Source organism: Scyliorhinus canicula, chromosome 12 (genome assembly GCF_902713615.1).
Source record: "Scyliorhinus canicula chromosome 12, sScyCan1.1, whole genome shotgun sequence".
NCBI lineage: Eukaryota > Metazoa > Chordata > Chondrichthyes > Carcharhiniformes > Scyliorhinidae > Scyliorhinus > Scyliorhinus canicula.
This window is the reverse complement of record NC_052157.1, coordinates 74,249,499-74,393,677: the sequence shown is the minus strand read 5'-3', so window position 1 is coordinate 74,393,677 and position 144,179 is coordinate 74,249,499. Positions and strand designations below refer to the sequence as shown.

Genomic DNA, 144,179 nt, shown 5'->3' with positions numbered 1-144,179 from the left:
AGGGTGGATACGTGGGTTTGAGTAGGGTGATCATGGCTCGGCACAACATTGAGGGCCGAAGGGCCTGTTCTGTGCTGTACTGTTCTATGTTCTATATATACTCTCCCCATGTTATCCAGTGTGTAACATAGAACATAGAACACTACAGCGCAGTACGGGCCCTTCGGCCCTCGATGTTGCGACGACCTGTGAAACCATCTGAAACCTATCTGACCTTCACTATTCCATTTTCATCCATATGTCTATCCAGTGACCACTTAAGTGCCCTTAAAGTTGGCGAGTCTACTACTGTTGCAGGCAGGGCGTTCCACACCCCTACTACTCTCTGAGTAAAGAAACAGCCTCTGACATCTGTCCTATATCTACCTCCCCTCAATTTAAAGCTATGTCCCCTCGTGTTGGTCATCACCATCCGAGGAAAAAGACTCACTGTCCACCCTATCTAACTCTCTGACTATCTTATATGTTTCTATTAAGTCACCTCTCAGCCTTCTCCTCTCTAACGAAAACAACCTCAAGTCCCTGAGCCTTTCCTCGTAAGACCTTCCCTCCATACCAGGCAACGTCCTAGTAAATCTCCTCTGAACCCTTTCCAAAGCTTCCACATCCTTCCTATAATGTGGTGACCAGAACTGCACGCAGTACTCCAGGTGCAGCCGCACCAGAGTTACGTACAGCTGCAGCATAACCTTGTGGCTCCAAAACTCAATCCCCCTGCTGATAAAGGCTAGCACACCATATGCCTTCTTAACAGCCCTATTAACCTGTGTGGCAACTTTCAGGGATTTATGTACCTGGATGCCGAGATCTCTCTGTACATCTACACTACCAAGAATCTTGCCATTAGCCCAGTACTCTGCATTCCTGTTACTCCTTCCAAAGTGAACCACCTCACACTTTTCCGCATTAAACTCCATCTGCCACCTCTCAGCCCAGCTCTGCAGCTTATCTATGTCCCTCTGTATCCTATAACATCCTTCAGCACTATCCACAACTCCACCGACCTTCGTGTCATCCGCAAATTTACTAACACATCCTTCTACACCCTCTTCCAGGTCATTTATAAAAATGACAAACAGCAGTGGCCCCAAAGCAGATCCTTGCGGTACACCACTAGTTACTGAACTTCAGGATGAACATTATCCATCAACCACCACCCTCTGTCTTCTTTCAGCTAGCCAATTACTGATCCAAACCACTAAATCACCTTCAATCCCATACTTCCTTATTTTCTGCAATAGCCTACCGTGGGGAACTTTATCAAACGCCTTACTGAATTCCATATACACCACATCAACCGCTTTATCCTGATCCACCTGTTTGGTCACCTTCTCAAAAAACTTAATAAGGTTTGTGAGGCATGACCTACCCTTCACAAAATCGTGTTGACTATCGCTAATCAACTTGTTCTTTTCAAGATGATTATAAACCCTATCTCTTATAACCTTTTCTAACATTTTACCCACAACCGAAGTAAGGCTCACAGGTCTATAATTACCAGGGTTGTCTCTACTCCCCTTCTTGAACAAGGGGACAACATTTGCTGTCCTCCAGTCTTCCGGCACTATTCCTGTCGACAAGGATGACATAAAGATCAAGGACAAAGGCTCTGCAATCTCCTCCCTGGCTTCCCAGAGAATCCTAGGATAAATCCCATCTGGCCCAGGGGACTTATCTATTTTGACATTTTCCAAAATTGATAACACCTCCTCCTTTTGAACCACAATTCCATCTAGCCTGGTCGACTGAACCTGAGTGTACCCCTCGACAACATTGTCTTTCTCTCCCCATGTTCTCCAATGTGTAACATGTACACTCTCCCCATGTTATCCAGTGTGTAACATATACACTCTCCCCATTTTATCCAGTATGTAACATGTACACTCTCCCCACGCTATCCAGTGTGTAACACACCCTCCCCATGTTATCCAGTGTGTAACATATACACTCTCCCCATGTTATCCAGTGTGTAACACATACACTCTCCCCATGTTATCCAGTGTGTCACACACCTCTCCCCATCTTATCGAGTGTGTAACATATACACTCTCGCCATGTTATCCACTGTGACCATATACACTCTCCCATGTTATCCAGAGTGTAACATATACACTCTTCCCACGTTATCCAGTGTGTAACATATACACTCACCCCATGTTATCCAGTGTGTAACATGTGCACTCTCCACACGTTATCCAGTGTGTAACACCCTCTCCCCATGTTATCCAGTGTGTAACATGTACACTCTCCTCATGTTATCCAGTGTGTAAAATATATACTCTCCCCATGGTATCCAGTGTGTAACATATACACTCTCCCCATGTTATCCAGTGTGTAACATATACACTCTTCCCACGTATCCAGTGTGTAGCATATACACTCTCCCCATGTTATTCAGTGTGTAACATATACACTCTCCCCACGCTATCCAGTGTGTAACACACCCTCCCCATGTTAACCAGTGTGTACCATATACACTCTCCCCATGTTATCCAGTGTGTAACACATACACTCTCCCCATGTTATCCAGTGTGTCACACACTCTCCCCATGTTATCGAGTGTGTAACATATACACTCTCCCCATGTTATCCACTGTGAACCAGATACACTCTCCCCATGTTATCCAGAGTGTAACATATACACTCTTCCCACGTTATCCAGTGTGTAACACATACACTCACCCCATGTTATCCAGTGTGTAACATGTGAACTCTCCACACGTTATCCAGTGTGTAACACACTCTCCCCATGTTATCCAGTGTGTAACATGTACACTCTCCTCATGTTATCCAGTGTGTAAAATATATACTCTCCCCATGGTATCCAGTGTGTAACATATACACTCTCCCCATGTTATCCAGTGTGTAACATATACACTCTTCCCACGTTATCCAGTGTGTAGCATATACACTCTCCCCATGTTATTCAGTGTGTAACATATACACTCTCACCATGTTTTCCAGTGTGTAACCCACTCTCCCCATGTCATTCTGTGTGTAACATATACACTCTCCCCATGTTAACCAGTGTGTACCATATACACTCTCCCCATGTTATCCAGCGTGTAACACATACACTCTCCCCATGTTATCCAGTGTGTAACATATACACTCTCCCCATGTCATCAAGTGTGTAACATGTACACTCTCCCCATGTTATCCAGTGTGTAGCATGTACACTCTCCCCATGTTTTCCAGTGTGTAACATATACACTCTCCCCATGTTATCCAGTGTGTAACATATACACTCTCCCATGTTATCCAGTGTGTCACACACTCTCCCCATCTTATCGAGTGTGTAACATATACACTCTCGCCATGTTATCCACTGTGTACCATATACACTCTCCCCATGTTATCCAGCGTGTAACACATACACTCTCCCCATGTTATCCAGTGTGTAACATATACACTCTCCCCATGTCATCAAGTGTGTAACATGTACACTCTCCCCACGCTATCCAGTGTGTAACACACCCTCCCCATGTTATCCAGTGTGTAACATATACACTCTCCCCATGTTATCCAGTGTGTAACACATACACTCTCCCCATGTTATCCAGTGTGTCACACACTCTCCCCATCTTATCGAGTGTGTAACATATACACTCTCGCCATGTTATCCACTGTGTACCATATACACTCTCCCCATGTTATCCAGAGTGTAACATATACACTCTTCCCACGTTATCCAGTGTGTAACATATACACTCACCCCATGTTATCCAGTGTGTAACATGTGCACTCTCCACACGTTATCCAGTGTGTAACACCCTCTCCCCATGTTATCCAGTGTGTAACATGTACACTCTCCTCATGTTATCCAGTGTGTAAAATATATACTCTCCCCATGGTATCCAGTGTGTAACATATACACTCTCCCCATGTTATCCAGTGTGTAACATTTACACTCTTCCCACGTTATCCAGTGTGTAGCATATACACTCTCCCCATGTTATTCAGTGTGTAACATATACACTCTCCCCACGCTATCCAGTGTGTAACACACCCTCCCCATGTTAACCAGTGTGTACCATATACACTCTCCCCATGTTATCCAGTGTGTAACACATACACTCTCCCCATGTTATCCAGTGTGTCACACACTCTCCCCATGTTATCGAGTGTGTAACATATACACTCTCCCCATGTTATCCACTGTGAACCAGATACACTCTCCCCATGTTATCCAGAGTGTAACATATACACTCTTCCCACGTTATCCAGTGTGTAACACATACACTCACCCCATGTTATCCAGTGTGTAACATGTGAACTCTCCACACGTTATCCAGTGTGTAACACACTCTCCCCATGTTATCCAGTGTGTAACATGTACACTCTCCTCATGTTATCCAGTGTGTAAAATATATACTCTCCCCATGGTATCCAGTGTGTAACATATACACTCTCTCCATGTTATCCAGTGTGTAACATATACACTCTTCCCACGTTATCCAGTGTGTAGCATATACACTCTCCCCATGTTATTCAGTGTGTAACATATACACTCTCACCATGTTTTCCAGTGTGTAACCCACTCTCCCCATGTCATTCTGTGTGTAACATATACACTCTCCCCATGTTAACCAGTGTGTAGCATATACACTCTCCCCATGTTATCCAGCGTGTAACACATACACTCTCCCCATGTTATCCAGTGTGTAACATATACACTCTCCCCATGTCATCAAGTGTGTAACATGTACACTCTCCCCATGTTATCCAGTGTGTAGCATGTACACTCTCCCCATGTTTTCCAGTGTGTAACATATACACTCTCCCCATGTTATCCAGTGTGTAACATATACACTCTCCCCTTGTTATCTAGTGTGCAACATATACACTCACCCCATGTTATCCAGTGTGTAACATATACACTCTCCCCATGTTATCCAGTGTGTAACACACTCTCCCCATGTTATCTAGTGTGCAACATATACACTCACCCAATGTTATCCAGTGTGTAACATATACACTCTCCCCATGTTATCCAATGTGTAACACACTCTCCCCATGTTATCCAGTGTGTAACATATACACTCACCCCATGTTATCCAGTGTGTAACATATACACTCTCCCCATGATATCCTGTGTGTAACATATACACTCTCGCCATGTTATCCAGTGCATAACATGTACACTCTCCCCATGTTATCCAGTGTGTAACATATACACTCTCCCCATGTTATCCAGTGAGTAACATATACATTCTCCCAATGTTATCCACTGTGTAACATGTACACTCTCCCCATGTTATCGACTGTGTAACATTCACACTCTCCCCATGTTATCCAGTGTGTAGTATATACAATCTTCCCATGTTATCCCGTGTGTAAAATATACACTCTCCCCATGGTACCCAGTGCGTATCATATACAATCTCCCCATGTTATCCAGTGTGTAACATATACATTCTCCCCATGTTATCCAGTGTGTAACATATACACTCCCCCCCCCCCCCCATGTTATCCAGTGTATAACACACTCTCCCCATGTTATCCAGTGTTTAACCTATACACTCTCCCCATGTTATCCAGTGTGTAATAAATACACTCTCCCCATGTTATCCAGTGTGTAACATATACACTCTCAACATGATTTCCAGTGTGTAACATATACACTCTCCCCATGATATCCAGTGTGTAACATATGCACTCTCCCCATGTTATCCAGTGTGTAACATGTACGCTCTCCCCATGTTATCCAATGTGTAACATATACACTCTCCCCATATTATCCAGTGAGTAACATATACATTCTCCCCATGTTATCCAGTGTGTAACATGTACACTCTCCCCATGTTATCCAGTGTGTAACATATACACTCTCCCCATGTTATCCAGTGTGTAATATATACAATCTCCCCATTTTATCCAATGTGTAACATATCCACTCTCCCCATGTTATGCAGTGCGTACCATATACACTCTCCCCATGTTATCCAGTGTGTAACATATACATTCTCCCCATGTTATCCAGTGTGTAACATGTACACCATCACCATGTTATGCAGTGCGTAACATGTACACTCTCCCCATGTTAACCAGTGAGTAACATATACACTCTCCTCATGTTATCCAGTGTGTAACATATACACTCTCCTCATGTTATCCAGTGTGTAACATGTACACTCTCCCCATGTTATCCAATGTGTAACACACTCTCCCCATGTTATCCAGTGTGTAACATATACACTCACCCCATGTTATCCAGTGTGTAACATATACACTCTCCCCATGATATCCTGTGTGTAACATATACACTCTCGCCATGTTATCCAGTGCATAACATGTACACTCTCCCCATGTTATCCAGTGTGTAACATATACACTCTCCCCATGTTATCCAGTGAGTAACATATACATTCTCCCAATGTTATCCACTGTGTAACATGTACACTCTCCCCATGTTATCGACTGTGTAACATTCACACTCTCCCCATGTTATCCAGTGTGTAGTATATACAATCTCCCCATGTTATCCCGTGTGTAAAATATACACTCTCCCCATGTTACCCAGTGCGTATCATATACAATCTCCCCATGTTATCCAGTGTGTAACATATACATTCTCCCCATGTTATCCAGTGTGTAACATATACACTCCCCCCCCCATGTTATCCAGTGTATAACACACTCTCCCCATGTTATCCAGTGTTTAACCTATACACTCTCCCCATGTTATCCAGTGTGTAATAAATACACTCTCCCCATGTTATCCAGTGTGTAACATATACACTCTCAACATGATTTCCAGTGTGTAACATATACACTCTCCCCATGATATCCAGTGTGTAACATATGCACTCTCCCCATGTTATCCAGTGTGTAACATGTACGCTCTCCCCATGTTATCCAGTGTGTAACATATACACTCTCCCCATATTATCCAGTGAGTAACATATACATTCTCCCCATGTTATCCAGTGTGTAACATGTACACTCTCCCCATGTTATCCAGTGTGTAACATATACACTCTCCCCATGTTATCCAGTGTGTAATATATACAATCTCCCCATTTTATCCAATGTGTAACATATCCACTCTCCCCATGTTATGCAGTGCGTACCATATACACTCTCCCCATGTTATCCAGTGTGTAACATATACATTCTCCCCATGTTATCCAGTGTGTAACATGTACACCATCACCATGTTATGCAGTGCGTAACATGTACACTCTCCCCATGTTAACCAGTGAGTAACATATACACTCTCCTCATGTTATCCAGTGTGTAACATATACACTCTCCTCATGTTATCCAGTGTGTAACATGTACACTTTCCCCATGTTATCCAATGTGTAACACACTCTCCCCATGTTATCCAGTGTGTAACATATACACTCACCCCATGTTATCCAGTGTGTAACATATACACTCTCCCCATGATATCCTGTGTGTAACATATACACTCTCGCCATGTTATCCAGTGCATAACATGTACACTCTCCCCATGTTATCCAGTGTGTAACATATACACTCTCCCCATGTTATCCAGTGAGTAACATATACATTCTCCCAATGTTATCCACTGTGTAACATGTACACTCTCCCCATGTTATCGACTGTGTAACATTCACACTCTCCCCATGTTATCCAGTGTGTAGTATATACAATCTCCCCATGTTATCCCGTGTGTAAAATATACACTCTCCCCATGTTACCCAGTGCGTATCATATACAATCTCCCCATGTTATCCAGTGTGTAACATATACATTCTCCCCATGTTATCCAGTGTGTAACATATACACTCCCCCCCCCCATGTTATCCAGTGTATAACACACTCTCCCCATGTTATCCAGTGTTTAACCTATACACTCTCCCCATGTCATCCAGTGTGTAATAAATACACTCTCCCCATGTTATCCAGTGTGTAACATAAACACTCTCAACATGATTTCCAGTGTGTAACATATACACTCTCCCCATGATATCCAGTGTGTAACATATGCACTCTCCCCATGTTATCCAGTGTGTAACATGTACGCTCTCCCCATGTTATCCAGTGTGTAACATATACACTCTCCCCATGTTATCCAGTGAGTAACATATACACTCTCCCCATGTTATCCAGTGTGTAACATGTACACTCTCCCCATGTTATCCAGTGTGTAACATATACACTCTCCCCATGTTATCCAGTGTGTAATATATACAATCTCCCCATTTTATCCAATGTGTAACATATACACTCTCCCCATGTTATGCAGTGCGTACCATATACACTCTCCCCATGTTATCCAGTGTGTAACATATACATTCTCCCCATGTTATCCAGTGTGTAACATGTACACCATCACCATGTTATGCAGTGCGTAACATGTACACTCTCCCCATGTTAACCAGTGAGTAACATATACACTCTCCTCATGTTCTCCAGTGTGTAACATATACACTCTCCTCATGTTATCCAGTGTGTAACATGTACACTCTCCCCATGTTATCCAGTGTGTAACATATACACTCTCCCCACATTATCCAGTGTGTAACATATACATTCTCCCCATGTTATCCAGTGTGTAACATATACACCATCACCATGTAATGCTGTGCGTAACATGTACACTCTCCCCATGTTATCCAGTTTGTAACATATACACTCTCCCCATGTTAACCAGTGAGTAACAGATACTCTCCTCATGTTATCCAGTGTGTAACATATACACTCTCCTCATGTTATCCAGTGTGTAACATATACACTCTCCCCATGTTATCCAGTGTGTAACATATACACTCTCCCCATGTTATCCAGTGTGTAACATATACACTCTTCCCACGTTATCCAGTGTGTAGCATGTACACTCTCCCCATGTTATCCAGTGTGTAACATATACACTCTTCCCACATTATCCAGTGTGTAGCATGTACACTCTCCCCATGTTATTCAGTGTGTAACATATACACTCTCCCCATGTCATCAAGTGTGTAACATGTACACTCTCCCCATGTTATCCAGTGTGTAGCATGTACACTCTCCCCATGTCATCAAGTGTGTAACATGTACACTCTCCCCATGTTATCCAGTGTGTAGCATGTACACTCTCCCCATGTTATCCAGTGTGTAACATATACACTCTCCCCATGTTATCCAGTGTGTAACATATACACTCTCCCCTTGTTATCTAGTGTGCAACATATACACTAACCCCATGTTATCCAGTGTGTAACATATACACTCTCCCCATGTTATCCAGTGTGTAACACACTCTCCCCATGTTATCTAGTGTGCAACATATACACTCACCCCATGTTATCCAGTGTGTAACATATACACTCTCCCCATGTTATCCAATGTGTAACACACTCTCCCCATGTTATCCAGTGTGTAACATATACACTCACCCCATGTTATCCAGTGTGTAACATATACACTCTCCCCATGATATCCTGTGTGTAACATATACACTCTCGCCATGTTATCCAGTGCATAACATGTACACTCTCCCCATGTTATCCAGTGTGTAACATATACACTCTCCCCATGTTATCCAGTGAGTAACATATACATTCTCCCCATGTTATCCACTGTGTAACATGTACACTCTCCCCATGTTATCGACTGTGTAACATATACACTCTCCCCATGTTATCCAGTGTGTAGTATATACAATCTCCCCATGTTATCCCGTGTGTAAAATATACACTCTCCCCATGTTACCCAGTGCGTATCATATACAATCTCCCCATGTTATCCAGTGTGTAACATATACATTCTCCCCATGTTATCCAGTGTGTAACATATACACTCCCCCCCCATGTTATCCAGTGTATAACACACTCTCCCCATGTTATCCAGTGTTTAACATATACACTCTCCCCATGTTATCCAGTGTGTAATAAATACACTCTCCCCATGTTATCCAGTGTGTAACATATACACTCTCAACATGATTTCCAGTGTGTAACATATACACTCTCCCCATGATATCCAGTGTGTAACATATGCACTCTCCCCATGTTATCCAGTGTGTTACATGTACGCTCTCCCCATGTTATCCAGTGTGTAACATATACACTCTCCCCATGTTATCCAGTGAGTAACATATACATTCTCCCCATGTTATCCAGTGTGTAACATGTACACTCTCCCCATGTTATCCAGTGTGTAACATATACACTCTCCCCATGTTATCCAGTGTGTAATATATACAATCTCCCCATTTTATCCAATGTGTAACATATACACTCTCCCCATGTTATGCAGTGCGTACCATATACACTCTCCCCATGTTATCCAGTGTGTAACATATACATTCTCCCCATGTTATCCAGTGTGTAACATGTACACCATCACCATGTTATGCAGTGCGTAACATGTACACTCTCCCCATGTTATCCAGTTTGTAACATATGCACTCTCCCCATGTTAACCAGTGAGTAACAAATACACTCTCCTCATGTTATCCAGTGTGTAACATACACTCTCCTCATGTTATCCAGTGTGTAACATATACACTCTCCCCATGTTATCCAGTGTGTAACATATACACTCTCCCCACGTTATCCAGTGTGTAACATATACATTCTCCCCATGTTATCCAGTGTGTAACATATACACTCTCCCCATGTTATCCAGTGTGTAACATATACACCATCACCATGTTATGCAGTGCGTAACATGTACACTCTCCCCATGTTATCCAGTTTGTAACATATACACTCTCCCCATGTTAACCAGTGAGTAACATATACACTCTCCTCATGTTATCCAGTGTGTAACATATACACTCTCCTCATGTTATCCAGTGTGTAACATATACACTCTCCCCATGTTATCCAGTGTGTAACATATACACTCTCCCCACGTTATCCAGTGTGTAACACACTCTCCTGATGTTATCCAGTGAGTAACATATACACTCTCCCCATGTTATCCAGTGTATTATGTGCACACTCTCCCCATGTTCTCCAGTGTGTAACATATATAGTGTGTGCAGCAGGGTAGCATGGTGGTTAGCATAAATGCTTCACTGCTCCAGGGTCCCAGGTTCGATTCCCGGCTGGGTCACTGTCTGTGTGGAGTCTGCACGTCCTCCCCCTGTGTGCGTGGGTTTCCTCCGGGTGCTCCGGTTTCCTCCCACAGTCCAAAGATGTCCGGGTTAGGTGGATTGGCCATGCTAAATTGCCCGTAGTGTCCTAATTAAAGTAAGGTTAAGGGGGGTGTTGTTGGGTTACGGGTATAGGGTGGATACGTGGGTTTGAGTAGGGTGATCATGGCTCGGCACAACATTGAGGGCCGAAGGGCCTGTTCTGTGCTGTACTGTTCTATGTTCTATATATACTCTCCCCATGTTATCCAGTGTGTAACATAGAACATAGAACACTACAGCGCAGTACGGGCCCTTCGGCCCTCGATGTTGCGCCGACCTGTGAAACCATCTGAAGCCTATCTGACCTACACTATTCCATTTTCATCCATATGTCTATCCAGTGACCACTTAAATGCCCTTAAAGTTGGCGAGTCTACTACTGTTGCAGGCAGGGTGTTCCACGCCCCTACTACTCTTTGAGTAAAGAAACTGCCTCTGACATCTGTCCTATATCTATCACCCCTCAATTTAAAGCTATGTCCCCTCGTGTTGGTCATCACCATCCGAGGAAAAAGACTCACTGTCCACCCTATCTAACCCTCTGACTATCTTATATGTCTCTATTAAGTCACCTCTCAGCCTTCTCCTCTCTAACGAAAACAACCTCAAGTCCCTGAGCCTTTCCTCGTAAGACCTTCCCTCCATACCAGGCAACGTCCTAGTAAATCTCCTCTGAACCCTTTCCAAAGCTTCCACATCCTTCCTATAATGTGGTGACCAGAACTGCACGCAGTACTCCAGGTGCGGCCGCACCAGAGTTACGTACAGCTGCAGCATAACCTTGTGGCTCCGAAACTCAATCCCCCTGCTGATAAAGGCTAGCACACCATATGCCTTCTTAACAGCCCTATTAACCTGGGTGGCAACTTTCAGGGATTTATGTACCTGGATGCCGAGATCTCTCTGTACATCTACACTACCAAGAATCTTGCCATTAGCCCAGTACTCTGCATTCCTGTTACTCCTTCCAAAGTGAACCACCTCACACTTTTCCGCATTAAACTCCATCTGCCACCTCTCAGCCCAGCTCTGCAGCTTATCTATGTCCCTCTGTATCCTATAACATCCTTCAGCACTATCCACAACTCCACCGACCTTCGTGTCATCTGCAAATTTACTAACACATCCTTCTACACCCTCTTCCAGGTCATTTATAAAAATGACAAACAGCAGTGGCCCCAAAGCAGATCCTTGCGGTACACCACTAGTAACTGAACTCCAGGATGAACATTATCCATCAACCACCACCCTCTGTCTTCTTTCAGCTAGCCAATTACTGATCCAAACCACTAAATCACCTTCAATCCCATACTTCCTTATTTTCTGCAATAGCCTACCGTGGGGAACTTTATCAAACGCCTTACTGAAATCCATATACACCACATCAACCGCTTTATCCTGATCCACCTGTTTGGTCACCTTCTCAAAAAACTTAATAAGGTTTGTGAGGCATGACCTACCCTTCACAAAACCGTGTTGACTATCGCTAATCAACTTGTTCTTTTCAAGATGATTATAAACCCTATCTCTTATAACCTTTTCTAACATTTTACCCACAACCGAAGTAAGGCTCACAGGTCTATAATTACCAGGGTTGTCTCTACTCCCCTTCTTGAACAAGGGGACAACATTTGCTGTCCTCCAGTCTTCCGGCACTATTCCTGTCGACAAGGACGACATAAAGATCAAGGACAAAGGCTCTGCAATCTCCTCCCTGGCTTCCCAGAGAATCCTAGGATAAATCCCATCTGGCCCAGGGGACTTATCTATTTTGACATTTTCCAAAATTGATAACACCTCCTCCTTTTGAACCTCAATTCCATCTAGCCTGGTCGTCTGAACCTGAGTGTACCCCTCGACAACATTGTCTTTCTCTCCCCATGTTATCCAATGTGTAACATGTACACTCTCCCCATGTTATCCAGTGTGTAACATATACACTCTCCCCATGTTATCCAGTGTGTAACATATACACTCTCCCCATTTTATCCAGTGTGTAACATGTACACTCTCCCCACGCTATCCAGTGTGTAACACACCCTCCCCATGTTATCCAGTGTGTAACATATACACTCTCCCCATGTTATCCAGTGTGTAACACATACACTCTCCCCATGTTATCCAGTGTGTCACACACTCTCCCCATGTTATCGAGTGTGTAACATATACACTCTCCCCATGTTGTCCACTGTGTACCATATACACTCTCCCCATGTTATCCAGAGTGTAACATATACACTCTTCCCATGTTATCCAGTGTGTAACATATACACTCACCCCATGTTATCCAGTGTGTAACATGTGCACTCTCCCCACGTTATCCAGTGTGTAACACACTCTCCCCATGTTATCCAGTGTGTAACATGTACACTCTCCCCATGTTATCCAATGTGTAACATGTACACTCTCCCCATGTTATCTAGTGTGCAACATATACACTCACCCCTTGTTATCCAGTGTGTAACATATACACTCTCCCCATGTTATCCAGTGTGTAGCATGTACACTCTCCCCATGTTATTCTGTGTGTAACATATACACTCTCCCCATGTTTTCCAGTGTGTAACCCACTCTCCCCATGTCATTCTGTGTGTAACATATACACTCTCCCCATGTTATCCAGTGTGTAATATATACAATCTCCCCATTTTATCCAATGTGTAACATATACACTCTCCCCATGTTATGCAGTGCGTACCATATACACTCTCCCCATGTTATCCAGTGTGTAACATATACATTCTCCCCATGTTATCCAGTGTGTAACATATACACCATCACCATGTTATGCAGTGCGTAACATGAACACTCTCCCCATGTTATCCAGTTTGTAACATATACACTCTCCCCATGTTAACCAGTGAGTAACATATACACTCTCCTCATGTTATCCAGTGTGTAACATATACACTCTCCCCATGTTATCCAGTGTGTAACATATACACTCTCCCCATTTTATCCAGTGTGTAACATGTACACTCTCCCCACGCTATCCAGTGTGTAACACACCCTCCCCATGTTATCCAGTGTGTAACATATACACTCTCCCCATGTTATCCAGTGAGTAACATATACATTCTCCCCATGTTATCCACTGTGTACCATATACACTCTCCCCATGTTATCCGGTGTGTAACATATACACTCTCCCCATGTTATCCAGTGTGTAACATATACACTCACCCCATGTTATCCAGTGTGTAACATGTGCACTCTCCCCACGTTATCCAGTGTGTAACACACTCTCCCCATGTTATCCAGTGTGTAACATGTACACTCTCCTCATGTTATCCAGTGTGTAAAATATATACTCTCCCCATGGTATCCAGTGTGTAACATATACACTCTCCCCATGTTATCCAGTGTGTAACATATACACTCTTCCCACATTATCCAGTGTGTAGCATGTACACTCTCCCCATGTTATTCAGTGTGTAACATATACACTCTCCCCATGTTTTCCAGTGTGTAACCCACTCTCCCCATGTCATTCTGTGTGTAACATATACACTCTCCCCATGTTAACCAGTGTGTGCCATATACACTCTCCCCATGTTATCCAGCGTGTAACATATACACTCTCCCCATGTTATCCAGTGTGTAACATATACACTCTCCCCAAGTCATCAAGTGTGTAACATGTACACTCTCCCCATGTTATCCAGTGTGTAGCATGTACACTCTCCCCATGTTATCCAGTGTGTAACATATACACTCTCCCCATGTTATCCAGTGTGTAACATATACACTCTCCCCTTGTTATCTAGTGTGCAACATATACACTCACCCCATGTTATCCAGTGTGTAACATATACACTCTCCCCATGTTATCCAGTGTGTAACACACTCTCCCCATGTTATCTAGTGTGCAACATACACACTCACCCAATGTTATCCAGTGTGTAACATATACACTCTCCCCATGTTATCCAATGTGTAACACACTCTCCCCATGTTATCCAGTGTGTAACATATACACTCACCCCATGTTATCCAGTGTGTAACATATACACTCTCCCCATGATATCCAGTGTGTAACATATACACTCTCGCCATGTTATCCAGTGTATAACATGTACACTCTCCCCATGTTATCCAGTGTGTAACATATACACTCTCCCCATGTTATCCAGTGAGTAACATATACATTCTCCCCATGTTATCCACTGTGTAACATGTACACTCTCCCCATGTTATCGACTGTGTAACATACACACTCTCCCCATGTTATCCAGTGTGTAGTATATACAATCTCCCCATGTTATCCAGTGTGTATAATATACACTCTACCCATGTTACCCAGTGCGTATCATATACAATCTCCCCATGTTATCCAGTGTGTAACATATACATTCTCCCCATGTTATCCAGTGTGTAACATATACACTCCGCCCCCATGTTATCCAGTGTATAACACACTCTCCCCATGTTATCCAGTGTTTAACATATACACTCTCCCCATGTTATCCAGTGTGTAATAAATACACTCTCCCCATGTTATCCAGTGTGCAACATGTACACTCTCAACATGATTTCCAGTGTGTAACATATACACTCTCCCCATGATATCCAGTGTGTAACATATGCACTCTCCCCATGTTATCCAGTGTGTAACATGTACGCTCTCCCCATGTTATCCAGTGTGTAACATATACACTCTCCCCATGTTATCCAGTGAGTAACATATACATTCTCCCCATGTTATCCAGTGTGTAACATGTACACTCTCCCCATGTTATCCAGTGTGTAACATATACACTCTCCCCATGTTATCCAGTGTGTAATATATACAATCTCCCCATTTTATCCAATGTGTAACATATACACTCTCCCCATGTTATGCAGTGCGTTCCATATACACTCTCCCCATGTTCTCCAGTGTGTAACATATACATTCTCCCCATGTTATCCAGTGTGTAACATGTACACTCTCAACATGATTTCCAGTGTGTAACATATACACTCTCCCCATGATATCCAGTGTGTAACATATGCACTCTCCCCATGTTATCCAGTGTGTAACATGTACGCTCTCCCCATGTTATCCAGTGTGCAACATATACACTCTCCCCATGTTATCCAGTGAGTAACATATACATTCTCCCCATGTTATCCAGTGTGTAACATGTACACTCTCCCCATGTTATCCAGTGTGTAACATATACACTCTCCCCATGTTATCCAGTGTGTAATATATACAATCTCCCCATTTTATCCAATGTGTAACATATACACTCTCCCTATGTTATGCAGTGCGTTCCATATACACTCTCCCCATGTTATCCAGTTTGAAACATATATACTCTCCCCATGTTAACCAGTGAGTAACATATACACTCTCCTCATGTTATCCAGTGTGTAACATATACACTCTCCTCATATTATCCAGTGTGTAACTTATACACTCTCCCCATGTTATCCAGTGTGTAACATATACACTCTCCCCACGTTATCCAGTGTGTAACACACTCTCCTGATGTTATCCAGTGAGTAACATATACACTCTCCCCATGTTATCCAGTGTATTATGTGCACACTCTCCCATGTTCTCCAGTGTATAACATATATACTCTCCCCACGCTATCCAGTGTGTAACACACCCTCCCCATGTTATCCAGTGTGTAACATATACACTCTCCCCATGTTATCCAGTGTGTAACACATACACTCTCCCCATGTTATCCAGTGTGTCACACACTCTCCCCATGTTATCGAGTGTGTAACATATACACTCTCCCATGTTATCCACTGTGTACCATATACACTCTCCCCATGTTATCCGGTGTGTAACATATACACTCTCCCCATGTTATCCAGTGTGTAACATATACACTCTCCCCACGTTATCCAGTGTGTAACATATACACTCCCCCCCATGTTATCCAGTGTGTAACACACTCTCCCCATGTTATCCAGTGTGTAACATGTACACTCTCCCCATGTTATCCAGTGTGTAAAATATATACTCTCCCCATGGTATCCAGTGTGTAACATATACACTCTTCCCACGTTATCCAGTGTGTAGCATGTACACTCTCCCCATGTTATCCAGTGTTTAACATATACACTCTTCCCACGTTATCCAGTGTGTAACACACTCTCCCCATGTTATCCAGTGTGTAACGCACTCTCCCCATGTCATCCAGTGTGTACCATATACACTCACCCCATGTTATCCACTGTGTACTATATACACTCTCCCATGTTATCCAGTGTGTAACACACTCTCCCCATGTTATCCAGTGTGTAACACACTCTCCCCATGTTATCTAGTGTGTACCATATACACTCTCCCCATGTTATCCACTGTGTACCATATACACTCTCCCCATGTTATCCAGTGTGTAACACACTCTCCCCATGATATCCAGTGTGTACCATATACACTCACCCCATGTTATCCACTGTGTACCATATACACTCTCCCCATGTTATCCAGTGTGTAACACACTCTCCCCATGTTATCCAGTGTGTAACACACTCTCCCCATGTTATCCAGTGTGTAACACACTCTCCCCATGTTATCTAGTGTGTACCATATACACTCTCCCCATGTTATCCAGTGTGTACCATATACACTCTCCCCATGTTATCTAGTGTGTACCATATACACTCACCGCCTACGGCGCTGAGGACCCACCTTTGATTCCAGCCCCAGATCACTGTGCGTGTGGGGTTTGCACATTTTCCCCATGTCTGTGTAGGTTTTACCCCCACAAGCCAAAGATGTGCAGGTTCGCTGGATTGGTCACGCTAAATTGACACTTTTTTGAAAAACCTTTTTTTTGGCATTTTCATAGTTTATAAACAATTATGGACAGCGTTGACCGTGTTTCTTCACTGTACGATACAGAAAGGTTTGTCTTTTCCTTCCCGTAAGTTCTCCTATTTACATTTTACCGCCATCTTGCTTGGCATGTGGTCCCTCCCGTCTCCCCAGCCCCTCTGGTCGGTTGTTGGCGGGGGGGGGGCTTCTCTCCCCTTCTGCCCCCTTCTTTTCTTCCCCCGTCAACGTCGGCTTTCGGCTGTGTTTCCCCTCTGATTGACCCCTCCCACCCGCATTGTCCTTTTCTGTATCTCTCCAGCCTTTCCTCATCTACCACCCCCCCCCTTTCCTCCCGGGTTGCGCATTCCTATGGTTCCCCCCGTGTCTCTATTTGTCTTTTTCCTCTCTCTTTTCTTTCTAATTTTCTTGTTTCTTCATCTATTTGTTGTTGCTGCCCTTGAACATGCCGACAAACTGCTCCCATGCATTTAGAATTTTTTCCCAGCCCTGGAATCGGTACAGTTTTGCAACGATCGCCCTCGGCTGCTCCCCAGTTTTGAGTTTAGGCCGGAGCCACCTGATCTCTGGGGGCTTTGGAAAGCCTTTCCTCCCAACTAGATTGCCCAGCATTTGAGCGATATAGCCTATTGAGTCCCTTCCCTCGATCCCTTCTGGCAGACAGACGATGCGGATGTTTTGCCACCTGGACCTGTTCTCCTGGTCTTTGTTTATAGAACAGTACAGCAGAGAACAGGCCCTTCGGCCCTCAATGTTGTGCCGAGCAATGATCACCCTACTCAAACCCACGTAATCACCCTACACCCTATACCCAACAATCCCCCCATTAACCTTACACTACGGGCAATTTAGCATGGCCAATCCACCTAACCCGCACATCTTTGGACTGTGGGAGGAAACCGGAGCACCCGGAGGAAACCCACGCACACACGGGGGGGACGTGCAGACTCCACACAGGCAGTGACCCAGCCGGGAACCGAACCTGGGACCCTGGAGCTGTGAAGCATTTATGCTAACCACCATGCTACCGTGCATGCCCTCGACCTTCCCTTTTAAGTTCCCCTGTGCCACCACCAACCTCTTCACCTCGGCCACCAGAGCCATGATCCTGTCGCTCAGGTCTGTTAATGCCTTCTCCAGGTCCTGCATTGTCTTCTCCTGGGCCTCCATGTTCTGTCCCAGGCCTTCTATTGTGCGCTGAAGGGTGGCTGTCACTTCCATGACCACCTACCTCACCACCACCTGGAACTCCATCTTGATCGCATCCTTCCTAGTGGTCAGTTCCTTTTTTAAAACGTTCCTCCATCCGTCCCTATGTGTAGGGGGGGTTGGGGGGGATGTCGTTGTCCGCTCCTGCTCCGCTGTTCGGGTCATCGATCTTTCCTCCTCCTGGTTCGCCTGGGCCTCAGCCTCGCCTCATGGGGCTGCCGGTCTGCACGCCCGCTGCTCCTGCCCCTTTCCTCCGCTTCTGCTTCGGACTTGGAGCCGTCCCCTCAAGCTGCTGATCGCGAGCATCCTATTTCCTTCTCCCGCTGTTGCTGCCATTTGTATTTGGGGGAGGGGGGGTGTTAGATGGCTTTTGGGGCCAAAAACACAAATAAATTCATTGTGTTGGGTCCAACTAAGAGGAGAGCCACCTGATGTGTGTCCGCTCAACACATCGCCACCACTGGAAGTTGGTAAATTGCCCCTCAATTGGAAAAAAATATTTGGGTCCTCTAAATATATATTTTTTTAAACATATACGCTCTCCCAGTGTTATCCAGTGTGTAACACACTCTCCCAGAGATATCTAGTGTGTACCACATACACTCTACCCATGTTATCCAGTGTGTAACACACACTCCTGTGTTATCCAGCATGTTACACATTCTCCCCATGTTATCCAGTGGGTAACACACTCTCCAAGAGATATCTAGTGTGTACCACATACACTCTGCCCATGTTATCCAGTGTGTAACACACACTCCTGTGTTAACCACCATGTTACACACTCTCCCCGTGTTATCCAGTGGGTAACACAGTCTTCCCATTGTCACAATATCCACTCATGTACAAAATGAGATGCAGACAGGCAGTGATTGACACACAGGATGACCAATGAACACACAACACAGAACAACCAATCACCAGACAGGACACCACCACTATAAAGCCCACAGGGCATTAAGACTCTCCCTCTCTCAGGACCCAGCTACTGAGACAGTCAGTGTGCACAAGTTAGTCAGCACTTTTACCATGCGGTAGCTAGTAAGTCTGGTCAAGCCAGTAAGAGGTCATCAGTTGGATTAGTAGACAGTCAACCTACAGCAGAATATGTACAGCAGCCCATAGTTAAATAAAACAGTGTTGGATCATCTCCTGTGTCAGACGTTTGTTTCTAGCTTCCCTGCATCCAGTTGCAGTCAACGTCGAACCAACCTGCCTAACACGTCACCCGTGTTATCCAGTGGGTAACGCACTCTCCCCATGTTATTCAGAGGGTAATACACTCTCCCCATGTTATCCAGTGGGTAACACAGTCTTCCCATGTTATCCAGTGGGTAACACAGTCTTCCCATGTAATCCAGTGGGTAACACAGTCTCCCCATGTTATCCAGTGGGTAACACACTCTCTCCATGTTATCCAGTGGATAACACAGTCTCCCCATGTTATCCAGTGGATAACAGACTCTCCCCATGTTATCCAGTGGGTAACACACTCTCCCCATGTAATCCAGTGGGTAACACACTCTCCCCATGTTATCCAGTGGGTAACACACTCTCCCCATGTTATCCAGTGGGTAACGCACTCTCCCCATGTTATCCAGTGGGTAACACACTCTCCCCATGTTATCCAGTGGGTAACACACTCTCCCCATGTTATGCAGTGGGTAACACAGTCTCCCCATGTAATCCAGTGGGTAACACAGTCTCCCCATGTAATCCAGTGGGTAACACAGTCGCCCCATGTTATCCAGTGGATAACACACTCTCCCCATGTAATCCAGTGGGTAACACACTCTCCCCATGTTATCCAGTGGGTAACACACTCTCCCCATGTTATCCAGTGGGTAACGCACTCTCCCCATGTTATCCAGTGGGTAACACACTCTCCCCATGTTATCCAGTGGGTAACACACTCTCCCCATGTTATCCAGTGGGTAACACAGTCTCCCCATGTAATCCAGTGGGTAACACAGTCTCCCCATGTTATCCAGTGGGTAACACAGTCTCCCCATGTTATCCAGTGGATAACACAGTCTCCCCATGTTATCCAGAGGATAGCACACTCTCCCCATGTTATCCAGTGGATAACACTGTCTTCCTATGTAACCCAGTGGGTAATACACTCTCCACATGTTATCCAGCGGATAACACTGTCTTCCCATGTTATCCAGTGGGTAACACAGTCTTCCCATGTTATCCAGTGGGGAACACAGTTTTCCCATGTAATCCAGTGGGTAACACACTCTCCCAATGTTATCCAGTGGGTAACACAGTCTTCCCATGTTATCCAGTGGGTAACACAGTCACCCCATGTTATCCAGTGGGTAACACAGTCTCCCCATGTAATCCAGTGGGTAACAGTCTCCCCATGTTATCCAGTGGGTAACACAGTCTTCCCATGTTATCCAGTGGGTAACACACTCTCCCCATGTAATCCAGTGGGTAACACAGTCTTCCCATGTAATCCAGTGGGTAACACACTCTCCCCATGTTATCCAGTGGGTAACACAGTCTTCCCATGTTATCCAGTGGGTGACAGAGTCTTCCCATGTTATCCAGTGGGTAACAGTCTTGCCATGTAATCCAGTGGGTAACACACTCTCCCCATGTAATCCAGTGGGTAACACACTCTCCCCATGTTATCCAGTGGGTAACACAGTCTTCCCATGTTATCCAGTGGGTGACAGAGTCTTCCCATGTTATCCAGTGGGGAACAGTCTTCCCAGTGTTATCCAGTGTATACCACACTCTTCCCCCTCTTATTCAGTCTGTAACACATACACTCTCCCCATGTTATCCAATGTATAACACCATCTCCCCATGTCATCCAGTATGTAACACACCCTCCCTGTATTATCCAGTGTGTAACGCACTCTTCCCAGTTTTATCCAGTGTGTAACTCATCTCCCTGTGTAATCCAGTGAGGAACACTCTCCCCTGATATCCAGTATGTACCACCATCTCCCCATGTTATCCAGTGATTGACACGCCTGTGTTATCCGGCGTGTAGCACACTCTTCCCAGTTTTATCCAGTGCATCACACATCTCCCTGTGTAATCCAGTAACACACTATCACCCTGTTTCCCTGTGTTTTCCAGCATGCAACTCACTCTCCATGTTATACAGTGTGGAACACACTCTGTTATCCAGTGTGCAACACATTCTCTCCGTGTTATCCAGCGTGGAACACACTCTCCCTGTGATCTGGTGTGTAACCAACTCTGTCCAATGTTATCCAGTGTGTAACACAATCTTCTGCATTATCCCATGTGTACCACACTGCCTATGTTATTCGGTGTGTAACACAATTTCCCCTTGTTTTGCAGTGTGTCGTACATTCTCCCTGTGTTGTCCAGTGTGTCGTACATTCTCCTTGTGTTGTCCAGTGTGTCGTACATTCTCCCTGTGTTGTCCAGTGTGTCGTACATTCTCCCTGTGTTGTCCAGTGTGTCGTACATTCTCCTTGTGTTGTCCAGTGTGTCGTACATTCTCCTTGTGTTGTCCAGTGTGTCGTACATTCTCCCTGTGTTGTCCAGTGTGTCGTACATTCTCCCTGTGTTGTCCAGTGTGTAACACATTCTCACTGTGTTATCCAGTTTGAAATACACCATCCCAGGGGCTGTTTAGCTCACAGGGCTAATCGCTGGCTTTGAAAGCAGACCAAGGCAAGCCAGCAGCACGGTTCGATTCCCGTAACAGCCTCCCTGAACAGGCGCCGGAATGTGGCGACTAGGGGCTTTTCACAGTAACTTCATTTGAAGCCTACTCGTGACAATAAGCGATTTTCATTTCATTTTCATTTTCAATGTTATCCAGTGTGTAACACACTCTCACTGCGTTATCCAGTTTGAAATACACCCTCCCCATGTTATCCAGTGTGCAACACACTCTCATTGTGTTATTCAGTCAGTAACACGAAAACCCTCCCTGTTAACCAATGTGTGTGAATGGTGGATGGGTCTGTGTAGGTCTGTAAAGGGTGTAGGGCTGCGGGTGTCTGCAAACGGTGGGTGGGTCTTTGGGGGTTGTGAATGGGGGCTGTGCCTGTGGAGTTCTGGGAATGGGTGGTGGAGTTGTGGATTACTGGAACAGGGGGTAGATCAGTGGGAGTCTGTGAATGGGGGGGGGGGGGGGGGTAGATCAGTGGAAGTCTGTGAATGGGGGGACTGAGGTTTTAAATTGGGGGTGTTGTGTTATGCCGCTTCGGATAACACAGGCTGCTACTTGATGCAGTCGTAACTAAAGGATGCTCCAGACTTTGAAATAAGTTCAACGTGTTTATTGAACTATTAACACCGTTCTCAAATGAGTTAGACTCTCTGCTAATCTAACTGTGGTAACTCAGTCTAACTGTACCAGCTTGCTCTAAGCCACGTGCTGGGGTGTGATGCTGCTGATCAACCCTGTCTAACTCTCTAGATGTCTATCTGTGGAAAGAGGCAGGGTGTGAGTGCCTCATCCCTTTTATAGTGTTTATGCCATGCCCCCTTGTGGTGATGCCACCTCTGAGTGTCCTGGCTGCCCATTGGTTGTGTCCTATTCTGAGTGTTCATTGGTTGCATGTTTGCATATCATGACAGGGGGTGGGTCTGTGAGCACCTGTGAATGTGGGGGTCAGGTATTCTGAGTGTTCATTAGTTGCATGTTTGCATATCATGACATCTCCCCCTGTTTTCTTTGCAGATATATATACATGTGAATGTGTTTGTCTAATGTGACTGACTGAGGAATACAGAACAAACAAAACAAATGCTCTTAAGTCCAGTCTCTGAGGCTTGCGTCTGATCCTTGCTGACTGCCGGAGAGGTGGTGGAGCGGATGACGGTGTCTTGACAGGCAAGTGGGAGGCAGGACTGGTGGCCTCGTAGTTCGAGGTGTCTGGAGGTGGCAATTCGACATGTGGAAATGGAGGGGAAAGTGGTTGTGGGCAAGCAGCTTTTCGCAGTTCCCTTCAATCCCTTCGCACAATGGAGCCATCAGACAGACGTATGACATAGGATCTGGGTGCGGCCTGTCGAACAACGACAGCGGGAGCAAACCACCCACCATCCGGTATCTTGATCCTGACCGTGTCTGCCGGGGATAGCACGGCCAGATCAGTGGCATGTGCATCATAGCCCTGCTTCTGGCTGTCACGAAGCTGCTGCATCTTCTGCAGCACCGGGAGGTGATCAAGGTTGGGCAGGGGTATGGCTGGAAGTGTCGTCCGCAGGTCTCAGTTCATCAGCAGTTGAGCTGGCGACATGCGAGTGGACAAGGGAGTCAGCCGGTACGCAAGTAGTGCAAGGTGTATGTCGCAAGCAGAGTCTGAGGGCTTGGGTATGAGCCGCTTAACGATGTGCACCCCTTTTACGACTTTATCATTGGACTGCGGATAGTGCGGACTGGAGGTGACATGCCTGAAATTGTTGCTCTTGGCAAACGTGGACCATTCTTGACTGTGGAATCATGGGCCATTGTCGCTCATGACGGTGTTTGGGATGCCATACCGTGAGAATGTCTCTTTACGCGCTTTGATGACGGTCTGTGAGGTGGCGTGGCAGCTTCAGCACCTCAGGATAGTCCGAAAACTAATCGATGATTAAGATATAGTTGCGACCATTCGCGTGGAATAGGTTAATGCCAACCTTAGACCACGGAGAGGTCTCTAGGTCATGTCGTTGGTGCGTCTCCTTGCTCTGCGCTGGTTGGAACCTCTGACAGGTTTCGCAGTTCAGGACCATGTCCGTGATGTCCTGGTTGATGCCGGGCCAGTAGACAGCTTGCTGGGCCCTGTGTCTGCACTTTTCTATGCCCAGGTGTCCCTCATGAATCTGCCACAGCACCATGCTCCGGAGGCGTAGCGGGGTAACTATCCTGTCCAGCTTGAGCAGGATGCCGTTGATCAGTATCAGGTCGTCCTTGACATTGTAGAATTGAGGGCATTGCCCTTTCTGCCAGCTATTGCTGAGGTTGTGGATGATTGGCCGTCTCTTTTCAGATGAGAATGATCTTCTCATCTGTTGCCTGGAGAGTGCTTGCACACAGTTGTACCTACAACTCAATGTGCTGGATGATCTCCAGTGGTTCACTGGGTGAGTTGACGGAGCGGGACAATGCATCAGCGATGTTAAGCTCCTTGCCAGGTGTGTACACCAAATTGAAATCATACCTCCGGGGTTTGAGCAGAATTCTCTGCAAACAAGGCGCCATGTCGTTCAGGTCCTTTTGGATGATGTGGATGAGAGGCCTATGATCTGTCTCAACAGTAAATGTTGGCAAGCCATAGACATAATCATGAAATTTGAGGATGCCTGTGGGAAGACCTAAACACTCCTTCTCAATCTGCGCATATCTGATCTCAGTGGGAGTCATTGCCTGTGACGCATACGCCACTGGTACCCAGGATGACGTGTCGTCTCTTTGAAGCAACACCGCCCCAATGCCATCCTAACTCGCATCTGTGGATATCTTGGTCTCTCGGTCTGGGTCAAAGAATGCCAGGACGGGTGCAGTGGTGAGCTTGGCTTTCAGTTCCAGCCACTCTGTTCGGTGCTCCGCCTTCCACTCAAAGGCGGTTGATCTTTTCACCAGGTTGCGTAGGGCCGTGGTGTGTGTGGCCAAATTTGGGCTGAACTTGCCAAGGAAACTGATCATTCCCAGGAAGCGCAGTACTGCCTTCTTGTCCTCGGGGACTTTCATTGCCTCGATGGCTTTAATTTTGTCTGTGTCCGGGTGCACACCGTGTTGCGAAATCTGATCGCCCAGGAACTTCAGCGCGGATGTCCCAAAACAGCACTTGGGCCTGTTTAGCTTGAGGCCATGTTCATGTATGCGTCAGAATACTTTCCTGAGTCACGACACATGTTCCTCTGGGGTTGTGGACCAGATTATGATAGCGTCAACGTAGACACGAACCCCTTCTATTCCCTCCATCATCTGTTCCATGATGCGATGGAAAATCTCTGATGCCGAGATGATGCCAAATGGTTGTAGCAGAACCTGCCAAAAGGCATGTTGAAGGTGCAGAGCTTCTGTAGATTCTTCAACTTGGATTTGCCAAAATCCTAGGGATGCGTCCAATTTTGTGAAGAAGCGCATGTCTGCTATCTCACTCGTGATTTCTTTCCCCTTCTGGATGGGGTAATGTTCCCGCATAATGTTTTTGTTTAGATCCTTGGGGTCAATGCAGATGCGTAGGTCCCCCGAAGGCTTCTTTACGCACACCATCGAGCTGGCCCAGTCAGTTGGTTCAGTGACCTTGGAGATGATGCCTTTTTATTGTAGATTTGTGAGCTCTGACTTTAGGCTTTCTCTCAGTGGAGCAGGGGTTCGTCGTGGTGCATGGACCACTGGCTTGGCATCAGCCCACAGTAGAATCTTGTACTCGTACGGCAGCGTACCCATCCCGCTAAATACATCTGGGTACTGGGTTAGGATGTCGTCGATGCTGGCCTGAAGATCCGAATGGTACAGCGTCGTGGTGTGGACCCTTTGAATGAGGTTCAGTTGCTTTCACGCGTGCGCACCAAGCAGGGACGCCCTGTCTGGTTTAACAATCTCGAAGCGTAAGCTTGCTTGTGTGTGTTGGCTGGACACCTGCAGATGGCAGGACCCCAGTGCCTTGATTACGTTTCCATTGTAGTCCAGGAGTTTGCAGGCAGTTGGAAGGATTGTGGGAGGCTTCTTGATTCTCTTGAGGTCCACCTGCAAAATCAGGTTGGCGGAGGCACCTGTGTCCAGTTTGAACTGGATGGGGCAGTGGTTGACCTTCATCACTGCATGCCATTCATCCTCGGAATCCACAGCCAGGATTGATTGGACTTTCGATGTGTCCGGTGTGGCTTATTTGCACTTCGTAATAATGTCCACTTGGTAAGTGTTGTCCAGGTATTCATCATCTGGATCCGTCGCACTGCCTGGATCAAAGTCATGCATTCGGTGTTGCACACTTTTGATGCGCCGCTGTCAGAATTGGGAGGGCTGGCTCCTGACTGGTGGTGCAGATCTGCACAGGGCTGCATAGTGGTTTGGTTTCCCACAGTTTAAACAGCGTTTGCCTCTTGCAGGGCAGTTTTTTTCAAATGGGCAGTGCCGCAGTCGCACACGTCATGACGCCGATCAGTGCGTCATTGCGCATGCGCTGTGCGGTTCTTGGACGTTAGCACCTGCGCAGTGCGTTTTTCGGCCGCTTCGTGTTCCTGATCGCATTGCGCATGCGTCGGGCCCCGGGAACAGCACGTGAAATGGCCGCTTTCGTCAATGTGGAGGCGTTGCATCCGGGAGATGGCCTAACACTCTCCACCTCGTGGGAGGCTTGTTATTTACTTTCTGCCATTTTGTACTGTGAATAGCGATTTTTAGCACAGTACATGTTTCAATCGCGACTGGCAGGATCATGTGCTTGATTTACAACAATAGCTCTCACAGAGGATCAGAGTGGACTCCAAAAACATTTTGGTCTCTGATCATGGAGTCAGTGATATCCCCGAAGTTACAGGATTGCGCCAGCAGTCTAAGATTAGTTAGATAGGAGTTGAAGGATTCGTCTTTACCTTGCATCCTCTGCTTGAAGGTGTAGCGCTCAAAGATTTTGTTGGTGTCCACCTCGCAGGGCTGTTGAATTTGTCCAGGATGGTTTGGTACTTCGTTTTGTCCTGCCCTTCGGAAAAGTGAAAGGAGTTGAAGATCTCTATCGCATGGTCACCCGCAATGGTGAGTAGAAGAGCTATTTTCCGCGCATCGGTCGCGCCATTGAGGTTGGATGTTTCCACGTTTGGTTGAAATTTCTGCTTGAATGATCGCCAGTTGGCACTAAGATTGCTGGTGGTCCTGAGCTGATGAGGAGCCTGAATCTTGTCCATTGTGCCTGTATTCAGTAGCCAATTGTCACAGATCTTGCTGAGTTGAATTAAATAGATTGAACAGTCACGCCTGGTATCATGTTGTGTTATGCTGCTTCGGATAACACAGGCTGTTACTTGATACAGTCTTAACTAAAGAATGCTCCAGACTCTGAAATGAGTTCAATGTGTTTATTGAACTATTAGCACAGTTCTCAAATGAGTTTGACTCTCTGCTAATCTAACTGTAGTGAATGTGGGGGTGGGTAGGTAAGGTTATGTGAATGGGGGTCAGTCTGTGGGGTTATGTGAATGAGAGTGGGTCTGTGGGGTTATTGAATGGGAGTGGGTCTGTGGGGTTATGTGAATGGGGGTGGGTCTGTGGGGTTATGTGAATGGGGGTGTGTCTGTGGGGTCTGTTAATGGGGGTGTGTCTGTGGGGTTATGTGAATGGGATGGGTCTGTGGGGTTATGTGAATGGGGGTGTGTCTGTGGGGTTAGGTGAATGGGGGTGGGTCTGTGGGGTTATGTGAATGGGGGTGTGTCTGTGGGGTCTGTTAATGGGGTGTGTCTGTGGGGTTATGTGAATGAGATTGGGTCTGTGGGGTTATGTGAATGGGGTTGGGTCTGTGGGGTTATGTGAATGGGGTGGGTCTGTGGGGTTATGTGAATGGGGGTGGGTCTGTGGGGTTATGTGAATGGGGGTGGGTCTGTGGGGTTATGTGAATGGGGGTGGGTCTGTGGGGTTATGTGAATGGGGGTGGGTCTGTGGGGTTATGTGAATGGGGGTGGGTCTGTGGGGTTATGTGAATGGGGGTGGGTCTGTGGGGTTATGTGAATGGGGGTGGGTCTGTGGGGTTATGTGAATGGGGGTGGGTCTGTATAGCTATGTGAATGGGAGTGGGTCTGTGAGGTTCTTCATTGCTAGAGGGGTGGAGTTTAAGACTAGGGAGGTTATGTTGCAATTGTATAAGGTGTTAGTGCGGCCATACCTGGAGTATTGTGTTCAGTTTTGGTCTCCTTACTTGAGAAAGGACGTACTGGCGCTGGAGGGTGTGCAGAGGAGATTCACTAGGTTAATCCCAGAGCTGAAGGGGTTGGATTATGAGGAGAGGTTGAGTAGACTGGGACTGTACTCGTTGGAATTTAGAAGGATGAGGGGGGATCTTATAGAAACATTTAAAATTATGAAGGGAATAGATAGGATAGATGCAGGCAGGTTGTTTCCACTGGCGGGCGACAGCAGAACTAGGGGACATAGCCTCAAAATAAGGGGAAGTAGATTTAGGACTGAGTTTAGGAGGAACTTCTTCACCCAAAGGGTTGTGAATCTATGGAATTCCTTGCCCAGTGAAGCAGTTGAGGCTCCTTCATTACATGTTTTTAAGGTAAAGATAGATAGTTTTTTGAAGAATAAAGGGATTAAGGGTTATGGTGTTCGGGCCGGAAAGTGGAGCTGAGTCCACAAAACATCAGCCATGATCTAATTGAATGGCGGAGCAGGCTCGAGGGGCCAGATGGCCTACTCCTGCTCCTAGTTCTTATGTTCTTATGTTATGTGAATGGGGGTGGGTCTGTGGGGTTATGTGAATGGGGGTGGGTCTGTGGGGTTATGTGAATGGGGGTGTGCCTGTGGGGTCTGTGAATGGGGGTGTAGATCTGTGAATGGGGGTGTGTCTGTGGGGTAATGTGAATGGGGGTGGGTCTGTGGGGTTATGTGAACTGGGTCGGGTCTGTGGGGGTCTGTGAATGGGGGTGGGTCTGTGGGGTTGTGTGAATGGGGGTGGGTCTGTGGGGTTATGTGAATGGGGGTGGGTCTGTGGGGTTATGTGAATGGGGGTGGGTCTGTGGGGTTATGTGAACTGGGTTGGGTCTGTATGGTTATGTGAATGGGAGTGGGTCTGTGGGGTTATGTGAATGGGGGTGGGTCTGTGGGGTTATGTGAATGGGGGTGGGTCTGTGGTGTTATGTGAATGAGAGTGGGTCTGTGGGGTTATGTGAATGGGGTGGGTCTGTATGGTTATGTGAATGGGGGTGGGTCTGTGGGGTTATGTGAATGGGGGTGGGTCTGTGGGGTTATGTGAATGGGGTTGGGTCTGTGGGGTTGTGTGAATGGGGGTGGGTCTGTGGGGTCTGTGAATGGGGGTGGGTCTGTATGGTTATGTGAATGGGGGTGGGTCTGTGGGGTTATGTGAATGGGGGTGGGTCTGTGAATGTGAGTGGGTCTATGGGGTCTGTGAATGGGAGTGGGTCTGTGAATGGGAGTGGGTCTGTGGGGTTATGTGAATGGGGGAGGGTCTGTGGGGTTATGTGAATGGGGGTGGGTCTGTGGGGTTATGTGAATGGGGGTGGGTCTGTGGGGTTATGTGAATGGGGGTGGGTCTGTGGGGTTATGTGAATGGGGGTGGGTCTGTGGGGTTATGTGAATGGGGGTGGGTCTGTGGGGTTATGTGAATGGGGGTGGGTCTGTGGGGTTGTGTGAATGGGGGTGGGTCTGTGGGGTTATGTGAATGGGGGTGGGTCTGTGGGGTTATGTGAATGAGAGTGGGTCTGTGGGGTTTTGTGAATGGGGGTGGGTCTGTGGGGTTATGTGAATGGGGGTGTGTCTGTGGGGTTATGTGAATGGGAGTGGGTCTGTGGGGTTATGTGAATGGGGGTGTGTCTGTGGGGTTATGTGAATGGGGGTGGGTCTGTATGGTTATGTGAATGGGAGTGGGTCTGTGGGATTATGTGAATGGGAGTGGGTCTGTGGGATTATGTGAATGGGAGTGGGTCTGTGGGGTTCTGTGAATGGGGGTGGGTCTGTGGGGTTATGTGAATGGGGGTGGGTCTGTGGGGTTATGTGAATGGGGTGGGTCTGTGGGGGTCTCTGAATGTGAGTGGGTCTGTGGGGTCTGTGAATGGGGGGGTGGATCTGTGGGGTGGTGGAATGGGGTGGGTCTGTGAAGTTATGTTAATTTGGGGGTGGGTCTGTGAATTGGGGGGTGGGTCTGTGGGGTGGTGGAAATGGGGGTGGGTCTGTGAAATTATGTGAATTGGGGGGTGGGTCTGTGAATTGGGGTGTGGGTTTTTGGGGTGGTGTAAATGGGGGTGGGTCTGTGGGGTTATGTGAACTGGGAGGGTCTGTGGGGAGGTGTAAATGGGGGTGGGTCCGTGGGGGTCTGTGAATGGGGGGGTGTCTTTGATAGAGAGGGTTGCTCTTTCAGGGTTTGGGCAACTCAGTGTCCTGAAGTGGTGTTAGATGGGGACCCGAGTTCGATACCCGGCTTCGTCTGCACATTTTCCCCAGTTTCCTCCGGGTGCTCTGGTTTCCTCCCACAAGTCCTGAAAAACGTGCTTGTTAAGTGAATTGTACATTCTGAATTCTCCCTCAGTGTACCCAAACAGGCGCCGGGGTGTGGCGAGTATGGGCTTTTCGCAGTGTTAATGTAAGCCTACTTGTGACAGTAAAGATTATTATTATGAAGCTTCAGAAGCCTTTCTCTGCAATGCAAATGTCTCCCTTTCTTCGACTGAGAAAAGAAGCAAAGCACCGATGCCCCACACAGTTGAGCAGCCCCGGCTGGAGAGACCCCATGTCAGCTGGTGCATCACTGCAGAGGTAGAAAGTGATGGAACAATATTGTGGTGACATAATGTAAATGTTTACTGTGACAAAACGTTCAGAGAGAGCTGGCTCAGAGAGAAATTGGTTTATTCAGCAATAGTGCAGGGGCTCCTTTCACTCCCCTCCCCCTGTTTTCCCCCCTCCTCCTCATTGCCTTCCCCTCATTCCTATCCACTCACCCTCTCCCCATCACTCTCCTTTCCCTCCCCGACAGCCTACCCTCTCATTCTCGCTTCACCCATTCCCTTTCCCCCACTCTCCCCAACCACCTCTTTAACCCTCCCTGCATCCTTCTCAACCCCACCTCCAACTCACACCCCTGCATCCCCTCAATTCCCAACCCCTCACTCCTCACTGCTCTTTCCCTCACACTCCCCCCATACCTCATTCCCCCTGCACACCCCTCCTCTCCACCCTCTCCCCATCCCTTCCCTACCCCCCCCCCCCCACCCTTTCCCTGCCCCTTCACACCCTGCCCTGTCCCTCTCCTCCCCCACTCTCTCCCCACCTACACCCCACACACACCTCCTCCCCTTTCCATCTCCCTGCCTCCATCACCATCCCCCTCCCCTCCCTTTCCTCACTCTCCCCCTCCCTTTCCTCTCTCTCCCTCCCTCTTCTCCTCTCCCCTCTCTCTCCTCTCTCTCCTCCATCATCTCTTCCCTCCATCTCCCCCTCCCTCAACACCCCCTTTCGCCTGTCCTTTCTTCCCCTCCCTCTTCTGCATACTACCACTTATTTTCGCCTCCTTCATTCTCCCTCACCCTTCCTCTCTCCCTCTTTCACCTTCTCCTCCTCCCCTACCATTCCCTCCCCCTTCCTTCCCCCTACTCCCATCTAACCCCCTCCCCTCCAACCACTCCCCCTCTCTCCCCTCCCTTTCCCCTCCCTCTCCCCTCCCTCCCTCTCCCCTCCCTCCCCTCTCCCCACTCTCCCTCTCCCCTACCCTCCCTCTCCTCTCCCCCTCCCCTCCTTCTCCCCCACCCTCTCCCCTCCTGTTCCCCTCCCCTAGCTACTGCCCCTTGCTGTTACAGAGCCACCTGCGTGTGTTGGTCTTAATGTTGGGGTGGCCCTTTCCTCCAGGGTTCAGGGCTGCTCCAGCTGACAGTCACTCAGCCTGTAGTTGGCCACATCCTGGTACATGCACTGCTGACCCCGTGTGATGTCCTCATAGGTTGACTGATCTGCCTGGTTCAGACCCTGCAGGAAAGATAGAGATTGTGAGCAAGGCTGGAGAAAGAGGCTGCGGGAAATAAGGAGGTGTACTGATAGAGAGGGGGAGGATTGGAGAGAGAGAAAGGGAGAAAGAGAGAGAGAGTGACAGAAAAAGGGTAGGGATAGAAATAGAGAGCGACAGTGACAGAGAGGAGTAGAGAGAGATATAGCAAGGGATAGAGAGAGAGAGACAGACAGAGAGCGAAAGGGATAGAGAAAGGGAGACAGAGCGAGCAAGGGACAGATCGAGAGGGATAGAGAGCAAGAGACAGAGTGGCAGAGAGAGAGGGTTATAGAGAGAAATAGAGAAGCATAGAGAGCGACAGAAAAAGGGATATAGAGAGAAATAGAAAGGGATAGAGAGAGAGACAGCGTGTCAGAGAGACAGAAAGTGAAGAATAGAAGAAGAGAAAAGGATAGAGATAGAGAATCAGAGGGGGATAGAGAGAGAGACAGAGAGAAGGTGAGAGGCACAAAGGGAGTTTCAGAGAGAGAAAGATAAGAGAGAGGGATCAAGAGAGAGATGGTGTGAGGGACAGAGAGAGAAGGGGATAGAGAGAGAGAAAGACAGACAGTGAAGTGCAGAGGGACACAGTGGGAGAGGGATAGAGGGAGACAGAGTGAGGCATAGGGAGAAAAGGAGGGACAGACAAAGAGAGAAAACAGAGATACAAAGAGATGCAGAGAGAGAAAAAGGGTCAAAGAAGACAGATAATAGAGAATTGAGGGAGTGAGACAGAGAGCAATAAGGTAGAGAAAGATGGGGATTGGAGCAGAGTGAGAGAGAGAGAGAGCAGAGAGGAACAGATAGACATGCCTTTCTCTCGTGCTTTGCAGGATGTGTCACGTCACTGTCCAGCCAGTGAACTACTTGTGAACGGTAGTTGCTATTGTAATGTTGTAAACACTGTGGCCAACATGTGCCCAGCAAGATCCCACGATCAGCGATGAGGTCACAATTAGGTATATTTTGAAGGATATGGATCGTGACAAATTGTGGCCTCGGAACAATGGGAGGAATTGCCACTTGTCCACTTTCAATTATGGTGTGGGATCTTCACCATTTACCCGGAGGGCAGGGGGAGGGGGGAACATTCAGGGGCATCAGGTGGGAGTCCCATCAGCGAGGTGTGAGTGCCCACAGATGGACTGGCAGGGAGACTATCCACCTGTGTCAGTGGTATTGCAACTGGAATGGAGCACCTTAAGGTGAGGTTTCTGCATGGGAGAACAATTTATTCCTATCCCACTTCCTGGAATGTTGCAACTAAGACTTTTAAAAAATTTTATTATATTTTTTAATAACTTTAGAGTAATCAATTATTTTTTTCAAATTAAGGGGCAATTTAGCATGGCCAAGCCACCTAGCCTGCACATCTTTGGATTGTGGGAGTGAGACCCACGCAGCCACGGGGAGAATGTGCAAACTCTACAGTCAGTGACCCGGGGGCAACAAAGACATTTTCAAATGAGGGCGGCACGGTGGCGCGGTGATTAGCACTGCTGCCTCATGCTGCCGAGGACCTGGGTTCGAATCCCGGCCCTGGGTCACTGTCTGTGTGGAGTTTGCACATTCTCTCCATGTCTGCGTGGTTTCACCCCCACAACCCAAAGATATGCAGGGTAGGTGCATTGGCCACACTAAATTGCCCCTTAATTGGGAAAAAAAGAATTGGGCACTTTTAATTTATTTTTTAAAATGTTTGCAAATGTAATTTTATCAAATTTATAAATGATGCGTATTTTTGGATGGGGACACAAACTGGCTGGCCTCACAGTGCAGGAGCCAGGAAGCTAGACAGTATCTGTCTGGTCACGTTGTGCAGGTGACGGGGAGACAGACAGACGCCTGTCTGGCCACATTGTGCGGGAGACGGGCAGACAGACAGACATCTGTCTGGTCACGTTGTGCAGGAGATAGGGAGATAGACAGACATCTGTCTGGTCACGTTGTGCAGGAGATAGGGAGATAGACAGACATCTGTCTGGTCATGGTGTGCGGGAGACAGGGAGACAGACAGATGTCTGTCTGGTCACATCTTGCAGGAGACGAAGAGACAGACAGACGTCTGTCTAGTCACATTGTGCGACAGACAGAGAGATAGACAGATGTCTGTCTGGTCACAAATTGCAGGAGACAGAGAGATAGACAGACGTCTGTCTGGTCATAAATTGCAGGAGACAGAGACATAGACAGATGTCTGTCCGACGGACAGCTTTTGTACCTCATACAGATTCTCATTCTCTTCCTTGTAACGCTGAATCTTCTCCTTCAAATTCTTCTGCGACTTCTGTCCAAAGACAAATTGACAAATGATTACTTGCAGCCTGTTGTCATGAGGGAATATCGAGAGACCTAATGCACGCTGGGAGGGCGATGTTACTGCTCCATTTCAATCAGCAAATGCAAAGATTGTTCTAACAGAAAGGCTTTTCAATTGAAATCAAAAAGAATCAACACAGCAAGGTGTGGAAACATTCACTGTCCCCTTAAACACTCCCCAAGGCAGGTACCGCATGGGATTAGATACAGAGTAAAGCTCCCTCGACACTGTCCCCATCAAACACTCCCAGGACAGGTACAGCACGGGGTTAAACACAGAGTAAAGCTCCCTCTACACTGTCCCATCCAACAGCTCCAGGACAGATACAACATGGGGTTAGATACAGAGTAAAGTTCCCTCTACACTGTCCCCATCAAACACTCCCAGGACGGTACAGCACAGGGTTAGATACAGAGTAAAGCTCCCTCTACACTGTCCCCATCAAACACTCCCAGGACAGGTACAGCACGGGGTTAGATACAGAGTAAAGCTCCCTCTACACTGTCCCCATCAAACACTCCCAGGACAGGGACAGCACAGGGTTAGATACAGAGTAAAGCTCCCTCTACACTGTCCCCATCAAACACTCCCAGGACAGGTATAGCACAGGGTTAGAGTAAAGCTCCCACTACACTGACCCATTAACTCTTCCAGGGCAGATACAGCACGGTGTTAGACTAATGCTCCCTCTTCAGAGTGAGTCTGTGTTGTTTCTGCGTGTGTCTGCGTGTTGTTTGTGTGTGTGTTTGTGTATGACTGTGTGCTGATTGTGCGTGTATCTCCATTGTGTCTGTATGTTGTTTGTGTCTTTGTGTTGTGTGTATCTGTATGTTTGTGTGTCTGTGTGTTGTTTCTGACTGTGTGTGTGTCTATGTGTTTGTTTGTGTCTGTGCAATTGTGTGTTTGTGTGTGATTGTGTGTGCGTTCGCTGTGTGTTGTTTGTTTGTGTTTGTGCCTGTGTGTTTGTGTGCCTGTGTGTTGGGTGTGTGTGTTTGTCTGTGTGTGCACGTGGGTGTTTGTTTGTGCATGTGTGTGTTTCTGTTTGTTTGTGTGTATTTGTGCACGTGTGTTTGTTTGTGTCTGTGTTGTGTATGTTTGCCACTGTGTGTTTATCTGTTTGTGTGTTGTTTGTGTGCGATTGTCTGTATGTGTGTTTGTTGATTGTGTGTGTTGTTTGTGTCTGTGTATTGTTTGTGTTTGTGCGTTATTTGTAGGTTAATGCACACAACCACTGAGTCATTGAGTAGTCGGCAGGGGGAGTGGCAGATCACTATCATCTCATTGCTTGTTTCCCCATCACAGCCTCTCTGTCTGTGACACTGGAAGTGTGTGTGAAGAACAGCACTCACCTCTCGGAGCAGAATGCTCCCTGGGATCACAACCAGGATGAGCAGGAGAATGCCCTCCGCCATTAGGATAATATTCTTCACAGATTCCCGGATGTTGAAGAACTTTTGCGATGTCCCTGAGCCAGGGAAATGAGGAAAGGACAGAGAATGATCAGCATGAGGCACTAGCTTTCTGGAGAAACAGCAGTCATGAACTTTGTACTGGCTGGGATTCAATCCCACACCTAAACCCCTTTTCTATCACAGTATATGATGGTAAAAAGCCAGAAGCAATCAAAGTACTAAGAGCCTTGGGGTGGTAGGGACGGGGCCCAGGTATTCAGATAATTAAAAATTCATGGTCAGACAGAAGAAATAATCAAATTGGACTATGTAACTCTACTGGGCTGACACCAGAAGTGAACGTCTCCCGAGATGCAGAGAAGGCCTTTGACAGACTCGAATGGAGGCACCTCACAGAGGTACTGGAATAGTTTGGATTCGGGCATGTGTTCACCTTGTGGCTGTACAGTGCTCCCATGGAGAGTGTAAGGACTTACACCGCCACTCTGCATACTTACGGCTGCACAGAGGCACAAGGCAGAGATGCCCTTGATCCCCACTGCTATTGGCCCAGGCAATTGAGCCACTGGCAATTGCTCTTCGATCAGTGAAGGGGTGGAGAGGCATTCAAAGGCGAGACAGAGAGCATAGAGTCTCACTTCACACGGATGACCTGCTCCTCTAAGTCTCAAACCCCCTAGCCAGTATGGGAGGAATAATGCAATTCCTAAAGGAGTTCAGAGCCTTCTCAGGATACAAACCTAACCTGAGCAAGAGCAAAATCTTCCCTGTCAACCTGCAGGGGGAGAATCAGAACTGGCGAAGTTGCCATTCAAACTGGCCCAGACACAATTCCGATACCTGGGGATCCAAATAACCCACAACTGGACACAAAGCCACAAATGGAACCTGACGGGTCTGATGGAGTAAGTAAAAAGGGACCTGCAGAGGTGGGACTTGCTCCTGCTCTCCCTGGTGGGGATAGTGCAGACGATCAAGATGAGTATACTGCCTAGGTTCCTTTTCCTGTTCAGATCTCACCTGATTTTCAACCCCAGGCCTTCTCCACAAAATTGACAAACTAATCATGGTGTTTGAGACGTGAAGGTTCAGTTAGCGCGCTCGAGAGTTACAAGTTAGTTAGAAAGGACCTAAAGAGAGAACTAAGAAGAGCCAGGAGAGGACATGAGAAGTCTTTGTTGGGTAGGATCAAGGATAACCCTAAAGCTTTCTATAGATATGTCAGGAATAAAAGAATGACTCGGCTAAGAGTAGGGCCAGTCAAGGGCAGTAGTGGGAAGTTGTGCGTGGGGTCCGAGGAGATAGGAGAGGTGCTAAATTAATATTTTTCGTCAGTATTCACACAGGAAAAGACAATGTTGTCGAGGAGAATACTGAAATACAGGCTACTAGGCTAGAAGGGCTTGAGGATCAAAAGGAGGAGGTGTTAGCAATTCTGGAAAGTGTGAAAATAGATAAGTCCCCTGGGCCGGATGGGATTTATCCTAGGATTCTCTGGGAAGCTAGGGAGGAGATTGCTGAGCCTTTGGCTTTGATCTGTATGTCATCATTGTCTACAGGAATAGTGCCAGAAGACTGGAAGATAGCAAATGTTGTCCCCTTGTTCAAGAAGGGGAGTAGAGACAACCCTGGTAACTATAGACCAGTGAGCCTTACTTCTGTTGTGGGCAACTTGGAAAGGTTTATAAGAGATAGGATGTATAATCATCTGGAAAGGAATAATTTGATTAGAGATAGTCAACATGGTTTTGTGAAGGGTAGGTCGTGCCTCACAAACCTTATTGAGTTCTTTGAGAAGGTAACCAAACAGGTGGATGAGGGTAAAGCAGTTGATGTAGTGTATATGGATTTCAGTGAAGCGTTTGATAAGGTTCCCCACGGTAGGCTATTGCAGAAAATACGGAAGCATGGGATTCAGGGTGATTTAGCAGTTTGGATCAGAAATTAGCTAGCTGGAAAAAGACAAAGAGTGGTGGTTGATGGGAAATGTTCAGCCTGGAGTCCAGTTACCAGTGGTGTACCACAAGGATCTGTTTTGGGGCCACTGCTCTTTGTCATTTTTATAAATGACCTAGAGGGCATAGAAGGATGGGTGAGTAAATTTGCAGATGACAGTAAAGTCGGTGGAGTTGTGGACAGTGCGGAAGGATGTTACAAGTTACAGAGGGACATAGATAAGCTGCAGAGCTGGGCTGAGAGGTGGCAAATGGAGTTTAATGCAGAAAAGTGTGAGGTGATTAATTTTGGAAGGAATAACAAGAAGACAGAGTACTGGGCTAATGATAAGATTCTTGGTAGTGTGGATGAGCAGAGAGATTTTGGTGTCCATGTACATAGATCCCTGAAAGATGCCACCCAGGTTGATAGGGCTGCTAAGAAGGCGTACGGTGTGTTAGCCTTTATTGGTCGAGGGATTGAGTTTCGGATCCATGAGGTAATGTTGCAGCTGTACAAAACTCTGGTGCGGCCGCATTTGAAGTATTGCGTGCAATTCTGATCGCCGCATTATAGGAAGGATGTGGAAGCATTGGAAAGGATGCAGAGGAGACTTACCAGGATGTTGCCTGGTATGGAGGGAAGATCTTATGAGAGAAGGCTGAGGGACTTGAGGCTGTTTTTGTTAGAGAGAAGAAGGTTAAGAGGTGATTTAATTGAGGTATACAAGGTGATCAGGGGATTAGATACGGTGGACAGTGAGATCCTTTTTCCTCGGATGGTGATGTCTAGCACGAGGGGACATAGCTTTAAATTGAGGGGTGATAGATATAGGACAGATGTCAGAGGTAGGTTCTTTACTCAGAGAGTAGTAAGGGCGTGGAATGCCCTGCCTGCAATAGTAGTAGACTTGCCAACATTAAGGGCATTTAAATGGTCATTGGATAAACATATGGACGATAAGGGAATAGCATAGATGGGCTTTAGAGGGGTTTCACAGGTCGGTGCAACATCGAGGGCCAAAGGACCTACACTGCACTGTAATGTTCTATGTTCTCTTTTTGTGTGGGGGAGGGGAAGCCTGAGGATCAGGAGAAAGTCCTACAAAGAAGGAGAATCATGGGTGGCTTGGCCTTCCTGAAACTCTAATTCTACCAATGGCTGCCACCGCAGAAAGTGTATGCGATGGGTAAGGAATCGGAGGCTAAATGGGTTAAGATGGAGGAGAGTTCCTGTACAGAGGCATCCCTCAGAGTGCTGGTCACGGCCACACTCCCATCCCCCCAAGCCAAATTCATAAAACGCTGAACAGTGGCCACGCTGAGGAACTATGGCATCACTTCAGTCTGACCGCAAAACCCATCATGGCCCCCCATTTGCAAAAACCACAGATTCACCCCCCACACCTGTACCTAACAATAATCTTTATTGTCGCAAGGAGGCTTACATTAACACTTCAATGAAGTTACTGTGAAAAGCCCCTCGTCGCCACACTCTGTCGCCTGTTCGGGTACACCGAGGGATAATTCAGATTGTCCAAGTCACCTAACAGCACATCTTTCGGGACTAGTGGGAGGAAACCGGAGCACCCAGAAGAAACCCATGCAGACACGGGAAGAACGTGCAGACTCTGCACAGACAGCGACCCAGTCAGGATTTGAACCTGGTACCCTAGCGCTGTGAAGCCACAGTGCTAACCACTGTGCTACCATGCTGCCACACATAGATTATTCTTGAATGCATGCTTATTAATTTTTGGGCAACCTTCTTCGAGGCCTTGTCCATGGTTGTGGGGGGTGAGGGTGGAGTAATGCCCACTTGTGGCAGTCATCAGGCAGTCATCGGGGAATTGGAACAGCCAGAGCTCTTTCTGGGGGAAGAGGCAGACATCCTACCCTTTGCCTCTCTGATCGCCCGCCAAAGACCCCTGCTCGGCTGGTGATTGGCAGCACCACCCAAGGCTGCAGACTAGCAGAGTTTCGTAGAAAGAAGAGAAAATCCGCTATCTGCGGTTCAGAGGAAGCCTTCCACAAGGTGTGGTGGCTATTCAACAGCCTGTTCCAAAACCTGCTCATGATCAGCACCAATAAGTAATGGGGGATGGGGGCAGAAACAAGACAAGCAATGGAAGGTGGGGTGAGGGAATAAGCGGGGTGGAGGGGGTGTGGGAGGGGGTGCCAGGAAACTGGGAGGAAGGGGGTTCGGGGGCCAAGGGGGAGGATATCATGCAAAACACAGGGCAAGTCGAGCCCCCTGAAAATCCGATATGTCTCAATAAGGTCGCCTCTCATTCTTCTAAACTCCATTTAGTGCAGACCCGACCTATTTAACCTCTCCCCAGAAGGAAATCCCTCCATATCCAGCATCAAGCAAACAAAACCTCTCCGGATTGCCTCCTATGCCAATGTATCTTTTCTTAGATGAGGGGACCAAAACTGTTCAAGGGCTGATTTGACAATGTATAGAAGACAGGGGTTGCTAATGAGCAACTATCTCTGCTAGCTGGAGACTTCAGGACTATGCCGCAGAGCCTAAAAATGAGAACCGGACCTGATAGGAATGAAATTGGGAAACAATCCTAAATACAAAAAGTGGTATCTGCAAATTAGGGGCATGAGACGACCATTCAGCGAATCGAGTCAGCTCCGCCATTCGGATTTGGATTGGATTGGATTTGTTTATTGTCACGTGTACCAAGGTACAGTGAAAAGTATTTTTCTGCGAGCAGCTCAACAGATCATTAAGTACACGAAAAGAATAGAAAATAAAAGAAAATACATAACAGGGCAACACAAAGTACACAATGTAACTACATAACACCGGCATCGGGTGAAGCATACAGGGGCGTAGTGTTAATGAGATCAATCCTCATTAGAGGATCGTTTAGGAGTCTGGTAACAGCAGGGAAGAAGCTGTTTTTGAGTCTGTTTGTGCGTGTTCTCAGACTTTTGTATCTCCTGCCTCATGGAAGAAGTTGGAAGAGTCAGTAAGCCGGGTAGGAGGGCTTCGATAAGATCACGCTCGGTCTGATTGTGGCTTGGACGCCTCATTCTCGCCAATGCCCTGCACACCCCCTAACCTATCACTTCCCCACCAACCAAGAATCTATCTACCTCTGCCTTTATGATATTCCATGACCCAGTCCCTCTCGGGAGGAGGGTGCCAAAGACTCATGGCGTTCTCAGAGGAAAGTGATTGTCTTCAACTCTGTCTTAAATAGGTGAGAGTTCTTATTCTTAAGTTGTGGTACTCCCTCTCTCCCACAAGGGGAAATATCTTTTCAGCCTCCACCCTGTCCAGTCCCTCTCAGGATCTAATGTATTTCAATAAGATCGCCTCTCACTCTTTCTCAATCCCAATGGATAAAGGTCCAGCCTGTCCAACCTTTCCTCGGAGGATACCCTCTTCACCTGAGTTATCAGCTGAGTGAACCTTCTCTGAACGGCTTTGAATGCAATTATGCCCTTTCCTAAATAAGGAGACTGAAACTACCAGGTTCGAGATGTGGTCTCACCAATGCCTTGTACAACTACGGCAAAAGACCCCTACTTTTGTATTCCATTCTCCCTTACAATAAACAACAACATTTCATTTGCCTTCCTCATCACTTGCTGTACCTGCAGATTAATTCTTTGTGAATCATGTACCAGGATACTTCTGAGTTCTGCTATCTCTCCCCCATTTAGATGACATGCTGGAGGGGGGGTGATTTGGGGAGGAACAGACCAGAGGGGCTGAATGAACTCCTCCCGTGCATCTGTAACCCCCTCAGCTTCTCTTGACTGTCCCGGGAGAGACACCAGGTGAGGGCTGTATCCTCTCCAATGATCAGACAGTTGAGTCAGATTCCAATTCCCTGGAATACAACCGATCCTTTCAGGCCCGACCTTCAGGCCTTGCTCCCGGGATCTAGCACGGAGGGCTGTGGAGATGAAGGTAAGTGAGCCCCTTTTAGAAACCAAGGAACAGGAGTAGGCCATTCAGCACCTCTAGCCAGTCTATCACATGATGTGATCATGGCCGATCTGTGACCTAAAACCCATACGCCCGCCTCTATCCCATATCCCCTCAATATCTTTGCTTAACAAAATCTATCTGTCTCAGATTTAATATGAACAAATACTCCAAACTTCAACTGCTGTTTGTGGGAGAGTTCCAAACCTTTGAGTGAAAAAATGTTTCCTCACATCTCTCCTGAACGGTCTGGCCCTAATGTTTTAGACTATGTTCCCTAGTTTTAGAATCTCCAACGAGTGGAAATAATTTATCTTAATCTACCCTGTCTTCTCCTGTTAATATCTTGAAGACTTTGATCAGATCACCCCGTAACCTTCTAAATTCTAGCGAAAACAGATCTAATTTGAGTAATCTCTCCTCGTAACACAACCCCTGTAATCCAGGTATAATTTTTAAAAATCTATGTTGCACTCCCTCCAAGATCAAAATATCCTTCCTCAGGTGTGGTACCCAGAACTGCTCACAGGACTTTGGGCAGTGACTGGTCGCACATCCTGCTCAAGGTGGATTTTGTCTGTCCTTCCCCACCCAAATGGTATTTGAGGGAACAAGGCGTATGAGTTTCCAGGGAAGGTAATACTCCACTGGTGGGGTTGGTGTATGGATCAGCGGATCAGAAGAGCCACGAGAAAGGGAGAGCAGCTGGATCAGGAAAGTTTTTGTGGTGCGATACAGGTGAAGGTAGTGGAGGGCAAGGGGGTAGCACTGCCCACCAGTGCCCGCCAGTGGTCGACAGAGCTGCTGGTGAAGTTTTTAAATAACAAATTCCAGCAGAAGAGGAAGGAGGCTTTGACCAAGGTACTGGAGTAGCTTAGGGCGGCGATTGAGTGAGAGGAGCAGAGGAGTGGAGCTCAGGGCTTGGCGATCTGGAAGGTGGAAGAGTCGGGTGGTGGAGCATGAGGAGCGGTTGACCTCATGGAGATGGAGCTGGGGGATGGTGATAATAATAACATTAATCTTTATTGTCACAAGTAGGCTCACATTAACACTGCAATAAAGTTACTATGAAAATCCCCTCGCCACCACATTCCGGTGCCTCTTCGAGTACACTGAAGGAGAATTGAGAATGTCGAAATGACCTAACAGCACGTCTTTCATGGCTGACATAAGAGGAAAAACCGGAGCACCCAGAGAAACTCACGCAAACACGGGGAGAATGTGCAGACTCCACACAGACAGTGGCCCAGTGGGGAATCGAAACTGGGACCCTGGCACTATGAAGTAACATTGCTAACCACAGTGCCACCGTGCCGCCCATGAGCAGCCAGAAGAGGCTGAGAGAGAAATTGGAGGACCTCAAGAACGGCTCCAGGAGGCAGAATTTGAGGATTGTTGGGAAGTCTGAGGGCATTGAGGCAGCCGAGACCGCCAAGTGTGTGGTGAGCATGCTGGAGAGGCTGATGGTTGGGGGGGGGGGGGCATTCGACTGGTCCATCTAGGTGGATCGGGAATCCAAGGCACTGAGGACGAGGCAACAGCTGGGGGAGCCGCCAAGGATGGTGGGAGTCAGGCTGCATCGATTTTTGGACAAGGAAAGAATTCTGAGGTGGGCGAGGCAAACAAGAAATGTACCTGAGAGGGGAGTGAGCTACGGATTTAACCGGGACCTGGGTACGGAACTGGTGAAGTGGAAGGCCGGCTACACCCCTCTTTAAGATGGGGTGAAGTTCAGGGTTTTGTACCCTGCCCACTTGTGGGTGACACACCAAAAGAAGAATTTTTATATTGACTCGCCAGAGGAGGCGGTGGACTTTATGAGGGACCATGGACTGGGAGAAGTGTGAGAACATTGAACTTTGGAGAGGAGCACATGGTGTGGGCAATTTGTGGTGGGGTTTTGACAGGGGAACGGTGATGGTGAGTGTGCCTTTTGTTTCTCTTTATTGGTAGTTGGGATGATTGGGGGAGGAGGAGGGGTGAACTGGAGTGGTGAGGGGAATTCAGAGGCCTTGGCGTGGGCCACCATACTCACTGGGTGGGCTAGTTAACAGGAGTGAAGTGGGGGTTGCCAGGATGAAGGTGTGGGCTGGGGGGTGTGTGATGTGGTTGTTTCTTTGTTTGGTGGTGGTGGTGGTGGTGGGGGGAGGGGGGGGGTTGCTGACATGGGTGTGGTTGGTGAGGCGCAGTTGGGAAGGGAGAGATGGCGGCGGACATTCGAGGGCAGGCCTGGAGGGGTGCGTGATGCGGGCCGGGAGGCTGGCTTCGAAAAGGGATATGGCTGATCGGCAGGGGAGGAGGGCAGGGAGCAACCTGACCAAGCTGGTCATGTGGAACATGCGTGAGTTGAATGGGCCAGTTAAACGGTCGAGTGTTTTCGTGTATCCGAGGAGTCTGAAGGCGGACGTTGTGTTCTTGCAGGAGACACACTTGAAGCTGAGGGAACAGACGAGGCTGAGGAAGAATGAGCAGGTATTCCATTAGGGTTGGATACGAAGACAAGGGGGTGGCAGTGTTGGTCAATAAGAGGGCGGCTTTTGAGGCGGGGAACATTGTGGCCAATTTGGGGGGGTAGGTATGTGATGGTCAGTGGGAAAACTGCAGGGGAATGTCATTGGTCCTGGTGTTATGCCCTGAACTGGGACGACATGGGTTTTATGAGGAGGGTGTTAGGGAAGATCCCGGACCTGGACATGCACGGCTGATTATGGGGGGGTTTCAATACGGTCCTGGACCAAGTTTAGACCGGTTGAGTCCTAAGTCACTCAGAGTGTCGGCAGTGGCGAGAGAGTTGAGGGGGTTCATAGAGCGCATGATGGGGGCACCCGTGTTTTGGTAGGCCGAGGGCGACTGAGTTTTCATACTTCTCCCATGTGCACCAGATGCACTCTAGGATCGATTTTTCTGTGATGAACACGGTGCTCTGCTGGGGGTGGCCGACTCGGAGTATTCAGCCATTGTGGTTTCTGACCACGCGCCGCATTAGTTGGATTTGCGGGTGGTTGAGCGGGTGGAACAGCTGCAATGGAGGTTAGATGTGCAGCTTTGGTAGATGAGGTGTTGTGCGAGCAGGTGAGGGCTGCCATTCGGGGCCATGTGCAATTGAATGCCCCAGGGTAGGTTACAGCTGCCACGCTGTGGGCACTCAAGGCGGTAGTTGGGGAGCATTTATTTTAATTTGGGCGCATTCAAGACCATCTATAGGAGGCACTATGAGTCAGTTCCCCCATGGGGGAAGAGGGGATGAAGCGGATCCTGGATGGATTGGAGTTCCCCAAGGTGGATGGGTTAGGGTTCAGGGCCTGGGAGCACCGATTGGGCTGAGGGAGGTGATGGATGGCATGGTGAGATGCAGGCAGGGTCCTGGCACCGGATGGGTTCCCAGTAGAGTTTTATAAAAGGTTTGGCGCAGAGCTGGGGCCACTGCTGGTGAGGACGCAGAACAAGGCGAGGGAGGGGGGATCTCCTCCCAACATTGTTGTAGGCTTCCATTTCCCTGATTTTAAATTAGGATAAGGACCCAGAGCAGTGTGGGTCATACCACCCAATATCGTTGTTGAATGTTGATGCTAAGCTGTTGGTGAAGGTGTTAGCTTCACAAATTGAGGACTGTGAATTGAGGGGAGGATCAGACAGGATATGTGAAGGGAAAGCAGTTGTCGGTGTATGTGCTCAGGTTGCTTAATGTATTTATGATGCCTTCGGAGGGACAGGAGGTAGAAGTAGTGGTGCCAATGGATGCAGCAAAGGCTTTTGATCGGGTGAATTGGGCATACTTGCTGGAGGTGCTGGGATGGTTCGGGTTCAGGCCGGGGTTCGTGGGTTGGTTCCAGCTGTTGCACAGGGCACCGATGGCGAGTGTCCGGATGAACCGGATGAGTTCTGGATACTCTGGGTTACAACGTGGGACGAGACAGGACTGCCCGCTCTCCCCATTGCTTTTTACCTTGGTGATAGAGGCGTTGGCAATGGTGCTTAGAGCATCGATGGATTGGAAGGGGATTGAGTGGGGGGTGGGGGGTGGGGGTGGGAGAGGAGGATAGGATTTTGCTATACACGGATGATTTGTTATATTTCTTGGACCTGATGGGCAGCAGTGGAGGGGTTATTGAGATTTTGAGGGAATTTGGCCGGTTTTCGGGGTACAAATTGAACATAGGGAAGAGTGAGGTGTTCCCGATCAATGCTAGGGGAGTTGCCGTTCAGGGTGGTGGGACGAGCTTTAGGTATTTAGGAATCCAGGTTATTGGAGCTGGGCCCGGATACACAGATTCAACTTGGCACGATTGGTAGAGGGAATAAATGTGGATATTAAGAGGGAGGATATGTTGCGACAATCGCTGGCTGGGCGCTTGCAGATAGTTAAAATAACAGTGCAGCCCAGATTTCTGTTTGTGTTCCAGACCATCCCTATCTTTGTCCCAAAGTCCCTTTCTTTAGGAATGACAATGGGTATTCTCCATGTAGAGTTTGCACATTCTCCCCATGTCTGCGTGGGTATCACCCCCACAACCCAAAGATGTGCAGGGTAGGTGGATTGGCCATGCTAAATTGCCCATTAATTTGGAAAGAAAAATAATCGGGTACTCTAAATTTCTTTAAAAAAAGGAAGGTTAATGGGATTTGTGTGGGTGTGAAGACCCTGTGGCTGAGGCAGATGTTTTTGGAGTGGGGTTGAAGGTTGTGGGGTAGGGGGAGAGGGATGATGGCATTGCTGAATTTGATAAATTACTGTTGCGATAGTGAGGAAATGGGCTGTGGAGGAGAGGTCAGTCTGGGTGCGGGTGAAGGTGGCATCGCATAGCAGAACCAGTTTGAGGGCTCTCTGGTTGGCACCTCTTTCATTCTTGCCAGCCAGGTGCTCCATGAGCCCAGTGGTGGAGTCAGCACTAACGGTGTGGGGTCAGTTCAGGCAACATTTTGGGCTGGAGGGCATGTCATTGTGGGCGCTGATATGCGACAATCCTAGGTTTGTGCTGGTGGGGTTGGACGCGAGGTTCTGGGCGTGTTCAAGGCTGAAGGGGTTCTGCTAGGGGTTCTCAAATGTCCAAGGTTCTGGGTGTGGGGGTGGCGCCGAGGTGGTAATATTTGGTATGCTGGAACCCAGTGGGGGCAGGGGTCGATGTGTTGGCCCTGAGAGCCTGGAGACGGATTTTGTTGTTTTGCCGGGATTCGGAGCCGCAGAAGGCAGGGGTATGGGTGAGTGACCTGGCAGAATTCCTGCGGTTGGAGACAGTCAAGTTCGCTTTGCAGGGGTCAGTAGAGGGGTTCACCCAGAGGGGGAAACCGTTCATTGATTTCTTCAAAGTGGATTGAGGAGTCAGCAAGGGACAGGGGGAGGGGCGGTAAGTGAGTTAAAATGGGGAAGTGGTGGGGTATTAGTATCAGGGGAGTTTGGGGATTTGTGATTGTTTGTTTAGATCGATGTGTTGTTCTTCTGATATTTTGTATATGTAAAAAGCATTGAATAAAAATATTTTAAAAAAAGAACTGCTCACAGCATTCCAATTGGGGAGCAACCAGGGTTTTGTACAGCTGCAGAATTACCCCTGTGTCTTTATATTCCAATCCTCTAGATATAAAGGCGAGCATTCCATTTGCTTTTTTGATTATGTTCTGCACTTGTTTGTGACATTTTAAGGATCCATACACCTCAACCCCAAAGTCTCTGTGGCCATTCACTTTACGTAACCTCTTTCCACTTACAGAGTACTCTGCTTTATCCATTTTTGGTCCAAAATGGATAACCTCACGCTTGCTGACACTGAATTCCATTGACCACAATTTTGTCCATTCACCTGGTCTGTCAATATCTCCTTACAATTTTAAGCTACCATCTAAGGCTGTCTACAATGCCACCTAACTTTGCATCATCAGCAAATTTGGATATATGACTTTCTATGCCTTCATCAAAGCCATAAATGAATAATCAGAATAACTGAGGCCCCAACACAGATCCCTGTGATACATCACTAGTCACCTCCTGCCAATTAGAGTAGAACATAGAACATAGAACAGTACAGCACAGAACAGGCCCTTCGGCCCTCGATGTTGTGCCGAGCAATGATCACCCTACTCAAACCCACATATCCACCCTATACCCGTAACCCAACAACCCCCCCCCCTTAACCTTACTTTTTTTTTTAGGACACTACGGGCAATTTAGCATGGCCAATCCACCTAACTCGCACATCTTTGGACTGTGGGAGGAAACCAGAGCACCCAGAGGAAACCCACGCACACACGGGGAGGACGTGCAGACTCCGCACAGACAGTGACCAGCCGGGAACCGAACCTGGGACCCTGGAGCTGTGAAGCATTTATGCTAACCACCATGCTACCGTGCTGCCCATTATCCCCACTCTCTGTTGCCTGCCACTCAAACCAATTTCCTGACCATGTCAGTAACTTGCCCTCAACTCTGTGGGCTTCCACCCTAGTTAACAGCCTCTTATGTGGGACTTTATAAAATGCCTTCTGAAGTTCATATAAATAACATGCATAGACATTCCCCTATCCAGGACCTTAGCCACCCCTTCAAAAATTCAATACAATTAGTCAGGCTTGACCTTCCCTTCACAAACCCATGCTGGCTCTTCCTGATCGACCAAAGCTTTTCAAGGTGTTCAGTTACCCCATTCCTGAGTATAGAATCCAGCAATTTCCCCATCACGGATGTTAGGCTAACCAGTCTGTAATTCCCTGGTTTCTCCATTTCACCCTTCTTAAAAAGTGGAGTGACATGTGCAATTTCACAATCCAGAGGGACTACTGAATCTCGGGAACTCTGGAAGAATATAGTGAGGGTACCTACAATGTGCTCCTCTTTAACACCGTCAGATGTAACATCAGGTCCTGGGGATTTGTCAGTCTTTAGTTCTATTAATTTCCTAATTACCGATGATTTACTTACATTAATTGTATTAAGTCCCTGTCCTCTATCAACTATTAATGTTTTCGGGACTTCCGGCAAGTTATCCTCCTTTTTTATAAATTTAGTGTACCCAGTTCATTTTTTCCAATTAAGGGGCAATTTAGCGTGGCCAATCCACCTACCCTGCACACCTTTGGCTTGGGGGCGAAATCCACGCAAACACGGGGGGGAATGTGCAAATTGCACACGGATAGTGACCGAGAGCCGGGATCGAACTGGGACCTCAGCGCTGTGAGGCAGCAATGCTAACCATTATGTCACTGTGCTGCATATCCTCCTTTTCAACTGTAAATACTGAGGCAAAGTGATTGTTCAACATGTCTGCCATTTCCCCATTATCACTGACAATATCTTCATTTTCAGCTAATAAGCTGCTTTGTGACCATTTGCTGGTCTTTATATCTATCCCATTGGTCAGATCTGTGCAATGTTTTGCATTTCTGTAAGCCCTTTCTTTTAGTTTTATACTGTCCCTAACCTCTTTAGTTGTCATTGACTTTTTTTATGTGAAGTGGAGCCTTTTCCTGTCAGAGGTATATACTGTATCTGTATCTCAAGAAATGTTTCTTTAAATATTCCCCACTGATCTTCAGTCGTTTGACCCATTCACAGATCTTCCCACTTTACCATGAACAGTCTCTGTCTCATCCCGTTAAAGTCAGCCTTACCCAATCTGAAATTCTAATATCTAAATCGAGCTATTCACTTTCAAACGCTACATTGAATTCAATCATGTTGTGATCATTATTTGATAAATGTTCAAACACAGTTAGGCTGCTAATCAAACTTGGCTCATTACTCATAACTAAATCTAATATTGCCTGTGGCGGCATGGTGGTGCAGTGGTTAGCACTGCTGCCTACAGCGCTGAGGACCCGGGTTCAATCCCAGCCCCAGGTCACTGTCTGTGAGGAATTTGCACATTCTCCCCGTGTGCGTGGGTTTCAACCCCACAACCCAAAGATGTGCAGGTTAAGAGGATTGGCCACGCTAAATTGCTCCATAACTGGAAAAAAACTGGACCATTGGGCTTTCTTCCGGGGCAGGTGGGACCTGTACAAGAAGGACGGGTTACTCGAGGGGCACCAATATCCTGGCTGGGAGGTTTGCTCAGTTCACTGGGGAGGATTTAAACTATTATGGCAGGATGGGTGGGGGAACCAGAGCATTAGCTTAGAAAGTGGCATAACTGAAGGGGAAATAGAAAACAAAAATAAGAGAACAACATCACCCTCAGGCAAAGCAAAAAAGGTGAAAAGTGTGAGAAGGGAGGTGGTCAATGCAGGACTGAGGGTGTTGTACCTAAATGCGCGCAGTATACGGAACAAGGTAAATAAGCTGGTTGCGCATATTGAAATTGGTCGTTACAATGTTGTGGGCATCACAGAGATGTAGCTGCAAGGGGATCAGGGCTGGGATCTAAATATACAAGGATATATGTCCTATTGAAAGGACAGACAGATGAGCAAAGGGGGTGGGTTGCATTGTCAGTAAGGAATGAAGTTAAATCGATAGCAAGGAGCGATATAGGATCAGAAGGCATAGAATCTCTGTGGGTAGAGTTGAGGAATCGCAAAGGTAATGAGACCCTGAGGGGAGTTATGTACAGGCCACCTAGCAGTAGTCAGGATGTGGGGCAGAAAATAAAGCAGGAGATAGAAATGGCCTGTAAAAAAGGCAATATTACAATAATCATGGGGTTCTTCAATATGCAGGTGGACTGGGAAAATCAGGTTGGTAGTTGATCCCAACAAAAGGAATTTGTGGAATATCTAAGAGATGGTTTTTGGGAGCAGCTTGTGACAGAGCCTACTAGGGAACAGGCAATTCTGGATTTGGTGATGTGTAATGAGGCAGACTTGATTAGGGAACTTAAGATGAAGGAACCCTTAGGGAGCAGTGACCACAATATGATAGAATTTACCCTGCAGTTTGAGAGGGAGAAGCTGGAATGAGATGTAACAGTATTACAATTAAATAAGGGTAACTATAAAGATATGAGGGAGGAACTGGCCAGAGTTGACTGGAAAAGGAGCCCAGCAGGGAAGACAGTGGAACAGCAATGGCAGGAGGTTTTGGTGGGTTACTCAGGAGACACAACAGAAATTCATCCCAAGGAGGAGGAAACATGCTCAGGAGAGGACAAGGCATCCACGGCTAACGAGGGAAGTCAAGGACAGCTAAAAAAAAGCATACAAAGTGGCGAGGATTAGTGGGAAGCCAGAGGATTGGGAAGCCTTTAAAAGCAACCAGAGGACAACTAAAAAAGCAATAAGATGGAGAATATGAAATATGAGTGTAAGCTAGCTAGTAGTAGAAAAGAAGATGGGAAGATTTATTTTCAATATATAAAAGGTAAGAGAGAGGCAAAAATAGACATCGGACCACTGGAAAATCTGGCTGGAAAAGTAATAATAGAAAACAAAGAAATGGCAGAGGAACTGAATAGTTACTTTGCATCAGTCTTCATGGTGGAAGACACCAGTGGGATACCAGAGCTCCAGGAGAACCAGGGGGCAGAGGTGAGAGATGTGGCCATCACTAAGGAGAAGTTTCTGGGGAAACTGAAAGGTCACCCCAGGATTCTATAAGAGATAGCTGAGGAGATTGTGGAGGCATTGGTGGTGATCTTTCAGGAATCACTGATGCAGGGAGGGTCCCAGAGGACAGGAAAGTGGTTAATGTAACACCGCTGTTTAAGAAGGGAGGGAGTCAGAAGATGGAAAATGATAGGCCAGTTCCCTGACTTCAGTTATTGGTAAGAATTTAGAGTCCATTATTAAAGATGAGATCGCAGAGTGCTTGCAAGTGCATGATGAAACAGAGCTGAGTCCGCACGGCTTCGTCAAGGGAAGGTCATGTCTAACAAATCTTTTAGAGTTCTTTGAGGAGGTAAAAAGGAAGTTAGACAAAGGAGAACAAGTGGACGTGATTTATTTAGAATTCCAGAAGGCCTTTGCCGCATAGAAGACTGTTAAATAAGTTAAGAGCCCATGGTGTTAAAGGTAAGATCCTGGCATGAATAGAGCATTGGCTGACTGGCTAACCATGATGGCGGTGGAGATGGGGGTGATGAAGGACCACCAAAAAAGGCTGCAAGAGAAAGTGGAGGATCTGGAGAACAGGCAGAAACCTGAGGATATTTGGCCTCCCAGAGGGCAGCGAGGGATCAGATGCAGGGGCATATGTGGCGCGTATGTTCGAGAAGATGCTGGGGAAGGTGCGTTTACTTGGCCCTAGGAGGTGGACGGGGCGCACAGAGCACTTATGAAGAAGAGGCTGAAGAATGAGCCGCTGAGGGCAATAGTCTTACGAAGATTTGTTATGGTGAGTGGGAAGCCGGTGGTATTAGTGAATATCTATGCACCAAATTGGGACGACGTGGTGTTTATGAGGTGGGTGTTGTGGAAGATTCCGGACCTGAACTCACATAGACTGATCATGGCGGGGGGGGGACTTTAACACTGTTTTGGATCCTAGGCTGGATCGGTCGTGTTCCGGGACAAGGAGGGTGCCAGCCACGGCGAAGGAACTAAAGGGGTTCATGGAACCAGATGCGTGTAGATCCGTGGAGGTTCGGACAACCAAGAGCGAAGGAGTTTTCTTTTTTCTCCCATGTACACAATGTGTACTCCGGATTGTATTTCTGTTTTGAATCGGGCCTTGCTGGTGGGGGTGGTCGATGCTGGGTATTCAGCGATTGTTGTGTCGGACCATGCCCCACTCTGGGTGGATTTACAGGTGAGAAAGGAGGGGGGGGGGGGCAGCACCCGCAATGGAGATTGGATGTAGGACTGTTAGCAGATGAGGAAGTGTGCGGGCGGGTGAGGGTGGCCATCCAGAAATGGGATGACGCGGAGTTTTTGAGGCGGGTGTTGGGGAAGATCCCGGAGCTGGACTCACACAGGTTGACCATGGGAGGGGACTTTAATACGGTCATTAAACCGAGGTTAGATCGGTCAAGTTCAAGGACAGGTAGGCTGCCAGCCCCGGCGAAGGAGCTAAAGGGGTTTATGGAACAGATGGGGGCTTTTCTATTTTCTCCCAGGTTCACAAAGTGCACTCCCGGATTGATTTTCTGTTTTGAACAAGGCTTTGCTGGTGGGGGTGGTGGATGCCGAGTATTCGGTGATTGTGTTGGATCATGCCCCACACTGGATGGATCTACGGGTGAGTAAGGAGGGGGGTCAGCACCCGCAATGGAGATTGGATATCGGACTGTTAGCGGATGAGGAGATGTGTGGATGGGTAGGGGAAGCCATCCAGAATTATTTGGAGATAAATGATATGAGGGAAGTTTTGGCAGCAACGGTGTGGGAAGTGCTGAAGGCGGTGGTTAGGGGGAGCTAATTTCTATACGGGCTCTTAGGGAGAAGGTGGAGCGGGCAGAGATGGATAGGTTGGTTAGGGAGATACTCCAGATGGATAGAAGGTATTCTGAAGCCCTGGAGGCGGGGTTGTTGAAGGAGCGACAGAAGCTGCAGATGGAGTTTGGGCTGCTATCCACAGGAAAGGCGGTGGGGCAGTTGAGGAAGGCGAGAGAGGTGGTGTATGAGTATGGGGAGAAGGCCAGTAGGATGCTGCCACATCAGCTAAGGAAAAGGGAGGCGGCCAGGGAGATAGGAAGGGTGAAGGACAGAATGGGGAACACGGTCTAGACCCAATGGGGGTGAATGGGGTGTTTAAGAAATTGTACAGTTGATTGTATGAGTCGGAGCCCCAGCTGGGGTGGAGGGGATGAGGCAGTTCTTGGAGGGTTTGGAGTTCGGAAGGTGGAATAAGGGTTAGTGGAGGGGCGGGAGGCGTTTCGGAAGGTGGAATAAGGTTTAGTGGAGGGGCTGGGAGGAGGTTTGGAAGGGGGAATAAGGGTTAGTGGAGGGGCTGGGAGCCCCGATCGGGGATAGTGGAAGTAGGAGGAGGGATTGGAGGCCATGCAATCGGGCATGGACCCGGGACCAGCCTGGCTACTCAGTGAAATTTTATGAGGTTTTCTGGGCTGCTGGGCCCGCTGCAGGTCGAGGGCATTCAATGAGGCTAGGAGCGAGGTGTCATCCCCCAACAACGTCAAAGGCTTCGATCTCATTGATGCTGAAGCGGGAGAAGGATCCAGAATAATGCGGGTCCTACAGACCAATCTCCCTACAAATGTTGACGACAATTGCTGGCCAAAGTTTTGACCCTCGAGGATGAGGATTGTGTGCCGGGGGTGATAGGGGAAGACCAGACGTAATTGTCAAATGTAGGCAGTTAACGGCCAACGTTAGAAGGTTCTGAATGTCATCATGATGCCCTCCGAGGGTAAGGAGGTGGATGTAGTGGCGCTATGGACGCCGAAAAGGCCTTCGACCGGGTGGAGTGGAAGTATTTGTGGGAGGTCTGGGGCAGTTTGGGTTTGGGCAGGGCTTTGTGGACTGGGGTCCGGTTGCTGATACCAGGCACCGCTGGCGAGGCGTGCGGACGAACCGAGTGAGCTTGGATTATTTTAGGCTGAAGCCGGGGGACGGAGGCAGTGATGCCCACTCTCTCCACTGTTGTTTGCCCTGGCTATAGAGCTATTGGCAATGGTGCTGAGAGCGTCAAAGGACTGGAAGGGGCTAGTCCAGGGGTGGGGGGGGGGGGGTGTCATGATATGCAGACATGCACATAATGATATACAAGCAGGCAGCTAATGAATACAGAGAACAGAACATAACCAATCAGCAAGCAAAACACTTGGGGGTGGTTTCCCACTATAAAAGGCACGAGGCACTCACACTCCGCCTCTTCCCACTGGTGACATCTACAGTGTGAGTCAGGGTGTACATATCATATAATTCCTACAGCACATGGCTAAGAACTAGTCTGGTTCAGTCAGACAGATTAATCACACTAGGTTAGCAGAGAGTCAAACTCACAGAGGATTGAGCTAACTGTGTGACAGGTTCAATAAAACATATTGATCTAACTTCAAGATATGGAGTATCGCTCAGGTAAAGCTGCATCCAGTTGCAGCCCGTGTTATCTTACTGTGCTTCACACTACAGGGGGGAGGAGCACAGGGTCTTGTTGTATGCAGATGACCTACTCCTGTATATTTCTGACCCGCTAAGGGAGATGGGAGAGATTATGCGGATCCTAGGGGAATATGGCTGCTTCTCAGGGTAAAAATTGAACATGGGTAAGAGTGAGGTTTTTGTGATCCAGGAGAGGGGGGAGGAGAGGAGACTTGGGGAGTTGCCATTTAAACTGGTGGGAGGGAGTTTTCGATAATTGTGAATTCAAGTGGCATGGGGATGGGAGCAGCTACATAAATTAAATCTGGCCCGGTTAATTCAGCAAATGTAGGAGGATTTTCAGAGGTGGGACATGCTCCCGTTGTCGCTGGTGGGGAGGGTCAGATCGTAAAGATGACGGTTCTCCCAAGATTTTTGTTTGTTTTCCAGTGTCTCCTTATTTTTATACCAAAGGCCTTTTTAAAGCGGGTGAATAGGATGATCTCTGGGTTTGTGCGGGCCGGTAAAATCCCGCGAGTAAGGAAAGTGGTGCTGGAGCGGAGCCAACCGGATGGAGTATTAGCGCTGCTGAACTTTAGGAATTATTACTGGGTGGCAAACATAGCCATGATCAGGAAGTGGGTAGTGGGGGAAGGGTCGGTGTGGGTGTGGGTACAGGCGGCATCATGTAGGAGCACAAGTTTAGGAGCACTGGTAATGTCACCTCTGCCATTCACGCCAGCTCAGTACTCTACAAGCCCAGTGGTACTGGGGGCTCTGAGACTTTGGGGGCAGTGGAGGATGTAGATGGGAGTGGAGGGAGCATCGGTGTGGGTACCAATTTGTGGTAATCACCAGTTTGTCCTGGGGAGGCTGGATGGGGGGTTTCAGATGTGGCAGAGAGCAGGGATCGAGCGGATGGAAGATCTATTTATTGAGGGGAGCTTTCCATGTTTGGAGGATTTGGAGGAGGAGTTCGAATTGCCAGGTGGGATTGGGTTTCACTATCTGCAGGTGAGGGATTAGGCAGGTTTCGACCTTTCCGCTTCTACCGCCCCAGGGGATACAGGATAGGGTAGTTTCTAGAACAGGGATGGGGGAGGGGAAGATCTCGGAAATTTATAAAGCACTTACGGAGTGGGAGGGAACCCCGATAGGGGAGGTAAAACGCAAGTGGGAAGATGAGCTGGGAGTGGAGTTAGAAGCGGGTCTGTGGGAGGATGCTCTGAGTAAAGTCAACACATCCTCATCATGTGCCAAGCTCAGCCTGATACAGTTTAAGGTGGTTCACTGGGCATAGATGACAGTGGCCTAGAGGAGCAGGTTCTTTGGGCTAGAGAACAGGTGTGTGAGGTGTGTGGGAGGGCAAGCAGACCATGTCATGTTTTGGGCATGCCCGAAGCTTACGGGATACGGGCAGGGATTTGCCAATGTCATGTCTACGATGCTAAAAACGAGGGTGGCACCGAGTCCGGAGGTGGCGATTTTTTGAGTGTCAGGAGACCCAGGAATCCTGGGGTGAGAGAGGCTGATGTTTTGGCCTTTGCCTCTTTGGTAGTCCGGAGACGGATCTTATTAGTGTGGAGGGGCTTGGAGCTCCCGAAATCGGGGGTATGGGTTAGTGACATGGCCGGGTTCCTCAGGCTTGAGAAAATTAAATTCGCCCGGAGGCGACAGCTGTTTATCGATTTTCTTCGGGGGAAAACTAAACTGTTAGCAGATACAATAAGGGGTAGGGTTAGGGAATAAGGGGGGGCAGGGGGAGTTAGCTTAGTTTAGTTTAGTTTGGGCGGGAACAGCAAGAAGAGAAGGAGGGACTTGGGGAGTGTGTACATGTCAAGTTGACAGGGTATGGTTGTTGGTTGGGGGGGGGGGGGGGTGTTACGCACTGAATTATGTTTATATTTGTATTTGTATCTGTTGTTGTGATAAAACCATAAATGCCTTCATAAAATGTTTGTTCAAAAAAAAGTAGGGTGCTCATTCAGGGGCTGATGCAGACTCCGGGTAGAATCATCGAATCCCTACCGTGCAGAAGGGGGTCTTTCAGCTCATCATGTCAGCACCATCCCTCCGAAAGAGTACCCTACCCATGCCCAATCCCTACCCGTAACCCTATAACACCATCTAACCAAACCTTTTGGGCACTAAGAGGCAATTTAGCATGGGCATCCACCTAACCTGCACACCTTTGGACTGTGAGAGGAAACCGGAGCACCCGGAGGAAACCCACGCACACACAGAGAGAATGTGCAAACTGCACACAGTCATCGGAATCGAACCCGGGTTCCTGGCACTGTGAGGCTGCCGTGCTAACTACTGTTCCACCGTGCTGCCCTTGCTGCATTTAGAATATATTGCTGCAGCGAACTATCCCAGATACATTGCAGAAATTCACTCCCTTTCTGACAGGTGCTTGTCTGCTTCTCCCAATCTATGTGTAAGTTAAAATCCCTCATTAAATACCACTCTGCCCTTTTGCTACCTTGCCTAATTTCTGTATTATTACAATCTAACATCTCAGAACTGCTGCAGGGGGTAAATACACAACACCTATTACAGTTTGAGATCCTTTTGTGTTCCTCAGTTCCACCCACCTTGGGCGGGATTCTCCCTTCTGCGGGACTAAATCCATAAACCCGCGGAACAATGGGCGAGAATCACTCCGGGCGTTTTCCTCAAAGTTCCGGGGTGATTCTGCGTTTTGCAGGGAGCTAGCAGCCCGGCGTGCGTCCTCAGCTCTGGCTGCCGTTCAGCGGCCCTGCTAGCCAGGACCGTACGGCCCGCACACTGCGCACGGCAGACGCAAGCGAGGTCTGTTCCTGCGCGCTGCGGCCCCACAACGGTCCACGGGCGCCACCAACATGGCGAGCAACACAACGGGGCCCGCACGGAGTGAGGTAGGGCCCCCCCAGATCGCGATGGGCCCACCGTTTGGCGGTGGGCCCCAGATCGCTGGGCCTGGCTACCGCTGAGGCACCCCCCCGGATGTCAAGAACCCCCCGCCGCCCCAGCCAAGCAGACCACCACCGCTGGCCGCAGGTCCCAGCTCCCATCGGGTGGTCACCACATGCAAACCACACCGGCGGGAGTTCAACCGGTTCGACTCACTCGGGACCACGAATCGCACACAGGGACTGTGCCAACGACCCCGTTCGTTGGCGCCACGTCGACCGCTGGCCTGCGCGGGTTCTTGGCGGGTCCGTGCGTTGAATCGCGGAAGCGCCGTCGCGCCAGGTTTCCGGCATCATCGGCTATTCTCCGCCCCCAGCTGGGCACGATTTCCAGCGCAGAGAGTCGAAGAATCTCGCCCATGGACTCCACTGGATGCTTTCCCCTCATTTTATCCACTTTCACCATTGAGGCGATAGTATCTCTCATTAGTAAGGCTACTCCACCCACTTTTCCATCTTCCCTGTCCCTCCTGTAATCTTTATAACCGGTATATTTAGTTTCCAGTCCCGACCATCCTGCAGCCATGTCTCTGTAATAGCAACTACATTGTAAACTTCAATTTGCATTTGTGCCTGTAGCTAATCTAGTTTATTTCTTACACTCTGTGCATTAGTATTTAGAACTCTTAATTGGGCTGCAGCCCTGACCTGTCCCTCAGCAACTGATTTATTTGCTTGATTATTATTTTTCACTTTTGGTTTAACCCGTTGTCATGTGAGAGTACCTTTAAGAAATGGCTGTTTATGCAATGTATCTTTAAGAAATGAGGCGGCTCATATTACTGAAATGATGTCAGAGGGTGGGGGAGCTGAGCTCACTTTCTGCTTTTAGTTTCAGTTTGAGAGAGAGCAGCTGAAAAGTGCCGGCTGGTTGCTGTGAGCTGTTTGAAAGGAGAGAAAGCCAGTTTTGAGGGAAAAGAGCTTGGGTGTGTCTGTGGTTTTGCAGTGATCTGGATCTGCTGTGATCTCTGCCATGAAAGACTATCTCTGAATCATTTGGGTGATTCGTAATGTCTTTACAAATCGTAATGTCTTTAACCTGATGTGTTTCTGTTGTTAAAAGGTGTTAAGTCTTTTGAAGGTTTGAAGGAACATTTTGAGGGATTATTTAGTGTTGTATTATTTTCGGGGTTATCTTTGAAGGAAGGGGTGTTAAGTGATCCAATGTTTATTTAAAAGGTTAAGTTGAGTTCATGGAATAAACATTGTTTTGTGTTTAAAAACCCACGTGTCCATAATTGTAATACCACACCTGGAGAACAAGCCGTGTGCTTCAAAAACAACAATAGATTAAAGGGAGAGGTGGGTTGAACTCCATGATACATTTTGGGGTTCTGAAAACACTGCTCCCATAACACCGTGTAGTTTTGTGATTAGCTGCAGCTCCTGAAGTTCACTTCACCACTCAGCACCCACTCCGCACCCACTACCCACCCACTCCCCACCCACTCAGCACCCGCTCCCCCCATCCGCATCACCACCGCTCCGCACCCGCCCCCCAACCCGCTCCGCACCCCGACCCCAACCCCGACTCCACACCCGCACCCCACCCGCGCAGCATCCATCCTCCACCCACCCCTCCACCCACCCCTCCACCCACTCTCCACCCACTCTCCACCCACTGAGCACCCACTCCCCACCCACTCCCCAACCACCCCCACCCACACCCCACCCACTCAGCACCCACCCCCCACATGCTCAGCACCCACTGCCAACCCACTAGGCACCCACCCACAGCCACTCCGCACCCACTCTGCACCCACTCCGCACCCACTCCGCACCCACTCCGCACCTACTCCACATCCAACCCACGCGCTCAGCACCCACTCCGCACCCGCTCAGAACCCACTCCCACCCATCCCCACCCACTCCCCATGCACTCCGCACACACTCCGCACCCACCCCCCAGCCACTCTCCACCCACTCCCCACCCACTCCCCACCCAACACCCACCCACTCAGCACCCACTCCCCACCCACCCCCCACCCACACCGCACTCACCCCCCACCCGCTCAGCACCCACCACCACCCATTCCGCACCCACCCCCATCTGCTCCGCACCCACTCCCCACCCACCCCCCAGCCACTCCGCACCCACTCCCCACTTGCTCAGCACCCACTACCCACCCACTCTGCCCCCACCCCGCTCAGCCCCACTCCGCACCCACCCCCCACCCGCTCAGCACCCACTCCCCACCCACTCCGCAACCACTCTGCACCCACCCCCACCCGTCAGCACACACTCCCCACCCACTCCACACCCACTCCACACCCAAGCAGCACCAAACCCCCACCCATTCAGCACCCAAGTCCCACCCACTCAGCACCCACACCCCACCCACTCCTCACCCACCCCCCACCCACTCAGCACATACTCCCCACCCAAGCAGCACCTAACCCCCACCCATTCAGCACCCAACCCCCATCCATTCCGCACCCACTCCCCACCCACTCCGCACCCACCCCCCAGCCACTCCACACCCACTCCCCAGCCACTCTCCACTCGCTCAGCACCCACTCCCCACCCACTCCCCAACCAGCCCTACCCACACCCCACCCACTCAGCACCCACCCCACACATGCTCAGCACCCACTGCCCACCCACTAGGCACCCACCCACAGCCACTCCGCACGCACTCCGCACCCACTCCGCACCTACTCCGCATCCAACCCACGCGCTCAGCACCCACTCCGCACCTGCTCAGAACCCACTCCCACCCATCCCCACCCACTCCCCACGCACTCCGCACACACTCCGCACCCACCCCCCAGCCACTCTCCACCCACTCAGCACCCAACCCCCACCCACTCCCCACCCACTCCCCACCCACTCCCACCCACTCCCCACCCACCCCCCACCCACTCAGCACATACTCCCCACCCAAACACCCACCCACTCCCCACCCCACTCCCCACCCACTCCCCACCCACTCCCCACCCAACCCCCACCAACTCCCCACCCACTCCCCACCCAACACCCACCCACTCCCCACCCACTCCCCACCCACTCCGCACTCACCCCCCACCCGCTCAGCACCCACCCCCCCCATTCCGCACCCACCCCCATCTGCTCCCCACCCACTCCGCACCCACCCCCCAGCCACTCCGCACCCACTCCGCACCCACTCCCCACCCACTCCCCACCCACTCCCCACTTGCTCAGCACCCACCCCCACCCGTTCAGCCCCCACTCCGCACCCACCCCCCACCCGCTCAGCACCCACTCCCCACCCACTCCGCAACCACTCTGCACCCGCTCCCCATCCGCTCCCCACCCGCCCCCACCTGCTCCGCACCCGCCCCCCAACCGCTCCGCACCCGACCCCCCACCCGCTCCACACTCGCTCAGCACCCACTCCGCACCCACCCCCCACCCGCTCAGCACCCCACTCCCCACCCACTCCGCACCCACCCCCACCCATTCCGCACCCACCCACCACCCGCTCCGCACCCACTACGCACCCACCCCCAGCCACTCCGCACCCACTCCCCACCCACTCCCCACTTGCTCAGCACCCACTCCGCACCCACCCCCCACCCGCTCAGCACCCACTACCCACCCACTCCGCACCCACCCGCTCAGCACCCACTCCGCACCCACCCCCACCCACTCAGCACCCACTTCCCACCCACTCCGCAACCACTCTGCACCCACCCCCACCCGCTCAGCACCCACTCCCCACCCATTCAGCACCCAAATCCCACCCACTCAGCACCCACACCCCCTCCCACTCCACACCCACCCCCCACCCACTCAGCACACACTCCCCACCCAAGCAGCACCCAACCCCCACCCATTCAGCACCTAATCCCCATCCGTTCTACACCCCACTCCCCACCCACTCCGCACCCACCCCCCAGCCACTCCGCACCCACTCCCCACTCGCTCAGCACCCACTCCGCACCCATCCCCCACCCGCTCAGCACCCACTCCCCACCCACTCCGCACCCACCCGCTCAGCACCCACTCCGCACCCAGCCCCCACCCGCTCAGCACCCACTCCCCACCCTCTCCGCACCCACTCCCCACCCAAGCAGCACCCAACCCCCACCCACTCAGCACCCAACCCCCACCCACTCCCCACCCACTCAGCACCAAGCCCCACCCACTCAGCACCCACTCCCCACCACTCCACACCCATTCCGCACCCACTCCCCACCCAAGCAGCACCCACTCCCCACCCAAGCAGCACTCAACCCCCACCCATTCAGCACCCAGCCCCATCCACTCAGCACCCACTCCCCACCCATTCCGCACCGACTCAGCTACTCAGCACCCACTCCCCACCCACTCCGCACCCACTCCCCACCCACTCCCCACCCACTCCGCACACCACTCTGCACACCACCAGCCACTCTCCACCCCACTCCGCACCCACCCCCCACCCACTCCCCACCCATTTCCCACCCACTCCCCACCCATTCGCAACCCAACCCCCACCCATTCAGCACCCAACCCCCCCCCACTCCGCACACCCCCACCCGCTCAGCACCTACCCCCACCCATTCTGCACCCACCCCCCCAGCCACTCCGCACCCACTAGCCACCCACTCCCACTTGCTCAGCACGCACTCGCAGCCAACCCCCACCCGCCTCAGCACCCACTCCCCACCACTCCCCCACCCACTCCGCACCCACTCCGCACCCACTCCCGCTCAAGAACCCATTCCGCACCCACCCCCACCCCGCTCAGCACCCACTCCCCAACCCACTCCGCACCCACTCCCCACCCAAGCAGCACCCCAACCCCAACCCATTCAGCACCCAACTCCCACCCACTCAGCACCCACTCCCCACTCACGCCCACCCACTCAGCACCCACTCCCCACCCAAGCAGCACCCCAACCCCCCAACCCATTCAGCACCCAAACCCCCCATCCGCTCCACACCCCACTCCCCCACCCACTCCGCACCCACCCCCCAGCCACTCCGCACCCACTCCCCACCCACTCCCCACTCGCTATGCACCCACTCCGCACCCACCCCCCACCCTCTCAGCACCCACTCCCCATCCACTCTGCACCCACTCTGCACCCTCCCGCTCAGCACCCACTCCGCACTCACCCCCCACCCGCTCAGCACCCACTCCCCACCCACTCCGCAACCACTCTGCACCCACCCCCCACCCGCTCAGCACCCACTCCCCACCGACTCCACACCCACTCCCCACCCAAGCAGCACACAACCCCCACCCATTCAGCACCCAACTCCCACCCACTCAGCACCCAACTCCCCACCCACTCCGCATCCACCCCCCCACCCAGCACCCACTCCCCACCCAAGCAGCACCCAACCCCCACCCATTCAGCACCCCACCCCCCCACCCAAGCAGCACCCACTCCGCACCCAAGCAGCACCCCACCCACCCCCCACCCATTCAGCACCCACCCCCCACCCACTCAGCACCCACTCCTCACCCACTCAGCACCCAGCCCCATCCACTCAGCACCAACTCCCCACCCACTCCACACCAACTCAGCAACTCAGCACCCACTCCCCACCCATTCGGCACCCAAGCAACACCCACTCCCCACCCACTCCCCACCCACTCAACACCCACTCCCCACCCAAGCAGCACCCAACCCCCACCCATTCAGCCCCCAACCCCCATCCGCTCCACACCCCACCTCCCCACCCACTATGCACCCACCCCCCCAAACACTCCGCACCCCACTCCGCACCCACTCCCCACTCGCTCAGCACCCACTCCGCACCCACCCCCCACCCGCTCAGCATCCACTCCCCACCCACTCCGCACCAACCCGCTCAGCACCCACTCCGCACCCACCCCCACCCGCTCAGCACCCACTCCCCACCCACTCCGCAACCACTCTGCACCCACCCCCCACCCGCTCAGCACCCACTCCCCACCCACTCCGCACCCACTCCCCACCCAAGCAGCACCCAACTCCCACCCACTCAGCACTCACTCCCCACCCACTCCGCACCCACCCCCACCCACTCAGCACCCCACTCCACACCCAAGCAGCACACAACCCCCACCCATTCAGCACCCAACCCCATCCACTCAGCACCCACTCCTCACCCACTCAGCACCCAGCCCCACCAACTCAGCACCCACTCCCCACCATTCCACACCCACTCCGCACCCACTCCCCACCCACTCCGCACCCAAGAAGCACCCAACCCCCACCCAACCCCCACCCATTCAGCACCCAACCCCCACCCACTCAGCACCCACTCCTCACCCGCTCAACCACTCCCCACCCACTCCGCACCCACTCCCCACCCACTCCACACCGACTCAGCTACTCCGCACCCACTCCCCACCAAACGGCACCCACTCCGCACCCACCCCCACCCCACTCCCCACCCACTCCCCACCCAAGCAACACCCACTCCGCACGCACTCCGCACCCACTCAGCACCCACTTCGCACCTGCTCAGCACCCACTCCCACCCATCCCCATCCACTCCCCACCCACCCCCACACCCGCTCCGCACTCACCCCCCCACCCGCTCAGCACCCACTCCGCACCCACTCCCCACCCACTCCGCACCCACCCTGCATCCGCTCCGCACCCACCCCCCACCCACTCCCCACCCACCCCCCACCCACTCCCCACAGCATTCACTCCGCACCGAACGCCCACCCGTTCAGCACTCACTCCCCACCCACTCCGCACCCACTCCGCACCCACCGCCACCCACTCAGCACCCAACACCCACCCACTCAGCACGCAACCCCACCCACTCAGCACCCACTCCTCACCCACTCAGCCCCAAGCCTCACCCACTCAGCACCCATTCCCCACCACTCCACACCCACTCCGCACCCACCCCCACCCAAGCAGCACCCACTCCCCACCCCAAGCAGCACCCAACCCCCACCCATTCAGCACCCAACTGCCACCCACTCAGCACCCACTCCTCACCCAATCAGTACCCAGCCCCATCCACTCAGCACCCACTCCCCACCCACTCCGCACTGACTCAGCTACTTAGCACCCACTCCCCACCCACTCCGCACCCACTCCGCACTCACCCCCCAGCCACCCCCACCCACTCCGCACCCACCCCCCACCCACTCCACACCCACTCAGCACCCACTTTGCACCCACTCCCCACCCAAGCAGCACCCAACCCCACCCACTCAGCACCCAACCCCCACCCACTCAGCACCCACTCCTCACCCACTCAGCACCAAGCCCAACCCACTCAGCACCCATTCCCCACCACTCCACACCCACTCCCCACCCAAGCAGCACCCACTCCCCACCCCAAGCAGCACCCAACCCCCACCCATTCAGCACCCAACTCCCACCCACTCAGCACCCACTCCTCACCCAATCAGCACCCAGCCCCAACCACTCAGCACCCACTCCCCACCCACTCCACACCCAACTCAGCTACTCAGCACCCACTCCCCACCCACTCGGCACCCACTCGGCACCCACCCCCACCCACTCCCCAGCCACTCCCCACCCAAGCAACACCCACTCCCCACCCACTCCGCACCCACTCTCCAACCACTCCCCACCCAAGCAACACCCACTCCCCACCCACTCTCCACCCACTCCGCACCCACCCAGGACTCACTCCCCATCCGCTCTCCACCCACTCCCCACCCACTCTCCACCCACTCCGCACCCACCCAGGACTCACTCCCCATCCACTCCCCATCCGCTCTCCACCACTCTCCACCCACTCGGCACCCCAGCCCTACCCACTCTCCACCCACTCGGCACTCACACAGCACCCACTCTCCACCCACTCCCCACCCAGCCCCACCCACTCTCCACCCCACCCAGCCCCACCCACTCCTACCCACCCACTCCCCACCCACTCCCCATCCACTCCGCACCCACTCAGCACCCACTCAGCACCCACTCCCCCACCCACTCTCCACCCACTCCCCACACAGCCCCACCCACTCTCCATCCACCCAGCCCCACCCACTCCCCACACAGCCCCACCCACTCTCCATCCACCCAGCCCCACCCACTCCCACCCACCCAGCCCCACCCACTCCCCACCCACTCCCCATCCACTCAGCACCCACTCCCCACACACTCCCCACCCCATCCACTGAGCAACCACTCAGCACCTACCCCCCACCCACTCAGCACCCACCCCCACCCCCTCAGCACCCCACTCCCCACCCACTCCGCACCCACTCAGCACCCACTCCCCGCCCACTCAGCACCCATCCCCACCAACTCACATTGAGATCCAAAAGACGAGTTGTTGGCGTTTTGAAAAATATTAAGATAGATAAGTCCCCAGGGCCGGATGGGATCTAGCCCAGAATACTGAAGGAGGCTAGAGAGGAAATTGCTGTGGCCTTGACAGAAATCTTTGGATCCTCACTGTCTTCAGGTGATGTCCCGGAGGACTGAAGAATAGCCAATGCCGGTCCTTTGTTTAAGAAGGGTAGCAAGGATAATCCAGGGGACTACAGGCCGGTGAGCCCCACGTCAGTGATAGGGAAATTACTGGAGAGAATTCTTCGAGACAGGATCTACTCCATTTGGAAGCAAATGGACGTATTAATGAGAGGCAGCATGGTTTTGTGAAGGGGAGGTCGTGTCTCACTAACTTGATAGAGTTTTTCGAAGAGGTCCCAAAGATGACTGATGCAGGTAGGGCAGTGAATGTTGTCTATATGGACTTCAGTAAGGCCTTTGACCAGGCCCCTCATGGTAAACTGGTACAAAAGATGAAGTCACACGGGATCAGGGGTAAGCTGGCAAGATGGATACAGAACTGGCTAGGTCATAGAAGGCAGAGAGTAGCAATGGAAGGGTGCTTTTCTGATTGCAGGGCTGTGACTAGTGTTGTTCCGCAGGGATCAGTGCTGGGACCTTTGCTGTTCATAGTATATATAAATGATTTGGAGGAAAATGTTACTGGTCTGATTAGTAAGTTTGCAGACGACACAAAGGTTGGTGGAATTGCGTATAGCAATGAGGATTGTCAGAGAATACAGCAGGATTTACATCGTTTGGAGACTTGGGCGGAGAGATGGCAGATGGAGTTTAATCCGGACAAATGTGAGGTAATGCATTTTGGAAGGTCTAATGCAGGTAAGGAATATACAGTGAATGGTAGAACCCTCAAGAGTATTGACAGTCAGAGAGATCTAGGTGTACAGGTCCATAGCTCACTGAAAGGGGCAACACAGGTGGAGAAGGTAGTCAAGAAGACATATGGCATGCTTGCCTTCATTGGCCAGGGCATTGAGTATAAGAATCGGCATGTCATGTTGCAGCTGTATAGAAACCCTTAGTTGGGCCCACACTTGGGAGTATAGTGTTCAATTCTGGTCACCACACTACCAGAAGGATGTGGAGGCTTTAGAGAGGGTGCAGAAGAGATTTACCAGGATGTTGCCTGGTATGGAGAGCATTAGCTATGAGGAACGATTGAATAAACTCTATTTGTTCTCACTGGAACGGCGGAGGTTGAGGGGCGACATGATAGAGGTCTACAAAATTATGAGGGGCATCGACAGAGTGGGTCGTCAGAGGCTTTTTCCCAGGGTAGAGGGGTCAATTACTAGGAGGCATAGGTTTAAGGTGTGAAGGGCAAGGTTTAAAGGAGCTGTACGAGGCAAGTTTTTTTTACACAGAGGGTAGTGGGTGCCTGGAACTCGCTGCCGGAGGAGGTGGCGGAAGCAGGGACGATCGTGACATTTAAGGGCATCTTGACAAATACATGAATAGGATGGGAATAGAGGGATACGGACCCCGGAAGTGTCGAAGATTTTAGGTTTAGTCGGGCAGCATGGTCGGCACGGGCTTGGAGGGCCGAAGGGCTGTTCCTGTGCTGTACTTTCTTTGTTCTTTGTTTGTACTCAGCAACCAACCCCACCCACTCAGCACCCACTCCCCACCCACTGAGCACCCACTCCTACCCACTCAGCACCTACACCCCACCCAATCAGCACCCAACTACGCACCCAACCACTCACCCACTCAGCACCAAACCACCTCACCCACTCAGTACCCACACCCCACCCACTCAGCACCCCACTCCCACAACACACTCAGCACCCACCACCCATCCAATCAGCACCTAACCCACTCTCCACCCACTCCCCACCCACTCAGCCCACAATCCCCCCCACTCAGCACCCAGCCCCACTCACTCAGCACCCACACCCCAACCACTCAGCACCCACTCTCCATCCATTCAGCACCCGCTCCCTACCCACTCAGCACTCACTCCCCACCCACTCAGCACCCGCTCCCTACCCACTCAGCACTCACTCCCCACCCACTCAGCACCCACTCCCCACCCACTCAACACCAACTCACCACCCACTCAGCACCCACCCCGACCCACTGAGCACCCACACCCCAACCACTCAGCACCCATTCCCCGCCCACTCAGCACCCACTCCCTAGCCACTCAGCACCCACTCCCGCCCACTCACCGCCCACTCCCCGCCCACTCAGCACCCACTCCCCAGCCACTCAGAACCCACTCTTGCCCACTCACCGCCCACTCAGCACCCACTCCCCAGCCACTCAGCACCCACTCCCGCCCACTCAGCAACCACTCTCCAGCCACTCAGCACCCACTCTTGCCCACTCACCGCCTACTCAGCACCCACTCCCCAGCCACTCAGCACCCACTCCCGCCCACTCAGCAACCACTCTCCAGCCACTCAGCACCCACTCTTGCCCACTCACCGCCTACTCAGCACCCACTCCCCAGCCACTCAGCACCCACTCCCCAGCCACTCAGCACCCACTCCCCAGCCACTCAGCACCCACTCCCGCCCACTCACCGCCCACTCCCCGCCCACTCAGCACCCACTCCCCAGCCACTCAGCACCCACTCCCGCCCACTCACCGCCCACTCAGCACACAAGACCCACCGATTACTCACCCATTCTCCATCCTCTCCATAATAATCACTCCCACGTATTCTGCCACCAAATCCCGACTAAATCCCCACCCCCTCCCCCCCCCCCCCCCCCCCTCACAGTCCCATGCACTCCCTAACCACCCACTCCCAACCCATGCCCCTCTCCCATCCCCACCCCGGCCCCACCCACTCCACATCCACCCCTATCAACTCTCTGTCATAATATACACACAAGTATATGATGGTGCACAGACAGGCATTGATCGACACACAGAATTACCAATGAACACACAGAACGCAGTAGCCAATCACCAGACAGGACACGGCCACTATAAAGCCAGAGGGCACTAGTTTTCCCGCTCTCTCGGGATGCAGCCTCTGAGACAATCAGAGCCTGTGAGCAGCAACTAGAACATCCACCATGTGGTAGTCAGTTAGTCTGGTCAGGTTAGCCTCAGGTCTCCAGTCAACTCAGCATAGTGTCAACCCACAGTTAAAGTATGTTTAATAGTTAAGAGTTCAATAAAATAGAGTTGCATTTCTTCAAGTGTTGGAAGTCTGTCTCTCTCACTGCTGCAGTAAACGTAGTCCTCGTAGACCCAGCTTACCCAACACATCATGGTACCATTGAGCCATGTTAGAGTTTGACGGACCTACCTTGAGATAATCTGCCTCTGACCAGCGATCAGCTATCCGGTAACATGGACAGCGTCCGCCCTCCCCCGCAGCTCCGCATCGCCGGCAAACTCGGTGCAAACTGGAAGATTTTCAAGCAGAAGTTCCAGCTGTATCTTGAAGCCATCGACCTCGAGGCCGCATCGGATGCCAGAAAATTTGCTCTCTTCCTCGCTACAGCCGGGGACCACGCTATCCACATCTTTAACTCCCTCACATTTGAAGGCAAGGACAAGAAAAAGTTCAAAACAGTCCTGCTGAAGTTTGACAACCACTGTGACATCGAAGTCAACGAGAGCTTTGAATGCTATGTGTTGCAGCAGAGGCTTCAGGGTAAGGATGTATCTTTTCAGTCCTTCTTAACCCATCTCCGTATCCTCGCTCCACTTCCGACTCCATGTTCCGCAACCAGATCGTTTTCGGGGTCCACTCCGATCCCTTTCGCCAGCAGCTCCTTAAAGTTAAGCAGCTCACCCTCACCATAGCCATCGAGACCCTGCGTCCTACATGAGCACGCTAATAACCGGTACTCTCATATCAAGGCGGCACAGACGGCACGGCAAGGCCCCCACCATGCGGAGCGGGTGCAGGCCGTAAAACAGCTCCAGGGCCTGAGTCTGGATGAGGGCGGCCATTTCGCGCGATTATCCCGGGCTCCTGCGCATGCGCGTAACGACCGAGGGGACGGCGAGGCCGAGGACCGAACTGCGCAGGTGTGCACATCATTCGGTCGAACCGCGCATGCGTGGTGGCGCACGGAGCGTCCTGAAGTCGGCGCCATGACGTGCAACAACTGTGGCTCCGCCCACTTAAAGCAGCAATGTCCCACAAACTCTCGACGCTGTCTACAGTGTGGCACGCTTGGCCACTACGCAGCCCTGTGCAGATCTGCTCAACTGCCCACCACACAGCAATCCCAGCTGCAGCGCAGGAACGTCCGGTCAGTGCAGCAACCCGGCAGACCCGGACTCCGACATGCTTCCAGATCCCGACACCGAGGGCCTTACATCCCCATTCCGGGTGGGCATCATCACCAAGCCTACAATGCTTTCTGCAAAAAAGGCTAAACCATTCCCAGTGATGAGCATTGATCCGGACGACGAGTGGTGTGCCACCCTTACGGTCAACAAGGCTCGCATATGCTTCAGGCTGGACACCGGCACTTCAGCCAACCTCATTTCAAAGTCTGACCTTGACACCATCCGCGTCAAGCTGAGCATTCATCCACCGGCCTGCCAGCTCCTCGACTACAATGGCAATGCCATTGCTGCCAGTGGCTCATGCCAGTTTGTGGTATCTCATTGTTCTTCAAGAGCCACCCTGCGTTTAGAAATTGTAGGATCCAACAAAGCTTCCTTACTCAGTGCTCAGGCCTGCAAATTCCTGAATCTTGTGCAGCGGGTTCACTCCATGTCGCCCGCTGAGGCATCAGCCTCGCCAGATGCCAACATCCAAACCCAATTAGATGGCATTATAGCACGATACCACAGCATCTTCGAAGGTATGGGCACACTCCCCTACACATACAAGATACTACTGAAACCAAATGCCACCCCTGTGGTTCATGCACCGCGTCGGGTGCCGGTGCCCCTTAAGGACCACCTCAAGCAGCAGCTGCAAGACCTCCAGGACCAGGGCGTCATTCCTAAGGTCACGGAACCCACGGACTGGGTTAGCTCCATGGTTTGTGTCACAAAACCGTCAGGGGAACTTCGCATTTGTATCAACCCCAAAGATTTGAACCGCAACATCATGAGGGAACACTACCCTATCCCTAAGCGAGAAGAGCTCTCCAGCAAAATGGCTCACGCCAAGTTTTTCACGAAGCTGGATGCCTCCAAGCTGTACGCATCCAGTCGAAAGCTCTGCACATTTAACACCCCGTTTGGCCGGTATTGTTACAACCGGATGCCCTTTGGTATCATCTCCGCCTCGGATGTGTTCCACCGAATAATGGAGCAAATGATGGAGGGCATCGAGGGGGTGCGGATGTACATCGATGACATTAATGTCTGGTCCACAACTCCTCAGGAACACATCGATCACCTCAAGCGACTGTTCCATAGGATCCACGAGCATGGCCTCCGACTCAACAGAGCCAAATGCTCGTTCGGTCAAGCAGAAATAAAGTTCCTGGGCGACCATATTTCGCAGTTCGGTGTGCAGCCAGATGCAGATAAGGTGTCAGTGATCAATGCTATGAAAACACCGGAGGACAAGAAGGCGGTCGTTCGCTTCCTGGGGATGGTCAACTTCCTGGGGAAGTTTATCCCCAACCTTGCATCTCACACCACAGCTCTCCGCAATCTTGTTAAAAAAACCAACGACTTCCAGTGGCTACCAGCTTATGAGCAAGAGTGGCGTGAACTCAGGGCGAAACTCGCCAAGGCCCGGGTACTGGCGTTTTTCGACCCTGCCAAGGAGACGAAGATCTCCACCGACGCGAGCCAGGCTGGCATTGGGGCAGTACTCCTCCAGCACGACGAATCCTCCTCCTGAGCCCCAATCGTAATATGCATCTGGAACCATGACACCTACTGAGCAGCGCTATGCTCAAATCGAGAGAGAATGCCTGGGCCTCCTCATGGGGATTGACAAATTCCATGATTACGTGTATGGACTCCCCAAGTTCACGGTCGAAATGGGCCACAGGCCACTGGTTCACATCATACAGAAGGACCACCACGCTACACGCTATGATGCCACGCCTACAACGTATCCTCCTCAAACTCCGCCGCTATGATTTCGACCTGGTCTACACCCCGCGCAAGGAGCTCATTGTGGCCAATGCACTCTCTAGATCCATCACCACGCCGTGCGAGCAGTCAGACTACGTCTGCCAGATCGACGCCATGTTGAGTTCTGCGCATCCAACTTTCCGGCCACTGATGAAAGGGTCGTGCAGATTCGTCGAGAAACGGCCTTTACTCCAACGGGTCATGCGCCATCTCACAGATGGTTGGCAAAAGGGCCAGTGCCCACAGTTCTATAATATAAAAGACGATCTGGCAGTGGTTGATGGCATACTAATGAAACTGGACAGGATAGTAATACCACAGAGTATGCGAGAGCTCGTCATCGGGCAACTCCATGAGGGTCACCTGCGGGTGGAAAAGTGTCGTCGGCGAGCCCGAGAGGCAGTATATTGGCCTGGCATCAGTCTGATCATCGCCAACACTGTCCTCAATTGCCCAACGTGCCAACGGTTCCAGCCGGCTCAGCTGAAAGAGACTTTGCAGCCGCATGAACTGGTGTCATCCTCATGGACCAAGGTTGGCATTGATTTCTTCCACGCAAAAGGCCGGGACTACGTCCTCCTCGTGGACTATTTTTCGAACTACCTCGAGGTGGTCAGACTGAATGACCTCACATCAGCGACAGTCATCAGGGCGTGCAAAGAGACCTTAGCCCGTCATGGCATTCCACTTACGGTCATGACTGATAATGGCCCGTGCTTCTTTAGTCAGGAGTGGACAGATTTTGCCCGGCAGCACAATTTCACGCACATCACTTCAAGCCCCCTCTACCCCCAGTCAATTGGCAAAGCTGAAAAGGTAGTACACATTGTTAAACGACTGTTGTGCAAAGCTGCTGACTCTGGTTCAGACTTTAACCTGGCGCTGTGGCCTACAGAGCGACTCCTTTGTCCGCTGGCCTGTCCCAGCACAGCTGCTGATGAACCGCACACTACGGACAATGGTGCCAGCTATCCACATCCCGGACCTTGACAATTTTCCAATCCTGCAACGAATGTAACTGTCTCGGACCAAAGGCAAGTCAGAGTATGATACCCACACCACAGATCTCCCTGCTCTGGTCCCTGCTGACCGAGTTCGTGTTCAGCTACCTGACGGTGGCTGGTCTGCCACAGCTGTGGTGGTCAAGCAAGTGGCCCCCAGATCATTTCTCGTTCGCATGCATGATGGCTCTTTTCTTCGGCGTAATAGGCGGGCACTGCGGCTGCTTCCACGCTCGCCACCTGAACGTGATGCCCCGCCTCGCCTGCTGATTCCTCCGGACACACCATTCCAAGAGATCACCGATCTGCCGCTTCTTTTGCCACCCTCTACGTTGGATGCAGCTCTGCCCATTCCAGTGCAGATGGTCCCTGACCCACAGGGTCCAATTCGTCGCCCGCCACAGAGACTGAACTTATAGACTGAATGTTGCACTGCATTGTGCTTCGTTTACACATCTGTACATATTGTTTCTTCCTAATTTGTTGTATGCCCTCTATCTGCACTAGACACCTTCCCACGTAAATACATTCACGTATTTTGTATATAGTCAGGCTCCTACTCATGTAAATACGCTCACATACTTTGTACATAGTCAGGCTCATACACACACTCACTATTTATTGACACATACACACTTTTTAAAAGGGGGGAGATGTCATAATATACACACAAGTATATGATGGTGCACAGACAGACATTGATTGACACAGGATGACCAATGAACACACAGAACACAGCAGCCAATCACAAGACAGGACACGGCCACTATAAAGCCAGAGGGCACTAGTTTTCCTGCTCTCTTGGGATGCAGCCTCTGAGACAGCCAGAGTCCGTGAGCAACAACTAGAACATCCACCATGTGGTAGTAAGATAGTCTGGTCAGGTTAGCCTCAGGTCTCCAGTCAACTCAGCATAGTGTCAACCCACAGTTAAAGTATATTTAATAGTTAAGAGTTCAATAAAATAGAGTTGCATTTCTTCAAGTGTAGGAAGTCTGTCTCTCTCACTACTGAAGTAAACGCAGTCCTCGCAGACCCAGCTTACCCAACACATCAGTCCCCACCCATTCTCACCCGCACAAACTCATGCCACTCCCCGCCTACTCCACAATGATCCCCCACCCACTTCTTCCCCATCCCCCACCCATCCACCCCCTCTCACCCCACACACTTCCACCCACTTCCCATCCACTCCTTTGCATCGGCATGAACATTCACCAGGGAGCTAGCAAGATTGGCCTGAAGGGCACAGGGAACGGGTTTGAGAGTGGGCACCAAAAGAGGTGGGCGGTGGGTGTGTGACAGTGAGTTTGACAGGGGCATGAGTCACTCACGGTAGTCATCAGCGAAAGTGATAAGGGGGCGATCGGCCTGCTTCCCGAAACCTAAGCTTGGCATTATGATGGCTGCTCCCTCAATCCTATTCTTCCATCCTTTTCTTGTCACATGATCACACCCATTGACAGCACCTTCTAAACCCATGACCACCAACATCTGGAAGAACAAGGGCTGCACATACCTGGGAACACCGTCACCTGGACATTCCCCTCCAAGTTACTCATCATCCTGACTTCAAAATATATTGGTCATTCATTAACTGTCACTGGGTCAAAATCCTGGAACTTCCTCCCTAACAGCACTGTGGGTGTACCTGCACCACATAAACCATAGCGGTTCACAATAGCGGCTAACCACCACCTTCCCAAGGTCAGTTACGGATGGACAATAAATGCTGGGTCTAGCCAGCAAAGCCCACATCCCATGAAAAATAAATAAAAGGTGTTTGGTCCTTATGGGCTCCTCTCCCCTGTTACCTGCCCCACCCACGATTCTCCTTACACTCTCTCAAAACTTCAACATGTTACTTCAAATCAAGCATCACGTTACTTACTATACAACCGGACTCCGATGTCACAGGAGCTGCTGTTGGTGGCAGTGTGCTGACAGCGGTAAATTCCCAAGTGCTCCTCCTTCACTTCCTGGAAGACAACGTTCTCGGGTTTCAGCTTTTTCCAGACCGAGTCATTGTAAGGCCTCATTATCCAGGTCACCTCCCCCTTGGTGCTGAGGTCACACTCCAGCTTGAATGGACGCCCCATCTCAGCCCGCATGGAGGGATTCTTAATCCGCAGGGTACCGGCTGTGAACACAAGAACTACCGGTCAGCACCATAGCGGGACACAGGCAGCACAGGAAGGGGTCACTTCACGCCTCACGACTGCACCGGCTCTCTGTAAGAACAACACAATTATTCCCACATTCCCTTCCACCCGCATCCCCATTTCCCTGTACAACGTTCCCATTCAAGCAGTTATCCAATTCCCTCTTTGAAATTTCTATTATATTGATTCTATTTTAGCTCTCTGGTCACCAACCCTCTCTCCCGCCAATTGAAAACATATTCTCCTTATTGACTCTATCCAAACCCTCGGATTTTGAACATCTTGATTCAATCTCCTCCTGAACCTTCTCTGCTCCAAGGAGAGCAATCCCAACCTCTCCCAGTCTCTCCAAATGATCTGAACTCCCTCATCCCTGGGAACATTCTGGGGAACCTCCTCTCGCAAAACCCACCCAGCCCACAACCTCCACCCTAAAGTGCGAGGCCCAGAGTCGGACACAATCCTCCAGATGAGGCCGAACGGGTGTTTTATAAAGGTTTAACGTCACTTCCTTGTTGCCGTACCTGTGTCCCGATTAATCAAACCAAGATTCCCGTTTGCTGTTTGTTTGTTCAAATGGGTTTCTCAGCTGGGCCCTGCCAGCTTTGATGATTTGTGTACAAACATCCCCAGGTATCTCTGTTATCGAACCCTCCTTTGGAATTTCTCATTTATCTTATATTGTCTCTGCTCATTCCCCACACCAAACTTCTATCAGTTTACACTTCACTGTGTCAACTTCCCTCTGTTCACTATCAGCCCATTTCACCAATCTGCCTCCATCCTCCTCAACACTGTAACTATCCTTCTTACTCTTTACAACATCTCCCAGTTTCAATACAACAGCAAACATCAAAGTAGGGCTAAGTAATGAAGGTAGGTCCACGGCACTAACACATATCAGAATGAGAAAGGGCATGGGGAACGGCGTTCGTCCAGAATGGGAAACAATTTCTCATCAACAATGTCTGCACTCAGGATGACATGATGGCGCAGTGGTTAGCACTGCTGCCTCACGGCACAGAGGACCCGGGTTCGATCCCAGCCCCGGGTCACAGTCCGTGTGGAGTTTGCACATTCTTCCCATGTCTGTGTGAGTCTGAGCTCCACAACCCAAAGATGTGGCCACGCTAAATTGCTCCTTAACTGGAAAAAAGAGCTTTTAGTACTCGCACTAGCTAACTAAAGTCGGCTAGTGAACGGAGGTGAGGTGAGAGGAGGGCTGTGGACATTGGAGCCTGGTTAACAGGTTTCAATGGGCCTACGAGGCTAGCAAGGGGTGGAGGGGAAAAGGGATCTATACTGGGGAGGTTTTTATTGAGAGGAAGTACAGGGGAGGATTCTGGGAGTGGGGGAGGGGGTTCAATGTTAACACTAGATAGGGGCGGGTCAGGCGCAGGGGGCAGGATCCGGTAGTATGATAATGGTGGATAAGAATGGGGGTGTGAGAGACCCCCAGTTAGGATAGTAATGTTAAAATGAACGCATTGCAGCGATTTTAGTTTGTTTTCCAATGCCTGCCGATTTTCCTGCCAAAGCCATTTTTCAGAGCGATTGAAGGAAGGAATGTGGCCAGAATTAGAAAGGTGCTGCTACAGAGGGGAAGGCAGGCAGGGCGTTTGGGGCTTCCAAACCTGATGTATTATTACTGGGCGGCGAATGTGGAAAAGATGCGGAGCTGGGTCAGAGGGGTGGATTGCAAATGGGTCAGAATGGAGGAGAGTTTGTGTAGGGGGTTGGGATTGAAGGCACTAGTAACAACGCCGCTCCCGATGGCCCTGGGTAGATACTCAGGGAGTCCAGTAGTAATAGCTTCGTTGAGAATTTGGAGGCGGTTTCGACAGCACTTTGGGTTGGGGGCAGGGTCAAGGGATATGTCGATTCGGGGAAACCACAGATTTGAGCCAGGGAAGTGGGATGGAAATTTTCGGAGATGGGAGGAGAAGGGAATTAGGACACTAAAAAATATGTTTTTTGGGGGTCGGTTTGCAGGATTGAAGGAGTGAAATATGGGCTTGAACAGGGGGAAATATTTAGATACATGCAGGTTCGAGACTTTGCCAGAAAGGAGATACAGAGCTTCCCAGTATAGGCGGCTTCCATATTGCTGGAGGAGGTGCTGACGACAGGGGGACTGGAGAAGGGGGTAGTATCGGCGGTTTAGGGGGCTATTTTGAAGGAGGAGAAGGCACCACTAGAAGGGATTAAGGCAAAGTGGGAGGAAGAATTGGGAGAAGTTATAGAAGAGGGGTTCTGGTGTGAGGTGCTCCGGAGGGTGAACGCCTCCACCTCGTGTGCGAGGTTGGAGTTGATACAGCTGGAGGTGGTATATAGAGCGCACCTCACAAGGATGAGGATGAGCCAGCTCTTTGAGGGGGTAGAAGATGTGTGTGAACGTTGCGGGGGGGGCAAACCACTTTCATATGTTTTGCTCCTGTCCAAAGATGGAGGATTACTGGAAGGAGATGTTTAGTGTAATCTCTAAAGTGGTGCACGTAAAACTGGACCCGGGCCCTGTGGTGGCCATATTCGGGGTATTGGGCCAGCCGGGGTTGGAAACGGATGGGAAGGCAAATCTTATAGCCTTCGCCTCGTTGATTGCACGAAGACAGATCCTGTTGGGATGGAAATCAGCCTTTCCAGCCTGTACCCTGGCGTGGCGAGGGGACCTGCTGGAATTCTTAACTTTCGAGAAGGTTAAGTTTGAACTGAGGGGAAGGATGGAAGGTTTCCACAATTCATGGGTGTTATTCATAATGTACTTTCAAGAATTGGATTATACTGAACATTAGTGGGGGATGTGGTTGGGAGGGTTGGGGGGGAGGGGGACTGTATGTGTTAATGGTGACTGGGTGGACTTCCGGTTGCGGCTATGCGGAGCTAAGCCGCACGTTCGGCAGCTCCCGCTTTAATAGGACCTGTGGGCTCTTTTAAGGGCCCCAAACGGCGCTGATTCGACGATTCCCGGTGGATAAAGGGGTCTGCAGCAAAACCCCCCGGGATTTATGGTGCGGACTCGGAGTGGGGCGAGGAGAAAAACGGCAGCAGCTCCCCTGGAAAAGCGGGGGAAGGTGGACGAAATGGCGGCCGGTGGAGCCCCTGAGGAGTGGAGGCAGTGGGCTGAGGAGCAGCAGGCGGCCCTTCTGCGCTATTTCACGGAGATGAAAGGGGAGTTGTTGGAATCCCTGAAGATGACGACGAGTAAGCTGCTGGAGACCCAGACAACCCAGGGTGCAGCGATACTCGAGTTGCAGCAGCAGGCCTCTGAGCGCGAGGAGGAGGTTTCGGCCCTCGTGGGGAAGGTGGAGATACACGAGGCGCTTCATAAAAAGTGGCAAGATCGGTTTAAGGAGATGGAGCTTCGGTCACGGAGGAAGAACCTGCGGATCCTGGGCCTCGAGGAGGGGCTAGAGGGGTCGGACCTGCCGGCCTATGTGGCCGTGATGCTGAACTCGCTGGTGGGGGCAGGATCCTTCCATCTGCCCCTGGAGCTGGAGGGGGCCCACAGAGTACTGGCCAGGCGGCCTAAGGCGAATGAACCCCGCGGGCGGTGCTGGTGCGGTTCAATCGCTTCAGTGACCGGGAGTGTGTTCTCCGATGGGCCAAGAAGGTGAGGAGTAGTAAGTGGGAGAATTCGGTAGTGCGTATCTACCAGGACTGGAGTGCGGAGGTGGCCAAGCGGAGAGCCGGGTTTAACCGGACGAAGGCGGTGCTCCACGGAAAGCAGGTGAAGTTTGGCATGTTGCCACCTGCGCGCCTGTGGGTCACCTACAAGGACCGGCATTACTACTTTGAGTCCCCGGAGGAAGCGTGGGCCTTTGTGCAGGCTGAAAAGTTGGACTCGAACTAGAGATTGGGGGCTGTGGGAGTTTTTCTATTTCTGTATCACTGTTTACGCTGTTGCTGGTTATTCTGTTTGTTTCTGTTTTTTCTCTCGCTTTTGGACGATGTGGGTTATGGTTTTGTGTTTTAAGTGGGGTACTGGGGTTTGTGGTTGATCTGTGTCTTTGTTTGTACGGAGTTGGTGGTTGGGTTGGGACTGCGGTTTGGGAGCTGCGTTGGTGGGGTGGGGCTGGTTTCCCGTGCTGTGTGACGAGGGGGGAGGAGCTGGTGGCGAGGGGCGGGGTTATTAGACCCGTTTTCCCGCGCCGAAGCGGTACCAAGGAGCTGATGCAGGGGAAGAGGGGGGACCCCATATCGGGAAGGGTCGGAGTTAGAGCGGGAGCTGCCGGGGTCAGCAGACGTCAGCTGGCTCACGGGAGTACTGTGGAGGGAGCGTCGCGGCTAGGAGGGGTCCTAGCCTGGGGGGGGGGGGGGGGGGGGGGGGGGGGGTACCGGGTTGCTGCTGGATTGGCCAGGGTGGAGTTGATGTGTGTCGGGGGGGTCGGTGTAGCTTACAGGCCAAGTTTGATTTATTGACCACCAGGAAGGCGGAGACACAGTGGAGGAAGGCGCAGGGAGCGATCTACGAGTATGGAGAGAAGGCGAGCAGGATGCTGGCGCACCAGCTTCGTAAGCGGGACGCGGCTAGGGAGATTGGTGGAGTGAAGGATAGGGGTGGGAATGTGGTGCGGCAGGGGGCAGAGGTCAATGAGGTCTTTAGGGACTTTTATAGGGAACTGTACCGGTCGGAGCCGCCGGCGGTGGGAGGGGGAATGGAGAGTTTTTTGGACAGGCTCCGATTTCCAAGGGTACAGGAGGAGCAGGTGGAGGGACTGGGGGCGCCGATCGAGTTGGAGGAGCTGGTCAGCGGGATTGGCCACTTGCAGTCGGGGAAGGCGCCGGGACCGGATGGGTTCCCGGTTGAATTTTATAAGAAATATGCGGACCTGCTGGGCCCCCTGTTGGTTAGGACCTTCAACGAGGCATGGGAGGGGGGCGTTTTTCCCCCGACGATGTCCCGGGCGCTGATAAGGACCCCTAGCAGTGCGGATCATATAGGCCAATTTCACTGCTGAATGTAGACGCCAAGTTGCTGGCGAAGATCTTGGCCACTAGAATAGAGGACTGGGTGCCGGGGATGGTACATGAAGATCAGACGGGTTTTGTGAAGGGGAGGCAGCTGAACACTAATGTGCGAAGGCTGCTAAATGTGATAATGATGCCGGCAGCAGAAGGAGAGGCGGAGATTGTGGTGGCATTGGATGCGGAGAAGGCCTTTGACAGGGTTGAGTGGGGGTACTTGTTGGAGGTATTGGAGAGGTTTGGGTTTGGGGTGGGGTTTATTAAATGGGTGAGGTTGCTGTACGAGGCCCCGATGGCGAGTGTAGCGACAAATGGGAGGAGGTCCGAGTACTTCAGGCTCCACCGTGGGACGAGGCAGGGGTGTCCCCGACCCCCTTGCTTTTTGCGTTGGCAATTGTGCCTCTTGCCATGGCGCTCAGGGAGTCGGGGAGGTAGAGGGGTCTGGTGCGGGGTGGGGAGGAGCACCGAGTGTCGCTGTACGCAGATGACTTGCTGCTGTACGTAGCAGACCCGGTAGGGGGAATGCCGGAGGTGATGGAGATTCTTGCTGAGTTCGAGAGTTTCTCGGGATATAAATTGAACCTGGGCAAGAGTGAGCTGTTTGTCGTACACCCGGGAGGAGGGGATTAGTAGGCTCCCGCTAAAGAGGGCAGTGAGGAGTTTTAGGTACCTGGGGGTTCAGGTGGCTAGGAGTTGGGGGACTTTGCATAAGCTTAATTTTACTAGGTTGGTGGAGCAGATGGAGGAGGAATTTAGAAGGTAGGACATGCTGCCGTTGTCGTTGGTGGGTAGAGTACAGTCCGTTAAAATGACGGTGCTCCCAAGGTTTTTGTTCTTGTTTCAGTGCCTCCCCATTTTCGTTCCGAGGGCCTTTTTTAGGAGGGTGAACAGCAGCATTCTGGGATTTGTTTGAGCGCACGGGACTCCGAGAGTAAGGAGGGTCTTTTTGGAGCGGAGCAGGGATAGAGGGGGGCTGGCGTTGCCCAACCTCTCTAGGTACTATTGGGCGTCTAACGTCTCGATGGTACGTAAGTGGGTAATGGATGGGGAGGGGGCAGCATGGAAACGGATGGAGATGGCGTCCTGTGGAGGCACGAGCCTGAAGGCACTGGTAACGGCGCCGCTGCCGCTCCCTCCAACGAGGTACACTACGAGCCCGGTGGTGGCAGCTACCCTCAAACTTTGGGGGCAGTGGAGGCGACACAGGGGGGAATTGGGGGGCTCGGTGGAGGCCCCGCTGCGGGGGAACCACCGTTTTATCCCAGGGAACATGGATGATGGGTTCCTGGGGTGGCACAGGGCAGGCATTAGGAAGTTGGGAGACCTGTTCATTGACGGGAGGTTCGCGAGCCTTGGTGAACTGGAGGAGAAGTTTGAGCTCCCCCCGGGGAATATGTTCAGGTACCTTCAGGTCAAGGCGTTTGCTAGGCGGCAGGTGGAAGGGTTCCCTTTGCTGCCCCCACAGGGGGTAAGGGATAGGGTGCTTTCGGGGGTGTGGGTCGGGGCTGGGAATGTGTCTGACATCTACCAGGTAATGCAGGAGGTGGGGGAGGCATCGGTAGAGGAGCTGAAGGCTAAGTGGGAGGTGGAGCTGGGGGAGCAGATTGAGGAGGTGACATGGGCGGACGCCCTGGAGAGGGTGAACTCCTCCTCTTCATGTGCGAGGCTTAGTCTCATCCAGTTCAATTTGCTGCACCGGGCCCACATGTCCGGATCTAGGATGAGTAGGTTCTTTGGGGGCGAAGACAGGTGTGTCAGGTGTTCGGGGAGTCCAGCGAACCATGCCCATATGTTCTGGGCATGCCCGGCACTGGAGGAGTTCTGGAAGAGGGTGGCGAGGACGGTGTCGAGGGTGGTGGGATCCAGGGCCAAGCCAGGCTGGGGACTCGCGATATTTGGGGTTGGGGTGGAGCCGGGAGTGCAGGAGGCGAAAGAGGCCGATGTTTTGGCCTTTGCGTCCCTAGTAGCCCGGCGGAGGATCTTGCTGCAGTGGAAAGATGCGAGACCTCCAAGTGTGGAGACCTGGATTAATGACATAGCGAGATTTATTCAGCTGGAGAGGGTCAAATTTGACCTGAGGGGGTCGGTACAAGGGTTCTTTAGGAGGTGGCAGCCTTTCCTCGACTTTCTGGCTCAACGATAAGGTACTAGGTCAGCAGCAGCAGCAACCCTGGGGGGAGGGGGGGAAAGTGGGGGGGGGGGGTTTAGGGGGATAGTGTTTAAGTTAATTTGCTTATTGTTAATTTATGTTGTTGTTTATTGGGTTGGGGGGGTGGGGGGGTTTGTTATATGCGTTGTTACGGGTGCCGGGGATGTTTATTATTATTGTTATTGTTATTATTGTTCTGTTGATATATATTTTTCAAAAAATTCCAATAAAAATTATTTAAAAATTTTAAAATGGTGACTATGGGTGTTCCCTGATTCCTTCTTGTTTTTTGCTTATGTTAACATGCGGTCCACAACTGGACGCAAGCACCCTAGATGAAGGGAACTGTAGCGACATATATGACTGACACCGGCCGACACAGTACTGGACGCAACAAGAAAGAAATGGAAGGAGGACCTGGGAATTGAGATAGGATGGGGACTCTGGAGCGAAGCACTGCATAGGGTCAACTCCACCTCCATGTGCGCAAGGCTCAGCCTGACGCAACTAAAAGTGGTACATAGAGCCCACTTAACGAGAAACCGTATGAGTAGGTTCTTCCCGGAGGTAGAGGACAGATGTGAACGGTGCCAAGCAGCCCGGCCAACCACACCCACATGTTCTAGTCTTGCCCCAGACTTGCAGGGTACTGGACAGCCTTCTTCGAAGCCATGTCCAAAGTGGTGGGAGTGAGGGTGGAGCCATGACCGAAAGTGGCGGTCTTTGGGGTTTCAGACCAGCCAGATCTATTCCTGGGGAGGAGGGCGGACGCCCTTGCCTTTGCCTCCCTGATCGCCCGCCGTAGAATCCTGTTTGGCTGGCGGTCAGCAGCACCACCCAAAGCTGCAGACTGGCTGTCCGACCTCTCAGAATCTCTCCAAATGGAGAAAATCAAATTTGCCATCCGAGGGTCAGACGACAGCTTCCACAGAACGTGGGAGCCATTCACCCAATTATTCCGGGACCTGTTTGTGGCCAACGAACAAGCAGAAGAATAGCCAGGTAGCCAAGAATCAGGGGAAAGTAGCCGAGGCAGGGGAGAGAGGGATGGACTAAGGAGTGGGGGTTAGCAGCTAAACTGAAGAGAAAAGAAAGGCAAACCGCGGGAGAAGGGGAGGAAGAGGGAGAAGACGGGGAACAATAGAGGGGAACCAGTGAGGTGGGGGGGAGGCAAGGGAATGACAGCCGGAAGGAGGGCACGGGAAACAATAACAAACTTGGCATCTACAGGAGCAGAGAACAAGGAAAATCCGAGCGAAAGACAGGACGAACGGCTGAAGCAGAGGTGATCGCGAGACGACAATGGCAGCGAAAACCGTCCGGGAGAAGCAAGCTACAACACCAACACCAGATCCATTCGCGTCTTGCCCTCTGTAATTGTTCTGTATTCGTTTCCCCGGCGCCCAAATGTATATGTACCCACCCAGTTTCCACCCCCCCCCCCCACAAACAGATGCCTATTTATGTGCTAAAAACAATACTGCCAATTGTACAGAGCTGCTGTTGTTGAGCTAGCACATACCTTACCAGTTATTTGATTCTAACTTTTTGTTTGTTTGTTTTGTTTTTGTGCGTGTTCCTTTCTATACATACATATATATAATATATATATGTACGTATTCTATTTTTTGTGTATATAACGGTAAATATACTTTATTCATAAAAACCAATAAAAAACATATATTAAAAAATATGTTAACATGCGGGCTCTTGTTTGGGAGTTTGGTGGGAAGATGGGATTGTTGTTGTTGATAAGGGGATTGACATTGTATTCATTACTGTTTATTGTTTGTTGGGGGGTGTAAACTTTGAAGAAAATGTAAGTAAGGAGGAGAAGAAATGTATTTTTTTTAAATACTAAACAATTCTCGTGGAACTACTGCAAATATGTCTATCTCCAAGCACGATCAACTCCCAACTCTCAGATCACATGGTAATGTGATGAGTTTACAATGCCAACTTGTGGTCGGAGGTCGTGCATAACATTATGTACAGACTTACATTATGCATATAATCACATCCCCTTTCCTTTGTAAAAGAAAATTATTTACTAGCATGAAATAACTTTTTACATTTTAACATGATATACATAATCATATACACATGGCCTTGTACACAGTTCACTATGGATGGCATGCTAGAACAGTGGTTAGCACTGTTGCTTCACAATGCCAGGGTCCCAGGTTTGATTCACGGCTTGGGTCACTGTCTGTGCGGAGTCTGCACTTTCTCCCAGTGTCTGCGTGGGTTTCCTCCGGGTGCTTCGGTTTTCTCCCACAAGTCCCAAAAGACGTGTGGTTTGGTGAATTGGACATTCTGAATTCTCCCTCTGTGTACCCGAACAGGCAACAAGGGGATTTTCACAGTCACTTTATTACAGTGTTAATATAAGCTTACTTGTGGCAATAACAATTATTATTATTATTACACGTTCAGTCTTTCAGGTTAATGCCATCTTCTGGTTGGTCCCCTGAGAATCGACTGAATTTGTGATCTTGTTTCTTTCTCCAGAAGACAGGTTTTCTTTCTGGGCTTTGAGCAATCATCAACTATTTCACCTTTCTTTCAGCCTTTCGAAATGACACTTTTCCCTTCTCCTTTTCTTCCTGGCTTTAGCGCCATCAACCCTAAAATTGGTCTGGTCCACACTCACATCTGCCTGTCCAACTGGAGCATCATTCTTGTTATTGGTCATGGCCAAAGAAGTAGCTGTTTCTGTATCTTCTGCAATTAAAACTGTTTTTGGAGCCTTTGCTGGATTGAGGAGTTTTGGCTGATCCATGCTGCTTGCGCTTGAACGCTGTGCTGTACACTCATCAACAGGTGGTGCATCTAGTGTTGGCATACCTTTGAACACGTTTGAAGTTGCAGGCAAGTGTGCGACTTCAGGAATGATCTGTAAACCCTCACATTCTGGTATTTTAGCTGGATCAATGTCCTGTACATCAGACAATACTTCTTCACTTTGTGGTTTAACCTCAATTAGTGGCTCATCCTCATCAGATATAATGATACATGCACATGCTTCGTGTTTTGTTGGAGAACTGCACAAAGATGTATCCATCTGTTCTTCCTGCCAGTTTTTTGATGGACTGGTCTCGAGTACTTGAGAACCCACTGCAGGAATAAGTCCGGGGGCATAGGATAATTCATCGTCCTTCTCTGGAGCTAATTTCTGCAAAATGGGGATTATTTCTGCCGTTCCCAGTTGGCTGATCACAGTTGAAGTGCTGTCAACTGATTTGTCTGCTGTTGCACTCTCATTTTTAGCCTCTGTACAGTTCAGCTTGAACTTCTACACTCATCGTTGTCATGCATAGATTGGATGCTGCTTGCTATCAGCTCGCTACTAATGCCAAATAAACTGAATAAACTTTCATAGTCTTTCTCTTCAGGCTCATCGTCTAATTTTTGCTCTTCCTCCAGCTTGACTTTTCCTTTCATTTCATCTGATAGCTCCTCACTTCATTTCATTGCCATTTGCATTCATCCTTTGTCGTGGCGCTGTCTGGGATGTACAGCCGCTGAACTAGCTCCAATGCCTTACATTGTCCCGCTCCTGTGGTGGACCCTCGTGCCGTTCACAATGGAAAATGGTATGGTGCAAAATCTGTTGTGTACCCATGCTTCTAGCTCATATGCGCCTAATGTCGAGCTTTCGTTACCATTATAATCTCTTTATAGTACCGTTTTATAACTATTTCCGGCTGAATTTGCAGCTTTTTTACATCAGGCAGGTTGATGAGGTTGATCCTTGTACCAGCTTGGCTTTTATTACTCTGCCATTTATTTCTAAATTATCCATATAATTATCTGCCTTCAAGTCACTATTGCTGCAGATTGCTACAAATATACTTCTGTTTGACATACCTTGAAACTCTTTGTCTTTGCTGGAGATCACATCTACAAATAAAGTGTTTTCTAGACACACCTCAACAATGGCACTGAGACTCTTTGTTCATGATGTACCATCAATTCGACTCAAGACACATTTAGGATCCGAACTGTAGCTTTAATCTGCTAGTTGTTAGCCCGGTGGTCGACTACAGAGAATGGCCGACTGCCGGGAACTCTGGGTACTTATACCCCGCCTCGGAGGTGGGGCCTACTTGCCTCTCAACCAATTGGAGAGCAGTCACGTGACTAGTCCCAACCAATCGGACGAGAGGCACATGATCAGCCAGAGCCAATGGGAAACCAGTGCTCTGCACCAATGGCAGTGCTCATATCCATACCACCACAGTTCAGGCCTTTTTCTTGTATAACATTGGGTGGCAGAATAGGGTAGAGGTGTGGGCTTAAGTCGGGTGCTCTTTCCAAGGGCCGGTGCATACTCGATAAGCCGAATGGCCTCCTTCTGCACTGTACATGCTATTATTCTATGATTCCTACCATTAGAGATGGAACATGTTTTTCCATAAGCAGTGCATATGCCATTTGCCACGTCACAGATGCAAAATGGAGGATCGGGTCGGCAGCTCAAAATGGCTGCCCGCACTGGGAGCAAATTCTTATTCAGCTGTGTCACCAAATTACTGGTGTCAGCCACCTTCCCACCAAAACTATGGAGATTCAACGTGTCGAGTTGCTTTGCAGATAGCTTACTAGCATGACATATTTGAATGGCACTTTCAAGTTTCTACTTCACATAGTAGCCACTCACATGCTTTATCAGTGGAGAATCCAAAAACTATCTGGCCTCTTATCATTGACAACTGGAGTGTTCTGAAGTTGCACAACTGCGCCTTCAATCGCACGTCAGTGAGGAAGTTATTGAATGCCTCACCCGCGTTCTGGATGCGCATAGGGAATTTATAGCACCCAAAGGTTTGAGGTTTTTTGAAGAGCAATGCTGATCGAATCTTTTAAGCGCTTCTTCAAAGCTTTTGCCGTGAGCCTCGTCTTCAAATATAAACGTGTTGGAAATTGCGCCTCTCATTGGGCTGTGCCCGCAGACACAGGGCTGCAACATATAGTTTAAACTGCTGCTTAAACACCCTCCAATTCTCATCTACATTACCGGTAAACCAAAGCTGTTGAGGTGCCTTGGTACCTTCCATTTCAGGCTTTGAACTTTTACCACGTGTTGAGCTCAAGATGCCAGTAGCTTGCAAGATTAGTCTCCTTTCTTATCCTGCAGAGTTATCTTCAGTCGTTTGAATTTTCTTGCCCAGAATCTTCAAGTTTCTGGTTAAATCATCACCCCTGGTACCATGTCATGTTCTGTAGATAGGCTAAAGTGAACGATGAACTACAAAACATGTAGTTTATAAAATAATTAATAAATAATTCATCAATAAATAGTTAATAAATAAAATAAAATAAATGATAAAATAATTTATTATAGGATAAACTTTGTGGTAAGACAACTAGGATAAAAATAAACTAACAAAAAACTAACACTACACAACTCTCGTGGAACTACTACAAATACGTCTATCTCCCACCACAACTAACCCCCAACTCCCAGATCACATGGTGACGTGGTGAGTTTACAATGCCACCTAGTGGTCAAAGGTCATGCATGATATTATGTACAAACTTACATTTTGCATATCATCACAGTCCCCACAAATGAGGTCCAGATGGAAAGGTACTTGTGGGGGTCTCCACGGGAATCGGAGGCTTCGAGCTTCATGTCCTTTGGGCAGGGTGGTGCCCTATCACTGTTGGTACCAGCCTGGCACCTTGGCAGTGCTACTGGGTGTCAGGCTGGCACAGGCAAGGTGCCCAGGTGGCACTGCCAGCTGCCATGGGCACTGCCAGGATGCCATGTTGATGTTGCCAAAGTGTCAAGCTGGCATTTTTTGCACATGTGCGATTGGGCCGGGGTTACCCACATGCCAGAGGCAGTAGTAGAGGCGAGTACAATTTTGTCTTTTAAAAAGCATTTAGACAGTCATATGAGAAAGATGGGTATCGAGGGATATGGGCCAAACTTGGGCAATTGGGACTAGCTGTCCATTGGACAGCATGGACAAGGTGGACTGAAGGGCCTGTTTCTATGCTGGAACCCTCTATGACTCCATGTATACATACATACTTAGACACAGTAATGCACAGATTAACACACATACAATCATCCACACATGCACACACAGCAATGCAGCCAAAAGCAGCAAAACATGGAATGGTCGGTGAGAGGCACAATCTACAAAGTAAGGCCCTTTTGTAATTTGTTCCCTTCTCAATCAACAGGTACTGAGGTCAATGAGAAACTCCACTGTGAGCTGCGGGTGAGAACGACAAACAGGGTGCAACGTTGCACCTGGCTCTGTGCTGAAAGATAGAACTCAGACCCCCACATTGACAGACACTATTATCACTAGCTCCCTGAGGGCAGTCTGAAGTGGCTGAGTTAGATGCCTATCATGATTTTGAGGCTGATAAAGAAAGACAGCTGCTGTAAAAGAGGATGTGAAACTAAAGTATGGAGGAGATCGGAGCTCCCTGCCCTACCCCCTGCCCCCCCCCCCCCCCCCCCCCTCCCCCCCGCACCCACCCACCCACACCAAAACTACGAGTGGTTAATGTTTTGTCACCTACGGTGGGGAAAAGAACAAAATTCTAAGTACGGCTGGATGACCAGTTGCCCCATCAACAATTATTCCAAGTGTGGATGGTTAACCTGTTGTCACCAAAAATAAATCGGTCTGGGTGGATAACCAGTTGTCACCAAAAATAATTCAGTCAGCTCACATGTTAGTACTGTCACCTCTGAGTTAGAAAGGCAGATTCCAGCCCAACTCCAGTCCCAAAATTCAGGCCAACACTTCTAGTACCAGCAATGAGGGAGCACAGGTACAGCATGGGGTTAGATACAGAGTAAAGCTCCCTCTACACTGTCCCCAGCAAACACTCCCAGGACAGGTACAGCATGGGGTTAGATACAGAGTAAAGCTCCCTCTACACTGTCCCCATCAAACACTCCCAGGACAGGTACAGCACAGGGTTAGATACAGAGTAAAGCTCCCTCTACACTGTCCCCATCAAATACTCCCAGGACAGGTACAGCACGGGGTTAGATACAGAGTAAAGCTCCCTCCACACTGTCCCCATCAAACACTCCCAGGACAGGGACAGCACGGTGTTAGATACAGAGTAAAGCTCCCTCTACACTGTCCCCATCAAACACTCCCTGGGCAGGTACAGCACGGGGTTAGATACAGAGTAAAGCTCCCTCTACACTGTCCCCATCAAACACTCCCAGGACAGGTACAGCACGAGGTTAGATAGAGTAAAGCTCCCTCTACACTGTCCCCATCAAACACTCCCAGGACAGGTACAGCACGGGGTTAGATACAGAGTAAAGCTCCCTCTACACTGTCCCCATCAAACACTCCCTGGGCAGGTACAGCACGGGGTTAGATACAGAATAAAGCTGTCAGAGGGACAGTACTGAAGGAGCACTGCACTGTCAGAGGGACGGAACTGATGGAGTGCTGCACTGTCAGAGGGTCAGTACTGAGGGAGCGCTGCACTGTCAGAGGGCCAGTACTGAGGGAGCGCTGCACTGTCAGAGGGTCAGTACTGAGGGAGTGCTGCACTGTCAGTGGGTCAGTACTGAGGGAGTGCTGCACTGTCAGAGGGTCAGTACTGAGGGAGCAATGCACTGTCAGAGGGACAGAACTGATGGAGTGCTGCACTGTCAGAGGGTCAGCACTGAGGGAGCGCTGCACTGTCAGAGGGCCAGTACTGAGGGAGCGCTGCACTGTCAGAGGGTCAGTACTGAGGGAGTGCTGCACTGTCAGAGGGACAGAACTGATGGAGTGCTGCACTGTCAGAGGGTCAGTACTGAGGGAGCGCTGCACTGTCAGAGGGCCAGTACTGAGGGAGCGCTGCACTGTCAGAGGGTCAGTACTGAGGGAGTGCTGCACTGTCAGTGGGTCAGTACTGAGGGAGTGCTGCACTGTCAGAGGGTCAGTACTGAGGGAGCAATGCACTGTCAGAGGGACAGAACTGATGGAGTGCTGCACTGTCAGAGGGTCAGTACTGAGGGAGCAATGCACTGTCAGAGGGTCAGTGCTGAGGGAGTGCTGCACTGTCAGAGGGTCAGTACTGAGGGAGGGCTGCACTGTCAGAGGGTCAGTACTGAGGGAGTGCTGCACTGTCAGAGGGTCAGTACTGAGGGAGTGCTGCACTGTCAGAGGGTCAGTGCTGAGGGAGTGTTGCACTGTCAGAGGGTCAGTACTGAGGGAGCACTGCACTGTCAGAGGGTCAGTACTGAGGGAGTGCTGCACTGTCAGAGGGTCAGCACTGAGGGAGTGCTGCACTGTCAGAGGGTTAGTACTGAGGGAGCGCTGCACTGTCAGAGGGTCAGTACTGAGGGAGTGCTGCACTGTCAGAGGGTCAGTACTGAGGGAGTGCTGCACTGTCAGAGGGTCAGTACTGAGGGAGTGCTGCACTGTCAGAGGGTCAGTACTGTGGGAGTGCTGCACTGTCAGAGGGTCAGTACTGAGGGAGTGCTGCACTGTCAGAGGGTCAGTACTGAGGGAGTGCTGCACTGTCAGAGGGTCAGTACTGTGGGAGTGCTGCACTGTCAGAGGGTCAGTACTGAGGGAGTGCTGCACTGTCAGAGGGTCAGTACTGTGGGAGTGCTGCACTGTCAGAGGGTCAGTACTGAGGGAGTGCTGCACTGTCAGAGGGTCAGTACTGAGGGAGTGCTGCACTGTCAGAGGGTTAGTACTGAGGGAGCGCTGCACTGTCAGGGGGTCAGTACTGAGGGAGTGCTGCACTGTCAGAGGGTCAGTACTGAGGGAGTGCTGCACTGTCAGAGGGTTAGTACTGAGGGAGTGCTGCACTGTCAGAGGGTCAGTACTGAGGGTGCACTGCACTGTCAGAGGGTCAGTACTGAGGGAGTGCTGCACTGTCAGAGGGTCAGTACTGAGGGAGCGCTGCACTGTCAGAGGGTCAGTACTGAGGGAGTACTGAACTCTCAGTAGTGCTGTAATCCACGGGAGGCATGCAACTTTTTCTGAAGCCACCGTTTATCTTTTATTTACAACAGGGACTGGAACTGTGCACAGTCCTCCATCTGTGGTTTAAACACAATTTCTGGAGTCGCGAACTCTGCACAGTGTTCCAAGCGTGGTCTAAGCAAGGTTCATGGAAATCAGAAGTGAAGACACTCCCTCAACTGTGATTAACAAGGGATAGTCGAATATCGTCTAATCAAGATTTTGCAGAAGGTGGGCATTGAGCCGAGCCACTGAGTTCCTTCAAAGTCTGCGACCATCGTGTTGCGACATTGATTTTTCGACTTGTCTTTTATCATTGGGTTTGGCTTTACAGGCGAGAGAGTTCAGTGAACGCCAAACCGTGCTCCTTATCCAAACCAGTGTGCTGTCAACCACACTGATTGCTGCCAGACCCTCTGCTTGATCCTCGCTCACAAACCCCTTCCCTCACACTCACCATTGGCAATCATTGCCATCAGCAGGAGACAATCCGTCAGGATTCGCATAGTGGGACTCGGCAACCTGATCCGACCTGGAGCAAACGTTGGCACGGTTTTGATCTGCCCGTCGCAGCTGGTCTGCAGCGGGCTGTCAGAGCGCCTGCAAGCAGCACAGCGTCCTCCCATGGGACGTGGTGTGTGACATGTTTGTCTGTTCCACGCAGTCACGGCACACTGCTCGACACAGATGTTTACTCACTTCCTCTTTCCTTCATTAGTCGAGCGGAAAGATGCTGGCACAACCTCTCCTGGCAGCAGCCACCAAACACCCACTGTGGGGATGGTCACTCAACTCACAGCTGCCCCAGGAGCAACACAGAGCACTGTGTAGAGGGAGCTTTACTCTGTATCTAACCCTGTGCTGTACCTGTCCTGGGAGTGTTTGATGGGGGCAGTGTAGAGGGAGCTTTACTCTGTATCTAACCCCGTGCTGTACCTGTTCTGGGAATGTTTGATGGGGGCAGTGTAGAGGGAGCTTTACTCTGTATCTAACCCTGTGCTGTACCTGTCCTGTGGTTGTTTGATGGGGACAGTATCGAGGGAGCTTTACTCTGTATCTAACCCCGTGCTGTACCTGTTCTGGGAGTGTTTGATGGGGACAGTGTAGAGGGAGCTTTACTCTGTATCTAACCCTGTGCTGTACCTGTCCTGGGAGTGTTTGATGGGGACAGTGTAGAGGGAGCTTTACACTGTATCTAACCCCGTGCTTTACCTGTCCTGGGAGTGTTTGCTGGGGACAGTGTAGAGGGAGCTTTACTCTGTATCTAACCCCATGCTGTACTGTCCATGGAGTGTTTGATGGGTGTTATATTTTAAATAATGACTTATCTAAAATATATATATTACTCTTGAATCCACCAGGATGATTGTGGTGAATGTAATATAGATGTATATATGTTAATTCACACTGTCTTTGTAAGCGCAATAGCGCTATCCTACCACTAGGGGGAGTAGCGCTGGGAGCACTCAGGAACTTGTACTGGGCTCCACCCTTGGCTCCGCCCATGACTCCTCCCCCTAGTGCAGCTGTATAAATACACGTGTCCAGAGTCAGCCTGAGTTCACTACGAGTTCATCGACAGGTAACAGGCTGGCTCTGAAGTAAGTCGATTAAAGCCTAGATTCACATCGGAAACACATGTCTGGTGAATTGATGGTTCCATCAATGATAAAATGACCAATAGTCTTCTTGTTGAAAGATGAAATATTTAATGTGTAATAAAATAAGAATCTGTGAGCCCTTTTACTCAATACTAAACCAACAATAAAGATTTAAAGTACAATACAGATAACCAGACACTATTATAATAAGCTAGTTCTATCTACTCTCTCTCTAGCTATTCTATATCTTGCTTGTTCACTGTTCTGAATCACATCATCATCAGACGAACAAAAGGCGGGAAGCCAGTTCTTTTGTATCTGACTGTGAGCCATCTAGTGTTGAAATGACTGTACTACATTTACATACATTGATCATGTATATTGATATCTGAATATCACTACAATGGGAACACTGTACAGGGAGCTTTACTGTGTATCTAACCCCGTGCTGTAAACTGCCCTGGGTGTGTTTGATGGGGTCAGTGCAGAGGGAGCTTTACTCTGTACCTAACCCTGTGCTGTACCTGTCCTGGGAGTGTTCGATGGGTCAATGCAGAGGGAGCTTCATTCTGTATCTAACCCCGTGCTGTCCCTGTCCTGGGAATGTTTGATGGAGGACAGTGTACCTAGAACATAGAACATACAGTGCAGAAGGAGGCCCATTCGGCCCATCGAGCCTGCACTGACCCACTTAAACCCTCACTTCCATCCAATCACCGTAACCCAATAACCCCTCCTAAACGTTTTGGTCACTGAGGGAAACTTAGCATGGCCAATCCACCTAACCTGCACGTCTTTGGACTGTGGGAGGAAACCTGAGCACCCGGAGGAAATGCACGCAGAGAACGTGCGAACTCCGCACAGACAGTGACCCAGCGAGGAATCGAACCTGGGACCCAGGCGCTGTGAAGCCACAGGGCTATCCAATTGTGTTACCGTGCTGCCCAAAGCAGTGTAGAGGGAGCTTTACTCTGCTTTTAACTCCGTGCTGTATCTGTCCTGGGAATGTTTAATGGGGACAGTGTAGTGGAAGCTTTACTCTGTATCTAACCCGCTGCTGTACCTGTCCTGAGAGTGTTTGATGGGGACAGTATAGAGCGAGCTTTACTCTGTATCTAACCCCGTGCTGTACCTGTCCCGGGAGTGTTTGATGGGGACAGTGTAGAGGGAGCTTTACTCTGTATCTAACCCCGTGCTGTACCTGTCCTGGGAGTGTTTGATGGGGACAGTGTAGAGGGAGCTTTACTCTGTATCTAACCCCGTGCTGTACCTGTCCCGGGAGTGTTTGATGGGGACAGTGTAGAGGGAGCTTTACTCTGTATCTAACCCCGTGCTGTACTTGTCCTGGGAGTGTTTGTTGGGGACAGTGTAGAGGGAGCTTTACTCTGTATCTAACCCGCTGCAGTACCTGTCCTGGGAGTGTTTCATGGGGACAGTGCGGAGGGAGATTTACTCTGCATCTAACCCTGTGCGGTACTGTCCTGAGAGTTTTTCATGGGGACAGTGTAGAGGGAGATTCACTCTGTCTCTAACCCCATCCTGTCCCTGTCCTGGGAGCGTTTGATGGGGACAGTGTAGTGGGAGCTTTGCTCTGTATCTAACCCCGTGCTGTACCTGTCCTGGGAGCGTTTGATGGGGACAGTGTAGTGGGAGCTTTGCTCTGTATCTAACCCCGTGCTGTACCTGTCCTGTGAGTGTTTGATGGGGACAGGCAGAGGGAGCTTTACTCTGTATCTAACCCCTGCTGTACCTGTCCTGGGAGCGTTTGATGGGTACAGTGTGGAGGGAGATTCACTCTTTCTCTAACCCCGTGCTGTCCCTGTCCTGGAAGTGTTTGATGGGGACAGTGTAGTGGGAGCTTTGCTCTGTATCTAACCCCCTGCTGTACCTGTCCTGAGAGTGTTTGATGGGGACAATGTAGAGGGAGCATTACTCTGTATCTAACCCCGTGCTGTACTTGTCCTGGGAGTGTTCGATGGGGACAGTGTAGAGAGAGATTTACTCTGTATCTAACCCTGTGATGTACCTGTACTGCAAATGTTTGATGGGGACAATGGTGTGGGTGATTTACTCTGTATCTAACCCGCTGCTGTACCTGGCCTGGGAGTGTTTGACGGGGACAGTGTGGAGGGAGCTTTACTCTGTATCTAACACGCTGCTGTACCTGTCCTGAGAGTGTTTGATGGGGACAGTGTGGAGGGAGCTTTACTCTGCATCTGACCCCATGCTGTACTTGTCCTGGGAGTGTTCGATGGGGACAGTCTAGAGAGAGATTTACTCTGTATCTAACCCTGTGTGGTACCTATCCTGACAGTGTTTGATGGGGACAGTGTAGTGGGAGCTTTACTCTTTGTGGTGAATGTACATTGTTTAATTCACACTGTATAGCATTGTGTCCTTGTGGGCTCTGTCTGTGAGCCGTTGCGTGGCTCTGCCCATAGGGGTAGATGAGGAGCTTGTACAGGGCTCCACCCTTTGCTCCGCCCTTAGCTCCGTCCATGGCCCCTCCCACTACCGGAAGTATAAAGTGCTGCAGCCTTGAGAGCCTGCCCTCAGTTCTTCTGGTCGCAGGCAGGCTCAGTTGTAAGTCTATTAAAGCTACAGTTTACTTCCTCTCATGTCTCGAGTAAATTGATGGTCACAATAGACTTCAGAAAACCACTATGGAATCAGCCCTCAAACCTGATCGACTAGAACTCGACCCGCAGGGTGCAGAAGTGAGGGAAATCTTTCTGCACTGGCTTCAGTGCTTCAAGGCCTACATGGCTGCGTCGACTACCTCCGCTACTACTGACGAGCAGAAACTCAGTCTACTGCACGCACGGGTCAGCCATCACATCTCTACACAACTCAACAGTACCGACTCGTACTCCGAGGCCCTCACTATGCTCGACCGACTATACGTGCGGCCTGTAAACGATGTCTACACGCGGCATATTTTTGCTACCCGTCACCATCGCCCCGCAGAGTCGCTGGAGGACTACCTGCGCGATCTAAAAGCCCTTGCACAGGAATGTAACTTTCAGGCTGTAACTGCCTCCCAGCATATGAAACTCGCTGTCCGTGATGTGTATGTTGCGGGGTTCCGGTCTAATTATGTGCACCAGCACCTCCTCGAAAAAGGGGCCCCGAACTTGGAGGACACGGTAGCGCTAGCAACCTCAATGGAAGTCATGTTTCAAAGTCTTAACTCATTCCCCGAAGACCCCCGACCAGCGACTGCCCCAGGCCTGCGGCGCGCGGCCACCCATGCACTATGGAGCGCCAGCGTGCCATTTTTGCTGCCAGCCCCAACACCCACGGCAGCACTGCCCGGCCCACAACGCGACCTGCAGCAGCTTCGGTCGAAAAGGACATTATGCTAAGGTATGCCTGTCTAAATCGAAACCCTCCAACTCCCCCGCTGTCCAGAGCAATCGCTCCCCCAACTCGCAGACCCCGTAATGTTGCAGTGTGTCTGCCGACTCCGCCTCCGCCCGACATATGCTACTCATGAGGGCCGCCATCTTGGCAATCCTCCCCCCAGCGGCCAGCCATGTGCGATTCATGGGGCCGCCATCTTGGGCGCCATCTTCCTCGCCGCCAGCCACGTGCGATCCATGGGAGCGGCCATCTTGGACGCCATCTCTTTCATCACCCGCCACGTGCGATCAACGAGGGCCGCCATCTTGGCCATCACCCAATGTTCATCTCGACTACTACGACCTCCACGGACAGTCATCACGGGGCCACTCCAGCACTGCTGATCGAGCCACCGACTACCCGCAACTCACGCAGTCACTTTGGACCAGTCGCGGCCAAAGCACCTCAGGAGTTCGATGATGACCGTTCAGGTCAACGGATACAAGACTCCGGGAGCACCGAGAGCTTCGTTCATCCAGACCTGGTAAGACGCTGTTCGCTCCCTATCTTCCCTGCACGGCAAACTATCTCCCTCGCCTCGGGTTCGCACTTGGCCCAAATACAAGGGCGCCAGCTACTCTAACTTCCAATTGTACGTACTCCCAGACCTCTGCGCCCCCCTCTTACTCGGGCTCGATTTTCAATGCAATCTTAGAAGCCTCACACTCAGCTTCGGCGGACCCCTACCCCCTCTCACTATATGCAGCTTAGCGACTATAAAAATCGAACCCCCTCCACTCTTCGCTAATCTCACTGCTAACTGTAAACCCTGTAGCCACTCGCAGCAGGCGGTTTAGCCTGCAGGACAGGGTATTCATTAGAGCCGAAGTCCAGCGACTCCTACGTGAGGGAGTCATAGAGGCCAGTAACAACCCCTGGACAGCTCAGGTGGTGGTCGGCAAGACCGGGGAAAAGTTCCGGATGGTGGTTGATTACAGCCAAACCATTAACCAGTTCACGCACCTCGATGCGTACCACCTCCCCAGAATTGCAGACATGGTCAACCAGATCGCCCAGTATAGCATATTCTCCACGGTGGATCTGAAGTCTGCATACCACCAGCTCCCAATCCGCCCGGAGGACCGCCACTACACGACGTTCGAGGCAGATGGCCGCCTCTTCCATTTCCTCCGGGTTCCCTTTGGCGTCATGAATGGGGTTTCGGTGTTCCAACGAGCAATGGACCGAATGGTGGACCAGTACGGGCTGCGGGCCACGTTTTCGTACTTGGATAACGTCACCATCTGCGGCTATGACCAGCAGGACCACGACGCAAACCTCCACCGATTTCTCCAAACCGTCCAGAAACTCAACCTCACATACAATAAGGAGAAATGCATTTTCCGCACAACCAGACTAGCCATCCTCGGCTATGTCGTGGAAAACGGAGTCCTGGGCCCCGACCCGGACAGTATGCGCCCCCTCTTAGAACTCCCTCCCCCTCATTGTCCCAAGGCCCTCAAATGGTGCTTGGGATTTTTTTCCTACTACGCCCAGTGGGTCCCCCAGTATGCGGACAAAGCCCGCCCACTCTTTAGCACCACACGATTTCCCCTGTCAGCCAAGGAACGCCAGGCCTTCGACGGCATCAAGGAGGACATCGCCAAAGCGGCCATGCGGGCGGTGGATTAATCTGTCCCCTTTCAAGTGGAGAGCGATGCCTCAGAGGTCGCTCTCGCTGCCACTCTGAACCAGGCAGGGAGACCAGTAGGTTTCTTCTCCCGAATCCTCTCCGTTTCAGAACTTCGACCCTCCTCAGTCGAAAAAGAAGCTCAAGCCATTGTGGAAGCCGCATGGGACTGGAGGCGAACAGTGATACGAACAGTGGTTTTAATCTACTTACTACAGAGCTAGCCTGTTACACGTTGAACTCTCGATGAAATGGTCGGCTGGCTCTGGGCATCGATATTTATACAGCAGTCCAGGGGGAGGAGCCGTGGGCGGAGCCAAGGGTGGAGCCCTGAACAAACTCCTAAGCATTCCCAGAGCTACTCCCCCTAGTGGTCGGGCAACGCAACTGCGCTTACAATTGTACGGTCTCATATATATATCACAGTGTGAATTACAGAGTTGCATTCACCACATTCACCCCCTACAAAAAAATCAAGTCCGGCGGGGGTGGTGGTTCATAAATTGAGTCTGTCCAGTGGTCGAGTTGTCCGCTACGATCTGCGGAGCACCAGGGTTGCAGCCTCTTGTGGTGACTGGATGAGTGTTGTGGGTTGGGGTACGATGGCGGACTCCGGGGGTGATTCCGTCTGAACTCCATACCCGCCTGGTTCGACTGGGGACTGGGGCGCTGGGGGTTAGCCAGTGCGGGCGCGCGGAACAAATGTAGCGTGCTAGTGGGCTCAGGAGCGCGAGGGGGTGGCTGGGTGGGGTGCAGAGTGAGGGGTACCTCTGCAGTGATAGTGGGGATGCTGGATCCAGCGGGTGCTAGGTCCCGGAGGGATATGGTGTCCTGACAGCCGTCAGGGAATTCTACGAAGGCGTACTGGGGGTTTGAGTGAAGCAGGCGCACCTTCTCTACAAGGGGGTCAGTTTTGTGCGCCCTGACGTGTTTCCTCAGGAGTACCGGGCCCGGTGTCTTCAGCCATGCCGGGAGAGAGACCCCGTGGTAGTGCCCCTGGAAAAGATATAGAGCCTCTCGTGAGGGGTCTGGTTGGTCGCGGTGCATAAGAGTGACCTAATAGCGTGGAGCGCGTCTGGGATGACATCCTGCCATTGGGAAACTTGGAGCTTCCTGGACCGGAGGGTCAGTAGGACGGTCTTCCAGACCATCGCGTTCTCCCTCTCCACCTGTCCGTTCCCCCTGCGGTTGGAGCTGGTAGTCCTGCTCGAGGCGATGCCCTTGTCGAGCAGGTACTGACGCAGCTCGTCGCTCATGAAGGATGAACACCGGTCGCTGTGTACGTAATTTGACCTAAGGCCCGCAACAAAGGCATCGCGTACAGCAAATTCTCTATGTTCTGCTGCGGTAACCGCCTGGTAATTACAGTCACTAGATAAAGTTTTAAGCTCGCTCAGGAATTCTGCGAGCAATTCCGTAGGCCGCTGGCGACAAGTAGTGAACACGTGTCGTGCACAGACTTCATTAACAGGCCTCACATACATTTTGTCGAGTAGCGCTAGGGCTTCAGTATACGAACCGGCACAGTTTAGTTGAGTAGAGATTCTGTGGCTCACCCTCGCGTGCAGTAGGCTTAGTTTCTGCTCCTCCGTTGTTTCGGCTGTGCTTGCTTCCGCCAGGTAGGCTTTAAAACACCGGAGCCAATGAGAAAAAAATGTATTTTGCCTCTGCATCCTGTGGGTCGAGTTCCAGTCGCTCAGGCTTGAGGGCTGATTCCATGATTGATCCTGACTGTTTCTTAAGTAGATTAAATTGAGGAGACCATCAATTCACTAGACACGTACTTTGAGATACGAACAGTGGTTTTAATCTACTTACTACAGAGCTAACCTGTTACACATTGAACTCTCGATGAACTGGTCGGCTGGCTCTGGGCATCGATATTTATACAGCAGTCCAGGGGGAGGAGCCATGGGCGGAGCCAAGGGTGGAGCCCTGTACAAACTCCGAAGCATTCCCAGAGCTACTCCCCCCTAGTGGTCGGGCAATGCAACTGCGCTTACAATCGTACGGTCTCATATATATATCACAGTGTGAATTACAGAGTTGCATTCACCACAACCACTTCCGTGTAGCTGGAGAAGTAGTCGACCAGGAGCACGTAATCACGCCCATTGGCGTGAAAGAGGTCTATCCCCACCTTGGACCATGGAGAGGTCACGATCTTGTGCTGTTGCAACTTTTCCTTGGGCTGAGCTGGTTGAAACTTCTGGCATGTTGTGCAGTTGAGGACTGTGTTGACAATGTCCCGGCTGATGCCAGGCCAGTAAACTTCCTGCCGAGCCCTGCGACAACATTTCCCGACCCCCAGGTGAACCTCATGGATCTGTCTGAGCACCATGTTTTGCATGCTTTGGGGAATGACGATTCTATCTAGTTTCAGAAGGATCCCCTCAACAACCGTCAGCTCGTCCTTAACGCTGAAGAACTGGGGGCACTGCTGCTTTTGCCAGCCATGGGCGAGGTGCTGCATCACGCGCTGCAGTAAGGGATCTTTGGCAGTTTCTTCGCGTATTTGTATAACTCGTTCATCAGTGGCTGGGAGGTTGCTGGCACACAGCTGCACCTGTGCTTCAATGTGGCGAATGAAGTCGCCCTGTTCATATGGCATGGTGATGGATCGGGATAGGGCATCCGCGACGATCAGCTCCTTACCCGGTGTGTAGACGAGTTCGAAGTCATATCGGCGGAGACGAAGAAGAATTCGCTGAAGCCGAGGTTTCATGTCATTTAAATCCTTTTGGATTATGTGGACTAAAGGCCTGTGGTCTGTTTCCACTGTGAACTTCGGCAGGCCGTATACGTAGTCATGAAACTTGACTATTCCTGTCAGGAGACCCAAGCACTCCTTTTCGATCTGGGCATACCGTTGTTCGGTCGGACTCATGGCCCTGGAGGCGTATGCCACTGGAGCTCAGGACGAGGAGTCGTCTCGCTGGAGGATCACCGCCCCAATGTCGTCCTGGCTTGCGTCTGTGGATATCTTGGTGTCCTTGGTTGGGTCAAAGAATGCCAGTACTGGGGCTGTGGTGAGCTTCGCCTTCAGCTCAAGCCACTCCGCTTGATCTGTGGGAAGCCACTGGAACACTGTCGACTTTTTACGAGATGCCAGAGGGCTGTGGTGTGGGATGCCATGTTGAGAATGAATTTCCCGAAAAAACTCACCATCCTGAGGAAACGGAGGACCGCCTTTTTGTCCTCTGGGGTCTTCATGGCATTGATTGCCAGCACCTTGTCAGCGTCAGGTTGCACACCCTGCTGTGAAATGTGGTCACCCAGAAACCTGTAAGCGGACTTACCAAATGAGCATTTGGCCCTGATGAGCTGGAGGCCGTTTTCATGAATCCTCTGCAAAACTTGTTTGAGGCGAGCGATGTGATCCTCGGGTGTCATGGACCAGATGATCACGTCGTCCACATGGACTCGTACCCCCTCGATGCCCTCCATCATTTGCTCCATTATGCAATGAAATACTTCGGAAGCTGATATGATACCAAAAGGCATGCGGTTGTAACAATACCTGCCGAATGGAGTGTTGAATGTGCATAGCTTCCGACTGGACTCATCCAGATGTATCTGCCAGAACCCACGGGAGGCGTCCAGCTTGGTAAAGAATTTGGCATGAGCCATCTCACAGGTTAACCCTTCACGTTTTAAGATCGGGTAGTGCTCGTGCATGATGTTGTGATTCAGGTCTTTAGGATCGATGCAAATGCAGAGTTCACCAGAGGGCTTCTTAACGCAGACCATGGAGCTGACCCAGTCTGTTGGTTCCGTGACCTTTGAGATGATACCCTGGTCTTGGAGCTCTCGTAGCTATGTTTTCAGACAATCCTTGATAGGAGCTAGCACCCGGCGTGGTGCATGGATGACTGGGATCGGCATCCGGTTTGAGCAATATCTTGTAACGATATGGGAGCATGCCCATTCCATCAAACACATTGTGGTATTGCATGAGAATGTCGTCTGTCTCAGCCTGGAGATTTACATTGGGCGAGGCAGTCGCCCATGTCGAGGACATGGCATGGACCCATTGGACCAGATTTAGGAGTTTACATGCGCGAGCACCGAGCAGGGATGCCTTGTCAGGCCGGATGATCTCGAATCGCAATGTCACTTTGATTGACTTGTGAGATACACCTAGCTGACACGATCCACTGGCAGCTATGGCATTGCCATTGTAGTCAAGGAGCTGGCAGGCTGGTGGAAGAATGCTAGGTTAGTCATGATGCTGTCGAGGTCCGATTGTGATATGAGGTCCAATTTAAATCAGATGCGAGACTGGTTAACCGTGATGACAGCACACCACTCGTTGTCAGGATCCACACTGAGGATTGAAAGGCGGTTTGTAGGCAAGGTGGAAGCCAGCTCGCGTGTGGTGATGATGCCCATCCGATATGGAGACTCGAGGCAGTCAGCATCGGGGCCCGTTGAGCTGTCAGGATCCGAATCCTACATTCCTTATTGGACACGTCTGTACTGCAGCTGGGATCGCTGGCTGTTGGTCGGTGGAGCAAACCTGCATCAGGCGGCGTAATGCCCAGGCTTTCCACACTGTAGGTATCGCCTTCTTTGGCTGGACATTGCCGCTTTAAATGGGCGGAGCCACAATTTGGACACGTCATGACGCTGACGTCAGCGCATTCCGCGCGCCTTCGCGCATGTGCAGTGCGGTCGGCTGACTTTCGCACATGCGCATCGAGGTCTTCGTCCTCGTCGTCCACCCGGTCGTGGCGTGCATGCATAGGAACCCGGGAAAAGCGCATGAAACGGCCACTCTCCTCGATGTTCAGGCCTTGCATTTTTGCGATGGCCTGCACCCTTTCTGCCTCGTGGGAGGCTAGTTTTGCATTTTCTGCCGCCCTGATGCGGGATAACGATTCCTGGCATGCTCATGGACAACGCACGTCTCGATGGCGATGGAGAGGGTCAACTGTTTGATTTTGAGGAGCTGCTCCCGCAGGAAGTCGGACTGGACCCCGAAAACGATCTGATCCTGGATCATGGAATCAGCCATCGAGTCATAATTACATGACTGAGGGCAGCATGGTGGCGCAGTGGGTTAGCCCTGCAGCCTCACGGTGCCGAAGTCCCAGGTTCAATCCTGGCTCTGGGTCACTGTCCGTGTGGAGTTTGCACATTCTCCCCGTGTTTGCGTGGGTTTCACCCCCACAACCCAAAGATGTGCAGGGTAGGTGGATTGGCCACGCTAAATTGTCCCTTAATTGGAAAAAATTAATTGGGTACACTAAATTTTTTTTTTTTTAAATAATTACATGACTGCGCTAGGATGCGGAGATGGGTCAAGAAGGACTGAAAAGGTTCATCCTTGCCCTGAAGCCTCTGTTGAAAGATGTACCGTTCAAAGCTCTCATTCACCTCAATGTCGCAGTGGTTGTCGAATTTCAGCAGAACCGTCTTGAATTTTGTCTTGTCTTTGCCATCGGCAAACGTGAGCAAAGTTATAGATGTGGATGGCGTGATCCCCCGCAGTCGACAGGAACAGCGCAATCTTTCGGGATCCGATGCTGCCTCGAGACCAGAGGCCTCGATATACAGGAGGAACTTCTGTTTGAAGACTTTCCAGTTGGCGCCGAGGTTGCTGGCAATCTGGAGTTGCGGAGGAGTTTGGATCTTTTCCATGCCACTGGATGGCTGCGCGCTGGTCGTTGCAGATTCACTCGAGGTAGGTTTGTTAACCCCCTGGTACCATGATGTGTGATCTGTGTTGATCTAACATCAACTGCAACTGGGTGCAGTGAAACGAGAAACAGGCTTCCGACACAGGAGATGGTCCAACACTGTTTTAGTTAACCTGCTGATTGCTGTACATAATCTGCTGTGGGTTGACACTCTATTAACCTAACTGATAACCTCCTACTGGCTTGACCAGACTAGCTCTCTATCACATGGTGATGATGTTCATTGGCCTGTGCACTGCGACTATCTCCTTGGCCGTGTCCTGTGAGAGAGGGAGAGCCTTAATGCCCTGTGGGCTTTATAGTGGTGGTGTCCTGTCTGGTGATTGGTTGTTCTGTGTTGTGTGTGTTCATTGGTTATCCTGTGTGTCAATCACTGCCTGTCTGCATCTCATGATATACATGAGTGGATATTATGACAGCCTGAGAGCATGCTCAGCTTCAGTTCTTCTTCAGAATGAAGTACCCGCAGCTTCACTGTGGTTGTTGTTCTTTTCTTTCACATTTTGAATTTGCTTTGTTTAAATCATTTTGTTTCTTCCTTTAAATGAATTCTGTATCTTCCTTTGAGCGTTCTTCTTTGGAGAAGTTATTTTGCTCCAACAAGATCCTGCTGTGTGGCCAGTTCGGTCACAGTTTTAACATTGGCTGCCCTTGCTCCAGCAATCAACCTGTGAATGATTGGCCTGTTTTTGCACAGTGATGACACGCCTGTTGCTGAGTAGACTTCTCCTATGTAGCAGCCAGTTAATCGATCCTCAGACTGGCTCCCAGCTGAGAAGCCTCCTTAGCCACGAGCATTGTCTAATATCGTCTTCATACTTAGATTTTGTTCTGTTAACAATCTTCTCTGAGTGGCCTCATTTTTCAATCCACACACCAAACGATCTTTTTTTAAAAACCATTTTATTAAAGGCGTTTATAATTTTATAATAACAGGAACCAGTACAGATACAAATATAAACATAGTGCAAAGACAACCCTCCTCCCTCACACTTTCCACCTCCTCTTACCAATAACCTAACTCCCCCCCCCCCCCCCCCCCCCCCACCTCTGCTGACAGTTAGTTTTCTACAAAGAAGTCGACAAACAGCTGCCACCTCCAGACGAACCCTAGCATTGACCCTCTTTGGGGAAACTTTATTTTCTCATATCTGAGAAACCAAGCCATGTCACTGTCATAATATACACCAGTATATCATGGTGCAGACACATACTGATGGACATACACAATATACACCAGTATATCATGGTGCAGACACATACTGAGGGACATACATAATATACACCAGTATATCATGGTGCAGACACATACTGAGGGACATACATAATATACACCAGTATATCATGGTGCAGACACACACTGATGGACATACACAATATACACCAGTATATCATGGTGCAGACACATACTGATGGACATACACAATATACACCAGTATATCATGGTGCAGACACACACTGATGGACATACACAATATGCACCAGTATATCATGGTGCAGACACATACTGAGGGACATACACAATATACACCAGTATATCATGGTGCAGACACACACTGATGGACATACACAATATACACCAGTATATCATGGTGCAGACACATACTGATGGACATACACAATATACACCAGTATATCATGGTGCAGACACATACTGAGGGACATACACAATATACACCAGTATATCATGGTGCAGACACATACTGAGGGACATACACAATATACACCAGTATATCATGGTGCAGACACATACTGAGGGACATACACAATATACACCAGTATATCATGGTGCAGACACATACTGAGGGACATACACAATATACACCAGTATATCATGGTGTAGACACATACTGAGGGACATACACAATATACACCAGTATATCATGGTGCAGACACATACTGAGGGACATACACAATATACACCAGTATATCATGGTGCAGACACATACTGATGGACATACACAATATACACCAGTATATCATGGTGCAGACACAGACTGAGGGACATACACAATATACACCAGTATATCATGGTGCAGACACATACTGAGGGACATACACAATATACACCAGTATATCATGGTGCAGACACATACTGATGGACATACACAATATACACCAGTATATCATGGTGCAGACACATACTGAGGGACATACACAATATACACCAGTATATCATGGTGCAGACACATACTGAGGGACATACACAATATACACCAGTATATCATGGTGCAGACACACACACTGAGGGATATACACAATATACACCAGTATATCATGGTGCAGACACATACTGATGGACATACACAATATACACCAGTATATCATGGTGCAGACACACACACTGAGGGACATACACAATATACACCAGTATATCATGGTGCAGACACATACTGAGGGACATACACAATATACACCAGTATATCATGGTGCAGACACATACTGAGGGACATACACAATATACACCAGTATATCATGGTGCAGACACATACTGATGGATATACACAATATACACCAGTATATCATGGTGCAGACACATACTGATGGACATACACAATATACACCAGTATATCATGGTGCAGACACATACTGATGGACATACACAATATACACCAGTATATCATGGTGCAGACACACACACTGATGGACATACACAATATACACCAGTATATCATGGTGCAGACACACACACTGATGGACATACACAATATACACCAGTATATCATGGTGCAGACACATACTGATGGACATACACAATATACACCAGTATATCATGGTGCAGACACATACTGATGGATATACACAATATACGCCAGTATATCATGGTGCAGACACATACTGATGGACATACACAATATACACCAGTATATCATGGTGCAGACACACACTGAGGGACATACACAATATACACCAGTATATCATGGTGCAGACACACACTGATGGACATACACAATATACACCAGTATATCATGGTGCAGACACCCACACTGATGGACATACACAATATACACCAGTATATCATGGTGCAGACACATACTGAGGGACATACACAATATACACCAGTATATCATGGTGCAGACACATACTGATGGATATACACAATATACACCAGTATATCATGGTGCAGACACATACTGATGGATATACACAATATACACCAGTATATCATGGTGCAGACACACACTGATGGACATACACAATATACACCAGTATATCATGGTGCAGCCACATACTGATGGATATACACAATATACACCAGTATATCATGGTGCAGACACACACTGATGGACATACACAATATACACCAGTATATCATGGTGCAGACACATACTGAGGGACATACACAATATACACCAGTATATCATGGTGCAGACACACACTGATGGACATACACAATATACACCAGTATATCATGGTGCAGACACATACTGATGGACATACACAATATACACCAGTATATCATGGTGCAGACACATACTGAGGGACATACACAATATACACCAGTATATCATGGTGCAGACACACACACTGATGGATATACACAATATACACCAGTATATCATGGTGCAGACACACACTGATGGACATACACAATATACACCAGTATATCATGGTGCAGACACATACTGAGGGACATACACAATATACACCAGTATATCATGGTGCAGACACATACTGTGGGACATACACAATATACACCAGTATATCATGGTGCAGACACACACTGATGGACATACACAATATACACCAGTATATCATGGTGCAGACACACACTGATGGACATACACAATATACACCAGTATATCATGGTGCAGACGCATACTGAGGGACATACACAATATACACCAGTATATCATGGTGCAGACACACACACTGATGGACATACACAATATACACCAGTATATCATGGTGCACACACACACTGATGGACATACACAATATACACCAGTATATCATGGTGCAGACACACACTGATGGACATACACAATATACACCAGTATATCATGGTGCAGACACATACTGATGGACATACACAATATACACCAGTATATCATGGTGCAGACACATACTGAGGGACATACACAATATACACCAGTATATCATGGTGCAGACACACACTGATGGACATACACAATATACACCAGTATATCATGGTGCAGACACACACACTGATGGACATACACTAGGACCAATCAACATGCACAAACACCGCAGCCAATCACCAGTTAGAACACACACACTATAAAGACAGAGGACACCATGGCTCCCGCTCATTCTGGATGCTGCCTCTCAGAAGCACTAGAGCTCATCAAGTACAGTACAGATTCTCATCACGTGCTGAGAGAATCAACTGGTTCGGACAGGCACAGGTCTCTAGTTAAACTAGCATTGTGTAAACCCACAGTTATCGTATGTCTATTATTTTATAAGTAGTTAATAAAATAGTGTTGAACCTTCTTCAGTGTTGGTGGCATATGTCTGCTTCACAAGTCCACAGTGCCCAACACTTCATGGTACCAGTAGTTGAGGGATGTTAGTACTTCTGAGACCTATCTACCAGTGATCAGCCTTCCACCAGTCTTCAGCCATCCTGCAGTATGGACTCCGATCGCCTGCCGCCGCCCCTCCACATTACCGGGAACCTGGGCTCCAATTGGAAGATTTTTAAACAGCGCTTCCAGCTATACCTCGAGGCCATGGACCTGGAAGCTGCCTCGGATACACGGAAGATTGCTCTCTTCCTCTCCACAGCAGGGGCCATGCCCTCCACATCTTTAACTCGCTCACCTTCACTGACGGGGAGTATAAATCAAAGTTCAAGACGGTCCTCCTAAAGTTCGACAGCAACTGTGAGGTCGAGGTAAACGAGAGCTTCGAATGATGTGTATTTCAGCAGCGCCTAAAGGGTAAGGCCGAACCTTTCCAGTTCTTTATCACCCACCTCCGTGTCCTTGCGCAGTCCTGCAACTACGGGTCCGCCTCTGACTCCATGATACGTGACCAGATAGTTTTTGTTGTGCAGTCGGTGCCCCTTCGCCAGCAGCTGCTCAAAGTCAAACAGCTCACCCTGTCCACTGCCATAGAGACCTGCGTGTTCCATGAACACGCCTCCACACGATATTCCCGCATCCAGGCCGCTGAAACGGCGGGGCAAGCTCCCCACAAGGCAGAACGGGTCCAGGTTATTAAGGTTCTCCAGGGCCTAAGTCTGGACGAAGGCGGCCATTTTGCGCACTTTCCATTGGCTCCCGCGCTGGGACGCAACGAACGTGGTGACGTCGAGGACCATATTGCGCAGGCGCACACCTCGCTGGATCGCACCGCGCATGCACGGTGGCACAACAAACGTGCGGACGCAATGGCGTGCGGCAACTGTGGCTCCGCCCACTTAAAGCGGCAATGTCCCACAAGACCCAACGCTGTCTGCAGTGTGGCAAGCTTGGCCACTATGCTGCTTTATGCAGGTCGACCCAGCCTGCTAGTTTCAGGAGATCCAGCCAGCCCCGTAGGGATGTCCGGGCCATTCAGCCCACAATCAACGAGCCTGTTCCAGACCTGTCCTCCAACTTTAACAGCGATGACCTGCAAGCCCCCTTCCAAGTTGGCATCATAACCAAGCACAGGATGTCTCCTAAGCACAGCACCAAACCCATTCCGATACACAGCATTGATCCGGATGATGAGTGGTGTGCCACCCTTACGGTCACCCAGTCCCGAGTAAGGTTCCGCCTGGACACTGGCGCCTCCGCCAATCTCATTGCGTCATCTGACCTTCGCAACCTCCGTGTCCAGCCTGCCATCCTGCTATCTGCATGCCAACTGCTTGACTATAACGGGAATGCCATTGTTGCCAGTGGATCCTGCCAACTCAAGGTGACACTCTGTGCTCACACAGCTGTCCTATCTTTTGAGATTGTTGCCTCCTCGAAAGCCTCCTTGCTTGGTGCGCAGGCATGTAAGCTGCTCAACTTGGTGCAGAGGGTTCACTCTCTCTCTCCCAGCGACGTGTCTGCCTCTCCTGACACCGACTTCAGAGCGCAACTCGACTCCATCATCCAGCACTACCACGACATCTTCGAGGGCATGGGCATGCTCCCGTATACATACAAGATTCTACTCAAGCTCAACGCCACGCCTGTGGTACACGCACCTCGCAGAGTCCCAGCGCCCCTTAAGGACCGCCTCAAGCAACAGCTCCAAGACCTCCAGGACCAAGGGGTCATATCCAGAGTCACGGAACCGACCGACTGGGTGAGTTCCATGGTCTGTGTGAAGAAACCGTCCGGTGAGCTGAGGATCTGCACAGATCCTAAAGATCTTAATAGGAATATCATGTGGAAGCACTACACGATTCCCAAACGTGAGGAGCTCACGTGTGAAATGGCCCACGCCAAACTCTTCACAAAACTCGAAGCTGGATGAATCAAGTAGAAAGCTGTGTACATTCAACACGCCCTTTGGCAGATACTACTACAACCGAATGCCATTTGGCATCATCTCGGCGTCCGAAGTATTCCACAGAATAATGGAACAGATGATGGAGGGAATCGAAGGAGTCCGTGTCTACATCGACGACATAATAATCTGGTCCACCACCCCGCAGGAACACATCAGCCGCCTCAAGCGCGTCTTCAAGCACATTCACGAGCATGGCCTCCGCCTCAATAGGGTCAAATGCTCTTTCGGCCAACGGACATTAAATTCCTGGGTGATCATATCTCCCATTTGGGTGTGCGGCTGGATGAGGACAAGATTGATGCAATCACTGCCATGAAAACGCCCGAGGACAAGAAAGCGGTCCTCCGGTTCCTGGGCATGGTAAACTTCCTGAGAAAGTTTATTCCCAATCTCGCCTCACATACTGCGGCCCTCAGGAAGCTGGTCTGGAAGACAACGGACTTCCAGTGGCTCCCTGCCCACGAGCTCGAATGGAGGGAACTGAAGGCCAAGCTGTCCACGGCCCCAGTGCTGGCCTTTGTCGATCTGAACAAGGAGTCTAAAATCTCTACAGATGCCAGTCAGTCTGGGATTGGAGCCGTGCTTCTGCAGCGTGATGAGGCCTCGTCATGGGCCCCCGTTGCGTATGCGTCACGGGCAATGACCCCCACGGAACAGCGCTACGCGCAAATAGAGAAGGAGTGCCTCGGCCTTCTGACCGGTGTCGTGAAGTTCCACGACTATGTATATGGACTTCCCCAGTTTACTGTTGAGACCGACCATCACCCGCTCGTCAACATAATACAAAAGGACTTGAATGATATGACGCCTCGCCTCCAACGCATCCTGCTCAAGCTCCGGAGGTATGATTTCCAACTCGTTTATACCCCTGGCAAAGACCTTGTTGTTGCCGACGCCCTCTCCAGGTCGGTCACCACTCCATGCGATCACGAAGGGTTCGTTTGCCAGGTCGCCGCTCACGTTCAGTTCGCAGCCTCCCACTTGCCAGCATCGGATGCACGCCTGGTACAAATTCACCGCGAGATAGCGGCTGACCCCCTCCTGCAGCGTGTCATGCGCTTAATGACGGACGAGTGGCTCAAGGGCCAATGCCCACAGTTTTACAATGTTCGTGATGATCTGGCGGTCGTTGATGGGGTTCTCCTGAAGCTAGACCGCATCGTGATCCCGCACAGCATGCGCCAGCTGGTCCTAGAGCAGCTGCACGAAGGCCATCTGGGTGTTGAAAAATGTCGCCACAGAGCCAGGGAAGCTGCCTATTGGCCGGGAATCAACAACGACATTGCCAATGCGGTACTCAACTGCCCCACCTGCCAGCGTTTTCAACCCGCGCAACCACGGGAGACCTTGATGCCCCATGAGTTGGTCACATCGTCCTGGACCAAGGTGGGCATCAACCTGTTCCACGCATTGGGCAGGGACTATGTGTTGATCATTGATTACTTCTCTAACTACCCGGAGGTCATCAGGTTGTACGACCTCACTTCTTCTGCTGTCATCCAGGCGTGCAAAGAGACGTTTGCCCGGCATGGCATCCCGCTCACAGTGATGTCGGACAATGGCCCCTGTTTCACAAGCCAGGAATGGGCCAGCTTCGCCCGGCAGTACAACTTCGCACACATCACATCCAGTCCCCTGTACCCTCAGTCCAATGGCAAAGCAGAAAGGGGGGTTCATATAGTCAAGAGGCCCCTCTGCAAGGCTGCCGATGCCGGATCTGACTCCCATCTCGCTTTGTTGGCCGATTGCTCCACCCCGCTCTCCACTGGCCTGTCGCCTGCACAGTTACTGATGAACCGCACCATCAGGACGACGTTGCCATCGATTCACACCCCCAATCTCGATCATGTCCCCGTGCTTCACAGGATGCAGACGTCTCAGGCCCAGCAAAAGGCGACACACGACTCACGTGCTGCTGATCTCCCCGACATCCAGCCAAACGACAAGGTTCGCATCCATCTCCCGGATGGTGGCTGGTCTGCAACTGCTGTTGTCCTTCGGCAGGTGGCCCCCCCGCTCCTTCCTGGTCCGGTTACCGGATGGATCCATTCGGCGCCGCAATCGGCGTGCCCTTCGCCATGTTCCACAGTCGTCACGGGATCCTCCGAGCGGCTTCTCTGCTGACCCTGACACGGACTGTGCAGAGCTTCCGGTCACTCTGCCTCCCCCTGACTGTGTGCAGCCCACCCAGCCCCTCTGCTGACCCTGCCATGGACTGTGCAGAGCTTCCGGTCACTCTGCCTCCCCCTGACTGTGCTACAGCCCACCCAGCCCCTCTGCTGACCCTGCCATGGACTGTGCAGAGCTTCCGGTCACTCTGCCTCCCCCTGACTGTGCTGCAGCCCACCCAGCCCCTCTGCTGACCCTGCCATGGACTGTGCAGAGCTTCCAGTCACTCTGCCTCCCCCTGACTGTGCTGCAGCCCACCCAGCCCCTCTGCTGACCCTGCCATGGACTGTGCAGAGCTTCCGGTCACTCTGCCTCCCCCTGACTGTGCTGCAGCCCACCCAGCCCCTCTGCTGACCCTGCCATGGACTGTGTAGAGCTTCCGGTCACTCTGCCTCCCCCTGACTGTGCTGCAGCCCACCCAGCTCCTCTGCTGACCCTGCCATGGACTGTGCAGAGCTTCCGGTCACTCTGCCTCCCCCTGACTGTGCTGCAGCCCACCCAGCCCCTCTGCTGACCCTGCCATGGACTGTGTAGAGCTTCCGGTCACTCTGCCTCCCCCTGCTGACCCTGCCATGGACTGTGCAGAGCTTCCGGTCACTCTGCCTCCCCCTGACTGTGCTGCAGCCCACCCAGCCCCTCTGCTGACCCTGCCATGGACTGTGCAGAGCTTCCGGTCACTCTGCCTCCCCCTGACTGTGCTGCAGCCCACCCAGCCCCTCTGCTGACCCTGCCATGGACTGTGCAGAGCTTCCGGTCACTCTGCCTCCCCCTGACTGTGCTGCAGCCCACCCAGCCCCTCTGCTGACCCTGCCATGGACTGTGCAGAGCTTCCAGTCACTCTGCCTCCCCCTGACTGTGCTGCAGCCCACCCAGCCCCTCTGCTGACCCTGCCATGGACTGTGCAGAGCTTCCGGTCACTCTGCCTCCCCCTGACTGTGCTGCAGCCCACCCAGCCCCTCTGCTGACCCTGCCATGGACTGTGTAGAGCTTCCGGTCACTCTGCCTCCCCCTGACTGTGCTGCAGCCCACCCAGCTCCTCTGCTGACCCTGCCATGGACTGTGTAGAGCTTCCGGTCACTCTGCCTCCCCCTGCTGACCCTGCCATGGACTGTGCAGAGCTTCCGGTCACTCTGCCTCCCCCTGACTGTGCTGCAGCCCACCCAGCCCCTCTGCTGACCCTGCCATGGACTGTGCGGAGCTTCCGGTCACTCCGCCTCCCCCTGACTGTGCTGCAGCCCACCCAGCTCCTCTGCTGACCCTGCCATGGGCTGTGCAGAGCTTCCGGTCACTCTGCCTCCCCCTGACTGTGCTGCAGCCCACCCAGCCCCTCTGCTGACCCTGCCATGGACTGTGCAGAGCTTCCGGTCACTCTGCCTCCCCCTGACTGTGCTGCAGCCCACCCAGCCCCTCTGCTGACCCTGCCATGGACTGTGCAGAGCTTCCGGTCACTCTGCCTCCCCCTGACTGTGCTGCAGCCCACCCAGCCCCTCTGCTGACCCTGCCATGGACTGTGTAGAGCTTCCGGTCACTCTGCCTCCCCCTGACTGTGCTGCAGCCCACCCAGCTCCTCTGCTGACCCTGCCATGGACTGTGCAGAGCTTCCGGTCACTCTGCCTCCCCCTGACTGTGCTGCAGCCCACCCAGCCCCTCTGCTGACCCTGCCATGGACTGTGTAGAGCTTCCGGTCACTCTGCCTCCCCCTGCTGACCCTGCCATGGACTGTGCAGAGCTTCCGGTCACTCTGCCTCCCCCTGACTGTGCTGCAGCCCACCCAGCCCCTCTGCTGACCCTGCCATGGACTGTGCAGAGCTTCCGGTCACTCTGCCTCCCCCTGACTGTGCTGCAGCCCACCCAGCTCCTCTGCTGACCCTGCCATGGACTGTGCAGAGCTTCCGGTCACTCTGCCTCCCCCTGACTGTGCTGCAGCCCACCCAGCCCCTCTGCTGACCCTGCCATGGACTGTGCAGAGCTTCCGATCACTCTGCCTCCCCCTGACTGTGCTGCAGCCCACCCAGCCCCTCTGCTGACCCTGCCATGGACTGTGCAGAGCTTCCAGTCACTCTGCCTCCCCCTGACTGTGCTGCAGCCCACCCAGCCCCTCTGCTGACCCTGCCATGGACTGTGCAGAGCTTCCGGTCACTCTGCCTCCCCCTGACTGTGCTGCAGCCCACCCAGCTCCTCTGCTGACCCTGCCATGGACTGTGCAGAGCTTCCGGTCACTCTGCCTCCCCCTGACTGTGCTGCAGCCCACCCAGCTCCCCTGCTGACCCTGCCATGGACTGTGCAGAGCTTCCGGTCACTCTGCCTCCCCCTGACTGTGCTGCAGCCCACCCAGCCCCTCTGCTGACCCTGCCATGGACTGTGCAGAGCTTCCGATCACTCTGCCTCCCCCTGACTGTGCTGCAGCCCACCCAGCCCCTCTGCTGACCCTGCCATGGACTGTGCAGAGCTTCCGGTCACTCTGCCTCCCCCTGACTGTGCTGCAGCCCACCCAGCCCCTCTGCTGACCCTGCCATGGACTCTGCAGAGCTTCCGGTCACTCTGCCTCCCCCTGACTGTGCTGCAGCCCACCCAGCCCCTCTGCTGACCCTGCCATGGACTGTGTAGAGCTTCCGGTCACTCTGCCTCCCCCTGCTGACCCTGCCATGGACTGTGCAGAGCTTCCGGTCACTCTGCCTTCCCCTGACTGTGCTGTAGCCCACCCAGCCCCTCTGCTGACCCTGCCATGGACTGTGCAGAGCTTCCGGTCACTCTGCCTCCCCCTGACTGTGCTGCAGCCCACCCAGCTCCTCTGCTGACCCTGCCATGGACTGTGCAGAGCTTCCGGTCACTCTGCCTCCCCCTGACTGTGCTGCAGCCCACCCAGCTCCTGACCTGGCGGCTGTTGACCCACCCTTGAGGCAGTCAACCAGACTTTGTTGCCCACCTCAGAGACTGAATTCATGAACTTTGCAAATTTATGGACTCTGAGATGTTTCCTTCCTTGTTAAATCGTTTTCTATTGGTTTGTATGTAGCACTGTTCTTGGTCAATTTGTTGCATATTAATTATCTGCACCAGGCACCTTCCCTTGTATATAGCTTCGTTTTCCTGTATAGATTTCTACATTTGTCTTAAAACCTCACATGAAATGAAATAAAATGAAAATCGCTTATTGTCACGAGTAGGCTTCGATGAAGTTACTGTGAAAAGCCCCTAGTCGCCACATTCCGGCGCCTGTCCGGGGAGGCTGGTACGGGAATCGAACCGTGCTGCTGGCCTGCTTGGTCTGCTTTATAAGCCAGCGATTTAGCCTTGTGAGCTAAACCAGCCCCATGTAGATCGGAACATTCTTCACGCACCCACACTATTTATTGTCACACATTCACATCAAAATTTTTTAAAAGGGGGATGTCATAATATACACCAGTATATCATGGTGCAGACACACACACTGATGGACATTGGGACCAATCAACATGCACAAACACCGCAGCCAATCACCAGTTAGAACACACGCACTATAAAGACAGAGGGCACCACTTTTCCCATTCATTCTGGATGCTGCCTCTCAGAAGCACAAGAGCTCATCAAGTACAGTACAGACTCACACCACGTGCTGAGAGATTCAACTGGTTCGGACAGGCACAGGTCTCTAGTTAAACTAGCATCGTGTAAACCCACAGTTATCGTATGTCTATTATTTTATTAGTAGTTAATAAAATAGTGTTGAACCTTCTTCAGTGTTGGGTGGCATACGTCTGCTTCACAAGTCCACAGTGCCCAACACTTCAGTCACTAAGCCAGATCTCTGAATTTGGGAGCTTCGAGTCCCTCCACGCTAACAGTATCCATCTCTGGGCTACTCAGGAAGCAAAGCTTCTCTCACCCCCTGGACTCCCGGATCGTCCGACATCTGAAAATCGGCACCTCTGGACTCGACACTATCCTTGTTATTTAACACTGTGGACATGACATCTGTAAAACCCTGCCAAAATCCCCGAAGCTTCCGACATGCCGAAAACATATGGACATGGTTTGCTGGCCCTCCCACACATCTCGCACACCTGTCTGCTATCCTAAAAAAACTTGCTCATCTGGGCCACCCTTAAACTGAATCAGGCTGAGCCTGGCACATGATGAGGACGTGTTGACTTGGCTTAACGCATCTGCCCAAAGACCTGCCTCTATCTCCCCCCCCCCCCCCCCCCCCCCCCCCAGCTCACCTTCCCATTTGTGCTTTAGCTCCTCTGTCTGTGTTTCCTCCGACTCCATGAGTTCTTTATGAATATCTGAAACCATCCCCTCTCCCACCCCCGTTCTGGAAACTACCCTGTCCTGTATCCTTCGTGGCAGGAGGAGCGGAAAGGTTAAAACCTGCCTTCGCAGAAAATCTGCAGATATCTGAATGCATTTCCTGCTGGCAGTTCAAATTTCTATCTATAAATAGATCCCCCATCCTCTCAGTCCTTGCTCTCTGCCATCTCCAAAACCCCCCATCCAGCCCTCCCGGAACCTGCCGATTGAAGCCCACACCAATGCTCCCTCCGCTCTCATATGCTTCCTCCACTGACCCCAGACTCTAAGGGCCACGATTACCACCGGGCTTGTGGAGTACCGGGCCGGCAAGAACGGCAGAGGAGCCATTACCAATGCCCCCAAACTTATCTCCTTGCATGATGCCGCCTCTACTCACTCCCATACCGACTCCCGCCACTACCCACTTCCTAATCATCTAATCATGGCTATATTTGCCGCCCAGTAATAGTTGCTGAAGTTCGGCAGCGCAACCCCACCCTCCCCTCGGCCACGCTCCAGCCACACTTTCTTCAGTCGCGGGGTTTTACCCGCCCACGCAAAACCCGAAATCACCTTGTTTACTCGTTTAAAAAAGGCCCTTGGGATAAAGATGGGGAGGCACTGAAAAACAAACAGGAACGTCAGGAGGACCATCTTTTTCATGGTCAGTACTCTCCCTGCCAGTGAAAGCGGGTGTGGTGATATGCATCACTGTAAATACACAAGGGATTACTGTAAATACACATAGACTAGATAGACACTAGAGGGAGCATCAGAGACATAACACACAGACACTCAACCAATAGGCCAGTAAGATAGGACACGACCAATGGGCATTCACGATACACACAGAGGTGACACTACCATAAGGAGGCATTACACCAACCCATATAAAAGGACACAGCACACATGATCTTCCTCTTTCCAGTGGAGACACTCAGTGAGTACACAGGGTTCATTTGAAACACATCACACCCACCATGTGGATTGTAGCAGACTGGTTTGTCAGTCTGAGTAGCTATAGCAGGATTAACAGGAGAGTCGAATCCAAGTAGGAGAATCATTAACAGTTTAATAAATGTATTAAAGCTATCTCCAAGTCTGAACCTTCTTTTGTTAGAGTGCACATCAAGGAAGCAGCTTATGCTACGTCAAGAGCATAACAAAATAGCGGGAGCATGTCCCACCTTCAAAAGTCCTCCTTCATCTGTTCTACTAGCCGGGTCAAATTCAGTTTGTAACAGCTCCCAGTCCTGTGCCACCTGGATTCCCAAATAGCAAAAGCTCCCTCATACCGCTCTGAACGGCAACTCTCCCAATCTCCTCTCCTGCCCACTTGCCTGGATCGCAAACATCCTGCTTTCCCCCTGATATACTATCAATGACCACAGAAACGAGGTTGTAGTCCGAACTGAAGGCTTTAATAGGCTAGATGTTTCCCCCAGCAGCTCAGGTACAGAAAGGGAGCTGCAGGGGATACACGGGCTCTTATACCCCGCCTTTACTGGGCAGAGCTACCTTAGAGCCTTAACCAATAGATGACAAGTATTACATACGAATACGAATGGACCAATAGGCAGTGAGCCTTATCCACCAATGGTGTCTCGGCATTGTTAGGTACCGTAATACCTCTAGTCATACTACCACATTCACCCCCTGTTGAAAAAAAAGAGTCCGGCAGGGGTGGCGGCTTGGTCGCACAACCCATAACTGGTAGTACGAACGGGTCGAATAGCACAACTGGTAGTATGAATGGTTATGGAGGTACTGCATTACCCTCGTACTGCATTTCCCTACTGGTCATAACTATTTACAACAATATAGTACAGTCTTGCAAAATTACAATTGGCTATGTACATTTCATGTTAATTGTCTATGTACAGTTCACAGTGATGCAATCAGACGGTCGGGGGCTTTGGTCGTCCTCTGGCGGAGCTTTGGCGGTGATGTCGGTGGAGGTTCAGGCGTCTGTAACTCCGTGAGCGTGGACTCGGTCTCCATGGTGGCTTCAACACTCCTAGATGGTGCTGGTGGGGCTGACTGACCTGGGAAGGGGGTGTCCAGACCTTTAGATGGTGCTGGTGGGGCTGACTGACCTGGGAAGAGGGTGTCCAGACCTTTAGATGGTGCTGGTGGGGAAGTTGACTGACCTGGGAAAGGAGCGTCTGTAGAGTGCGTCGGTGTGCAGAGAGGCCCAGGCAGGGCCAGAGGAAAAAACGATTCTCCAGGGAAGGGGGCGGCCGTGAGGTGCACCGGTGGGGTGGAGGGTGGGACTGGTGGCAAGGGTGTGCGAGGGGATCCGGCGGGCGCCAGGTCTCGTAGGGAGACCGTGTCTTGTCGGCCGTCGGGGTACTCCACGTAGGCGTACTGGGGGTTAGCGTGGAGAAGATGGACCCTCTCGACCAACGGGTTTGACTTGTACGGCCCCACGTTTTTTCGGAGCAGGATGGGCCCGGGAGCTGCCAGCCAGGTCGGGAGCGAGGTCCCTGAGGAGGACTTCCTGGGGAAAACCTCAGGAAGGTTCGTGAGGTGTTTAATTAGTTGCGGTGCAGAGCAGAGACCGGATGGAGTGGAGGGCATCAGGAAGGACCTCCTGCCAACGGGAGACTGGGAGATTTCTGGACTGTAGGGCCAGTAGGACGGTCTTCCAGACCGTTTCATTCTCCCTCTCAATTTGTCTGTTACCCCGGCGGTTGTAACTGGTCGTCCTGCTCGAGGCAATGCCCTTGCTGAGCAGGAATTGACGCAGTTCGTCACTCATAAAGGAGGACCCCCTATCACTGTGTATGTAGGTTGAAAATCGAACAGAGTAAAAATGCTGTGGAGGGCTTAGATGATGGTGGTTGTGGTCATGTCGGGGCAGGGGATGGCGAACGGGAAGCGGGAGTACTCGTCAATCACGTTCAGGAAGTACGTGTTGCGGTTGGTAGAGGGGAGGGGACCTTTGAAGTCCATGTTGAGGTGTTCAAAGGGATGGGAAGTCTTTATTTGGTGCGCTTTCTCTGGTCGATATAAGTGCGGCTTGCACTCCGCGCAGATTGGGCAATTCCTAGTGGCGGTCCTGACCTCCTCGATGGAGTAGGGCAGGTTGCGGGTCTTTACGAAATGGAAGAAACGAGTGAATCCCGGGTGGCAGAGGTCCTCGTGGAGCGCCCGGAGTCGGTCCACTTGTGTGTTGGCACATGTGCCGTGGGATAGGGCATCAGGAGGCTCGTTTCGCTTCCCGGGACGATACAAGATCTCATTGTTATAGGTGGGTAATTCGATCCTCCACCCCAAGATCTTATCGTTTTTTATCTTGCCCCGCTGTGCATTATCGAATATGAAGGCGATCGACCGTTGGTCCGTGAGGAGAGTGAACCTTCTGCCAGCCAGGTAATGCCTCCAATGTCGCACAGCTTCTACTATGGCCTGTGCTTCCTTCTCAACTGAGGACTGGCGGATTTCGGAAGCATGGAGGGTACGCGAGAAGAAGGCCACGGGTCTGCCCGCTTGGTTGAGGGTGGCCGCCAGAGCTACGTCAGACGCATCGCTCTCGACCTGGAAGGGGAGGGACTCGTCGATGGCGTTCATCGTTGCCTTTGCGATGTCTGCTTTGATGCAGCTGAAGGCCTGACGGGCCTCTGTCGACAGTGGAAAAGTTGTGATTTGGATCAGGGGACGGGCTTTGTCGGCGTAGTTGAAGACCCACTGGGCGTAGTCAGAGAAAAATTCTAGGCAGCGCTTCAGGGCCTTGGAGCAGTGAGGGAGGTGGAACTCCATAAGGGGGCGCATGCGTTCAGGGTCGGGGCCTATAACTCCATTTCACACTACATAGCTGAGGGTGGCTAGATGGTCGGTACTAAACACGCATTTGTCCTTGTTGTATGTAAAATTAAGGATCTTTGCGGTCTGGAGGAATTTACGGAGGTTGGTGTCGTGGTCCTGCTGATCGTGGCCGCAGATGGTGACATCGCCCGTAAACCGCATCGGTCGACCATTCGGTCCATCGCTCGCTGAAAGACCGAGACCCCGTTCGTGACACCGAAGGGAAACCTTAAGAAGTTGTAGAGTCGCCCATCCGCCTCAAAAGCAGTCTACTTGCGATCACTCGCGCGGATGGGGAGCTGGTGGTAGGCGGACTTGAGGTCCACCATGGAGAAGACCTTGTATTGCGCGATCCTGTTGACGCGTCCAGCTGCATAAACCTGTTGATGGTCTGACTGTAGTCGATGACCATCCTATTCTTTTCCCCGGTCTTTACCACCATGACTTGAGCTCTCCAGGAGCTGTTACTAGCTTCAATGACCCCTTCCCTCAGAAGCCGTTGGACCTCAGACCTGATAAAGGTCTGGTCCTGGGCACTGTACCGTCTGGTCCTGGTGGCGACGGGTTTGCAATCCGGGCTAAGGTTCGCAAACAGGGAAGGTGGATCGACCTTGAGGGTCGCGAGGCTGCAGACAGTAATAGGGCCGCCGATTTTGAAAGTTAGACTTTGGAGGTTGCACTGGAAGTCTAACCCTAGGAGTGTGGCCGTGCAGAGGTGGGGGAGGACGTAGAGTCTGTAATTTTTGAACTCCCTTCCCTGGACCGTGAGGTTTGCCACACAGAACCCTTTTATCTCTACGGAGTGGGAACCAGAGGCTAGAGAGATTTTTTGAATAACGGGGTGGATGGGGAGAGAACAGCACGTTACTGTGTTGAGGTGTATAAAGCTCTGCATGGTCCCAGAGTCGATCAGACAAGACGCCTCGTGCCCGTTGATTAATACCATCGTCGTAGCGGTTGAAAGTGTTCGAGGTCGAGACTGGTCCAGGGTCACCGAGGCTAACCATGGCAGAAGTTGGGATTCATCGTGGTCACCTGCGCTGAGGACCTTGGAGTCCGCCCAAGACGGCGGCACCCACTGGTTGAACGTGGCATCGGCGGAACAAAATGGCGGCGCCCGGAGGCCACACGTGGCACATGGGGAGGAAGACGCGTCGTCCGCTGGCCGCACAGGGCCCGTGGAGAGAGTTGTAGCGGTGATCCGCACTCGCCGCTGGGAACCGCATCGACCGCCCGGGCCTGGCAGACCGCCATGAAGTGGCCTTTTTTGCCACACCCTTTACAGGTCGACGAACGGGCCGGGCAGCGCTGTCGGGTGTGTTTCGTCTGCCCGCAGAAATAACAACAGGGCCCTCTGGGGTTGCCGGGCCGTCTTGCAGCGCAAACTTATGGAGAAACGTGGGGCGACTCAGAGTCCGTTGCAGGGTGATTCAATGCTGCCCAGGGGGCCGCCACGCGGTCGGGGGCGTAGGCGCGGGCGTTTCGAGAGGCCACATCCAGCGGGTTGGCGAGGGCCCATGCCTCCTTGAGGCTCAGAGTTTCTTTATCAAGCAGCCGCTGGCGGATTTGTGAGGACTACATACCCACAAAGAAAGCATCCCGGATCAACAGTTCTGTATGGTCATTTGCCAAAACTTGTAGGCAGCTGCAGTTTCTCCCTAACACAAGGAGCGCGCGATAGAACTCGTCTAGTGACTCACCAGGGCTCTGTCGTCTCATTGCCAGTAGATGCCGGGCGTAGACTTGGTTCACTGGGCAAATATAATGTCGTTTTAGTAGCTCCATTGCTGAATCAAAGTCGTCCGCGTCTTCGATGAGCGTGTATATTGCTGGGCTCTGTAGTTTCTGTTCCCTCATGGGTGCGGTTTCTGCCGTTCCAAGGTAGCTGTTGAAACACGCTAGCCAGTGCTTAAAGGACGCTGCTGCATTTGCCGCGTGGGGGGCTGAGTTGCAGACACTCCGGCTCGATGCGGAGCTCCATCCTTTAAAATCAAGCCTATTAAATTGATGCATTATCAATGACCACAGAAACGAGGTTGTAGTCCGAACTGAAGGCTTTAATAGGATAGATGTTTCCCCCAGCAGCTCAGGTACAGAAAGGAAGCTACGGGGGATACACGGGCTCTTATACCCCGCCTTTACTGGGCAGAGCTACCTTACAGCCTTAACCAATAGATGACAAGTATTACATACAAATGGACCAATAAGCAGCGAGCCTTATCCACCAATGGTGTCTCGGCATTGTTAGGTACCGTAATACCTCTAGTCATACTACCACATCCCCATATTCAATTTGTACCCTGAAAACCGGCCAAATTCCCCTAAAATCCTCATAATCTCTCCCATACCCTCTAACGGGTCGGAAATATACAGGAGGTTGTCGGCGTACAGCGAGACCCTGTGTTCTACCCCCTGGACCAACCCCTTCCAGTCCCTTGAAGCTCTTACCACCATCACCAGTGGCGCTATGGCCAAAGCTAACAGCAGTGGGGAGAGGGGGCATCCCTGCCTAGTCCCCCGGTGAAATTTAAAATAGTCCAACATCAACCGATTGGTACGGACACTCGCTACAGGTGCCTGGTACAACAACCGGACACAAACAATAAAGGCCCGCCAAAACTGAACCGCTGGAACATCTCCCACCAATAGTTCCATTCCACCCAGTCGAAGGCCTTTTCTGTGTCCATCGCGACCACTACCTCCACCTCCCTCCCCTCGGAGGGCATCTTGATCACATTTAAGAGCCTTCTAACGTTGGCCGGTAACTGCCTGCCTTTAACAAACCCCATCTGGTCCTCCCTTATCACCTCTGGGACACAATGTTCTATCCTTGAGGCCAAGATTTTAGCCAACAGTTTGGCATCTACATTCAATGGAAATTCCAGCCCTCCCGGAAACTGTCTCATCCCTTCCACCCCACCTGGGGGTTCCGATTCATATAGCCGGCTGTAGAATTCCTTAAACACCCCGTTCGCCCCTGCTAGGTCCATGACCGTGTTCCCAGCTCTATTCTTCACTCTACCTATCTCCCTGGCCATCTCCCTTTTCGTTAGCTGGTGTGCAAGCATTCTGCTGGCCTTCTCTCCATAACACCAAACAATCTCGAAGAACACTGAATTCTCAAAACTCTGCAAATCACTTGAGGGGTGTGACAAACTGCACAATATTCTCCCCTTCTAACTGATTCCTTTGGAGAAATCGAAACCTCTCCCCATTAATTAATGGGTTTGGTGCATAATGGTCTTCTAATATTTTAACCAATTCTTGATCATTTTTATCCCCGGGGCTCTCGAGCTGAACCAAGTATCTTAATAAATTGTAAGTTCTGTTTCCAGTTGTATTGACCAGAATATAATAGTAGAATCTTTCTGAGTATGATTTCCAGTTCTGAGTCAACATCAAATGAGCCAATCGCACCAAAATTTCCCATCGTTTAAGGAATAGATATTTTTATTAAAGGCATTTGCATAAGTACAGACAAATATCAGAAAACCAAAAATCCACAGGAACAAAGAACACAGGTCCACAACAACCATTGATACCAAGCCCACAACTCTCCCCGCCCCTTAGTTTTTCTCCCCTTATCTCTCCCCCACAATGGAAACAAACTACTGAACCTCCGTGCCCCACTGACACCTTAATTCACCTTGAAGAAATCGATACAAGGCTTCTACCTCAGGGTGAACCCCTCCTCCTTGCAACCATCATGTGGGCCCTATGCACCACCTTAAATTGGGTGAGGCATAACCTCACACACAACGAGAACGCGTTCACCCTCCACAGGACTTCCTTTCATGTCCCAGCCCTCAACTCACCATCCAACTTCTCCTCCCATTTGTCCCCTGCAAACAAATCCCTGAAATACTCTATCCCCACCTTCTGCCACCCCCCGGCCCCTCACATCCAGCCCCACCGGCACAAACCTGGGATTATCAAATATCGGCGTCCACAGCGACATGCCCTCCAACCCGATGTATTGTCTGCACTCGTTCCAAACATGAATGTTGAGAACACTACCGGGCTCACAGAATACCGGACCAGCAAAAATGGGAGTGGCGCCAATAACAGTGTCCTCAGACGCATCCCCCTACATAACACAGCCTCCATCTGTCCCCAGACCGATCCGTCCTCCACTGCCATTTCCTAACTATTGCGATAGTCACCGCCCAGTAATAGTTCATCAACTAATATAAAGGTTATACTACCTTTGGCAGTGATATACTGTTGTTCTTTGCCTTTTGATCCAGAATGGTCCGTTGAGTTGATGACAAAGAAACCATCAATCTTTAGATTGAATCAAAACTAATTTATTGCATAACGATTAATTAAATGAATAGAGGGATACGGACCCAGGAAGTGTAGAAGATTTTAGTTTAGACGGGCAGCATGGTCGGCACGGGCTTGGAGGGCTGAAGGGCCTGTTCCTGTGCTGTACTTTTCTGTGTTCTTTGTTCTTTGAAGTTCGCACATGTTTCTGAGCTATAACTAGTAATAAAGTAATATTAGTAATAAAGTAATATTAAATCTGTCTAGCAGTAATCGATAATCTAGTAACCACTAATGATATCCTCGTGTTAACTCTCTCTAATCTAAACTACTCCTCGTGCTGTGATCATTCTCTCTCCTTTGCTAACTACCCAGCATTCCCTGAGGTATGATATTTATACTGAGAACTGGTGGTGCCCCCTAGTGTTTGAATTACACTGAGCTGTAACAATTAACCCTTCATTGGTGTACCTATATATATATCACTACATCCCCTTTTTTAACATTTATTTTCTTTGTATTGTCATGTGAGAGTACCTTTAAGAAATAGGTGTTTATAAAATACCTTAGTGGGTGTACCTTTAAGAAATGCGTGTTTATCAGTGATGTCAGAGTGTGGGTGGAGCTGGGCTGCCTGCTTTTACTTTCGCTTTGGGCTGTCTGCTACAGGGTGTGTTTAGTTTAGTTTTAGAGGTGGATAGCTGCAGTCACAGCAAGAAGGTGTATTAGTTTCTCTCCCTGCAATCTAAAGACTGCCTCCAGATCCTTTGGTGATTTAAAAATAATACCTGTTTTGGTAGAGAAGTTAAACCTGATGTCTTTCTGTAAAAAGGTTTTTTTTTGTCTTATGGATTTTGCCAGCAAAGATTAAGAGTTACTTACAGAGTATTGTATTCTTTGGGGGATTTATTGATGTTGATAGTTGTTAAGATGTTTACTGTGGTTTTATCAAGTGTTAACTGCTTTCAAAAATAAACATTGTTTTAATTTAAAAGTACTTTAACTCTCTGTTGCACTACACCTGTAAGGTAGGCTCGTGTGTTCCCCATAACCACAATCTATTCAAAGTTACGGGTCAGGTGAACTCCATGATACACTTTGGGGTTTTCTAAACCCCGGCCCATAACAGTACAAAGGAAAAAATGTATAATATTATTACAATACATCTTATGTATATAATTTTGAAACATAGTGAAAAATCAATAACAAAAAAAGTTCAACCGGAACGATTGACAAATCGAGTCTGTCCGGCTTCGTCTTTTCCTGGTTGGCCTTCTTAAACCACATAGAGGAGACTCAGAAGTTTTTGCTGTCCTCTGTGAATCTTCATGAACTTGAGAATTTGCCATTATATCATTGAAAATACTTTCATGGAGTTGTAGATCTGGAAAGATGTTATTGTGTTGATTGAATTTTTTTGTAGTCCTCGGCGATTGCGTGAACGATTGTTCCCTCAGCTGTCTGAATGAGAGAGGAACGTGGTGCTGCTTGTCTAAAAACCTTTGCAGAAGCAGACCAATCTCCATCAGGAATTTTGATCCTGACAATGTCACCTGGAAGCAGTGAGTCCAGTATATATGCATGTTGTTGTAGTTTTCCTTGCACTGTGTAGGTTGAAATTTCTGCCATGTTTCGCATCCAAGCATCATATCAGTGATGTCTCGATAGATACGCAACCAATACACAGCTTGTCTTGCTTTTCTCTTGCATTTTTCAATGCCAAGGTGACCTTCATGTATCTGGTTAAGAAACATGGGTCGCACTGTCCGTGTGGAGTTTGCACATTCTCCCCGTGCCTGCGTGGGTTTCGCCCCCACAACCCAAAAATGTGCAGAATAGCTGGATTGGCCATGCTAAATTGCCCCTTAATTGGAAAAAGTAATTGGGTAATCTAAATTTTAAAAAAAGAAACATGGGTCGGAGAGCCAATGGTATTACTATCCGATCAAGTCAAAGTAACAATCCATCCACAACTGTTCAATCTGCTTGAATATGGGCAGCACAGTGGCACAGTGGTTAGCATTGCTGCCTACGGCACTGAGGACCTGGGTTTGAATCCTGGCTCAGGGTCACTGTCCATGTGGAGTTTGCACATTGCAGCCACCTGGGGTGGCCACGTCCCGATTACAAAATGGACACTTTGCAGAGAATGAAGGGAAAAATGGACAATGCTGAGAAAGCAAGCAGGTGCAAGGTTTGTCTGTTGATTGGAGCTGTAGCTCCCAGATAAGACCGATACTGCAAAGCCATTACCATACTAATGAGCCATCTCTGGGGACAAAAGAGTAACATTTAGGTAAACGATACTAAAGCAGACACCCCGGCGCCAGAGGAGACGAGAACAAAGCAGCCAACAGTCACCTAGGGCCCGTATAGCAATCAGGGCAGCCACCCCTTTATTGGAGGAAATCGATACCAATGATCAGGATATGGTCCAATTAATTGGGACCAATTAATTCGAACTTACTAACTGGTGTATCGAGTCTTTGATCAGTATTCGGTTTTGAACCAGGCGGCGGTATCAAAAGATACCTGGCGACTCTTGAGGAAACGTAATTAGAATTAACGAAGGCAACCATATTAACCGCCATAAACAGAACCAATTAAAGAAAGAACCCAACGAGCAACATTTACTGGCAACTCCGCTGGGACTCGATTTAGAAGTGGCCTCACCACTCCGAGAGAACCCAAACTTTGAATTAGATATCCAATTGGAAACAGAAAAACCACAAGCGTTTGGACAATACTGATCAAGCCTCCGAGATTCGGAAGTGTATTAATGCATGCGTACTGACAGGGATATAAGATAAACCTGAGAGATTTTGTTGCGTAAAACTGTCGGGCGTTTTGTAGGCCGGAAAATAGCGTAAGCCGTACCCGTGTTCACATCACCGCTTTATCACTCCCTGTTCCAAATTCAGTAGAGAACCCAGAGATAGAAAAGATGGCAATGAAGGCAATGGAACGCTTTATGAACCCCCAGGAATTCGAGGTCGCAGCGACCAGTAGAGTAGGACAGTGTCCCATTTGGGAAGTGAGATCAGGAAATATCTCAAAGGGAAAGGATGGCCCCTTTGGAGTGAATTCTGTGCCAATGAGGAAACAGGTCCCGGGCGTATAGGACATACTTGGTGGGAGAACCTGACAGAGATCCACAAGAAGACTTAGGGAAAGCTCGCAAGCCGATGGCAATAGTGTCCTCTCTGGCACAATTGCGAGGCACAGAGGAGATCGTTAGGACGCTCCGTAGCGAGATAGAGGAGAGAGATAGAACCAGTGAGGTAGACGTGAGTGAGGTAGAGAAGGAGAACAGAGATTTGAGAGAGCAGCGAAGGACAGAGGTGGATGATGCCAAAAGGGCACACCAGTCTTGTCTCGCGCACTTAAGCAGCTTCCAGACCCAGACCCAGTATGATAAGGCCTACCAGGACACACAACGTGCGGTCTTGGTAAGACAAGAAACAGAACAGCAGGTAGAGGCATTGCAGAAACAGTGCAATGATTTAAAGCAGCCCTACGAGCACTCCACATTTCTACAACGGAACAAAAGCAGAGCTCCGTAGAACACGCAAAGTGCCGGAAGCAAATTGCAGAATTGCCAACTCTGCTTTCCGTTCTGAATGGGTTTCAGAGTACATTCGGACCCCAATTAGATCAGGAAAACAGCACGGATTGGCAGGAATTGAATGAGACTGCTCATAGATACGTGCATGGAACATGTACGCAGGAAAAACCCCAACGCCCCACTAAACAGGCCCCATGAACCCTGTAACCACACACCGCAGGGCCGCAGCAGAAGGAGACGCAGATTTCCTTTACACAACCCCGTTAACCATTACCCAATTACGGCACGCGTGTGGGAAAATTACACAGTTCCTTCCCACATCAGACCCCCACCAATTTTTTGCGAAAGTTAAACAGCAGGCCGCCATGTACGGACTGGACGAGAGAGAGCAGGTAAAGCTCACAGTTTTAAGCCTCGACCCTTCAGTCGTGGCAGCCCTTCCAGACCCACAGAATGTAGGAGGAGGCACACTCCAAGAGATGCACACAGCGATCCTTGATGCATATAGCTACAACAGAGGACGCCCGGTAGAAGGCCTAAACAAGTGTAGACAAAGGAAAACAGAGCACCCCACAGCGTTTGCTGGACGCTTGTGGATCCACTTCACAGCAGTTTTCGGAGAGTTAGCCCGCGCCCATTTGTCCACAGATAATATGGCCAAATGGACTCGAATCCTGGTCTCTCACGCGAAAGAGGCAGGACAGAGAGCTTTCACAAATTATGATCCCTCAGGCGAGGCCCACAATGAAAAATGGGTTTTGAAAAGGTTGTCCCACGCTTGGGAGCAATCAGTCCAAGGCAAAACCGCATTTATCAAACCCAAGGAAGAGCAGGCAGATGCAGACATGCATCCCGTTAAAGCGCACCAGAACCCCGCATGGGTAAATGAGGGCAGGAACAGCCCACCCCAGCCCAAATCACAGGAGTGTTACAGCTGTGGACAGTTAGGACACTTTGCGCGAGAATGCAACGTGCCACAAAAGCAGAAGAGAGTCCAACAGACAGGCACCCTAAATAGGAATAGGCCAAAGCCTATCCATAGCGTTAGCGCCCGTTCAGAGAATGGAGACATGAACGGCACCGACTGACGGTGTTCGGGCTCCCCAACGTGGGTCTGCGACACACTTTGGGACAAGTCCGGGAGACCGGTAGTAGCAGGCAAAGTCCGGGGATAGCCTGTAGAATTTCTGGGGGACATGGGAGGGTCCCGCACCACACTCAATTCCTCCATGATGTTTCAACAAAACACGTGGCCCGCAACAGACACCATCACACTCAGCGGCTATACAGGTCATTTGCAACAGGGACACATCACATCCCCCATAGCGATACAGTTTGGCAACATCACCACCAAGCACCCCGTCATGTTAGTTGATCTGCCCCAGACAGCTGAACATATCTTAGGGATCGATTTTATGAGCTCCCACAACTTTTCTTTTGATCCAGTTAATAAGTGTGTTTGGAGAATGGCAAAGGCAGCACGAGCCCCCGCCACGCTCACAGTTGGAGAGTATAAGAATAGAATCAGCTCAGTAGGAGACTTCTGGTTCGACCCTTGAGCCATTAGTCCTGACAAACAGGTTAGGGCAGTCCTGGAAGAACACAAAGCAGCATTTGCACAGCACAAGCACGACTGTGGCAAATTGGCTGGCTTTGTGCATATCACAGGTCCTGACCCCAGACCCCAGAAGCAGTACGGATTTCCCCAGGAAGCAGAGGGAGAAATCTCAAAAGTAATAAATAGTTTACTATACCAGGGTGTACTGAGATCAGTAACCTCCACAAACAATGCACCAATTTGGCCTGTCAGGAAACCGGACGGATCATGGCGACTGACCATTGATTACCGGGAACTGAATAAAGTAACCCCAGCAGCAGCCCCCACCATAGCCACGAGTCCTGAGACCATGCTCAAATAGGGACTCCAGTCAAAATTATTTTCGGTTTTGGACATTAGTAACGGCTTTTGGTCCATTCCATTGGATAAAGCGTGCCAGTATAAATTTGCCTTCACATTAAAAGTACAGCAGTATACGTGGACGTGCCTTCCACAAGGCTTCCACAACTCCCCCTCCATTTTCCACTGACAGCTTGCAAATGGATTAGCAAAATTTTCCCGCCCCGATTGTCTGGTCCAGTATGTTGACGACCTGCTACTGTAGACAGACACAAAAGCAGAGTACATTTTGCTTCTCGCTGAACTCCGAGGTCTCCTAAAAGAAATTGGTTAGAAAGTTAATCCCAAAAAGGCACAGATTTTGAAAGAAAAAGTGATTTACTTGGGTACAGTAATCACTCATGGTAAACGCGAGATCAAGCAAAAGAGAATTGACTCGATCGTCAAATTGCCCCTTCCCCACAATGTCTCAGCCCTCCGATCATTTCTAGGACTGGTTGGCTATTGCTGAAACCATATCGACGGTTTCGCCACTAAAGCAGCACCAACAGCGCCCCTATCCGAACTTCTCAAGAAGCAGACACCTTGGGAATGGCTTCCACAGCATACGGATGCCATGGATGCTTTAAAGAGAGCACTCAGCACAGCCCTCATACTACAGGCCCACTTTCCCCGTACGCTATCGAAGTAGCAAGCACCGACCGAACCCTTTCGGCCTCCAGGAACACCATGACCAGTTACGTCCCATGGCATACGCCTCACACATTTTAGATCCTGTCGAGCAAGGATTTTCTGCCTGTGAAAGGCACCTGCTCACAGTTTTTTGGGCAGTACAGTACTTCGCATACATTATAGGACTCAACCCCATCACCATCCTCACTGAACACACCCCAACACAGCTATTGTTAGACGGCCGACTTAAAGATGGCACAGTCAGCCAAATCCGCGCAGCCCGTTGGACCCTTCTTTTACAGGGATGAGACATCACAGTTAAATGAACCAAGACCCACACCTTCCTTGCCGATAATTTGCAGTACCCAGGCATCCCTCATGAATGTCAGATCATCACCACACAACACAACACAGGCCCATTTATTCCGAAGACACCTCCCAAGAAAACAGGTAGTACACCCCAGAGACCCCAGCCCTGAAAATTTATGTGGATGGCTCCTCCACAGTTTTAAATGGAGAGAGAATCACCGGTTGCGGAATTTATGTAGAGGACGCGCAGGGACGCGCGTTAGAAGAGATTTCCCTAAAGTTGCCAGGACACTTAGGCTCGCAGGTAGAAGAACTGGCAGTGATCGCATATATTGTAGACCACCCCAACTCGTTCCCGACCCCAGCAGACATCTATTCAAACAGCTTGTATGTCTGCAATAGTTTAACGGAATTCCTACCCCTGTGGGAAACAAGAGGATTTGTTTCCGTAGATGGAAAACCCCTACCCTCAGCCCCATTACTCCACCGTATTTTAGAGAAGGCAAAAGACAGGAAATATGGAATTATTAAGGTTTGCAGTCATCGCCGTTCTTTCCCCCCCCCCCCCCCCCCACCCCCGGTAACATTAAAGCAGAAAGGGACAGAATATTTATTAGGATTGGATTTGGCCAGCCCCGCAGTGACAGCCCTCACACATGAAAATGCTGTGCAGCAGCTAATTGAAAATATAAAGGCAACTCGCAGCAGCTGTGAGACTTGGGACATGGAGGAAACAGAGTAAGGCTTGTTTTGACAAGACAGTGCATGCCACTGAGTTTGCAGTAGGGCAGCAAGTGATACTTTCCCTATACAACCCAAGTTCATTGCTTTCCCCAAAATTTTCCGGACCGTACTCCATTTCAGACAAAGTCAGCCCCTCGGTATACAAGATTACATATCCCAATGGCAAGTCTACAAGTTCACATAAACCAGCTCAAGGTTTATGGCTTGCAGAATAAACACACACCACAACATCCTGCTCGCAGCAGCAGACGAGCACACCCCGCCCACATATTATGCATTCCTACCCTCCCCCAGCCAATCCAGCCCGTCCTCAGACACGACTTTAACTCCACCCCCAGAGACACGACTCCGCCTCTCCCCACCCCCAACCAGCAGCGACAGCGACAGTGATAGCGACAGCAATGACGACAGCCACAGCACACCACATTATGACTATCCCCCTGTACCAGGCCCCACTCCCAGCGATTCCGAGCATGATTCCAGTGACCCCTTCAAAATCACGTACATCAAAGCCCCTGACCCAGACCCACCGCCCGACGATTACGGATTGCACCCCAATAGCTCCAAACTTGACACACGGTTCTGGCACCGAGACAATTCGTTCAGGCTAATCCGGAACGATGAGATGGACCCCAATTCGCACCACGCAGCTTTAGCGAAGTTACTCCAGTCAAGAGTATGGCAGCCGGGAGAAGATGATGATATAGTCTGACTCCCACCAGACGTATCCCTTTGCGACTCTGTTCGCTATTGAGCAGTGAGGTGTCCAGATGATGGTAAAAAGGAACTGATGGAGAGATACGGTGTCCTTTCTGATGGAACCTGCACCATGTTTGTTGGTTAGTGTTACTGTTAAGTGTTGATTGTGAAAAGTTGCATGTTTTCACAGCCCCACGCCACCACTCCTTTAACGCCCCCCGGCAGTTAATGAAACAAGTTTGTCCACGGACAACCAACTAGTTTGTCTGCAGAAACCTCTCAGAAGTTAAAAGTTTGCCCAGACACCAATTCATAACTGCTCTTCTGCTTCGACAGAGAAGAGGCATTACTGCAACCCCCACGATGATCACATTCTTACCCGTTCTTGCTGGTTGCTCAGGCAGTGGAGAAATGGCACTGGTCCCCGCCCAGCCTGAGGACCCCCCTCTGGTCAGCTACGCTCGGGTAGAGCACATACGGCACTGATCACCGTCCTACCTGGGGATTCCATCCATTTCTTACCCGCCATGGCCCACACGCACCCCATTTTGGTACTTTTGGTTCGAAAATTGTTTTGTTTGTTTCACGGCGAACCTTAGGTTGCTCTCCATATGCTATTTACATCCTCAAACATTGGGATGGTAAATCGCACAGACTGCGAGACGGCTCGCACTGTGTCAGTATTTTTCTAGAATGTCTTCTCCAGCAATTCGGTTTAAAAACAAATGAGGGAGTCTCAGATGGTGACCAATTATAAAGTGTGATTGGCAATAAAGGACAGACAGACAAACACACGGGATCTTAAGCAAGATAATAACAGGTATTATGCTTGTGTTCACAGGATTCCGGAAACTCAGGAAGCAACAAGAAGAGAAGAAGATTCTTCTTCTACGGGTGAAATTGCCCATAGTGTCCTGGGCAGCACGGTAGCATGGTGGTTAGCATAAATGCTTCACAGCTCCAGGGTCCCAGGTTTGGTTCCCGGCTGGGTCACTGTCTGTGCAGAGTCTGCACGTCCTCCCCGTGTGTGCGTGGGTTTCCTCCGGGTGCTCCGGTTTCCTCCCACAGTCCAAAGATGTGTGGGTTAGGTGGATTGGCCATGCTAAATTTCCCGTAGTGTCCTAAAAAGTAAGGTTAAGGGGGGGGAGGGGGGGGGTTGTTGGGTTACGGGTATAGGGTGGATACATGGGTTTGAGTAGGGTGATCATTGCTCTGCACAACATCGAGGGCCGAAGGGCCTGTTCTGTGCTGTACTGTTCTATGTTCTATAAGATGAAAGAAAGAAGAAAGGTGAAGACAACCTCCATCTTTTTCACATGGATCTTAGCGGGATCCCCTCGATTGCACGCGGACGCTAATCCCCTCACCCTTACCCCACAAGCCGTCAATGATTCCCTCCCCTGCAGTACACAGAGCCCAGCGACAGTTGATAATACCCCGACCTGGTGTGATAAGTTTATCACTTGGTATTCACTTTCATACGTAGTAGAAGCCCTCTTAGCACTAGCGATACTTTGCAGTGTCGTCCTGACAATCAGAATCAGAAAATGGCGAAGGAGAGCCTACCGCTCTTGCACCCTGGTATATACGTTCAGGTCCCCTATTTTCCGACTCCACCAGACCCCCAAACCCCTTGACATGCTTGTGTTCACAGGATTCCGGAAACTCAGGAAGCAACAAGAAGAGAAGAAGATTCTTCTTCTACGGGTGAAATTGCCCATAGTGTCCTGGGCAGCATGGTAGCATGGTGGTTAGCATAAATGCTTCACAGCTCCAGGGCCCCAGGTTTGGTTCCCGGCTGGGTCACTGTCTGTGCAGAGTCTGCACGTCCTCCCTGTGTGTGCGTGGGTTTCCTCCGGGTGCTCCGGTAGGGCAGCACGGTAGCATTGTGGATAGCACAATCGCTTCACAGCTCCAGGGTCCCAGGTTTGGTTCCCGGCTGGGTCACTGTCTGTGCGGAGTCTGCACATCCTCCCCGTGTGTGCGTGGGTTTCCTCCGGGTGCTCCGGTTTCCTCCCACAGTCCAAAGATGTGCAGGTTAGGTGGATTGGCCATGATAAATTGCCCTTAGTGTCCAAAATTGCCCTTAGTGTTGGCTGGGGTTACTGGGTTATGGGGATAGGGTGGAGGTGTTGACCTTGGGTAGGGTGCTCTTTCCAAGAGCCGGTGCAGACTCGATGGGCCGAATGGCCTCCTTCTGCACTGTAAATTCTATGATCTATGATCTATGACATGAATTAAAGTGCATCCGTTTTTTTTCTGAGTATTTTGTTTGTTTCAATAAAGATGTGTAAACTCTGTACTTCACTGCCAAGCCAGAGAAATTTGTGTGCTGCTATTTGTACAGATAAGATGTTATAGAATATTTTTGGATAGTTTATTGAGGATAGATAGAAGTCCCAGTTTTTTATTTTGTAATGCATGCCTGAATGCCATAGCGCCCCGCAGAGTTTTTTTTGATGATGTATGTATTTTAAATGATTTTAGGTAAAATTGTGTTTCATAGGATAGAGCAGTGTAGAGCTTGCTTATGGGTGCCCCGTTTGGTCAGAGAACGAAGACGACGCGGTAATGTGATCCTTCACGCTTCGCGTGGAGGATCACAAGGAGGGACTGTAGCCACCTGGGTTAGCCACGTCCCGATTACAAAATGGACACTTGCAGAGAATGAAAGGAAAAATGGACAATGCTGAGAAAGCAAGCAGGTGCAAGGTGTGTCTGTTGATTGGAGCTGTAGCTCCCAGACAAGACCGATATTGCAAAACCATTACCATACTAATGAGCCATCTCTGGGGACAAAAGAGTAACATTTAGGTAAACGATACTAAAGCAGACACCCCGGCGCCGGCCAGAGGAGACTAGAACAAAGCAGGCCAACGGCCACCTAGGGCCCGCCCAGCAATCAGGGCAGCCACCCCATTATTGGAGGAAATCGATACCAATGATCAGGATATGGTCCAATTAATTGGGACCAAGTTCAAGGACCATCCAAAAGTGTGCGAAGCCCCCTTTGGGTATAAGAAAGAATCGTTCTTCTTGGCCTTGGCTCTCAGTGGCGAGAGGCCTGCCTAGCAGCTGCACCAGAACAAGTAAGTCCAAAGTCAACACACGCTACAAGATAGACGCTCCTACCTGCTATTCCGTACCAGCTCGACCCCAGCAGCCTCAGAACCAGACAACTGACTGAGTGGGCGCCCGAAGCTAAGTATAGGCTTTAATAATAGTGATAGTTTAGTTGGTAAAGTTTGTGCATGAGTACAATTGACTGTGTGTGTAAATAAATGAGCATTGATTTCGAACTTACTAACTGGTTAATCGAGTCTTTGATCAGTATTCGGTTTTGAACCTTGTGGCGGTATCGAAAGATACCTGGTGACTCTTGAGCAAGCATAATTAGATTTAAGGATGGCGACCATATTAACCGCCATAAACAGAGCCAATTAAAGAGAGAACACAACGAGCAACAACATTCTCCCCTTGTCTGCGTGGGTTTCACCCCCACAACCCAAAAAGATGTGCAGGTTAGGTGGATTGGCCATGCTAAATTTCCCCTTAATTGGAAAAAAAATAATTGGGTACTCTGCTTGAATATTCCTGAACTTGGAGCAATGCCCTTTTGGCCGACTATTGTTGAGGTGGTCTATGACTCTTTGAAGCATTGAATCCTTCTTGGTTTCTTCACGAATGAGGTTCAGTTTCATATCTAAGCAGGAAGAGTTTCAGCTCGAAGCTGCACTTGAGCTTCTATGTGCTGTATGAATTCATGAGGTTCTTCTTCTGAATTGATCAAACGTGATAAAGCGTCTGCTATTATTAAGTCCTTGCCTGGAGTATAGATGAGGTATCTCCTAAGCTTCATCACAATCCTCTGTAATCTCGGAGTCATATCAGTTAGGTCCTTTTTTTCTGAAATGTACAAGTGGTCTGTGGTCAGTTTCAACAGTAAAGGTAGGAAGGTAGGAAGACCATAAACATAATCATGAAACTTTAAAACACCTGTCAGCAAACCAAGGCATTCTTTCTCAATTTGTGCATACCGTTGTTCAGTCAGCTCTGGAAGCATAGGCAACAGGTAACCATGACGAGTTGTTGTCCTTTTGCAACAGAACAGCTCCTATTCCGCTCTGACCCGCATCAGTCAAAATTTCTGTCTCTCTGTTCAGATCGAAGAACGAAAGAAGAAGTGCAATAGTCAGTTGAGTCTTTAAATCGAGCCATTCCTTTTGATGATTGTCAGTCCAATCAAACGTGGTAGACTTCTTGATGAGATTTCTGAGAACAATAGTTCTGGACAAGAGGTTGGGAATGAATTTTCCTTGAAAATTTTCCTTGAAAATTCATGACACCCGAAAATCTTAAAACGGCCTTCTTGTCCTCGGGGACTTTAATTCGTTGAATGGCAGCACTCTCGTCGTTGTCAGGTCGCACACCATGTTCTACAATCTGGTCTCCAAGGAATTTCAGAACATGTACTCTTTGAAATACCTGTAATAATCGTGAGTTGTGTTCTTCTCTTGAGATAATCCCAAATGGCATCCTGTTAAAACAGTACCTACCAACAGTATATAACTTTCCACTGGATTCATTATGTTGCATTTGCCAAAATCCTCTGGACACATCCAATTTGGAAATAGCTAGATTTAGCCACCTCGCTAGTGATTCCTTCTCTCTTGGGAATGGAATAGTGCTCACTCTTAATGTTCTTATTAAGATCTTTAGGGTCAATGCATATCCTCAGATCACCAGAACGTTTCTTCACACAAACCATGGAGCTGACCCAGTCAGTCGGTTCTGTGATTCTTGATATAATGCCTTGATTTTGGAATCTTGCCAGTTCAAGTTTCAATCTCTTATGAGTGGTGCAGGAACTCTTCTTGGCGGGTGTACCACAGGTTTGGCATCCGTTCGTAATAGAATTTTGTAACGGTAGGGAAGAGTACCCATGCCTTCGAAGATGTCTGGAAATCGATCCAGAATCCCTTGAATGTCATCTTCAATCATTGGTTGAGATGAACTCGCACTATAAATCCTCTGAATTCAGTGTAAATCCTTGCAGGCTTGCGCACCTAAGAGTGAAGACTTGTTTGAATCAACAACCTCAAATCTTAGAGAAATCACTATGTCATTATTGATAACTAACAAGTAGCAAGATCCCATTGAAGTGATGACATTGCCATTGTATTCACGTAGTTGACAAGTTGATTGATCAATTTTCGGAGTTTGCTTCAGCTTCGAGAAGTCAAGCCGATTGAACAAATTGGCAGAAGCGTCAGTATCAAGCTTAAGATTGATTGGAGAATTATTGACTTGTAATACTGTGTTCCATTCCGCATCAATGCTGATGGAGTGGATTATCTTGAGAGGTGATGATACTTCTGTAGTCTATCATACTTCTCAATGATGCCAATGAAGAACAAGTCTGCCAAAGAATAAGCATCGAAATCATTGGAAACATTTTCTTCAAAACCTTCTTCCTTTGTATCCACACTTCTACCATTAATCTGTTTGAATTTCACTTCACAAATTTAAATGTGTGAGTGATTATGCACTGAGCAGCAAAGTGGTTGTCTTTGCCACATTGTGAGCAAATCCTTCCTCGAGCAGGGCATTTTGCTTGAGGGTGGGCAGGTCAACACCTTCCACATGTCATTACGTATACGTCATGTTTGATGGGGACAGTGTAGAGGGAGCTGAACTCTGTATCTAACTCCGTGTTATACATATCCTGGGAGTGTTTGGGCCAGTGCAGAGAGAGTTTTACTCAGTATCTAACCCTGTGCTGTACCTGCCCTGGGAGTGTTTGATGGGGACAGTGTCGAGTGAACTTTAGACTAACCCCATGCTGGCTGTGTCTGAATGTGTTTGTTAGTCATATTATAATGGTATTTTGGACAAGCCCTGAAGTGCGAGGAGGAGAGGAAAATTCTGACATGTCCTCATCTCTGGCCTGTTTAACACAGAGGCTGGGTGTTCAGTGTACGGCACATGATTAATTGTCCTGAAGTCTCCTAAAGTGATTCCCTTTCTCCACAATTGGTGAGCTACAGGATTCCTACAGGAATCTAAACTTGATGTTCTTGCTTTTTGCATGGAAAGGGAACTAAGTTCCCCAGGCTGTCTTCCTGAGGGACTTTCCTGCTCTGGTTTCCCGAGCTAAATATATCGGAAAGCTGTCAGCATCCAGAGTGTGTGAGTAGCCGAGGAAAATCTCCTTTCAGCCGATTAAGCCTTCCAAAGGGCAATGAGGAACAGCAGCCCAGTATTCCTGCAACTATATTCACAGCAAATCTGGCCTGTTGCCATGGAAGTGGCTGAGGCCCTTGACATTGTATTCACTTCCAGACCTTGGATGGCTGAAGCACAAATTCCCAGAGGAATATTGGGGATAGACAGCTGCCAGGACACGTACAGCAGGGGTTTGATACTGAGTAACGTTCCCTTTACACTGTACACATCAAACACTCCCAGGACAGGTACATAGAACATAGAACATAGAACAGTACAGCACAGAACAGGCCCTTCGGCCCTCAATGTTGTGCCGAGCCATGATCACCCTACTCAAACCCACGTATCCACCCTATACCCGTAACCCAACAACCCCCCCCCCCTTAACCTTACTTTTATTAGAACACTACGGGCAATTTAGCATGGCCAATCCACCTAACCCGCACATCTTTGGACTGTGGGAGGAAACCGGGTATATTCCGATACATCACGGGGTTAGATACAGAGTAAAGCTCCCTTTACACAGTGCCCATCAATCACCCCCAGGACAGGTACAGCACAGGGTTAGATACAGAGTAAAGCTCCCTCTGCACTGTTCCCTTCAAACACTCCCAGAACAGGTACAGCACGGGGTTTGGTCCAGAGTAAAGCTCCCTCTACACTGTTCCCATCAAACACTCCAAGGACAGGTACAGTGTGGCGCTAACAATTGCACACAAAGGCTCGATTCGGTACAAGAGAGGCTTTATTACAGTGAGATGCTATTCCTTCGGCTGCAGCTGTAGAATAGCATCTCAGGGAAACTTATGCATATTTATACTGATCCCTGTGGGCGGAGCTAGCCGGCAGGGGCTTACCTGAAAACCTGTAATACAGGTACTGTCATACATCCCCTAATGCAAGCACACACATATATATACAGTGGTAGATCACCACATACAGCACGGGGTTAGATACAGAGTAAAGCTCCCTTTACACAGTGCCCATCAACCACCCCCAGGGCAGGAACAGCACGGGGTTAGATACAGAGTAAAGGTCCCTCTGCACTGATCCCGTCAAACACTCCCAGGACAGGTACAGCATGGGGTTAGGTACAGAGTAAAGCTCCCTCTACACTGTCCCCATCAAACACTCCAAGGACAGGTACAGCACGGGGTTATATACAGAGTAAAGCTCCCTCCACACTGTCCCCATCAAACACTCCCAGGACAGGTACAGCACGGGGTGAGATACAGAGTAAAGCTCCCTCCTCACTGTCCCCATCAAACACTCCCAGGACAGATACAGCACGGGGTTAGATACAGAGTAAAGCTCCCTCTACACTGTCCCCATCAAACACTCCCAGGACAGGTACAGCACGGGATTAGATACAGAGTAAAGCTCCCTCTATACTGTCCCCATTAAACACTCCCAGGACAGGTACAGCACGGGATTAGATACAGAGTAAAGCTCCCTCTACACTGTCCCCATCAAACACTCCAAGGACAGGTACAGCACGGGGTTAGATACAGAGTAAAGCTCCTCTACACTGTCCCCATCAAACACTCCCAGGATAGGTACAGCACGGGGTTAGATACAGAGTAAAGCTCCCTCCACACTGTCCCCATCAAACGCTCCCAGGACAGGTACAGCAGCGGGTTAGATACATAGTAAAGCTCCCTCTACACTAGCCCCATCAAACACTCCCAGGACAGGTACAGCACGGGATTAGATACAGAGTAAAGCTCCCTCCTTACTGTCCCCATCAAACACTCCCAGGACAGATACACCACGGGGTTAGATACAGAGTAAAGTGCCCTCTACAGTGTCCCCATCAAACACTCCCAGGACAGGTACAGCATGGGGTTTGATATAGATTAAAATTCGCTGCTCTTGGATCCTCCCGCTCTATTTGCTCCTTGCCAAACTGGCAGCTGGGGATTTTGGCAGTGAGCAGTCACCTCGGCCCACGTGACCCAGACTGAGCTGAGAGGAAGTTTGGGGGCAGCCTGATCTCCGGAAAATAACAGCGAGTCTCTGTGCTTCCTGCTACTGCTGGTGAATGTGGTCCGTCCGGGAGCTGTAAAAGTTAGAGCGGGCCGGAAACAAGCAGGTCGAGGTAAGCCTGGAGCTTTCCTCTCTCGGTCCGTGGTGGGAAGCTGAGAGTGCGGAGAGAGAACGAGCAAGATGGAGGGTGAGAGGGTGGGCGTGGTGACAGCGAGAGCTGGGAGGAAATGCTGCCGGGTGAGCCTTCTGTTCATTTAAACTGTGCACAGCAAAAGGAAGTTGGAGATGGCTTCTTTCACCCAGCTTCTACTTCTGTGGCACCATCCCAGTGTACATGGTGGTAGCAAAAGGGGGAGTCAGGGGGCTGGGGGGGTTGGGTGATGTGCAGGAAGGGCAAGGATGGTGCTTATTTGTTATTAGGCTCTGCTCCGTGTAGACCTGAGGACCAAAAGGATAAAAGACTAGTTGGAGAAAGAGAGATTGAGATAGAGAGAGAATGTTCACTGCTCCGAAACCCCTTGACCACTGGTAATTTCACTCTTCCCCTTCCAGCCCCTTCTCCCCAACAAAGATGGCAGCTGTCTAATGGTCACCATATGTCTTTTATTTGGTCTTTGTGCAGGTTTGTTCGCTGACGGAACTGGCTGTTTCTGTGCAGCTCAAGCCACGCATTTATAACCTGCCTGTTAAATTCAGAGAGAGGCCTCTCTCACCACATGGGCAGATAGGTGTGCCGCCCCCCTCAGACAAATAGCCAACAGTGTCCACGGGTCACATTGTGTTGGAGTGTGGCAAATGGTCATCACAATCTGACATCAGCTGTCTGTTTCTCTCTCACTCTGTCTCTCTCTGTCACACCCACCATCTCCCTCTGTCTCTCTCGCTCACTCTGTCCCTCTCTCCCTTTCTGTCTCTCTCCCATTCTCTCCCTCTCCTCCGGTCTCTCTCCCTCTCTCTCACACACACACTCTGTCTCTCTTTCTTTCTGTATCTCTCTCTCTGTCTCTCTCACACTATCTCCCATCCTCTTTCTCTCTCCCTGCCTCTCTCTCTCCCTCACACATACACAGACTGGACAGGATTCTCAGTTTCTGAGACTAAGTGTTGACGCCGCGGCAGGGTTTGTGGATTTCCACGTCAGCAAAAGTGATGCTGCACCTGGACCGCTTCAGTCACCATTGAGGGGTTAGCACTGGTGCCATGTGGAACACACACGATTCCAGTGAGAAGTGATGCCGGATTTGTCAGATTTGCTGGGTCCCTGATTGACACTCAGGAGGCTGACAAGCTGCAGCTGCTTATATACACTTCACTCCCCACACACACCATCCCAGCCAACAAGATGGCTCTGGTTGCGCCGGAGCACGCCCATACAGCTGCTGCATTAGCTATGGCCATAGGGCACCTAGGGGGTGGCCTGCTAGGTGGCCTGGCAGGACACCCATGCGACCCGTGGCCCTAAGTTCACAGTGCACAGTCAGCAGCGTGCCCAGCTGCATGGCAGCCTTGCAGGCTGCTGCGATGGTATTCCATGCCCACCCACACCGACCCCACAGCCCACCGCCAGGCCACCGCCTCGCTACTCCTCCCGGCCCTGGCAGAAGCCCCCCCGGCCAGAGGCACACCTGTCACCAAACTGCGGCGATTTTGGATTCTTTCTGTACCTCCTCTCGCTCCCTCAGCAGCCAACGCGCCGATTTCACAATTTTTAAAAGTACAAATGAACCTCGCCGGCGGGAATTCCCCCCAGTGGAGGTGGAGAATCGCGGAAGCCCCGGAGAATACTGGGTCAGGCCCGCTAATGATATGCCAGCACAGTTTACTGTACGCGTGGAAAGGAACGCATTGACACCACTGTTGAGGCACCGGAGAATTGTGATTTGGCTTGAAACCGGCACCCGCCACAATTTTGGTGTCAGAACTGATGGGGAGAGTCCACACACACACTATCACTCACTGGGGTACGGGTTCCACACACACTGACTCTCACTGGGGTACGGGTTCCACACACACTGACCCTCACTGGGGTACAGGTCTCACACACACTGACTCTCACTGGGGTACGGGTTCCACACACACTGACTCTCACTGGGGTACAGGTCTCACACACACTGACTCTCACTGGGGTACGGGTTCCACACACACTGACTCTCACTGGGGTACAGGTTCCCCCCACACTGACTCTCACTGGGGTACGGGTTCCACACACCCTGACTCTCACTGGGGTACGGGTTCCACACACACTGACCCTCACTGGGTATGGGTTCCACACACACTGACTCTCACTGGGGTACGGGTTCCACACACACTGACTCTCACTGGGGTACGGGTTCCACACACACTGACCCTCACTGGGTATGGGTTCCACACACACTGACTCTCACCGGGGTACGGGTTCCACACACACTGACTCTCACTGGGGTACGGGTTCCACACACACTGACCCTCACTAGGGTACAGGTTCCACACACACTAGTGTTCAGGTTCCACACAAATGGGTCTGTGTGCCAATCTCTGATTTTATTCAGTATATGACCCCAAGGAGGATCTACTGTGTTTTTCCAGAATGTTTGTAGTTAATTTGTTTGGTGCTCTGTGAAGTTGTTATAGATATTCATGGTACACACAATAAAACCATAACTAGTAAAATGGCGCCTCCATCTGCTTTTTGGCAGAGTGTACCTGAAACATCATTGGTGTTTGTGGTGATTAATGCATCATCTTTCCCTGATCACAGTCACAGGACTGGGGATAAATTATCCACCTATGCACTGCTTCAAAGCACTGTGTGAGAGGATATGTACCTGTCTCTACCTCTGGATGTGTGGCTGTTCACATCTCTGTTTGACTTTTTAAATTACCTTTCACAGTCAATCTGTAGGCCCAGAATGTATTGCCCATCTCTGATTGCCCTTCAGACGATGGTGGTGAGTTGCCTTCTTGAACCGCTGCAGTCCCTGTGGTGTAGGTACATCCACTGTGCCATTAGCGAGGGAATTCCAGGATTTTAACCCAGCGACAGTGAAGAAACAGCTAATATATTTCCAAGTCAGGGTGGTGAGT

The 144,179-nt window shown here is 50.4% G+C and overlaps 2 protein-coding genes across 4 annotated transcripts in view; one reads left to right on the top strand and one right to left on the bottom strand.

Annotated features, from left to right (window-relative positions):
• Positions 1 to 32,502: 32,502 nt before the first annotated feature.
• Positions 32,503 to 92,266, bottom strand: cd79a (CD79a molecule, immunoglobulin-associated alpha). Of its 3 annotated transcripts, none has more exons than XM_038814840.1 (5): positions 92,163 to 92,266; positions 75,364 to 75,612; positions 36,410 to 36,525; positions 34,962 to 35,027; positions 32,503 to 32,721 (listed from the first exon to the last, which is right to left on the bottom strand). In XM_038814840.1, the coding sequence occupies exons 1-5, from the start codon at positions 92,209 to 92,211 to the stop codon at positions 32,608 to 32,610; spliced, it is 594 nt and encodes a 197-aa protein (XP_038670768.1). In that variant the 5' UTR covers positions 92,212 to 92,266; the 3' UTR covers positions 32,503 to 32,607. The 3 variants fall into 3 exon arrangements, with proteins under 3 accessions (XP_038670768.1, XP_038670770.1, XP_038670769.1); XM_038814842.1 differs by lacking the exon at positions 92,163 to 92,266 and adding an exon at positions 76,047 to 76,110; XM_038814841.1 differs by lacking the exon at positions 92,163 to 92,266 and adding an exon at positions 75,848 to 75,887.
• Positions 92,267 to 141,107: 48,841 nt separating this feature from the next.
• LOC119975074 (rho guanine nucleotide exchange factor 1-like) overlaps positions 141,108 to 144,179 on the top strand; it is a 97,897-nt gene continuing 94,825 nt past the window's right edge. The window contains exon 1 of the mRNA XM_038814579.1: positions 141,108 to 141,228. The gene's annotated coding sequence lies outside the window, so the exon portion shown is untranslated. The remainder of the gene's footprint in view (positions 141,229 to 144,179) is intronic.

Bases quoted from the DNA above. Each gene is read 5' to 3' on its own strand.
- cd79a (XM_038814840.1), bottom strand. From the start codon at position 92,211: ATGCGAATCCTGACGGATTGTCTCCTGCTGATGGCAATGATTGCCAAT. The intron at 36,526-75,363 runs GTAAGTAACGTG...TCCCTGGCTCAG, and splicing joins CATCGGAGTCCGGTTGTATA to GGACATCGCAAAAGTTCTTC. The intron at 35,028-36,409 runs GTGAGTGCTGTT...GTCTTTGGACAG, and splicing joins GGAGCATTCTGCTCCGAGAG to AAGTCGCAGAAGAATTTGAA.